General features: G+C 42.1%; 1 protein-coding gene across 6 annotated transcripts; it reads left to right on the forward strand.

Moving 5' to 3' along the window:
• Window positions 1-21,497: 21,497 nt before the first annotated feature.
• CCDC127 (coiled-coil domain containing 127) lies at window positions 21,498-89,703 on the forward strand. 6 transcript variants are annotated; one of them, XM_075212743.1, is made up of 4 exons: window positions 21,498-21,520; window positions 45,171-45,307; window positions 46,033-46,154; window positions 87,564-89,703. In XM_075212743.1, the coding sequence occupies exons 3-4, from the start codon at window positions 46,043-46,045 to the stop codon at window positions 88,232-88,234; spliced, it is 783 nt and encodes a 260-aa protein (XP_075068844.1). In that variant the 5' UTR covers window positions 21,498-21,520; window positions 45,171-45,307; window positions 46,033-46,042; the 3' UTR covers window positions 88,235-89,703. The 6 variants fall into 6 exon arrangements, with proteins under 6 accessions (XP_075068844.1, XP_075068845.1, XP_075068841.1 ...); XM_075212740.1 differs by lacking the exon at window positions 21,498-21,520 and adding an exon at window positions 21,538-21,652; XM_075212741.1 differs by lacking the exon at window positions 21,498-21,520 and adding an exon at window positions 21,784-21,850.
• Window positions 89,704-144,179: the final 54,476 nt, after the last annotated feature.

Genomic DNA, 144,179 nt, shown 5'->3' on the forward strand with positions numbered 1-144,179 from the left:
GCGGCAACATGAGGAATTATCAGCTGCCTTACAAGACTCTGCTCCCTGTACCGCTATTTGTGCCAAGTAGACCCCACACACAACCTGACCTGTCTCCAGAAGAGCCCTGCTCAAAGCTGAGGATGACTCCTTCATATGGAATGTGTCCTGAGAAACAAGACATTACTGGGCTTATTAACAATTTACCTAAGATTATACAACCAGCTAAACTTAGGGTTTCAAGTTTAATATCTCCCCCTCCAAAGTTACATGATACCAATGTGCATTAGAACATTGTTTTGATTTTTGAAAGCTAATTAGCCTATTGTAAGAATTGTTCTTAGGGTCTTCCAGTGCAGAGGCAACATTAATCCTGGATAGTTGAAAATAGCTTTATGCTAATTATCTTTATTTCTTTGTACTGCTCCTGACAAGTGATGTCTGGTTGCTGAAAACATGTTCGGGTAAAATGCTTAGCAAACTTGGGCCACTGATCTGACCAGAATTGTATTCAGGAAATGTTAAGGATATCGCAGTGTATGGATATGTGCTGTAAATAGTAGTCCACCAATATATAATTAATGGGTTTGGATTATCTATCTCTATCTATCAATCTCCACTAAAAGGGATGTTTGACCAAACACCCTTTTCATTTTTCCAAACAAGTATATCACAACTTTTTTATAATGCACTTCCTTTACTGTTTCTGAAGCTTCTTGAAAACAGCACAATTCATTCTGACATCTGCTAACTTCTGACAAGTACATGGCTATGCCATGCCAATGATAACATCTAACATTTACATTACATGTATGCAGAATGCTGGTTTTCCACATTACAGGAAATGTATTGGGCAATGTACATTAGTCACCATTTTTAAAAGTATAAAAAGTGGGGTGCTTGGTTGTGACATCATAGCCAAGTGCTATGGATAGGATAACACTGATATGGAGGAGCAGCATGTAAGAGGCTGCTGGCTGTTTCTCGTTTATGTCAGATGCCAGAACTTTGTTCCCCCTAGGCAACCATCTAGGTTTGCCTAATGGTACCCTGGCCCTGGTAGTATGCAATTACTGCAACACCAAGTTAACATAGCAAAACTAGTTAACCTTACTCAGGAGGACATTAATATTGTTAAAAACATTGACAAAACTTGCAGTTAATAATTGGAGAATCAGCATGTTAGTATGGAGAGTATTAATAAGCTGTGTTTTCGCTTACAGCATAATTGTGGGTGTTGTTGAACTAGTTCCTAAGCAACCAGGTCAACGCAGAGAAATATTTATGTGCTTCGCATACTGAGTTTCTAAATTACACTATCAGAGCCAAATACAACTGCAGTGACAGAAGGATTACTTATTATTTTTTTTTAAAAAAACAACAAAACAACACTGCCTGTTATAGTTTACATTGGTTGTTTGTAGAACAGATAAAACTACTTCTTGTTTTGCACAAAGTTGCTTATCTAACACACAATTTTACTCATACTTGCCAACTCTCCCTGAATGTCAAGGAGACCCCTTCATCTCCCTCACTCCCTGAAGAGTCTGGCATTCTCCCTGATGCTGTGGCATGATTATACAGTTTAGAAATTGTGTCCTATGTCCATGTATTGATGCCTATGGAGGGGGCCATTTTCATGGAGACCAATATTTAATCAAAGACTGACAGGTAAGACAACATGACTTCAGTAATGGAGACAGAAATGTAAAATACACTTCAGTCTCTAAAGATTCATTAGCTGCTTTTCTTTAATGCATAGTTGCCTACTCTCTCGGAATGTCCGGGAGACTCCCGCATTTCGGGGAGACCTCCCGAACTACCGAAAGAGCAGGGCAACCTCCTGGTTCTCGGCCCTGCAATAGATAAGTGGTGGGGGCGGGGCTTAATGACGCAAATATTGTTTCATCTCAGCCCCAAAATGATGCGATTCATCAAGCCCTGCCCCCACACGCCCAACTCCCCCGAGATCTCCCTGAAGTCAACGAGGAAAAGTTGGCAAGTATAATTTTACTGCACATGTGATCATCAGAGTCTCCTCATAAGCAGTCAGGAGATAGCTGGCTAACTATAGAGGACCTTATTTCTAAACTGCAAAATAACTGAGTAGCGCACAACAATTTTTGGAAGTGCCTGGTGCATAGATTTCAATTAAAGCGCATAGATTTCTGTTGCAAGATGGAGACATTTGCACCAGTCAATGGGAGGGCAGAGTAAGAGCATTCCTCACTAAATAAGAAGTAGATTTACTCTGGTGCACCTAGTGTTACAGTGAGCGCAAAAAGGAGATTTCAATTTGTGGATCAAGAGTATTGAAATTCAATAAATGCTACGTGAAGGGGTGCACATGCTCTTTTATACTTGATGGGGCCAGTGTCAGACTGGGGCATGAAGGACCCACTGGGGGACTGCAACGCTAGGGGCCCACCAGAGAGGGTGTGGCCAGCCATTAAAAAGTCAAGACCAGACACTAGAGGGGGAGTGGTCAGCCCACGAAGGACAGCTAGCACCATAGTGTAGTATATAAAGCATGCAGTGTGTATATAAAGAATACACAGTCTTGACCTGCCCCTTAGATTGGGCAGAACAGTCACCAAAATCGGGATTGTCCCTCTAGACTCAGAACATTTAACAGACTGTCCTACCTGTTCTTGTCACTTTGACCACCTGTGGCTGCTGGTTTGTCTGGATCATGGAATGTTGGGGGCCCTATTTGGAAAAACAAATGGGTACATTTAGAAAATTCCAACCAGCCCCTGTGTTAAATCAATAGGACCCACAATTAATACTTAGGCCTTCCTCCAGTCCCAACATTAAAGTAATAGTATTCACATTTAATTAATAAACCTATTTCCCTCCCTCCAGACAGCCCCAGCAATAAATTAATAGCATTTACGTATAATAAATATACTTATTTCCCGCAACCATCACTGCCATTAAATAATTCATATTCACATTTAATAAATAGACCTCATGCTACTCAAACTCAGCCCATTCAATTAATAGCGCCCAAACCACTCCATCTTAAATTAATAGTCCCCACTATAAAATGAAATTGCCCCACCATCACCCCGCAAACAAAATAGCACCCATTAGTTAGCCACCACCTACCACACACACATTACATTGCCACAAGCCCGCTGTGCCATCACACACATATTACTGTGCCCCTTCATCACCATGCCTCCTTATGATCACACTGCATCCTCCATGCTGCTTTTGCTCCCCCCTTCTCCTGGCCCCCCTTTATCACACTGTGCCATGCTGCTTTTGCTCCCACCTTCTCCTGGCCCCCCTTCATCACCCTGTGCCATGCTGCTTTGGCCCCCCTTCACACTCTTCCATGCTGACATGGCCCCCCTTCACACTCTGCCATGCTGCTTTGGCCCCTTTTTACTCTCTGCCATGCTGCCTTTGCCCCTTTTACCCTCATGCCTCTCCCCATTTCCCTATTTCATCCCTCATTTTCCATAATTTCACCCTCATTCTTCTCTGCTCGTTGATCTGTTTGTAAAAAAAAAATTGACAGGCTGGCTTGGGAGCGCACTTACTTACCTGTGCAAAGCTCCAGCCGGCGTCCTTTCTTCATGCTCCTCTGGGCGGACAGGAACTCCTCCTTCTTTGCTCAAAGTGAAAAACACACTACCGCGCAGGTGCAGAGAGCCCAGACGCGGCTCTCTGCACCTGTGCGGTAGTGTGGTTATCCGAAGTGTCGCCGCCGTTGGAAGTGTAGGGAACCAGGTGTTCAGTAAGCTCAATCCCCTCCGTTGTTAGGGCGGAGCCTACCGGTGGTTAGCCCAGCTGCCCGGCAGGTCAGTCCGAGGCTGGATGGGGTACATACCATTTCAACTCTGATTTTTGGACATCATTAAGTTGTCAGAAATCACGTCTCATTTTATGCTTTTGATGAGAAACATTTTGGTTCCTTCAAGTTGCACTTTGTTAGTGTCCAATGCAAAAACTTCAAACACACAGTGCCACAAAGTGACAATCCTAACACCATCTCATTTTCATGAATAATGTAAGCCATAAATGAGGCTAAACTGAGTAGCAGTTTAGGAGAAAATGGAACAATGTACTTAATAAGGGGGATCTAAAGTGGTAGAAGGTTGGACATTTCATGTGCTGTTTATACTTTTGTGCAGCTTTTCCCACACTTACGTGCAGAGAACTTAAAATTACTTTAAAGCTTAAATAGATATGGCACTTTGAAAATTAATTTCACTAAATAACTCACCTTACCAATAATAACACTTTGGTAAGGATCCCGCTCTATTTGCTTTGTTTAGCAGAGTCCTAGCACTTAAATACAGCCAAGGCTTCTTCAGTTCACCTTCAGTATTGCTTGTCACTTTTTGTAGCAAGAGAGATCTAATACAGCAGCTCTAAAGCTTTCAATTAGAACAATTTTTATTATGCTACAGAGCTGAGCACTAGCAAAGGTGACTGGTAGAGGTTCTGCCTATATGTATGTGTTAGGACCCTGCTAAATACAGCCAATGGTTGGGGCTCGTTAAACAGAAGCTGTTTAGTGTAATCAATTTTAAATGAAAACCCCTTTAATATGTGTAGATAGCTTAACGCTTGCAATAGCAACATGTGGACAAGTCTTAAGTTTATAACTATATAATCAGCTTACTGCAAATCAAGACATAATGGAGACAGAAAATCAGCAAGCGAGCACACACACACACACACAACACACACACACACACACACACGCTCACACACCTGAAACCCCCCCTGTCCCTCAGCCACAATGGGTTCATTCATTCCTTGACCAGCTTGAAGTTGTCTCTGTCAACCTGTGCCACCACAAACCAAGTACAGCAGTGGGGATCAAGTGGAAAGAATGCAGCCACAGCTCCATACTATTAAATGCAAGGCTGAGTAGCCCATTTTAAACGAAGACCAGACAAGCCAACTTATACTTTCAGGTACACCAGTCCTTCTGGCAAGGGACAAATTACCAGTGTAGACCAGTGTATGTTATGTCACTTCTATTGGAAATTGATTGAAAACTGCAAAATTTATGGTATATTAACTGCATATATGTGTTTTATTTTGTAACATGTAATGAACTGCTAATATCACAGTCAATGAGTAGATGTGACACAGATATAACATATTGTGGTGCTAGAAAGTTTGTAAACACTTTATAATTTTCTGAAATTCTGATTTTGTAAAATGTGTTCAGATCTTCATCTAATTCATATAAATCAATAAAGAGAACACAATAAATCAAATAACACAAAAAAAGAAATATTTTGTCATTCATTTATTGATCAAAATGATACAACATTAAATTTCTGTGTCACAAACAGTATGTGAACCTCTAGGATTATCAGTTAATTTAAGGGGATAACTAGCATCAAGAGTGTCAATTGAAGTTGGGTGAAAATCAGCTGGCTAACGTCATTGTTCATGAGCCCACTGAACAAGAATAGTGTGCATGGGAGGATAGCAAGGAAGAAACTACTACTCTCCAAGAAGATAAAAAACAATTGCCGGTGAAACATCCGTAGACAGGAAGTGTGTCTGCATCCCACTGTGGAACGCATCGCTTCTGCGGATCCACACATACAGGCGCGACCGTTGCCACTACCTGGCCCGCTCTGGAGTTCATCTAGGAAGGGAATCAACGGACTTTATCGCATCTCCATCCAGCTGTATTTCCACGCTAGTCTACCAACTTTAGTGTGAGTTGGTGGTGACACCCTGTAACTTTTTCATCTATTCTTTCATTTAATTATTGTTTCACCGGCAATTGTTTTTATTATATAGGGCCGCCTTTGTTGTGGCCAACAATACTATTCATAAAACGGTTTTTACTATTTTATGCAAGTCTCAATTTCATTATTTATATTGCCTAGATTTTAGATTGCTTATTTGTGTTTAATATTGTATTGCATACACGTATATACTAACACATACCCTTCTTTTTCCTCCCCCCTTCCCCTCTATCTACTCTTCCCTCCACTTGTCCCTCCTTCTTCCCCCCTTTTTTTCTATTTGAGGTCATCCTGACTCATGTGGATACACCTAGGCTGTCCGGACTAACCCTTCATTGATGTACAGTTCATCGCTATTATTTTTCCATTATTATTTTTTCCATTTACCAGTACTGCAAAGAGACCTGATATTCATGTGACTTCATGCATTAGGGATTCTGCAACCAACTACATGTAGATTGATATCCATATTTTCTGTTGTATTATACACTGATACACCATCTAAAACTATTGTATGGTCAATTGTTGTATTATATGGTTTTGTATTATTTAATATTAGGTTGACTATTCATCTTATTCTGCTCTATTATCACCTTGCGAGCGCAGTCGGCACTTATTTGTTTATACTCCCACAGATATGAATTGTTTGTAACATGCAAACTCATTGTGTGAGGGTAATTTAGGGGTTAATAGGGAATATAAAACCAAGCGCTGCAACTTTGTACTATAGGTCTTGAACATGTGTGTGGGGGATGATGCACATGTGAAATGAAAGCTATGAAACAGCAAAAGTGATAATGATAAGTCTCAAAAATCATAGGTGGAGTGATATAAACTCACAGAAATCTAAACTGGGCAGTATAGTAAAGCAGTCTGATATAGTCAATGTCAATCCAAAAGTTAATAGTTCAGAGACAGTTCAATTCAAAGATGTAGCAGCATTAAATAGTGTAAGGACTAATATTAGAGTGGTGTCTCCAAAAGCTTCAGCAGTATTGTATCTCTGGGAGAAATCAGACAGGGATATATGAGGAAAAAAACTTATTCTGCCATAATAATCTAAATACAGAGGAAAGAAGAGAAAGTGATACTCACGTTGTTCCGCTGACTTTTCAGGTTTGTTTGGTCCTCTCATTGGGCTGCCCAGGTGGTTTCTGGTAGAAGGGCTGATGTCTCCTGATGTAGTGAATTTAGTAAAAAGATGAAAATCTTTACTATAGTAAGTCCCCCAAAAATATAATGTATAATAAATGCCATAAAAAATAAAAGAAAGTCAGATTTATACAGTACCCTAACATCTATCTGCTATTTATTCTCAACTCCTGACATTGGAACAAGATAGGTAATCGCACACAGAATAAAGCTTCATCCTCCCATCCTTTTATTCTGTGTGCTGATTGCCTACTTGAACGACCAACTTGATCCAGAAAAGCATCCAAAGTCCTTCATACCCTGGACACATTTTAGATCTTATTTATACTGCTTACTTATACAAGACATCATCACTACTGATTGGAGCAAGAGATACGGCAGAAAAACAAGTAACTTTCAGACACTCAACGCTTGATTCGGATCTGGCTGTATGAGCTCGAGTTTGGCACACCCCTTCTGAAAACTCTATATTTACTTGTATTCTTTCATTTTTTTATTTACCTTTTCCTTGTCTGTCTTTGTTGTATAGGTTTTGACACCTCTGCTTCTGTTTTTTTGTCTGTATTTCTCTCTCCCCCCTCCTTGATATTATTTGTGTCCCCTCTGTTTCTTTCCTGGTTAATGTATGTATCCTCTCCCTACCTATGCTGGACCATATGCTCCTTGTACTTACTCATCTGTCATTGCTACCATATCTGTAATTCTTTTAACCATGTTACTTGAGCCAATATACCACCAGGTCCATGAATCCACATTGCAGCTCTTGCATGTGATGAGCTAATGACATAACTAATCTAAGAAACCACCTCTCTCCTCTACACTACTTACTAGTTGAAAACAGAAGGCCCAGACCAGTATGTTCCTGACTTCTGTGTTAGTGTATGGTTGTTGTCTGACTGCTATGTTATGCACGTTTTGTAGCTATCCAATAACGATTGTCGAATCTCGATTTGTGTTTCCAACGCACAAATATTTATTCTCAAAAATTAGCAGAATAATTAAAATGAAATAATAATAAGTACAGCCGTTACTTATCGCAGGCGCTCTGGATCCAGTGAACAGTCATTCAGGTCTGAAGTCTGTGGTCAAAGATGACTGATTACTAGATGAAAAGCTCCTGCTTATATGCAGATAGAAATACAGTGAAACAATGCAGATGACGTGGCTTGCTTCTATTGGTCCAGGTTGTTGCAGATCATAGGCTAGTTCAAACCAAAATATCCAAAGGTGGGGGTCATCTCTCCAGGGGATGTGCTCCGATCTACCCGCCAAGACTCCAGTTTCAACTAGTCTATTAGCATTTTATAGTCGGTATCACTCTAAAGATTTATACCCTAACATCAATAACTAGACTATGCAATGTGCGATCTCTTCGCCGGGCAGCTGCTGATGAATAGGGGATCAAAATGATACCAGACATGAAACATTTCCTTTAACCTGAACCTTATGTTTTACTAACATGCATATAACTTATAATATTACACATAAATACTACTATATTTTGATATAACTATGTGTTGCAACTATAATTAATGTGTACTATATACAGATGTGCGTATTTGTGCGAATGTGTGTAACTGTGTAAAAACTGTTATTGCCACGTGTTGCGGCTGCGTACGCCCTTCCACGCCAAAGCGTGCAATACGCATCTTTTCAGACAAAGACAACCAAGTTTGCTCGATATTAATTGAAATTACTTTATCCAATTTGCTGACTTCAACAGCTCCACCCTTTGATAGTGTAATAAACTATCACAAAATCATCGTTTCAAGTTCAGGATTGTAAAATACTTCTTCACAGACCATGATCTCGGGATCTCACACCACCCTTAAAGTCTCGTTTTCAGTGTTTCCCCCAGAAGACTGTTTTCCACATTTCAACACAGTAGGAACACATTTGACACATAAACCAATTGCTAAGATGACACCAAGTATAAGGAGAAGGAGCTTACCTACACTAGCAACCATTTCCTGTACCCACTCCCCCAGACCAGAGAACCATTTCACAGGGATCAACCATGAGAACTAACCTGCCATCTTTCCCCCGACCTCATATAACGAAGAATTATGGTTCCTTCTTAATTCCCATTTCAGTTGCAGAATTTCATCCATCTTACGGTCTATAACCTCCTTAGGGTCATCTGTATTATTGGTGATGTACGTGCAACATTTGACACCAAACTGGGTGGCCAAAGTCACACCGTATCCACCAGTAATAGAGGTGAGATAATTCAGTACCAACCTTTGTTGCACCAACTACTTCTTGAACGCTTGTAGCTCCCTTCCCGTGAACCTGAAAGTGTCATCATACATCTCTGTGATATTATCTATCAATTTAGCTAGATCTTGATTATATATTTAAAGTTTAAAGTTCCCCGAGCGGTCCTGGTGAGATCTAGAGCAACCATAACTTGAAAACCAGCGGTTTCAATAATCAATTTTGTAGCTATGGGTTCCTCACCAGGAATCATATTTCTCTTGCCACGGTGTTCATACTGTGTGTGTATGTATGGTGGTGATGTAGTCTTGTGAATACCAACCATTTCTTCATGAGTAATAGTCATGATTTCAGGAACCAGTTTACCTAACAAACACAAACCCTTGGAACTTGGAGTCACCCAGGAATAAGCTTTTCTCCCACAAAGTACACATCATCAGGGAGAACATAAGGAACAGGATGCCCATTAATTATATCACATAAGGTTTTGACAAAACTACCCATGCCTAGTGTCTCCATTTGTTCAAGACACGTGTCAGCATGGATGACATTCTTACAATTACCTATAGAGACCTTCCCAATGGACACTTTCTTATGTTTGGTCACATGCCCTAATTTGTGGTGTCCATCAACATTCCTGCTTATTGGTGACCTTGCAAGTCTCCCTCCAAAATGAGTGTGGAGAGACATTGTCTGATCTGATAGGTCAGCTTCCAAATTCTCCAGACGCTTTGCATGAGAGATATTTAGGCACAGTAAAGACCTGTCTATTGCGGAGCATGACGGAGGAGGAGACCATGGAGGGTGCTGGATCGCCAGCTGACCGCAAGGTAAGTATTGTCTTCTTTTTTTTTTCAGGTGTTTTTTTTTAGGTTTTTTTTTTTTTTTTGCTGCCTCCGACGGGCTCCCCTGGGCTGCAGGGCCCATATATATATATAATCATTTTTTTTTTTTATATATATATATATATATATATATGTATATATAGGGGCCCCTGTGCACTGCTTTGCCCGGGGGCCCAAAATGTTGTTAAGAGGGCCCTGGGCCTCCCTCCCCTTAATTCAAGTACCTCAGAGATGTTTAGTGGGAACGGCACTAGTCCTATGTTATGCTGTCCCTGAGGCACATGAGAGCACACTCAGCACTCAGTTTGGTTTAGAACCTTACCCACTAAGGAGTGATAATCCTCCAGAGGATGCCAGTCCACGTCCAGATTACCAGTGGACTGGCATCGTTGGATGCACTTCTCTTCAACTAGGGAGTCACAGAACTTACAGATACAATACTCATCAGACAATAGCCCCTCACACTGTCTCCGAGTTCCCGAGCTAGCAGACCTTTTCATAACCTCTGGACCAAGCTTGATAATGGGATGCTCTGGGTATTCTAATAACTTTTCCTCGACATCAATCTCATCGGTATCACTAACAGAACCTTCCTCTGTCCTCCATTCTCCTTCACAAAAATAGGGTATCCTATAAAAAGTAAAAACAAAAAAAATCCTGAAACAAAAGAAAAACAAAAACAAAAACCACCTCTCCATCGCTGGAAAGATAGTTTTGAGGCAAGGTCTCTGGCTCAGGTGTCTTGACTGTAGGCTTTAGAGCTCCCGGAACAGGGTTACGAGTGACAGATCAGTGTCGTCGGTCTCAGCTTTATCTCGCACTTTCTCCGGGTTACTCACTTTTCTGCAGTGGGTGGAATGGACCCAATTGTCTCTCTCTGCAACCTTCAGTGATGTGGTACTGGTCAGCAGCATTTGGTACGGGCCTTCGCAACGGTCTGTTAAACAACCTGAGCATAAGAAATTGCGGATCATAAGATAGTCCCCAGGTTCAACATCATGACAGTTCGTTTCTGGCATACCAGGTGACAGCATTTTTAGTTTTTGCTGCTTTAGCTGTCTGCTCATTTTAATTAGATATTGTACAGTTACTTCATTATTACACTTCAAGTCGTCTTGCGGACTCACGATCAAATGAGGTTGTCGGCCAACAGTGTCTCAAATGGGGACAGATTAAGAGGAGGTCTAGGAGTGGTTCGGATGCTATGGAGGACAAGTGGCAAAGCTTCAGGCCACGCCAACCCAGTTTCAGCCATTATCTTACCAAGCTTGTTCTTAATAGTACCATTTACTCTTTCCACCTTACCACTGGCTTGTGGTCGGTAAGGGGTGTGAAGTCTGCTACTGATTCCCAAGAGCTTACACATGTTTTGGAAGATATCACCAGTAAAGTGGGTACCCCTATCACTATTCTAGGGATGCCAAACCTACACACAAACTCTTGTACAATTTTCTTTGCAGTAAACACAGCAGTATTAGTGGCTGCCAGATATGCTTCTACCCAACCGGGAAACACATCAATACATACCAAAACATACATTAGATTCATACAACGTGGTAATTGGATATAGTCAATTTGTATTACCTGAAAAGGTCCGTCTGTAGGAGGGATGTGGGATGGCTCAGTTGGAATAGTTTTCCCGACATTTTTCCTCAAACAAGTAAGATATGACATTGCTTTCTTACCAGCCTGAGAGGAAAATCCAGGTGCGCACCAGTATGCTCTCACCAGTTTGCACATACCTTCTTTACCCAGGTGAGTCAGACCGTGTGTTGCTTCAGCCAGGCTTGGATAGTATGTTCTGGGAGCTACAGGCTTACCTTGTCCATCTCTCCAGAGTCCTGAGGACTCTTGACCACATCCCTTCGCCTTCCAGACCGCTTTTTCCCGCAGGGAACACAAATCTTGCATTTCAATTAATTTCTGCATGTCTAATGTCTGAAAAACCATCATAGTCTCGGTCGATACAGTCATAGGTTGCCCTGCTGCCCATTTAGCAGCTTCATCCACCCTGTTGTTGCCCAATGACACCGGGTCTTCTTCAGAGGTATGGGCTTTACATATTATGACGGCTACTGTCCTGGGTAACTGTATCGCTGTTAAAAGTCCTTTTATGTGTTGTGAGTGTGCCACTGGCATGCCTGCTGCTGTCGTAAAGTTTCTAAGATGCCAAAGGGCCCCAAAATCGTGCACTACCCCAAAGGCGTACCTAGAGTCAGTATATATTTTAGCTGATTTACCCTCTGCCAACTCACACGCTCTCCTTAATGCTACTAGTTCAGCCACCTGGGCTTAGTGAGGTGGGCCAAGGGATCTAGCTTCTACAACATCCTGATCGTCTACAACAGCAGAACCAGTACATAGTTCTCCCGTCTCTGTCTTTCTATGACAACTCCCGTCTGTATAAAACGTAAAATCTACATTTTCGAAGGGTGTGTCACGTATGTTGGGCCTTGCAGTAAAGGTCTGGTTCAGGCATTCCAAGCAATCATGCGTATCAGTGCTCATGCCAAACTCATCACCACCCAGGGTCTCCTCACCTCCCACCCTTTGTGTCTCTAGAGACACATATGGAAGGTATGTAGCTGGATTTAAGGTGCTTCATCGTTTGATGGTGATGTTTGAGGGTGCCATCAGGGCTAGTTCCCACTTTGTGAATCTAGCTGAAGAAACATGTCTGGTTTGGGCTGAATTTAACAGAGCTGATACAGCATCGGGTGTATAGACAGTTGAATTATGTCCTAATACTACGTCCTCGCTCTTACTTACCAGAAGAGCAGTTGCTGCTACACTTCTGAGACATGTTGGGAGTGAACTTGCCACATTGTCCAATTGTGCACTGTAGTATGCTACCGGTCTGCTAGCGTCACCATGTTTCTGTGTGAGGACACCTGCTGCACAACCATCAGTTTCCGTACAGTATAGCTCAAAAGGCTTTTCATAATCAGGTATTCCCAATGCAGGTGCTCTAGTCAGACTATAGTACGCCCTCAAATCATAAAACACTGGCACTGTAATGTGATTGTTTAAAAAATATAATTTATTAAAACAGATACATAAACTTATACCAGATACACGATATTTAGATGGTATTGACCACCATCTCTTGAGGATTTTGATAACAATATCGGTGCACCTATAATATTCCAGATATGAATTCCTCAAAGAGCAAAAAAATGGTGGAAACTAGATCAGGCTCATATCCTTTATCCAGCCAAAGATATTCATAAAGGAGCTCAAAAAACACACATCATCAGTTCTTGATCCTTGTAAATCTCCATAGGAAAACCACTATGATAAGGTGCGGGTAAAAAAGTCACTCCAATTCCCGAACTCCTTAAACGATATCACTTAAGTATAGATATACAATAAAGATGGTGATCCAGTATACCTTAGTGACTACACCCAATATTGTATTGTGGGGCAGTAATAATACTCAAAGGTATTGACCAAAAAGTCCCGCAAAGTTGGTATAAGCAATCAGTAGGAGGTAGGTAACGGAGGTATATGTTTCATTGGCAGTATAGATATATCCAAAATAACAATGTTCATCGGGTTATTGGAACAGATGTATAAATTCCTTACCAGATACCTTGAATATGCGGTGAATCACCCGGTATATATCCACTCCGTCCTCGTATGCACCACGATGAAGGGTGCTAATGAAAAAACCTTCCTCCCAAACTGATTTGCCTGCTTGGTGGTTCCGGAGCGTAGTTGGTGAGATTGCCTCTTACACACACCTTTCCGATATTGTGGACTTCACAGTGTGTAGTGAGAATCTCCTACAGCGATCGTGTACAAGACACGGAGCCTTAAAAGAATATTGCATTAGATTAAAGCTGGTTAAAAAGCCTGTATTAGCGTGTACATTCAGTATATAGCACTAGATCCCAGAGTCACATATAACGCGTTTCATTGCAACAAGCACAGCAACAAATCGTCCACATATTGAATTAGAACAGACCCATTGTGGGGTTGAAAGGATTGCAGACAGTCATGTAAGGCTTGGGAGAAAATACTGGGGCTGTCAATGAACCCCTGGGGTAGTCTGGTCCATGTGTATTGCACTCCCCGGTAGGAGAATGCAAAAAGGTATTGGCAGTCAGGGTGAAGAGGGACTGAGAAGAAAGCAGAACATAGATCAATGACAGTAAAGTGAGTAGCAGACGGTGGAATCTGCATGAGGATGACAGCTGGATTCGGCACTACGGGGAATTGGCTCTCAACGACTTTATTAATTCCCCTTAAGTCCTGGACTAATCTACAGCCCCTCTCCCCACTCTTCTTCACAGGGAAAATGGGACTATTTGCTGTACTGGCTGTACAAATTAAAATCCCTTGTTGTAACAGCCTCTCAATAACAGGATATACCCCTAGTTCCACCTCTGGTTTTAATGGGTACTGAGGGATTTTTGGAGCTATCCTACCACTTTTTAGATTGACCATGACAGGGGCTACGTTTGCCATCAGTCCAGTGTCCTGTCCATCTCTGGTCCATAATGAACCTGGTATTTCCAGCAACATCCCCTTTACTTGAGATGGACTGTGTTCTATAACAGTAGAGTGTAACATTAACCTTTGAGGGGTGTCGAATATGTCCTGTACCTCATGAGCGACCTTCTCGGGTATATCTAGGAACACACCATCTGAACTACAGTATATGACACATCCCATTTTACATAGCAAATCTCTCCCTAGCAAGTTAGTAGTAGCCGGTGCAGCCAAGAGAAACGAATGCTTAGTATGCAGAGGCCCGATAGTAACTTCAGCGGGTTTAGTTAGAGGATAATGTAACACTTTTCCCGTTACCCCATAGCTGGAATAGTTTTACTGGTCACCTGTAGATTGAAAGGAGAGGTTATCACAGATCGGGCCGCCCCTGTATCTACAAGAAAGGTTTGTTTCCTACCAGCTATTTCAACTATCATTGTTGGTTCTTCACTCTGACTCTCAGGTAACCTCACTGGCTGTAGATTACAGGTATGACCTGACCCCTAGCACTGACTATTGCTTTCCCACGCAGCATTTGCTGCTATAACATGCGCAGGTAACTGTGTGTTCTCTTGCCTATGTGTGTTTCTCCGTGGAGGATACCTATATGATTCCCTATCCATATGTGTATCCTGTCTTGCTTTTTTACAATCTCTTGCGAAATGGCCTTCTTCGTTACACCTGAAACATCTGATCACTTTAAGTTTCTTGTTATATGGGTTGTATGCTGGTGGTCGTGTATGCATCCCCTCTAGAGCCTGTATACTTACCGTCATTAACCTATCACTTTTCTCTTCCTTCTTCCTAAAAAGGTTTTTGTCATGCTCCACAGCAGACTCCCTGAGAGAATCTACTGTGATGCCTCTCCAATTAGGTAATGTGGTTTGTACTCTCGTCTTTAAATTTTCTCTAAGTCCATCCATTAATACTCCTACAGCTACCTCTCTGTGATGTGGGTCCTCACCTATGTTGGATATCCCAGTAAACTGTGTTATCGCTGCTATAGCTCTAGTAAAGTAATCTGAGGCTGTTTCACTATCCTTTTGTTTTATGGTGAAAATCTTACTCCAATTTACTACTACTGGAAAATAGATGGCTAAATGTTTGACAGTTTGTTCTATATTTTCTTGGTTAATCTCATCAGTCAAGGTGTCATCTTTATCCAACACACAATCTTTAATAAATTTTTGTATGTCAGTATGGGGAGGAAGACACGCCCTCAACACTACACGCCAATCCTTATCGGTTGGTTTGTGTGCATTTCCTCAGTCTTTAACAAATTTCTGACACTTTGCCAACTATTTTCTAGGATCTGGGAATTCAGTCATAATGGAACGTAATTCTGATCTAGTCCAGGGACAATGCATTGTAACATTTCTTAAAGGAACTACACCATCCTTATCCGGTTTCCCATTGGGAACTGATATTGTGCGGACTGGGTATGCACCCACTGGTTTCAGAAGTCACTACCGGATCTGCTGTTTCAAGATTTAGAACGCTATCACTCCTAGTGATCATACTACTCTCACCTATCTCAGCCATTGCTCCTTTCCCATACTTACGCTGAACCTCTAGCATATTAACAGCATGAGCAATGGCCGAAATCACAGTGGGTTCATCTTCATCTTCTGATACACTTGTTTTAAACTGGCTTAGAACAGGATATAATTTAGCAATTTTCCTTTTTTCAGTTTTGATAACGGCTGTACTTATCGCTCCCGCCACATAAGGTGGCGGGGGCGCGCTTGCGCTGCGTTCGTCGCGCTTCTCAACGGCTACTTCCGCCGTGCGCGTGCTTTTCGCCACGCCTACTTCCGCTGTGCATTCGCTGCTCTGCCACGTGTTACCTTCCATTTGCCACAATTTTAAATAATCATTATTTCTATTTCTCTTTTTCGTTGACTTAATCAACCATACTTTATCTTTTACAGTATTTAGTACCTCTGCATTAAAACTTCCTATTGTTGGGAAAGGCCTATCACAATCTTTGGTCATCTTGACCCACGTGTCGCAATACACAGTTGCGTATGCACCATATTTCTTACACATGAGAAATCTCGCTGAACCAATAGGACCTTCCTTAGGCAGTACACTGGCCACCTCTAGCGTATGCGTAGCACCCATGTTGAACAACACCAATCTACACGGAACACAGACACACCACAATGCTCTGTTCCTTCTGGCCAACAATACTCTTCTCTGTGGAACACAGATACACCGCAATGCTCTGTTCTTTCCACCCAACAATTTCAACCCTGTTGCTATAATCACTGCTAGAGATCTCCAATGCCCTTGTGAACGTATTTCCAAATAGCCTCGTCCACTCGCTTTCTCTTGTTCCGAACAAGAATCCCTAACACAGAAATAGTTCCTCGATAGCCCGGCTATCTCAAATTCCTGTTGAGTTTATTATCGCTGGGAGCACAAGTTGATAAAATCAACCTGCTTTTCCAGTGTAATTCCTCCTAGCTGCTTCACCAATTCGCACTAACGGTGCGGTTAGATCGCACTGCCTACCAATACTAATTATTAGCAAACCTTGCGATCTATTGATAGCGCTTTGCGAAAACCCGGTTTTCGCATTCGGTATACCTGCCCTGTATACCGTCCTTCAGTTGGGCAATCCGCCTCGTCAGACAGCAACTGAGCACAATGAATAGTAAACAGTGTATCTACGTTACAAAATCACACACTATACACCTTTTCTGCGCAGAAAATCAAAAGTTCCCAACAACAGTAATAATGTCTCAGAGGTTTTCACAAGTAGTTATACTATGCACATATAATAACTATCAAGACGATTGTTTAACCACGTGGCAAATATACCGGAAGTTCGCGTACACACAGCAGGAAATACACATACGCTAAGCAATGCAATACAGTTAAAACGCACAATGACAGTAAAAAGAAAGTTTTCTCTTTTGTCCCTAGGTTCTAGTTAGCGTGCCCTAGACAATGCAAAACGGACATTCGGTTTCACAACACAGAGTAAAATTCAGGTTTTGAACACATTGCGTTCTTACCCGTTTATGACGCGTCTCCACCCTTTGTTGAGGAACCGAAATCCGTTGGTCTAGAGTATCATCGGCAACGAAACCTCCAAAGCTCACGAGCCCCCAAATCGTTATGTGCATATTGTCGCTAACCAATAACGATTGTCGAACCTCGATTTGTGTTTCCAACGCACAAAGATTTATTCGCAAATAGTAGAATATGTTCAAGCGCAGTGATAATAAATACAGCCGTTACTTATCGCAGGCGCTCTGGATCCAGTGTGCAGTCATTCAATCCTGAAGTCTGGGGACAAGATGTCTGAACACTAGATGTGAAGCTGCTGCTTATATGCACACAGAAATACAGTAATACAATGAAGATGGTATAGCTTGCTTCTATTGGTCCAGGTCTCAGGAAGGTCCAAGGGGTTGTCAATCATTGGCTAGTTCATCCTAAGGAATCCAAAGGAGGAGGTCATCTCTCCAGGGGGTATGCTTTGCTCTTCCCGCCAAGATTCCTTAGTCTTAAGTAGTTCATAATTTCCTATCATTCATAACTTGCGTATGCACTCTGCGATTCCTTCGCAGAGTGAACCAAACAGTAAGAAATGTTAAGAGGTTTATTATGATACCACTCATGATATGATTCCTTCAACCTGTTCCGTATATTTCACTAATATGCATATAACTTTAATATAAAACATAAATACTACTATATTTCAACATAAATGACTATGTGTTGCAACTACCATTAGTGTGTACTATTTTATAAGTATGCATGTTTGTGCGAATGTATGGTAAAAGACCAAAATGCTGTTGCTGCCACGTGTAGTAGCTGCATACGCCCTTTCACGCCGTAGCGTGCCCTTTGTTATGTGCGTTTTGTCGCTAACCAATAACGATTGTCGAACCTCGAGTTGTCTTTCAAAAGCACAAAGATTTATTCGCAAATAGTAGAATAAATATGCTCAAGCGAAGTAATAGTAAATACAGCCGTTACTTATCGCAGGCGCTCTGGATCCAGTGCAGTCATTCAATCCTGAAGTCTGGGGACAAGATGTCTGCATGCTGGATCACAAGCTGCTGCTTATATACACAATCAAATACAGTAATACAATGAAGATGGTATAGCTTGCATCTATTGGTCCAGGTCTCAGGAATGTCCAAGGGGTTGTCAATCATTGGCTGGTTCATCCTAAGGAATCCAAAGGAGGGGGTCATCTCTGCAGGGGGTATGCTCTGCTCTTCCCGCCAAGATTCCTTAGTCTTAAGTAGTTCATAATTCCCTATCATTCATAACTTGTGTATGCACTCTGCGATTCCCTCGCAGAGTGAACCAAACAGTAGGATATGTAACAAGGTTCATTATGATACCACTCATGATGTTATTCCTTCAACCCGTTCGGTGTATTTCACTAATATATATGTAACTATGATATAATATATAACTACTACTATATTTCGACATAACTGACTATGTGTTGCAACTACCATTAATGTGTACTATTTTATAAGTATGCATGTTTGTGCGAATGTATGGTAAAAGACCAATTACTGTTGCTGCCACGTGTAGTTGATGCGTACGCCCTTTCACGCCGTAGCGTGCCCTTGTACGTCGATGCGTACCATACGCATCTTTTCAGACAAAGACAACCAAGTTTGCTAGACTGTAATTGAAATGACTTTATCCAATTTGCTGACTTCGACAGCTTGTACGCAGTAGCGTACCGTACGCATCTTTTCAGACAAAGACAACCAAGTTTGCTCGACTTTAATTGAAATGACTTTATCCAATTTGCTGACTTCGACAGGAGGTATATTAGCGGTCAGATCAATGGTATAACAGTTCTCACCACCGCGAACTACACCGATATCCCCCACTCTGTCGGGTCTCACAGTCCTAAAAGTTAAAACCAACGCGTTTCGACTTGCATAAAAAGTCTTTTTACCTCCTATTTTTGGTACGGGGATATTTGTCATTGTTTTTACCCTCATTGTTTTTAATAAAGGGTAATTTGCTAGATATGTTCTTTTGATATCTTTTCGGGGGAGCTGCTCCGTGAGAACGAATGGTGATGATGAGAAACAATCCATCCAAAACTTGAGAGCGTGATTATTATTGTTTCTGAGTAAGCATACACCCGAAAGGGAGGAGGCACGAATCAGGGTGTTGTTTAATATATCAACTCACAGGACATTATCTGGAAGATATTTTTATATGTTGTCTGTAGATATTTATCATACGGATTGCACTATCACTTCCGCTTTCTTGGGTACGCAAATACTGTATGTTTCAGATCGTTGCTGAGGTCATGATATACATCTGTCCACTAACAGTCTCACAGAAGCAGGTGTGAGAGACATATTATCTGTCTGGATTATCCCACCAACTACGTCCTCCTTCCATATATACATATCCGAGTTATTTTTAGTATCAGGATATATGTTTTCCCAAATATGGATTTACATGCAATGCAAAGTTAACAATATATACATTACTCTGTTATATGCTAAAACTTGCATTATCTGAGCTACTTGCATTATCTGAGATGCAGCCACACCAGAAAGGAAGTCATCAGCCCCCTGTTGCGCATACAGGCAAAACAAACGTGCTGGCCACTGAGATGAATATGACGAATTAGCATGAGTTTACCTGTCTCTAGCCAGTTTCAAAAACACATCCCCTCCACTCTATTGCTAACTTGGGAATTCCCAAAGAAAAGTTACAACCCCAAACAAGACATTTCCATACAATAGACATCCCAATGTAACAGGATAATAGGTGCACTTGCAATTATATACATTGGTGCCTGCACCACTAATTGAAATACATTTGTACAAAAAATTATTTCTACATGATCCTGCCACAAATACGTTATTTAGCAGTGATCCAGCCACAGCCTACCTCAGAGAAACCCCCAGGGGGATTAAGGAGAGGGCACACCTCCAACAGTAACTGATCTGCTGATTTCTCCAGATGTCAAGAAATCAATGAACCAGGACACTGTGGCAACAGGGATCACAATCAAATGCAAATCATCGGTTTCCCCTTTTCTGCTATAACAGCCTCCGAATTTCTGGGTAGGCTTTCCACTAAACTTTCGAACATGGCTGCAGGGATTCGCATCCGTTCAGCCATAAGAGCATTAGTAAGATTAAACACTGATGTTGGGCAATAAGAGCTGGCTCCCAGTTGGCATTCCAATTCCTCCCAATGATATTCGATAGGGTTGAGGTCAGGGCTCTATGCAGGCCAGTCAAGCTCTTGCACAAAAACCCGGGAAAGCATTAGCAGGGGTGAAAAATGAAAAAATGCATTATTATTAAAGCTTTTTTTCCTATTTTTTTCTTTTTAAACTTAACATATTTTTTGTAGAATCTGGAACTGGAACCCCTAAGTAAGGGTTTTCAGTTCCAGTTTGCATGCCCGAGCAAGCACAAGCATGTGTACAGGGTTCGAGGACTGGCTTGGCAAGCAGTAAGAGTCTTACCCCTGCCAGCAAGAATCAGAATTTAAATAAATTGCAACTTACAAAATTTTCTATTTATGCAATACTCAGCAATAGAAAATCCATACTTGCCTATTTTTGGCAAGTTGTATCCGGGAGAGGGGCGTGTTTGGGCGGGGTGCGACCAAATGCGTCATTTTGCCCTCCCTCCCTCCTGACAAATATGCCATTTTGTCGCAGGGGTCTGGGCCAAAATGACGCAAATCACCGCAAATCGCGTCATTTTAGCCCTGCAATTGCGGGAGATTTACCAGCTCTCCCAGAAGTCCGTGAGACTGACCCGGATATTCCGAGAGAGTTGACAAGTATGAAAAAATCTAGTCATCAGGGAACTCTTAATAAATAGGCCCCATTGTGTGCTATTTTTCATATAATTAATGGACCTGGTAAATTGACTAAAAGGCAACTAGGCACAGCACGGTTCACGTACCGTGCCAATACACGTCACTGCAGCCCCCTCTGCAGAAAACTTTATTAGAACAAACTGTGAAACGGACATAATTGCATATAACAGTATCACAGTACAGCGACTACAATCCAGGACTACAAACCCGACGTCTGGGCGGTAGCATACGTTCTTCTGAGACACGCACTACTTTGTAAGAATGTTAGGTCATGTGACCTTTACTTCGCCCGCACCCACCAACAAGGGGATGCGCTTTTCCTGTGTGCTGTGTGTTTTATCTGCACACATCGCATCAACGCGCTATTTACTGTGAATGTAGAGTCAGGTAATTATAATGTGATCTGTTAGCATTAAGATATATGCGATATCTGTAGTTCACATGTTGCTGGGGTGAACTTAGGTGTCTCCCCGTCTTGTTGCGTAAATGGTTTTTCCCTCAGTCTTCCATGACAGTAGGGCGGGGCAACGACTACGAAGGGGGCGTGTGCATTACAGACAAATATGTGGTGGGGACTTCTAATCGGTAAGTGGGCACACTCATGTGAGTGAGATAGTCTGGTGTGCGTTTGGTAGTGTACAGGTAGACCGGCTTTTCTCGTACAAGTAATGGGTTTGGAAAGTACGCTGAGCATGGCCTCCTATATTGAGCACTCACCTTCCTCCTATTATATCAGCATAATGATAGTTTAGGGAAGAAACTTTGTGTTTCAGTGAAGAGTGCCTTTTTTAGCTGAATATCAAATTCCCGACATAGGTGCAGTGTCCGGTGCGTCGGGAACCCACTTGAATGTAGTAGTTTGATTGCAAAATGGTGGTGTTTACAGCAATTCAGGTGTGAACAGCTTTGGTAATTTACATGACTTTCATTTGTTTAAAAGTTAAATACAAAATTCACCTTTGCCTGGATTTCAATAAATTAAATATTCATTATATTAATGACTGGCGGTCAGGTGCTGCACCTGATGTTGTGTCCTTCCCCCATTGTCATCTGTAGTCTAGCAGAGCTTTCCTGCTGGAAATGGGTTGTTTGGGTTGGTTTTTGGCTAATCAATACCACAATTTACTCCATTAGAGGAGAGAAATAAAATAGTGGTTGCTGATATATTGTGCACTCATCAATACCAAATTCATATAAAACTTAATGACCTTTATTCAAGAACATTAAAATAATCTTACAAATTCAAACATAGAAGTAAAATTTAAAAAACATGAAATAATTTGTGTGAGAAGATATAATATTGTGAATAAAGAAGTGATTGATGCAGAGGCTAGCTGTACCTAATGTATTTATTGAACTTCAGGGTACTATCATGTGGGAAATATCAGAAACTATGCAAACCTAGTTCTTGGTGTATAACTATAAGACCTTGTGTGTCTGACCTATTCTCATTATTGTCAAGTCAACCAATGACTGTCTTAGGCCTAATCCCAGTACTTCATATCAATGGTTATACCCCTTTGAATGTTCATAAAAATAATCTCTTCAACATGGTGCATGACCTTTGAATACAGGATTCGTGTTTGTATATCAACTCGGGTTGTGTAACCTACACAATAAGAGCAAGTGTCTAGTAGTAGAAAAGAATGTTAACTGTTTGAATAGTGCTAAGCTATATTTGGATGTTAAAATCCCTGCTTATGTTGCTCGGCACATATTCCACATATTAAATCAAATATTAAATAATGGTAAGAAATTTGTTTTTATATATATATTTATATATATATATATATATATATATATATATATATATATACACATATACACATATACACATACACACATACAAGTTAACCCGTGCATGATACTCATGCATTCTAGTCAAATCAAGCTACTTAAGGTTTTAAAAAGGTTCTTGTCATGAATTTGGGCCTAGCCCAGGCCTCCTCAGGGGAAGAGCGTTACTTCCCGACGCAAGCGCCCTTTTTTAACGTGGTTTTGTCCACATGTCACCACCTCATCATTTTTCTCCATCACCTCATCCTTCATCTTCATCGCCACATCCTTCATCAAGCTACTTAAGGTGTTAAAAACTCCCCACTGTCACCCCTGGCAACCACCAACCACTCCCAACTGTCACTTCTCCTTCAAGAAATATATAGGTCAGTGTATAACTCTGCCCAGCAGGTGGCGCTGCAGCTTGGTTTTTTTTTCCCCTCACACGCCACTAGGCATTTATATAGTAGAAATGTACACACACACAAATATTCTTTAAGTTTTCCCTATTGTATGACCAGTGTAGCGCACAGGTTAAATCATCTTGCACTGTTTCACCGATCTGATTATGAAATGTAGCACTCTATTTGTTTAGCTGAAAAATCGCTAATGCCTCTAATTATATATATTTGGATAGCCTAGTTTATATGGTACATGATTTGCGTTTATGATCTTGTAAGGTTATATCAAGTATTTGATATATATTTATAATGCTTCTCCTTTTATACAGTGTTTAAGGTTCATTGGTCAATTGACCCATTATGTTTAGTTAATTGATTGGTTGCTGGTATACTTTTAAACTCTGCTCTCCTGCTCACTCTGTTTGGTTTGTGATCAAGCTGTAACAAAACGGCCTTTTGCACTGTTCTGGACTTAAGGATGGTCAACAAGTTTGTCTGTGTTAGACACTTTTGCATGGAGTCTGTGAATTATGTCCTTTCATTTACATCCATCAGCAAAGGGGATTTTTGTCACATCCGTAGAAATTCAGGATGCCTATTTTCACATCCCTGTTGCTCTTCATCACGGAAAATTCCTCATGTTCTGGATCATAGGCAACACTTTCAGGACACCTGCCTGCACTTTGGTCTGGCAGCATCCCGAGAACTTTTACCAAAATGCTGGTTACAGTGTTTGCAAAACTCAGAAAATGAGGATTCCTGATATGACCCTATTTGGATGACATTCTTGTGGTTGAGGAGTTTCGGAACACAGTGCCCTTTGCTGAACAGTTCAAGTGATAACTTTTCTGCAAGAATATGGCTGAATTGTAAACAAGACAAAAAGTGTTCTCATCTTATTACAACCAATATAATTTCTGGGGGTTCAGATAAATAACATACAGAGCAAGGTATCTCTGTCAGAAGAATGGAGGATGAGGATTCCGTCCCTGGCACATCAACTACAGGATGTACTTCGGTTATTGGGAATGCTTTTCACAATAGGGGTCATCCCCTGGGCAATATGGCACATGCAGAATCTCCAACTGGAAACACTGGCCCAATGGGATCACATTCAAATTTCTCTGAATCATACTATCAGACTGTCAATAACCACCAAAAAGTCATTCTGTTGATGGCAAAGTAAAAGGCACTAGTTGTCTCTTTTAGTAACGGAGTGGATAATACAACGGATGTTATGGCAACCAGTGCGGCATAAACTTATAGAACTTTAGTAAAATAGGTCTTCACCTTCTAGCAGTCACCTTTCATGCAGAGACTGGTTATGCTCACAGGTACTCCGATGCCCCCAGGACTTATGCTCAGTGTAGTACAAGTTTATGCTCACACGGTGGCGCACAGGTACAGGACGTAATAAATGGAGTGGAGACAGGCCAGAGATCTGCGGCCTGGACAGAGCACCGGTGAAGATGTCAGATACCAGCAGGGTCAGGGTCACAAGCAATGGTTCGGAGTCCGGGTACGGGCAGAAAGTCAGGGCAATGGTTCAGAATCCAGGAACAGGCAGAGGTCATAGACGGAGAAAGCAGTCTGAGGTTTAACACCAACACAGCACAGAAGCTGGCAGCAATACTAAGAACAGAACACTATAATCGGCAGTGAGGCTCAGTCCTCACTGCCTTAAATGCAAGAAGTAGCCAATCAGGGCTTAGCCCTGAAATCACCCCCAGGCACTAGATCATTAATTGCTGGCCGAATTAATTAGCCCACAGGCTGTGGGGGATTCCTGCGCACACGTCTGGCTGCCCTGTGTTGCCGGTGCGTGCATACCTGAGTGAACGGTGTCCGGCTGTTGCCATAGCAATGGTCGGCCATGTGGACCGGAAGTGACGTCCCGGTTGTGAAGGAGACGGCCAGGATGCCTGAAAGAGGAAGTATGGAGTCGCGGCGGTGCCCGCGGCCGCCGGGGCTCCTCACAACAGATTCATGTAATGCAGGCTGGGGAGTTCACTTTCGGACACAAATAGCACAAGGAGCATGGATGCAAAGAAAGTAAAAAGTTAACGTAAATGTCTTAGAAATGAGGGCAGTCTGGAAGTTGGCCTAGCATTTTCAATGGCAAGGGAAGTACTTCAGAATATTTTCAAACAACAGGACTGTGGTAGCGTTCATAAATTGCCAGGGAGGTTCCATAAACAGAATCATGATGGTGGAAGTAACAAAGATCATGCTTTGGGCAGAATAACGTTTGTAGTCTTTCTCTGCATTGCATGTAGCAGGCAAGCAGAACATAATATCAGTATCAGATTACCTTAGTCGAAGACAAGTTCACCCAGTGGAGTGGACTCTGCATCAGGAAGTGTTCCAGCTACTAATAGAAAAATGTGGGCTTCCTCAAATGAACATTATGGCAACAAACCAGAATGCCAAAGTACCTAGTGTCACTGAGTTAGGGTCAGAGGACTCACGTGACATTGCCTCCCAAGAGGCGTGGAGTCTAATGGTGAGGGAGGTGTTCGCCAGGGACTCCTGCAAGGCAGTTTGGATTTAGCTGCTCCCAGACTGCAGGTCGCGGCCCTCTTAGGGGGTGATGAGCGAGGCTGTATTGAGAACAAAGATAATAACTGAGGATGCCACAGATGAGGAGTAGCTCAATGACGGGAAGACTAAGAGGCAATTTCCCAGGGCAATGGTAGAGCCCATGTACTGAGGACAAGGACCAGCAGGCAAGTATGCAAGTTATACTGGAGACTGGTAGCGATGATCTGCAGGTAGATGTGCTGGAGACTCAGGGAACAGGTAGCAATAATCTGCAGAGCGTTACCACAGAATAGTGGAGTAGACACAGAGTCTGTGATGATCTGCAGATAGATGTGCTGGGGACTTCATAGAACAAGTAGCAAATCTTTTGACCCAGAAATCCAGGGAGAGGGAGAATAGATGCTTTTACTTTTCCATGGATGTTTTGCCTAAGTTATATCTTTCCTCTGTTTCCACTCAATACTCGTAGTCTAAAAAAACCTCCTAAATAGAGAAGTCACCAGTAATAACAATTCTTCTGTTTCGGTTATGTGGTCCTTGGTTTACAGCAGGGTTGTCCAACCCGCGGCCCAGCCCGTCTGTGAATGTGGCCCAGAAGGAGTTTTGGTTGTGGCAAGGGGGCAGCACTGTTAATGGGAAAAAAAAATCCTGCAAAAAAATGAAAAGAAAATACTTACCTTGCGGTCACGCGGTCACATCAGCTGGCGCTCCGGCTCCCTCCCTGGTCTCCTCCTCCGTGCGGTGCGCGCAGTGAATGTCGGGCGTGATGACATCCATTGCGGAGCGCAGCACAGAGGAGACACCTGCGCGAGAAGAACAATCAGCAGCACAGAATTGGAGAAGAGAAGAGGACAGGAGAACAAGCCGATTAAAAGGTAAGTTAAGGGGGATTTTTTTTATTATTTCAAGGGACGCTGACCAGTGAATAAAAGTCACCTGGTCCTGGAGCATCATGGACCTTATCTCCCTGCTACATACTTCTACTTGTAATACTAATGGGACATTATATATTTTTCTCTTTGGCCCATTATAAGTTGTTATCCCTTAACTAACATAGTGGTGTAATTAGCAAAACAGGTCACAATTTGGGGTCACAGTGATGTATGTCAGGTACCGCAGGCCTGGTCAGGGCACCCTGATATACAATGCCTGGCATAAATGCACTTTATTGATATTGCATCGATACAATACAAAAAGTGATTATAGTATAATAACTAGAGAGGATTTTTTGAACAGGGCGATTGAAAGGTAAGTATAGGGGGATTTGAAAAAAAAGTGAGATATATATATATATATATATATATAATCACTTTTTTTCTCGTATATATATATGTTAACTATGTTTTCTATGGTTTTTTGGATGATCAGCTATCGTTATTGTTAGTGTATCTTATGTGCGGCCCAAACCAACTCGTCATCTTCCAATGTGGCCCAGGGAAGCTAAAAGGTTGGACACCCCTGGCTTACAGTATCCTGAGAGATATTAAAGGAATAACCATGGCCTCTACCTCTTTGGCCAGATCTTCTGCGTCATGCCTGGGGATTTGTCTCTACCTGGACTGGGTTGTGTCTCTGGAGCTGTACTGCTGGCTACTTGAACAAAGCTGGGTAACCTGATAATGTTTCTTTGCATGAGAGGAAACGAACAGGTGCAGGTGGTGGTTGCTGAGAGTTCAGGAGGCTAGTGAATATGAATGGCACTGTAGAGTGGCAAGACATCAGGAATAGCAATATGGGGATCAGATTACGCAGAGGTGACCAGGTTGGAACGGGATGGAACCGGAATTCAGACTGCAGTGTCTGAGCAGGAATAAGTGATAAGACTGCAGACTGCTGGAAGCCAGGTTGGCACCTGAAATATCAACATTGCACTGGCAACAGGTAAGTGCACCAGGAAATCCTTTATACTAACTGTGGTATCTGATTGGAGACTGCAGTCAGCTGGGCTGAAGCAGCACTCTGGCTGAGATAGATCAGGCGACCTAGATTCGAGATGGCTGCAGCCAGGAACTGGATTTGGAGAGAACCCTGGAGTGGAGACTGCTATCCCCTGATTGGAAGCTGCAGTCAGCTGAGCTGAAGCAGTACCCTGATTAGCTGAAGGAGAGCAGGTGATTGAATCCAAGATGGCAGCATGTATGTACTGGTTTTGGAGGGATCTCTAGAGTGTAGACAGACTGAGCAGCATCCTGCAGAGAGATCTGAGTCCAGCAGAACCTGCGGACTGCAGGGACAGCTTAGAAAGACAGCAAAGGGGTAAGTATCAGGACCTGAGGCCCCGATGCGTGAGATTTTGCACCAAGGACCAATTCTTCAGCCAGATATACTTCGGCTAGTTTTAATTGCATGGAGATTAGGCAGGAGTGTCAGAGCAAATAATCAACAAATGTTTATAAGGAAGAAAGAAGAACTTGGTAATCTGCTGCAGAGTTTGGAAGAGGTTTATCACATGGTGTGAGTTTAAATTCAATCCAACTGCAGTAACTATTCCATAGAGTCTTGACTTTTTTTTTAGGACAGATTCAGCAAAGGCCTTGCCTTACTCAAGCTACAAGTATCCGCAGTCAGTATTCATTTAGGTATTGTGACTGGATCACTTATAAGTAACTTATGGTATAAATGTATGTAGAGGATATAGCACAGGGCACTTATTTATATAATTGCACATGCACTTATTTTTGAGATTGTGTATATTTTTGTGTAGGAAATATTTATTTCTGAGACCAGGGGAGAAAATTTGGTTTTTTTTCTGTTTTAACCCTGCTAGAGGAAATGCATTATTTCTGATGTATATGTCTGATACATTTAGCCTTTGTTTCGAAAGTCTTCTGTATATCTTGGTGTAAGGAAATGCCTTGTTTGGGGTTTTCAACTTTTCTTGGGGAATCCTTTTCTTTGGAGGAAATGTGTATATTGCAACTGTTGGAAGAAAGCACCCATGCTAATCTCATGTTAATTAGACCTTTTGATGTGAGTGTCCAATACCCCTTAAGGGAAAGGAAGGGGTAACTAGACTTGCTGTCAGATGTCCACCGTGTCCAAAATAAGAAGCAGGAAATCACAGCAAGGTTTTAGGATATCACAGATAAGTGCAAATATTGCTAGCTTTGCATTGCATGTAAATCCATGTTTGGGTAAACAAATTGCATTCTGATTCTAAAAATAACTTGTGAGGCTGTGTCTAAAACTGTATAAAAAGAGAGCCCTTGTACACTGAAATGTATCATTCTGATGTTCAATCTGACCTAACCATTGATACCTTTAATCAGTGGAACTGTCCTTGTCAGGGCACCTGAGCAAAATAAAACATCACTCTCTGCTTCAAGACCATGCTTGACAACTTCTTCGATATTGCTGTAGTCATGTGGCCTACAGATAAGACCCTAAATCTAATCCGTCCTCCGGCTGTTCTAAAGTTTGGACCCAGCTCCTAGTACCACCACGCTACCCCCTAGCCAACAGCTCTTGTCGGTGTGATAGGCCAGGGGGAATCCATCTACAGCACCCTGATCCATAGTAAACGGTCAGGGGTGCCAACCCAAGTGTACCAGCACAGGAGTACTGTCACTCACCGGACTGTGAGTGCCACTTCCCGTGTATTCAGGAACCGTGGCCGTCCGCCATCCTGAGGGTCTGCGCATGTGCAGCCCTTTCAAACCTTCAGTACCTGTTGCTTTTTATTGATTGGATGATCAGGCAACCCTCCCTATTTAAACCACCTGTGATCATTACCTGGTTGCCTGACCTTGGAGTCTCATTCCCCATGAGCCTCTGAAGGTGTTCCTGTGTTCCTCGTGTATTCAGCTCCTGCTGATTCCTGTTCACTTCAACTCTCCTGGGTTATCGTGTCAGCGCTCCGCTGCCTCCACCTCTACTACTGGATACCAGACAGCCTCAACTCTCCCGTGTTCTTCATGTTTCCAGTTCCACTTACTACTGCTTTCTGAGTATTGCTTCGTTCATTCTGGATTACCTGCCGTGCGCTGCACCAACCTGATTACCGCTTCCACCCTCCAGTGGTCTCTCCTCCTGCCGGCCTTCAGCCGTTCAGGTATCCCTGCACGTCTCTCTGACAGCCTGCTCTCCTGAACCGCGGTATGCATACTTTCCATTGACTTTGCTTGTGTATTGCATATCCATCTGGACTGAGTTGTGTTCTCCTCCGGAGCCTCCTATCCACTGAAGCTATTGTTACCATTGACTTTGTTTCCTATTGCCTGGATAGTTATTGTGACTTTGTATACTTTAGCAGTGCTTGTCAGTTATCGTTGTATTGTGGATATCATCGTGGGATCAAGTTCTGTGTGCCCCGTGGTATTGTAAATATCATCGTGGGATCAAGTTCTGTGTGCCCCGTGTATACTCTGCTTTACATTCATCTCCTCGTGCCCCTCCTCACATATATATAGCAGTGGTACAACTTGCTGACGCAGACCACTGACTCCTGTTCCCTGTGACACCAGTTTCAAGTATCCTCTCACATAAGCAGTGGTACAACTTCCTATACGCAGACCACTGACTTCCCTGTTACCTACCTTCACCTGGACTCCATTCCTTCACCTAGACAGCGGTACAACTTGCTATACGCAGACCGATGACTCTCACTACCTCCTCGCTACTCCTGGACATTCCACCTCACTATAGCAGTGGTACAACTTGCTATACGCAGACCACTGACTTTCCTCACGTTCCCTTGTCCATCTGGTTCCTCGTGTACATTCATCTACTCATTACCAGTTGCTGTTAGTCATAGACTTTCCTCGAGCATTCTCTCACCATCCTCTGTTTCTCCTGTTCCGTTGTCACCCTGCTACCAGAGAACCATATTACCAACTATATTACTCTGGTAAGTCCATCATCTGGTGATATCCTGGGCAAAGACTCCTAGTGCCCGTGACAAGTACACTAGCAGCGACAGTTACCCAGAAGAAACGTGGTTCTGGATGCCATAAAGAAGTCCAGTGGTGGCAGCAGGCTCCTCCAACTTTGACAGGAGGGGCATATTTGGAATAACGAAAGGGAACGGTGGCAAAATAAGCCCAGCCGGTTCCCAGCAACAACAGACAGGATGGCATAGGCGGTCCATTCTGTCGCAGGTGCCAAATTAGCTTAAGAGGTATTGACTATTCAATTCTTCCAAGCAGTGAAGTGGATTCTTCCCTCTATTAGGCATTTATGGCTCTGTGGAACTTCAGTATAGTTCTCAACAGTCTGAGATGGATGACACTAAATGTGATGTTTCTAGTGGCGGTTACCTCTGCTTGCGGAGTTGGAGAATTACAAGCATTATGGTGAAAGGAATCATTTTCTGACCATCTACGCAGATAAAGTAATACTTAGAGCTAATCCAGACTTTCTGCCAAAAGTAGTATCTACATTCCACATTAGTCCGGTTACCATAATTTGTCCACAACATATTGGTGAAAAGGAAAAAAAAGCTGCACACATTAGACTTGGTTAGCGCAATTTCAATATATTTATCCAGGATGGAATGCTTTGCAAGCATGGGGCAACTTTTTGTGGTTCCTTCAGGACCTTAGAAAGGATGTGCCCCTTCTACATTCTATTTCCAGAGCAGATAAATAGCTATACAGGTATTCAAGAGTAATGGGTGTAGAATGCCAGAGATACTGAAAGCCCACTCAATGCAAGCAGTGGCAGGAACGACTTAGGTGCCAGAGCTTTGCATCTATTCATACCTTCGCTAGTCATGATCATCTGGATGTTTTATCATCTATGGACTCTCATTTTGGGAGACGTGTTAGCCATGCAGCCACTGTATAAATTCTTGATTATGCAGCATAAATAGCTGATCTGTTCTTTTGTAGTCCTCCCTACTGTGATGCTTGGGTACATCCCATTGCGATTGCTGCCATGGAGGATTGAAGAGGCGAAATGGCAAATTATAGTTACCATTCCTTTCCCTTGAAATACTGCATGGCAGCACAGTTTCCCACCCATATCTGATATTGTTTATATTTTCAGAAACAGCTTGGGAATTTACTCAAAGATGTAGGGAAAGAGGATTAGCGGCATTATATACTGTCTGGGGGAAACAGTAATTTGCTTTCTTTCTTTCTTTTTTTTTTTTTTTTAATTATTACATGTCAAGAAAAAAAAGGTAACGGAAAGACTGCTGTAACATATAACTGCTACACAGGGCAGTTTACTCACCCAATAAAGTGAGTGTTTTTTACTGAATCAGTGCTAAAAGCATAGTAACTAATTGGACATTTGCTTTCATTGTGTAATCTGCCCTAAACAGATAGAAGCTAAATAGGAATTTGTTACTAAGGTTTCAGTGCAGAAATGGACGTTTGAGCAATTTTAGTAAACAACCCTTTACTGACTCAAGAAGAAACAGTATGATCACTAATACATTATTTTTTGAGTTACAGAATCTATTAATTTAAAGCAAATCAGACTGGGTGTCCTCTTTAAAGTAGGAATTTAGGTAATTTGTTGTACAGGCTTAAGGGTATATTTACTAAACTGCTGGTTTGAAAAAGTGGAGATGTTGGGTATAACAACAAATCAGATTCTAGTTAACATTTATTTAGTACATACTACAAAATGACAGATATAATCTGGTTGCTATAGGCAACATCTCCACTTTTTCAAACCCACATTTTTTAGTCTTTTAGTTAAGTGAATTTTCAACATTCTTTCTATAAAGACAATCATTGTATTTCTCAACGCTGGAGAAAAGGAATTAGGTGTTCCATGCTTTAGAGCCTGTCATGTGATTTGACATGAGCCACAGTTATCAATTACATACTACCTTCTATATTTGGAAAGTTAAGGCTTTGTACTTCTTATTATAATCATTTTGGACTGATTGCCTTTAATTCATGGATGTAAAACAACTTGTTTATGATGCACTTGTAAGTGTTTAAATCTGAAGCAGTCATCTCAATAAGAAAAACAAATATTTACTGCAAATACAAACTTTTTTAAGTCTATTTCCTATGTGTAGAACAATAAACATTTGGCACTCCACAAGTGCTTCATATAAAACTAGCATTATGTACTTCGAGAGGCGTTCCTGTGTCAGTTCAGTACATTAAGGGTGTGCAGGCACAAGTTGATGATGTCCTTTGAGAGGCATGCTCTTTTGACTTAAACGTATCTTTAGATACGTTATGTAGCAGGCATATATGTGAGTGTCCATAAGTTGGGTGCAAGTTTATGAATTGATGTATTGCACATTTGCTCCAGGTGCATTTATGTTCTATTTTTCAGGTTGCACTTATCTTTACATGTGTCTAAGACAGTAGTAGAAGCATAAACAGGCACATTATTGCTCACGCAAATGAAGCATCTTTACATTCACTTTTAAATTGGCTTCTTCATGTATTGATTTAATTATTCCGTTTTAAAAGAAGTGTAGCCAGCTACCATTGAATATTGCCTTCTAAAGCTTTGTTAAAATGTTTTTCTTTTTTTTTTTACATTTAGAGTCTATTAAAAATGTCGCATTTTATTTTCTTACAACCTTGAATCAAAATTGATGTATTCAGGTATTTTTGAAACTGATCAGCACAAAATACTATGTAATATTAAATAAAAAAAAAATCTAAAACTTTTTTTTAATACAAATAGAAACAGTCAATAATTTATTTACCCTCCTTGTGTTAATACTTAATAGAAGCACCTTTAGCTGCAGTAAAATCTGTGTCGTTTTGATAGTGGCTCACTTCCTCTGCGTCTCGGCTGTCATAGCAACAGCAGGGCCATCACTTCTCCCTCTCTAGTCTCTGCAACCTCTTTCTGAACAGCTTCCTCCCCAGTACCATGAATTCCGAGAAGTGTTTTCTAAAAAAGCGACTCACTCTCTGCCTCCACATCCAGATTTCGATTGTGCCATCAAGTTAATTCCATGTTCCAAATTGCCTAAGGAAGGTTGTATTCGCTCTCTGGTCCCAAAACCAAAGCCATGCAGGAATATGTGTAGAAATATTTGGCAAAAGGCTTTATTAGGCCTTCAAAGTCTCCAATGGGAGCTGGATGCTTCTCTTTTTCCAAGAAAGATGGCGGGCTATGTCCTTGTATCCATTTCAGAGGCCTTAACAAAATTACTATAAAGAACACTTCCACTTCCCCTCATCTCAGTCCTGTTCGATCAACTGAAAGGTGCTACTATCTTCACCAAAATTGAATCTTCGCGGTGCATATAATCTCATCCGCATCAGGGAGGGCGATGAGTAGAAAACGGTTTTCAACACCCATTCTGGTCACTGCGAGTATTTGGTCATGCCATTCGGCCTTTGTAATCCGCCTGCTGTCTTTCAAGACCTTATTAATTAAGTTCTTCAGGATTTCCTTCATTAGTTCATTGTGGTCTATTTGGATGACATATTAATATACTCCCACTCCTTGCCACAACACCGACGTCATGTCCAGCAGGATCTCCACAAGTTGTGAGACCATACCATATTATACCATCTTCTGTTGTTCAAACTGGGTTGGCCCAAGACTTGGGTATAACTTTTCGCAGATTTCAAAAATTGACTCCTTCAGAAACACCTGCAAATCGCTTGTTTGTACTAGTCCACCTTAGGAAGGCTGTTCTCGCTGAAGTTCATGAAATTAAGACCGCCGGACATCCCTTTATCTTTAAGACCACAGAGACACTCGCACTCCGTTTGGCAGTCCACCATGTCTTCGGATGGTAAAGACATTTTTCTGTCCTGTGAAACTCGTCCCCAGGAACCGACCATTGGGGCAGCTCATGCCGCTGTCTCCCCCTACCAGACCTTGGACACAATTATCTATGGATTTTATTGTGGATCTTCCCTGTTCGGCAGGGCATAACACTATATGGGTAGTGGTGGACCGACTTAGCAAAATGTAAATTTTTTTTTTGCTTCCAAGTGCACAAAGTCTAGCATCACTTTTGATCCACCACATCTTCCGGCTCCACGACCTTCCTTCAGATATTGTCTCTAATCGCGGCTCTCAGTTTGTTCCCCAATTCTAGAAGTCTTTTTGTGCACTCCTCGGAACCCACATCAGCCTTTCATCAGCCAACCTTCCACAATCCAATGGGCAAATGGAAAGGGTTACTCAATCCCTGGTACAGTTTTTATGCTTGTACACCTCTGAATTACATGACAACTGGTCAACTCTACTACCATTAGCAGAGTTTGCATACAATAACTCATGTCATTCTTCCACTTGTAATTCTCTGTGCTACTGTAACCTAGGTTTTTATCCTAGATACAGCTCTTTAGCCTCTCTCAACTCTTCTGGTCTCCCAGTCATGCGTTCTATGGCTTCTAGTCTTAGAAGCATTTGGAGGAAAATTCACTCTGCGTTGAGGCAGGCCTAGTTTCATTCTAAAATGTTTGCGGATCAACACTGCAGAATTGGCACCTTCAAAGTAGGTCAGAAGGTCTGGCTTTCCACTTGCAACATTAGGCTCAGACAACCCTGTAAAAAACTTGGGCCTAGGTTCATAGGACCTTTTTCCATTAACAAGCAAATTAAACCTGTGGCCTTCAGGCTGAAGCTTCCTCGCTCTTTGAAAGTTCTAAAAATGTTTTATTGTTCTTTTCTCAAACCTTTTGTCTATTCTAGCAGGTTTAAACGTCATCAATCTCAGAGATCTCGCTCAGTGTGGAAGGGCATCGGGAATTTTTGATTGAAAAAATTCTGGACTCCAAGAGGGTCCAAGGACAAATCCACTTCCTGATCCAGTGGAAGGGTCATGGCCCAGAAGAACGGTCTTGGGTTCCACAATGCGTCTACACGCTGATAAACTTGTCAAAAATTTCTTCAAGCAATTTCCTAAGAAACCAGAATGTTGGGGTTCCTTAACCCCTCCTCAAGGGGGGTACTCTAACGAGCTGCGGCGATCCAAGGCTCGCTTCCTCTGTCTGCGACCTGGCTGTCATAGCAACAGCCGGGACATCGCTTCCAGTCTCTCTAGTCCTGGCTGTCACCATGGCAACGGCCTGGGTGGCTTCTATTAGCGCCGCCTCCCAGCAACACACTGCAGCCAGGCGCGTGTGCATTATAATAAAGTGTGCCGGCTAATTAGGTTTAATTGTATTTATTAGGCAGCCTTGGGGGGCTAATCATGTGAGGTCCAATCCTTGCCCATGATTGACTGCATTTATTATTTAAGCCAGGGAAGGCTTAGCCTCTCTGCCGGATATAGCGTTCACAATTGTTTGCTGACCTGATGTTTCCTGACCCTGTTGTGCCCCCTGCCTGTACCTTGGACCTTGCTTGATCGCCTGTTTCCCTGACCTTTGCCTGCACTCTGGATTCTGCTGATTTGCTTGTGGTCCGGAACTCTGCTTGGAAATTGGACTTGCTTTCTTGCGGACGGCCCTGACCCTTTGACTTCACCCTTACTACCCTGTCTGCTACGCACCTCCGACCATGGCCTTTCCCGGATCACCGCTCCGCCTATTGTTCTACCTGTGCTTTGATCACCTTAGATGACCTTTTACTACATTGAGCTTAAGACCTAGGGGCATCCAATTACCTGTGAGCAGATAAATCTCTACGGGAAAGGCATCTGCTATAGGTGAAGACCTCGCTTCTAACCATTCTAAAACCTCATCTTGGTGGTCGTTAGCCTAACTACACAAGTCAAATCACGGGGTGAAGAACCTCTCTCCTCAGGGCCCTAAGAACTTGTTTGGTTTATGTAAGGATACTCAGGACAGAATAAATAGAGATTTTTTTTTTTTACTGACTAGTATGGAGGCAATAAAATCCAGTACTGATTTTCTTTGCAAAGATTCTCTAGATGTGGTGAACCTGTAGCCTCTACTGTTATTGCTGGAAGGGTGCTTTGAATATGGCCTTGGGCGGCGAACACTTCTAAGAATATACTAGTGGCAGTTATGACTCACCGGGCTCTCTGTCAGAGTAACTAGATAGGTAGATAGAGATAGGTAGATTGATAGTTAGGGGTAGGTAGGTAGTTTGGTAGGTATTAGTTAGCCACATTGGGTGTTTAGATAGGCAGATAGAATAGATAGTGTTAGGAACCCCTCTAGTCGATACAGCACAACCCGGAGTCTGCTCCGCCAGTCAGGTGTTCACTGGAGCCCCTAGTGGTGGGGACAGACTTGGCTGCAGACTGACAGAGGGTCGTGAAGTGTGTACCGACTAGGGAGAACCCAGGTAAGCGTAGTGGAGTCCAAGCAAGGGTCAAGGGCCGGCAGCAGATAGCAGATCCAGTAAACGGGCCGAAGGTCGGGGTCACAGGCACGGTAGCAAGATCCAAGTTACAGGCTGAAAGGTCAAGGGTCACTGGCAAACAGGCAGGGTCAAAGTTCAGGCAGGGGTCATACACGGGTAGTCAAATCAAAAGGTTAATCACCAAGAAGGCAGAGGAGCAGGCTAGCTGACAGCAACTGAACGCTATAAGCCCTCCCTGCCTTATATACAAGCTTTGGCCAATCAGGGCTCAGCCCTGCAATACATCACAGATAGCCTGCGGGCTAATTAATGTCAGCCTCCTATCTTAGCGCATGCGCCCAGCTGCCTCACTTGCTGGGGCGCAACGCTTGCTGCACTCGGCGTCAACGGTCGGGCCCGAGTAACCGGAAGTGACGCCCCGGTCGTCATGGAGACGGCCGGGATGTTCACTAAGGCAGGAAGTGAGTCGCGGCAGTGCCCGAGGCCGCCGCGGCTCCTGACAGATAGGTCTTAGATAGGGTCAATAGGGTCTGTTCTCTGTCAGAAGCTGCCCTCAATCATGCTGTCATTTCTTATGTAATGTCTCACCTGGCCAGCCTGTTTCTCTTACTCCACCCACCTGGCTTCTCATTATCACTTGCAGCCTATTGGTTCTGCTCTCCTTAAATAGCTGGCTAATCCTCGGCAGGATTGCCGGTAATACATTTACCAAAGTGATCTGCTCCCTTGTGTTTGCCCTGTTACCTGTTCCTGTTGTTTCCTGCCGACTTAGTGTATCCCCGTGTACCAGACCGTTTTCGTTCCTGTCTACTCTTTATTGGAATTCCCTGTGCATCGACTCGGCTCTGCTTTGACTTCTCCTGTGTTGATATCCCATGTACCAGACCTAATTCTGTTCCTGACTATTCAACTATCTACTGACAAGTTCCAGTCAGCTATCTCCTGGACCCCGGTAAAGTCGTGCTCCCAGGCATGGCTCCGGTGTGATCTGCAGCTCCTCTGCTCATCCTAACCTTATACGGAGACACAGCCCCTAAAGCATCTCTGCGCTTAGATTTCTAAAATCTTCCTCTGGCTCCGGACTCAACCTTGCCACAGGTACTTTTGACTGTTTACATATATCACTGTGTGTTACCCCTGGCAACCACCTAAGAACTGTTACCCCTATATCTCCGGACTCTCACTGGTACTGTGGGTTGTAGTTACCCTTGGCAACTGCCTATGTTCAGTTTCATAATCTTTACCTATCACTGCAAGTTCGGTTCCTTTCCAGACAAGCATCGGTACAGAAGTTGCTGTGTAGCAGGGGACTTCTCTATTATCTGTTCCTATATTTATTCCAGTGGCAACGAGTGATAAATCAGTCTTGACACCATCCACTCGGTGTCTCACCTGATTTCCTCCAGCACTGCCTAGTCTACTGCCTCGGTAACTCTGTCCCCACCACTACAGTAAACACCAGACTTTCGGAGCAGACTGCGGGTTTTGCTGTATTGGCTAGAGGGGTTCCTAACTGCAGTGTGAGGGGATCCTTGCTGTTTGGACACAGGCTGGACTCAATGATCCAAATAATGACTCAGGGGCAAACGCAGGATTCGAGGAGGGGGGGTTTCCACGCTACGATACCAGTGGGCCCATCCATCATGTGTAGGGGCGTGGCTGCAAATACACACCGGGTCAAACACACAGACATGTAAACTGTCATATACACAGATAAGCACAGACACATACACAAACACACAGACATGTAAAATGTCATATACACAGATAAGCACAAACACACACAGGATCAAACACACAGACATGTAAGCTGTCACATACACAGACAAACACAGACTCACACACATACATACATATATACACACACACACACACACACACACACATTCTTACCTTCTTCTGCTACCTCCTGCATAACACCCATGCTGGCCGTGTGGGAGGAAGGGGCGGGGCCAAACTGCCGGCAGATGACATATGAGCAAGATGCCATGGGCAAGATGGCACATGAGAACACTCAAAAGATGGGATCACAGGAAAAAACTTAGGCTGCAATTTTATCTAGACATTAGAAAATTAAGTAGCAAAAGGTGTTAGGGCTTTCTCAAAAAGACATGTTCCCAACGTAGGTAGGTTATGGGTTCTTCACATTATTGACTTTATAATTTTAGAAAATACTATAAGGATAATAATAATAGTAACAATGATAACAACCATACCATCATCCTCCAATGATGGGAGCAAACAGAGCACTCCATTTTCTCCAACCCATATCTAATTACTGCCAGAAAAACAACGTGCGGAGAGACCAGAAAGAGAGGATAAACCTGCTCTATTGTCCTATATTAAGATTGGAGGGTCTTGAAGGAATACTCTAGTTTCAAACCATAACTTCTGAGAAAAGAAATCATGGAGCTGTAATCGCAACTGGATGGGTAGGATATTGATATAGCTTTCCCAAGTTTCAAAAAAACTTGTGAGTTAAATTACTCTTCTGGAGAGATGCCTCCAGCCAATCCATCCTTAGGAGAAAGTACATCTTTTTCTTAAGCAAATCGAGCATTGGGGGGGAATTCTGGACCCACATATCAAGGACCGACTTCCTAGCCCCTGCAGATATTGCCATAAGTAACCTTCTTCCCCCTGCGGAAGTTCATGTATCAGGAGGCAGAATGCCCAAAAATTGCCTAATCAGGAGTAAGTGGCAGGTAATTTACTAATTCTGCAGTCGCAAATCTCCATACCCGGGTCCAGAAGGCCTTAATCACAGGACAAGCCCACAGACAATGATATAAATCCGCTTGGAGCTCACCACATTTGGGGCACCTAGAATCAGCTGAAAGACCAATGATATTTCGACGATGTGGTGAGAGGTAGCCTCTATAAAATATGTTGAGGAACATTTCTGCATACGTGGAGGCTGAAAAGAATTTTATCAAAGTAACCAATTTCCTCAACAACATCTGTTTTGGGAACTTTGAGGGAAGTATCGTAACCACCCACTCAAGCCCTAATTAATTTTAATGTGATGTATTATAGTTCTCAGAAAAGCTTAATTCGATGAAATTGCTCCTCTCTTGGAAGGAGAAGTTAATAATAAAGTATCAAGAGGGTTATCCCCATCAACTGCTGTAAAGAGTGAGATCACCTCTTGGGCATAATGCTGGGCCAGAATAAAAGAAAGACCACATGGACAGAAAAAGGGGAATAATTCCAGCGCCCCAACGTGGCAAAGTGGCTTTCTCCTAGTCTTGTCCAATAATTGTCCAACTGTCTGCAGTCCCTCCCTCTCCCACACAATGAAGGGGCGAACCGCCATGCCATCCTGGAATGCAGGGTTTTTGACAAACGGTAAATGTATGGATTTATAAGGATTAAGATGAAGATTGTCGTAATATATGCCAAATCTTCCTAACAGAAAGAACAAGGGGATTTTTAAGAGTATGGGAAGGTAATTCCTGATCGTGCAAATGAAGAAAGGCCTTTAAATAGGTATCGGAGATAAATTGTTTTTCTACTGCTAGATTTTAGCGTAGATGCTCTGATCCATTAACCAATCCTTCAGATAGCGCAGATGAGCTGCATGACTGTATTGAACTATGTCAGGGAAATTTATACCCCCATTTGTCTTGGGTTGTTGGAGTTTAATAAGACTGATCCTAGATTTTGTGTTGGAAGGGGTGGTAATGTTTGTAACTGGTACAATAATCGAGAAAACAATATCATCTTCAGGAGGTTTGCCCTGCCCAAGTAAGAGACATTGAGTCTTTCCCAACCATCCAGTTCCTTTTGCATATCAGTTATGGCTTTGCTAATATTGAGATTGTAGAGAGTGGCCATGTTCTTCGGGAGTTGGACCCCCAAGTAGTATTGACTTATCCGCCCATTGTAACCTAAGGGGCTGGGCCCATGGAGGTTCTGCTGGACCTCTAATCAAGAAAATATCCGTTGACTTTTCAAGGTTTACTTCAAATCCTGATACTGATCCTATTTCCCCAATTTTCTCCATTAATGAGCTCAAGCACGACTCTGGAATTGAAATATGAAGTAAAATATTTTCAGCAAATGCTGTGATTTTTGTACATTCTGTGCCAATAGAGATGCCCTTCAACTGGGGCCATTGCTGAATTATTCTCAGCATTGGGTCTAACGATAAATTAAACAGTGGGGACAACGGGCATCCCTGTCGAGTACCTCTTTGTCATCACCAGTGAGTCTCCCAGTAATGTATTGATAATTAAGGATGTTGATGGAGTATCATAAAAATAGTCTATCATTGCTATGAAGTCTGGGCCAAATTCCCTCCTGTTCAATACAGTTGTTAAAAATGACCAAGATGCTGTGTCGAATGCATCCAGACTAAAGCATATTAGGGGAGCTGGGATTTTGGGAAGAGGCAATTATTGAGGCTATTGCAGTGTGAATACCACGCACGAGTGGCGTCCATGGACAAAGCCTAACTGATGTGAGGTCAACAAAGAAGGCAGTATAGTTTGGAGGCGTTTAGCCATTATGCGGGAGAGTATTTTATAATCCAGGTTTTAATAATGTAATTGGGCGATATGAGGACATCAACATAGGGTCCTTATTTGGCATTGGAATTAGAATAGTATATGCCTGACTAAAGGATGGGTATTGAGGACGGTGACGGTGAATTGTCCGGTAGAGCTCTAACAGAGTCGGGACTATTTCTACTTTTAGAAATTTATAATATTCACCTGAATATCCGTCAGGGCCAGGGGATTTATGAAGCTTCAAATCTGAGATCTCTTGAGAGGAGATCTCAGTATTTAATAGATCTTGTCGTTTAGGAGACAATTTGGGCAAATTAGCTTCTTGTAGTAGCCCATTTAAAAGTGGGTTATTAGGTGGAGTAGCTGTATAGAGTGTCTGGTAATATTTTAAGAAAGCCCCTGCTATTTCTTTAGATTTAGTAAGAGGTAACATGGAATCTGACGTTTTAATAGCCACTTCTGCGTCTAAAAGGCTTTGAGAGGTTTGCCAAGAGTCTGCCAGCTCTATTGCCCCATCTATAGTATCTATTTTTTGTCTAATCTATTCTGGACTGGGCCTGGGCCAGTAGGAAATTTTCTAATGTTTGCTTCGCCTGTTTGTAGATAGCAAATGTCGTATTTTTGGGATAAGAAAGATAAGCATTATATTGGGTTTGCATTGTTTGTATAAGGGATTGATAAGTTTAATTTGATTCTTTTTTCCTGTTGGCCATGTATGCTATTATATTCCCCCGCAAAACCTCCTTAGATGCCTCCTAGAATAATACAGGATTGTCAAAATATTCAATGTTGTTTTCTTGGTATTCCAGCCAATGATATTTGAGATGCTGTTTAAAGTTTTCTGATGTATATATAAGTAGCATGGGAATCGCCAAGTAAAATTCTGTTGTCCCTCCAAGGGGAGGCAGAGCGATACTAATACAGGGGCATGAACAGATATAAGTATAGAACCAATATCAGTCTTGATAACCTCAGTTATTAAAGAATTTGCCAGTAATATATAATCAAGCCTGGAAAATGAGTTGTGAAGGATTTATCTGAGGGGTTTAACAGTCTCCATGAGTCCGTAAGACCATGTGTCATTTTTAGGGTAGAAATCTGGGTCCACAGTTCAGATCTGAGGTTCTGGGGAACAGGATTTTTGTCCATATTTGGATCATCTACCACGTTACAGTCACCCCCCCCACTATTAAATTTGACGTTTCTCTTGAGGCAATAAATTGGGCTATGAAGTGGAAATTTATTTTTTGGATTCACATTAGGGGCGTAAATGTTTAAGAGCGTAGTCGTGGATCTGGAAATCTAGTAGTATGTATCTGCCATTTGGGTCAACTACACTATCCGAGATGGTGTATGACACATTCCTCCCTAACAACATGGCCACCCCCCTGTATGGGGCTGATATACATTCAGCAATCCAAGAATACTTAAGGCTAGAATCATCTCCCAATTTTCAATGCGTTTCCTGCAAAAAAATTATATCAGGACTATGGCGTTTAAGATGTGTTGTAACCATTTTTCGCTTTATAGGAGTGTTTAAACCACCTACATTCCATGTGATATCAAGGGTGGAGCGGGATGAGAAGTAATGTCAGAATGAGTAGATGGCATGGTCAGCTCGCCCCCCCCCCCCATCCGGGGATTGGTTACTCGCGGACTGCATTCTTTCTTGATGTAATCTTAAGGTGATAGGAAGCAGGTACATCCCCAGCCACTCAAATGGATTCTGGTCTCCACTGCACCTCGCACACAATTTCAAATCAAGAATCTTTGCACATGTTGAAAAAATAATAGCATTATTATCTGAACACTCTTCATCCACCATTTTCTATTTTTCCCTTTTTCCATTAACAAGCTAGGATAAATCCCGGACATGTAGTCGCGATTCATCCTAAGAGATATGAACGTTTCAATAACTTTGTTACTCATAAGCATAACGAGAAGAAATGTAAATAGTATATTGATACAGAATACAACCTTTTAACGTAGAACAGGCACAATACTCATTAGAGTGGCCATATATCTAGAATAATAATGAATATATTATCTCGGCGATAGGGGGGCACTGTCTCCAGCTGGTGCCCCTTGTGACGGTGGCTTGTGTAAGAAGCCTCTGCTGGGTCTTCAAAGAACAGGGTTTTTCCATTTTCCACAACCCTAAGTCTGGCCGGGAATAGTAGAGCAAAACGCTTATTGCTGTCTATTAAGTGTTTACATACCGCTGAAAACTCTTTTCGTTTTTGTGACACTATGACTGAGAAATCTTGAAAGATTAAAATTTGTGTTACTTTAATAATCAGTGACCCCCGTTTTCTATATGCCCCAAGTATTGATTCTTTTGCTCTATAGTCCAGGAATCTGGCTATGACTGGACATGGTCTAGGCCTATCCCCCTCTCTCTCCTGGCCTATTCTGTGCGCCCTTTCAATTTGAGGTTTATCCATTGTTTCTTCAAGCTCCAACGCCAAAGGAATCAATACACCTAGATAATTGGTTAGTTGTAGATTTTTTTTACAGGATGGCTTAAATAAGGGCCTGGCTCTGAAAACTCTAAAAGTTCAAGTTTTAGCATTAAGTTTTTTTCTGGATACGAAAATAACATTGGAGGAACTAATAAAAAAAAATTTCAGGGTAGTCAGGAGGATTTGGCTATATATCAGGCCATTTGTAACACCATGGAATCTTTAATATAATTTTGGATTCATTATAGACAAACCCATATGAGCCTTTGTAAGAGGTTCATCTTAAATGGCTTACCCTTAAAGTTGTTTTTAGTGGCAGATATGTCTGCGAGATAAGTAGGAGAAACACATGCATCATGGTGCAGTCAACCAATTGTAAATGTTTTTCCTGATAGAATGATACTAAGGACAATTAATTATTTGCCTAAAGTAGTATCTGACTTTCATTTAAAAAAAGAGGTTACATTGGAGAAGTAGAAGCATTTTCATGTTAGATGTGCTAAGAGCATTCTCCACTTATCTGCAGAGAACAAAGCGACTGAGGAAAGCTGATCAACTATTTATGTTACCTTTTGGAGCATGACAAGGACATGCTCCATCAAAGTATACTCTTACAAGATGGATATGTGAGATCATAATACAGGCTTGTAAAGGGAAAGGACTGGAGGTGCCTAAAATTATAAAGGCACAGTCAACAAGGGCAATGCCAACTTATTGGGATCAAAGAGCACAAGTATCACAAAAGAAATTTGTAAAGAGTCAGGATGGTCTACAATCCACAACTTTACAAGACATAATATGCTGGATGTGATACCAGTAATTGCAGCTCAGTCTGGAAGGAGTATTCTTCAAATTTGAGATCAATAAATATTTTAATTTTTGCACTTGTTATGGTGTCACGGTTTATTGGCCCACTCTGTTGTTATTGTTTGGGTACATCCCATTGGTTAGGGCTGCTAGGTAGTCTGAAGAAATGGGCAAATTATATTTAACTGTCAATTTTCCTCAAAGGACATGGCAGCTCTAATATTGCCATCCTTGCTATATTTTTCAGCTTGAGAAGTCAGTCAAAGACATTGGGGAAGAGGAGGAGTTCTATTATATAGCCTTGGATGATCTTCACTTATGAATAGGATGTTAACCCATTGGTTAGGGCTGCCTGTGAGTCTTTCGAGGAAACAAAATTAACAGGTAAATATTGTCTATTTGTTCATATTAAATTCTTATAGACCTCTCATTGGGGCAAAATATTTGATTAAAATATATAATTGTGAATTATTGAATTATTTCAATAACTGATTAAATATAATGCAGCAAATGTAATGTGAACATTATTTGCGCACCACTCAATTAAAATTGTTATTCTGACAGTATTACCACACAATTGAAAATTTGTTGTGTGTCACAAGGTTGAAAATAATAAACTATCAGAGTTTGTAGTATCGAATAAGATTATACTATATACATAGCATAGGTCAACAAGAAAACGGGATCATATTGTAAACCTATAGAGGACTATATTCACTTAATTGAGCAATTATTGCATTTTCTTGTTAAGTGTATTGATAATTTCACAGTATTACTACTTTCATTCTGTGTTCTGGATACAATTCTATTTATTACTGTTATGCATGCAATGTCACGTAATTTATTAAAATATTTGGTGTTTCAAACAACAATATAATTGAATTATCATTTCCAGTAAATCTACTGTTAGTTGATCTGTGTTATAGTATAAGTCTATGTACATCTGCCCAACAGAAAAAGTTGGATTCATAGATGCACACTTCAGTAGTGTGTTGCTTTGTCCTAACTTATGTATTGTTTACTATACTAAACTTCACAGCAATGATCTAATTCGTTATCTGCAATTGTTATTTTATATATAATTATGTTTCGCTATTTGTCTATTTAAGGAGCATACCAATGAATAATTTAAATGAACCGCCCCACTGGAACATCCGTCCAAATGGAGATGGTGAAGGGAGTAAATGGAATTATGCTTTACTGGTACCAATGCTGGGATTGGCTGCTTTTCGTAAGTATATCGTATGTTTGTGTTACAATATATACATATATTGCATAAGTAGTGTCACTATGTAGTGGTTGCATGTATAGTGCAGAATTGATTGTTGGGATAGGCATATGCAGTATAAAAAGAAGCTGTTATTGTGTACCTGTGGGCTACACAAAGTGGAGTCAGTGTACCAATTTACTAGTAGGTAGTATTCATTCTTCTGAATATTGGTACAAGCCATACAATGGCTTCCTCCACTAGTGCATACATACACTTTATAAAAGATTTAGCAGAACAAATAAGGTGACAGCTTGGACTCGAGTTACAAAATCTTAAAGAGAAAAGTGAAGCCACTATTTGACATTATATGGCAAAAGCTGTGTATAACTGAACTGAATAATATACTTTAAATAACTGGCGTATTTACAGTTAACTGACTCTACAGCAGAGGACCATGTTAGGAGGAAGGTGCATCTCTAGATAAGCAGACAGTATGAGTGACAGCTTTTAAGAGTTGATGTGCAGAAACACACTGTGTGGATTGGTGCACCTGCTTATGTGATTCAGATGCTTCCTCTCATTCTATTTCCCCCCATGAGGCGCAATTGGGACAGAAAGGAATGTAAACAAAAATTGCATGACCTGTAAAATAGATCTTCAGTATGTGAAAATCCACGTCACATGAAACACTGTGCCTGGTGCCACTTTTAACACAGTTCTGCGGATAAATGTTTAATGAAATATAGTCTGTATGTAGTGTATTTTCTAGGGAGTGCCTTAGTGTAATCTTTCGAAAACCAAATTGTCACAAAACAGTATACCTTAAACTGGCCACATACAAATAGCTTGATATTGCAACATGTGTAGCTCTCAAAATTAGCATGATCTTATGGTTTTCAATAGAAATTGATGTGGTCTTTATCAGGCATGTTTGCAAATGTGTTTGGAGGATAGCCACTGTGAGCCTGTGTGTGCATTAATGTTCTGATCCAGTGATGGGCAGCAGGCTGCTGACCAAGCCTTCTTCTGCAGCTCCTAGCTTCTTACTTGTTTATGGTTTATGCCTCTCCAGTCCTTATCTCTGCTTTATGCCCTGTCCAACCAGCTCCTTTTCTCTGCTTTATGCACTGCCAAATTTCACCCGAGGTTCCAGCTCTTATTGAATAACAGTTTGGACCGCGGGTAAGGCTCAGTGGCTCATGAACCAGACTATAAGACTGAACTTACTCTTATTCTTTGCTCAGAGTAGCCAACTGCATATGGCCACTTCTGCATCACGAGACCTCTTCCGCACAATGCAGAAAGGTCATGCAATGCCAGCAGCACACCTAAGCTCAAAGGAGGAGGGATGTGCAATCTGCACCACATGGTTTCCCTCCTTCCTCCGCAGAAGATAACTGTGTGATTCCTGCTTACATTACTTAATTAAAGCAAGCTAAGGAATTTTTAGTAGCGTGTTGTTAGTCATTAGATTTGTAGTGGGTGGTCACTGGAACTCCCAGTAAGTGGATGTTTTAAAGGAGTTTTTTGTATGCAGTATGAGGAAAATGGGAATTTTGAGAGGGAGGGTCTAAGTGGTGTAAATATGATTCTAAAGGTCATATGGGATGTCTTTGTTGAGTGGGCATTTTGGGTTTCTGAGGGGCATTTCTGTTCTAGTAGAGGGTTTGAATGGCATATGGGGAAATCTAAAGGGTGTTTTGGAGAAGATGTGGCATCTATTCAATGGAAAACCACACCACTATTGCAATGCATCCAAATGCAAGTAAATTGCGAGCAGGTGTGCTAACATTTAATGTAGGCTCACCATCACTACCTTCCATAAACATCAGGCAGACTTAGTAGGGGTTCAGGAAACACACTTGTTGTCACAAGCTCAAAATCTTTTTAAAGACCTTAGATATACTATCTGCTATACGGCAAACACACCTCTTAAAAGCAATGGTGTTGAAATACTTATCAATGCGAGAACATCCTTTGTTCCCAAATCTAAAATAGATGATAAAAATGGCAGTAATCCGCCTACTCAAAAACATATTGTCTTATTGTATGCACCAAATATGTGGAAAATTTCTAAGGGACATCTGTGAGGAAATGCAAAAGGTTAATAAGTGCAATTTAAACATCATTGAGGATTTTAAGTTAGTCCCAGACCCTAAAATTGTTAAGACATGTCCCTCCAAAACTAGACCATTCGCTGAATTTGACCCTCATGACATCTGGAGAGTAAGTGCACCTGGGTAAAGGAATTGCGTGTGTGTGTGTGTGTGTGTGTGTGTGTGTGTGTGTGTGTGTTGTGTGTCTCATACTCGCGTATTAACCTGACTTTTGCAAATAAATTTACCCCACAGCACTTCAAATGTGAACTCAGCAGAGATAGCCAACCTATTTGCTAAATACTATGCTCAATTAAAAAGATGACATTAATAAATAAAACTCAATTCTCACCAACCGCTATCCAAACCTAAATCTAACATTGGGTCACGGAAATTATTAAAGCTCAAGATCCCTCCCCCTACCACCAGACCCCATATTCTCTAGACTCACTAAAGGCAATGCGAAAGGAGGCATTACCTTTTGGTACCAACAGTTCACTCTCATACATCCCTAATCTACTTCCCAATTGAAGAAGATTTGAACATGATGTTCTTAACTAGCCAATGGGAACATATGTATAATACCTCCCACAGCTTCTCCAACAGTTTAAATCATACAGAGATACAGATCAAACTTTTTAATATACTTTACATTACCCCTGACAGACTTCACAAGATGTGGCCTAGCCAATCGAAACTCTGTTGGAGTGAGTGTAATGAGACGGGATCTATAATACACGTTCTCTGAAATTGCCCAGGGATTCGACCATTGTTAGAAGGCTGTTTCCAACATGATAAATATAGTCAATAATATCAATGTTGTCCCCTCACCAGAGGTAGCACTTCTACACTACTATTCTGAGAAAATCCCCAAACACGCTACATTAGTATTCGGCCACATCCTTATCGTGACTTGAGCAGCCATAGCCAAAAAAGGAAAACCCTATCTTCTTCCTTACATACAATAATATCTAAATTTCTGTTTAGCTTCCATATAGACACTTCAGAATTATCCTACTCAATTTTGGCTTCCTCTCCTATCATTAAATGGCATCCGTGGCACAAATATGTTACTGAAGGAGAGGACTCCACATCACCTGACACTGATACTGTTTCTGAACCCTTGCCTTATCTAGCGGGCGGCTGTGGGATGGCGCGGCTGTAACGTGAGCCCTTTCTGCGACCGACGGCGGCCCCGGTGAGTCTTATACCCGCAAATTGCTCGCCCTGACCTACCTATCTACTGCCGAATGGCAACCCTATTAGCTGGGCACAAAAATTTCGAAAGCAGCCTCTCCATATCAACAGGACTGGAAGTGCTAGATGCCATTGCCCCACTTCACTTACGGCATTACCCGGCTCCACACTGTATCTGGTAAGATATTTTGGGCTCTGCTCCCCTCTAAAAAAACCACAATCTAACCTCTGTAACTGCGGCTGCAGTCTCCAACCAACACCTCTGTCTCATATAGGCAGGGTGATTGTACTAGTTGTTAAGACAGACGCCTGAGGATTTGCAGACACACTGCCCTGATCCTCATTGGATATACCAAAACTAGATCTATGTCTTCTCTATCTACTAAGCTCTTTTGGGAGACCCTGGCAATCTGTCTTACCTGTCTCAACACTTCAGATCTTCCATATATATATAAAATCGTGTATTACTTACATCTCTGTGAGTTTTCGTTGCCCCCCAGTGGCCAAGCTGCATTGTTTCACCCTCAATATCTTTAAACACGTTTTGCCAATTAAAGCTGAACCCGAATGGAAATTCTTTTGATGACGCCTGACTTTATCTAATCTATTTGCTTTGGTCTGCCACATAGCTAGTAGCAAAAGCCCATTAAGCACAGGAACTGAACCTCCCACAGGTTGAGCAAAAAACAGTGTGCTGGCCTAATGATGACAGAAGCTTCCTCCTTTACCTCACTCATGTCTACTTAACATCATTCTTGGCTTAATCTCGGCAACCGGACACAGCATTTTGCAGCACCTATACTTCTATTGGTCAAATCTATCCCTCATCTGGTGATTCTAAAGACGGGTCAGAGAAGGTATCCAGTCTATACCTACTGTTAACTATTTCAAGTCGCTGGCGTCAGGCAAAAACAAGAAGGCTCCCCTCTTACCAGAATGTCTAACTTCGGTTGATCACAGGGCCTCTGCCTCGCTGGACTTGCAGTGTCTCTTTCCTCCTTTTTGACACCTCGACCCCCTCATTCCTCTTATTGTCGATACGGTGCAAAAAATGCTTGCTGCACTTAATACTGAACTTACCACAACTATGAGGTCGTCCATTTGCGAACTCGAACTAGAGGAAATCGGAGACTTCACAAACAATCTGGATCAAAAAATGGGAGAGGTTGTAACATCTCATAATGTGCCTAGCCCATTATGCTATACGCCAAGAGTTGTACTCTCTCAAAGACAAAATAGCAGATATGGAAGATCACCCCAGGCGAAACAATGTGAAAATCAGACACATTCCAGACTCTGGGACTAACGCTGGCTTACACTCTTATGTTCTGGCCCTTTTTTGAAAACGACTTCCTTCCAGGCTTAGAACGTGACCTCCTCATTAACAGAGTGCATCGCCTACCTAAGCCAAGAGCGTTTATGGGATCATCACCCAGAAACACCTCCTGATGCATTTCTTCCACATTGAAGACCAACTGCTATGATCGTTTAGAGCCGTGGAAAACACAGATATACTTGCAGGCCTTCAACTGTTTCCAGATTTCTCTGTGGCTACAATTATAAAGAGGAGATCTTTCACACAGTCATCGTGGCACTCCGGGACAATGACATTCCTTACTGCTAGGGGTTTCCGGTAAATTTCATCATGCAAAGGAATAACTCTACACATGTCATTTACTTCCCGGAAGAAGACACATTTAGCTGCTAAAAGGCTGGGACATCATCTGTCCCACCAATTCCAGTCAACCTCAAGCTTGGATCCAACCTGACTGGTCGACTGTGGGACATTCCTGACTCAATATTGAACCAGACGTGACTTTTCTTAATCCTTGTTCGTTTACAGGTAACAGCCCAGACCAGATCCTACTGTAAGAGCCCCAGCTGCAGTCTCTAGGTTTGTCCCGTGTACATGAACGCTTGAATTGACGATTGGACTGCAGTGTAACTGACTAGATGCTCCGGTCTGTTCCTTCGTTATTGGTACTATCTGGTACACTGTTGATAACCTCTTGTTTATAATAGTACAAAAGTCATTATAGGTAATTCTACAATGTTATATATCCTTTTTTTTACACAGGTTGATATGCCGTGGGGATTCCGGCGGAGAGTTGGTCGAGTGGGTATAATATTTGAGGCGGGGATACATTGCTCCACGGTATGGTAGTGCCTCTCTCACACTCATCAAACTCGGCCTTTACGTCTCGGCTGATCCCTCCTCCGGGTATCCCCACACTGATTCAGATTGTAAAAGTTTATATTTTTACCAGTTTGTTTTCCATAGTTCTATATTGATCTGTTACTCAGCTATCCTCTACACAATAGGTGCTGACAAATTTCCCAGTATGGATCTGAACAAGGATATGTTTATTTGTGTTGGGAATCTCAGATCCACCTCCTCTCCTTTCTTCGGTCCAGGTTGCCATTTTAAACCTATCATTATAGATCTAACTTTATACAAGACATTGGTGGGGGACGCCTTTAGAACAGGCTCCACTCCCCCACATATTACATATTTTGCTGCTTCCATCCCAATGCGGCAAGTAAGCTAACCCGATTTCTGGGTTATTTCAGTTTTTTTTCCTTTCTTTCCTCCTATTGTCCCTGCCCGTTATCCCCTTCCGTTCCCATATCAGATATTCTCCTACTAAATGAAACCACCCATATGTCTTCCTTTCAGCCCCATGATAGAGGTTACCAATGTTCCCATATAGGGGTCTCCATACTCAGACACTCTTATAATTAAATTATTTTCTCCAAATGTTTGGGGCCTTAATTCCCCAAACAAAAGACTCTTAGCACTTAAAACATTTTTCCAACATAGGGCAGATGTTGTGGCACTGCAAGAGACTCATTTTTGCTTCAGAGCCCACCCCCTCCTCAGAGATCAACATTACCCAATATGCTACTTGGCCAACAGTCCACTCAAACACAATGGTGTGACTATCTTATTTAGATCTAATATTTAATTTACACTACATCATAAATTGGAAGACAAATGTACAATATTTAGTCTTAACCGGTCATTTAGACCACAAAGCGGTCACATTGGTTTCCCAATATGCACCGAATTCCCGACCAATACCTTTTCTAACGACAGTATTTTGAGAAGTACAGAAAATCCGAATGGGTAACCTCATACTGATTGGAAACTTTAACTTCGTATTGGACCCCCCCACTTGATAAGATCTATCTTCCCGAGGGTACTGTACCCTTTGACCTTGGTGGCCATCCACTCTCATTTCGCAAACTAATTGCAGAATATGATTTATATGACACATGGCTTGTGTTTGCTCTTCGAGAGAAAGACTTTACTTACCATTCCCATGTGCACAATACCTAATCTAGAATCAACTTGATCCTGATTGACAAATGGTCCTTCCAACACTCAAAATCATTGTCTATATTCCCAATTACTTGGCCAGACCACACTCCACTTCTGTGGTCCTGGTTCCACTTTGCTCTGACTTCTCCCTCTAGACCATGGAGGCTACCTACCTACCTCCTCACCTCCCTTAAGTGCAAGTCCACGCTCCAAGTGTCGTTAGATAATTACCTTGCCAATACCTCTGCAGAGGTGTTACAACTACCAGCAATTATCTTAAGCCTACAGATCTAATAGCAGAGGTCTTCACCTATAGCAGCCGCCTTTCCCATAGAGCTTGATATGCTCACAGGTACTTAGATGTCCCCAGGTCTTAAACTCAATGTAGTGCACGCTTTTGATTAATGCTGCAGCATGGAAATAGGAGGTGATGACAGTAGGCAACGATGGTCAGGAATAAGGCAGGTCAGCAGCCAGGAACTAAACGCTATAACCGTCAGGGAGGCTAAGCCCTCCCTGGCTTGAAAAGTCATGCTGCCCAATGAGGATGCAGGAACCCAACCTGCACTAATCAGCCTCAGGAGGTTTTAATTACTTTAACAGAACTGCGGTTTGTTTGAAAGCTCACCCGGCACGGTAGCAGTGGGGAGAGAGCATCCCAGCTGTTGCCCAGGCAACCGGGATGAGGAGGCGGAAGTGACAGCCTGGGGCAGTGAGTCGCGGCGGCCAGGGGAAACACTTCCCCCTTGAGTCACCCTGACATCTTGGTTTCTCGGGAAACTTTCTAAAGAATTCCTTTATGAGTTTATTAGCTTGGAGGCGCCTCCGCGTCATCCATGATCGTTCTTTCGGGCTGTAGCCTTTCTAATGTATTAAGAAATAAGTCTGTCTTTGCACTTTCTTGGAATTTTTTCCACACTGAATTTGTTTCCCCATACACAATGACTGGCCGAGTTCTGTGTGATCTATGCCAATTGGACTTGCTAGGGGCGACAACTTTTTTCAAGAGAGAACAATGGAATGTGTTCAGGGTTTTTTTTTTTTTAATTCTATTTTTATTGAAAATGGTACAGCTTATACATTTTTGAACAGTATTATACATACAATTGAGTATTATCTTTAGCCATCTTTTAATTAAACAGCATATAGATATCAAACAGCACCTGTATTATTCATTAGGAAACATTTAGATATTTAAAACCAGGCTTCGCTGACAGAGCTGTAAGCTTTGCAAATAAACTTATCAAAAGATACGTAGTCGCCTAACCACTTTTTTGAATGGGGGAGAAGGGAAGGGGGAGGATTTTTGTAGGGAGGGTAGTACTTGTACTGTAGTTATTCCTTTGGGCGTGCAATGTCGTTTCCTTGAATTTCATCCATTCGACCAAAGTAGATAGAATACCCTATGTTTATCGCCTGAGGACTAAATCAATTCATCCATGGACATGTAAAAGTCTAAGCGTTCAAACCATTCTTTGATAGAGGGGGCTGTTGGCGATCTCCAGTGGACCAGTATCACAGCCTTTGCTGCGTTGCTGAGGTATTTCACAGTAGACTTTTTATATTGGGAAATGGGCATTTTTGTATTGTTTAGAAGCCAATAAGTTGGACAATTTGGGAAAGTGGTACCAACTATTGCATTGGAAAGGAGTCTAACTATATCAGAAGGGTCTGAGAGATGAGCATGCCCACCAGATATGTAGCGGAGCGCCCGGCGCCAATTGGCATCTCCAGCACAGATCTGGAGTTCCCAGGAACATTTTAGCTAGGAGGCTGGGACACCGGTACCACAGAGATAACACTTTATTTTGTATTTCGACCACTCGCAGACATACAGAACTGGATTGGGTGCGTCGGAATATGTCACTCCAATCTTGTTCAAATATAACAGTTCCCAGCTTATGTTCCTAATTGCTGGAAAATTTCGGTAATGCATGGAAGAAATGTTCAATTAAAATGCTATAAATAGCGGATAAGATATGTTTTGGGTGTTGAGGAGTTGTTCATATGGTTTCAAATTGTGTGAGTGTCCTTCCTGCCATCTCCCGAATCCCTGGGATGAATATTAAGTGTTTCAATTGCAGGTATCTCCAAAGATCTGTATTGGGTAAATCCCATTAGATAGCCACCAAAGTAACGTGGTCCATTTAATTTCACTTTCTAGCTCCACAGTCTGTGCAGCCTGCTTTTTTTATCTTCAAAGTATTTACAAGCCTTGCAATCTAAATTAACTAGAGGTAGTGACGTGGTAGAACTCCAAAAGGCAGTTTGGAAGCCCCTGTACAAACTGGCTCTATTTTACCTGAGTTGTCCCCCCTCCAGTGTGTACTCGGAAAGAGTTTTTAGTGCAGCGGGGAACCTGGTCAGTGAGCGGAGAAGGAGGTTGCTTCCTCACAACGTTGAAAAAATGATGTTTATAAAAATGAATAATCAATTCCTCAATGAAGTACAGCACTGCCCTCCAGATAGTACAGAGGGACATGTGGTTGTGGAGTCCAGCGGGGACGAATTGATAATGTGTGAGGAGGAGGAAGTACACACTGTAGGGGGAGAGGAATCAGAGGTTGAGGATGAGGACGACATCTTTCCTCAGTAGAGCCTGTTTAGTTTGTACAGGGAGAGATGAATTGTTTTTTTGGTGTGGGGCCCAAACAAACCAATCATTTCAGCCACAGTTGTTTGGTAGGCCCTGTCGCTGAAATGATTGGTTTGTTAAAGTGTGCATGTCCTATTTCAACAACATAAGGGTGGGTGGGAGGGCCCAAGGACAATTCCATCTTGCAACTATTTTTTTGGCATTATGTGACCATTCAACAGTCGTTTGCCATGTTCAAAAAGTAAAAGAAAATGCCAACAAATTCAATAAATTAAATCAAAAATTAAATGCCCTGTCATTATTTAAAACGAGGTTTTGACGTGCTAGAATTAGTGTAGTGTTAAGATGTTATAAACACTACACTTGGAACTTGGAGGAGGTATTGTGGCCCCGGTATCAAATTGTGTACCGGGGCCACCCCACTACGCAGTCCAGATACTTGTTTGGTGGAAGTCAGACCAGATGAGGGTGTATTTATTTTATTGTGGCCCCGGTATCAAATTGGGTACCGGGGCCACCCCACTACGCAGTCCAGATACTTGTTTGGTGGAATTCTGACCAGTTTAGGGTTTTATTATTATATTGTGGGGACCACTCTATATCACACTACCACTCTATACCACTCTATTTAATACTTTAATTCTATTTAATACTTTAGTTCTATTAGTAGTTACCATAAAGAGGAACAAATTAAACAAATTTTACCTAAAGTATAATATGACTTACAAACACTACACTTGAAAGATGGAGCCTTTAAATGAAAAAGTCACTCTTCATTGCAAGACTATGTGCAACAGGGACAGTTTTTTGGTTTACAAAGTCAACCAATAACACTTCGACCCTGTCTGTCTTTAACATACTTGATGGGATCTCAATGATGAATGTTCTGTACCATGTTTGGAGGAGGTATTGTGGCCCCGGTACCAAATTGGGTACCGGGGCCACTCCACTACGCAGTCCAGATCCTTTTTTTTTGGAATTCAGACCTGTGGAGGGTTTTTTAATTATATTGTAGGGACCACTCCTCTACGCAGTCCAGATACATTTATTGGTGCGATTCATACAAGTTCAGGGTTTTTAATTTATATTGTGGTGACCCACTCCTCTACGCAGTCCAGGTACATTTTTTGGTGCGATTCATACCAGTTGATGGTTTTCCTATTATATTGTGGTGACCCACTCCTCTACGCAGTCCAGGTACATTATTCGGTGCGATTCATACCAGTTGATGGTTTTCCTATTATATTGTGGTGACCACTCCTCTACGCAGTCCAGATACATTTATTGGTGCGATTCATACAAGTTCAGGGTTTTTAAATTATATTGTGGTGACCACTCCTCTACGCAGTCCAGATACATTTATTGGTGCGAATCATACAAGTTCAGGGCTTTTAAATATATTGTGGTGACCACTCCTCTACGCAGTCCAGATACATTTATTGGTGCGATTCATACAAGTTCATGGTTTTTAATTTATATTGTGGTGACCCACTCCTCTACGCAGTCCAGGTACATTATTCGGTGCGATTCATACCAGTTGATGGTTTTCTTATTATATATATTGTGGTGACCACTCCTCTACGCAGTCCAGATACATTTATTGGTGCGATTCATACAAGTTCAGGGTTTTTAAATTATATTGTGGTCACCCACTCCTCTACGCAGTCCAGGTACATTTTTTGGTGCGATTCATACCAGTTGATGGTTTTCTTATTATATATATTGTGGTGACCACTCCTCTACGCAGTCCAGATACATTTATTGGTGCGAATAATACAAGTTCAGGGTTTTTAATTTATATTGTGGTGACCACTCCTCTACGCAGTCCAGATACATTTATTTGTGCGAATCATACAAGTTCAGGGTTTTTAATTTATATTGTGGTGACCACTCCTCTACGCAGCCCAGATACATTTATTGGTGCGACTCATACAAGTTCAGGGTTTTTAAATTATATTGTGGTGACCACTCCTCTACGCAGTCCAGGTACATTTTTTGGTGCGATTAAGACCAGTTGATGGTTTTCTTATTATATTGTGGGGACCACTCCACTACGCAGTCCAGAAAGATACCTCGTTGTAACGTTTTGGACTAATAACTATATTGTGAGGTGTTCAGAATACACTGTAAATTAGTGGAAATGCTTGTTATTGAATGTTATTTAGGTTAATAATAGCATAGGAGTGAAAATAAGCCCAAAAACTTGATTTTTGAACTTTTTATGCTTTTTTCAAAAAGAATCCGAATCCAAAACCTTAAATCCGAACCAAAACCTTTCGGCAGGTGTTTTGCGAAACAAATCCGAATCCAAAACACGAGACACCAAAAGTCACCGGTGCACATCCCTAGTGGTATCAAGTGCAGGTTATTAGTATCTTGCTTGTAGTTATGATATTTGACCACAAGATAGCGCAAGAATGCACAAAAATTACATACCAGGAGAAAAGGAGATGGCCAAATAGTTGAAAACTGTGAGGACACTGCAGGTGCCGTCCGGCGGTAATGAAGATAACCACAAGTCTCGCTGCAGCTTCTGTGGTTCAATAGTGCCGCTGTGAGCAACTGCGGAGCTCCGAGCCCTACTCTATGGAGCTCCGACGTCCAGCTGGCGGAACAGAAGAAGAGGTGGAGCCACCTCGATGCAGGGCAGAGCTCCTCTCCGATCGCTCCAGGTAAGTGAGGACAGGCTGCTTATGGGGAATGCCGGCTAAAGTGCTGATGGTGCAGGATCCATGCTGCTTGCCGGCAGTTCTTCCTCCTGTAGCTCTGAGGCACCAGCAGATATAACAGATCAGAGCAGGGGGTGTTTAAACAGTGGTATAGGGCGGTGGATCTTTTTATAGTGTATGTCTCCCTCGGTGGGAGATGTTTGCGCCAATAACCCCGGCGTAGTCGACAGTAGGAGATTACAGGTCCCCAGAACCGATCTGTATAGAAATGGCTCCAGGAGATAATTATGTAGAACAGCCACAGTCTACAGCTGGCAATTAGCGGCCACTAAAGTTAGAATCCGCTTAATTAAGCAAGGTATAACGTAGGAGACGAGCAGGACACTCAGGAAACCTGACTGGCCATCTTCGCTATCAGGCCACGCCCCCCAAGTGTTCGGGATTTTTAAAGATGAAGGCAGTTTAAGTCTGAATGCCACTGAATTGATTGTTTTGATAATTGTAAAAGGTCCAATGAATCTGGGTCCCAATTCTTTAGAAGGCTGCTTTAGTTTGATGTTCTTTGTGGAAAGCCAAACTTTATCACTCTCTTTAAAATGCACGCTCTACGATGGCTATCAGCTAGAGATTTGGATCTGAAGTATTCTTGAAGTACTGCAGAGTGCACTTTCTTCCAGATAGATTTGAGCCATGAAGCAGTAGCAGGGATTCTATAAAAAACAGGAGTAACAATAGAAGTGAGTTCGCTCTGGGGTGGAATCCGAGGTTGCAGAAAAGATAATTCTTGCATGCAAGAATTATTATAAACGAACTCAGCCCATGGCAGTAGAGAGGACCAATTATTATACAAGCGCAGGAACTGTTCCAAGGACTGGATGGTCTTTCCGTTTGACCGTTGGACTGCAGGTGGCAGGCTAATCTTTATTCCCAGTAGATTGCAGAAGGATTTCCAAAAGAGAGCGACAAACTGAGACCCTCTGTCAGAGACAATATCCTCAGGGAGACAGTGTAAATGAAAAATATGTTAAATGAATAATGAAGCCAGGGTTCCAGCATCAAGTAGCTTGGGTAGTGGTACAAAATTGGCCATCCTGCTGAAGCGATCCACGACCACCCAAATGGTATTGTGGCCAGAGGACCATTGAAGATCCACAATGAAGTCCATCAAAAGGTATGTCCATGGCTTAACTGGAGTAGGCAAAGGTACTAACTGACCTGAAGGGCGACTTCTGGAAGATTTACTTTTGGCACATTCTTGGCAAGAAAGAACATAATTCCTAAAATCAGAAGACAAAGTGGACCACTAAACCCAATGTGAAAGTGTTTCAATGGTCCTATATATACCTGGGTACCTTGCCAGTTTGGCATGGCATTCCACAAGCACCGCTTTCCTGAGATGAACAGTAACAAATAAATTGCCTGTAGGAGTTTGGGAAGGAGCAATCCTCTTAAATTGGCGCAGTATAACTCCAAGGCCTTGAGTTAAAGCGGCATGGTTAGAGGCAGGCGGAATGATGGGTAGGGGATCAGGAGGCAGAGCATGGCAAGACATGAAGCTTCGAGACAATGCATCTGCTTTGATGTTTTTAGAACCTGGGCAAAAAGTGATGATAAACTTGAAACGAGTAAAAGAGGGCCCATCGGGCTTGTCTGGGATTCAAGGTCTTGGCGGCCTAGATGTATTGAACATTTTTATGATCAGTGTAGCTGGTGATTAGATGAGTTGCTCCTTCCAACCAGTGTCGTCACTCTTCGAAAGCCCATGGGTTGCCTATGTCATAATTGATCTCGGCGGGAAAAAATTCTGGGAAAGATACGCACAAGAATGCAATCTTTGATTCCACGGGTCCTTTTGGGAAAGAATAGCACCAGCACCCACACCTGAAGCATCCACTTCGATTATAAAAGGTAAATCTGTGTTCGGATGCCTAAGGACTGGAGCAGAAGAGAAAGCGTTTTTTAGGGATGCAAAACTTGACAATGGTACTGGAGACTAATTAACAATTAAGTGTCAGCTCCCTTACGAGTGAGAGCAGTAATTGGTGCCACTAAAGTTGAGTATGAGTGAACGAATCTCCTATAATAATTGGCAAAACCAAGAAATCTCTGTATGGCCTTTAAGTTGGTGGGAAGTACCAAGTTTTGGACTGCCTTGACTTTGTCACGATCCATAGAGAGCCCCCTAGGGGAGATTACATAACCCAGGATGGTCACACCGGTAACTTCGAACTCACACTTTTCAAGTTTTGCATATAAGTGATGTTTGCAAAGTTTCTGGAACACCTCCCGGACATGCTGACAGTGCTGAACGTTGTGAAGATTGTGAATAAATCAAAATGATACCCAATTACACCACAACAAATTTGCCTAAGAATTCCTGCAGCATGTGCTTGATGAGATCCTGAAAGACTACAGGGACATTACAGAATCTGAATGGCTTGACAATGTATTCATAATTCCCTGAGTGGATATTAAAGGCTCTCTTCCACTTATTTCCTATTATCCTTACCAAATTATAGGCACCCCGCAGATAATTTTTGAAGAAAACTGTAGCTGATCTGAGTTGATCAAAAAGTACAGGGGAAGCAAATACGTTTTCTTGACTGTAATTCTGTTCAAGCTGCGAAAGTCAATGCACAGTCTCAAACTGCCATTCTACTTGGCTACAAAGAAGCATTCGGCCCCTACTGGAGATTCAAAAGGTCATATGAACCCCTTCAGGAGATTCTCTTCCACATACTGCTCCATAGCTTGAGTCCCAGGCACAGAAAGGGCATAAACACGTCCTTTTGGCAACTTAGATACTTTTCCCCGTCATCGGGAATATGATTGTGCAATTAATCGTATCCCTGGGACTGTTTTTTTTCTTAGAAAATACAGAGCAGGAAGAGCATTCAGAGTGGGCCGTAGAGCTCGGACTGGCAAAGTCAAGCAGAAGGAGGAACACAGAGGACTCTAGCGAATGATCTCCCCTTTCTTCCAGTCAACGAAGGGATTATGACTCTGAAGCCATAGATGCCCCAAGAGCAGAAGGGCACGAGATCAGGTAGAATGAGAGGGTCTCATGATGTAGGATACCTACATTCAGTTGTATATTTGGACTCCTGGCAAAGATCCTACAGCCCCCCCCCTCCCCTTCGTCAAGGGGTTACCATCCAACTCACAAACAGTAAAACTAGACTCCAGCTAATTGATGGAATGCCAAATGTCCAAGCCAGCTCAAGGTCCAGGAAATTACCAGCTGCACCGCTATCAAGAAAAGCTGAGACATGAAAGGACTGAGCACCATAGGTGAGCCGAAACTGGAACCAAAACAGAATTTTTTAAAGATATTATCTGAAGACCTAGTTACAGATTGTTCTAGGCTAAGAACACCTAGGCCTGTCTTTTCCCGGCTTGTTGGGACTAGCTAGAAGCAGATGGTCCTTATTGCCACAATACATGCAAAGGCCCGGGGAGCGCCGTCTGGAACGTTCTTCAGAAGAGAGATGGTAGGCGCCTAACTGCAAGGGCTCCGGGGGGTCTGATGGTGCAGAGTAAGCGGTAGGCGGAGAGCCAGACGAGACGGACATATCTCTCTCTGCTTTTCCTCCTTGATCCTGCGATCAATCTTAATTTACCAACTGCATCAGGTTCTCCAGGGAGGTTGGTATAGGGTACTGCTCGTAAGATTCTTTTATTTGCTCAGAGAGACCTAAGCCGGGTCATTCCACTCACTGTCAGTGGACCATCACCTAAACTCAGTATTCTTCGGCAGTACGCCACCCTAGTTTTAAGGGCGGTGCACTGCTCTATGATGACCCTGTCCGAGTCATCATAGAGAGGGGCTCATAGGAGGAAGACTGAACGCCCAAGACTGAGAGTTACCTTGAAGTAGAGTGATTATGATGTCGACTCTTTGCAGCGCTGAATCTGAAGAACGTGGTTTTAGGCAAAAATAGAGCTTACAACTTTCTTTAAAGTTGCGGAATAAGGCTCTATCACCAGAGAAACAGTCAGATAAATTCAATTTGAACTCCACTACAGGGCTTGAAGAAGCTTGCTGGGCTTGCGAGGTTCTAGAGACTTCTTCTTAGCCTTGAACAATCTGTAACAGAGTTTGGATCGGTCCCGCCAAGACTTAGGCTGGAGAAGGATTCATTATGTTGTCATCCATGGATAATTCCCTCCAACAGCTTCATGGCCAGTTATATTGTTACGTCTACCAGCAATTATCATAAGCCTACAGAACTAATATCAGAGGTCTTCATCTATAGCAGCCGTCTTTCCTATAGAGCTTGATATAATTACAGGTATTCAGATGTCCCCAGGTCTTAAACTCATTGTAGTGCACGCTTTTGAGTAACACTGCAGCACGGAAATAGGAGGTGATGACAGTAGATAACGATGGTCAGGAACAAGCCAGGGTACAAGGACAAGAGAAGACAGCGAGGTCAGGTTCAGGCAGAGATCAGGGCCGGCAGCAAATGAAAGTAGCCGAGTCACAAGCAAAGGTCAGAGTCACAAGCAAATATCCAAAGTCCAGGAAACAAGCCAAAGGTCAAACGGTGAAAGCAATCCTGAGATAAACACAACAGAAAGAGCAGATCAGCAGCCAGGAACTGAACGCTGTAACCGTCAGGAAGGCTAAGCCCCCCACCTGCCTTAAATAGTCATGCTGCCCATTGAGGATGCAGTATCCCAAGCTGCACTAATCAGCCTTAGGAGGCTAATACTAACGCTCTGCTGTTTGACAGCTCACCGGGCGTGGTGGCAGACATGAGAGAGCGTCCCAGTTGTTGCCCTTACTCAGCTCAGACACAGCTTCAACTCCTACTGGATCGCACTGAGGAGGCTCTCTTACAACTTCACCTCAAATTTTATACAACAGAAAATAAAGCTGTCCACATGTTAGCGAGAAAGCTATGAGTTTAACAAGCTAGAAACCGTATTCGACATCTCCGGGGTCCAAGTGGAATTAAGATTTTGAACTCCTGTGACAGTTTATTTGCAGAATATTATAAACTCTCTACAACCTGACAACCTCTATAATCCAGCTACCCCACAACCCCCCCTGACTGACATACAGGACTTCCTCCAGCATATACACCTCCTTACATTAGATGCTGAATCTCTTTAAGCTTCAATTAGACCTTGGACCCCCCAGTGAGTTTCTGGAGTTTATTAAAACTCTCCCGAAATGCAAAGCACCTGGTCCAGACGTCTATGCTATTGATTTTTATTCTGCTATCCAGAAGGACCTCGTACCCATCCTAGTTACCCTATTAAATTGGGCGCAGACTGTGGCGGGTTTCTCCAGGTCACGTTGGAGGCTAGGATAGTGACTATCCCAAAACCAGGGAAAGATGCAGCAGATTGTCCAAAATATAGACCGATCGCCCTCTGCTAAAGTTTTTACTAATGGGTTTTTATCTCAAACATTTCCTATCACTAATGGGACAAGGCAAGGCTGCCCTCTATTGCTCCAAATCTATATTTTAGCAATTGTACATCTTCAAAGATCCGACTTTTGCAGGGGCTTCAATCTCGGAGGAACCTGTCACATTCTATACTTTTCTGCAGAATGACGTTCTATTATTTATCTCTGACCCAGAAACCTCACTGGACTCACTATACTACATTAATACCAACAGGCTTCCTATTACAAGCTATATACCACCAAGACTGAAGCACTCTCCCTTAATATGCCACTAGAAACATTTAAAATCCAGATTTGAATACTTTTGGAAAGAAAAATCGATATCCTGTGTCTAGGGATTCTTGTTCCCACCAATATCTTAGAGATATTTAAAGTTAATTACCTGCCTCTAATAGCCCAACTGCACAAACTATCGAGCTCCAGGATGACATATGAGGGTTCATGGTTGAGCTGGGTGGCGGCTTGCAAAATGATGCTTCTTCCCAAGTTTATGTATCTATTTAAGACTATCGTCTATATTCTTCCAAAGAAGTTTATGGCCACATTTCACTCATCAATGCTCCGCTATATCTGGAGAGGTCGACCATCCAGGCTTTCTTGTACCCTTTTGACACTACCTAAAAGACTTGGGGGTTTAACATTGCCATATCTAATCAGGTATCAAGACGCATGCCTTCTCTTTCAGATTAGAGACTGATCCCTCCCCACTGTACAAAAATCCCTGGGTGGAAATGGAGCAAGCTCTCTATGCTGTGTGCTCTATCTCAGACCAGATATGGCTCTCCAAATCGATGAGGCCCTATTCCTCTAATTTTTTTACCTCTATTAGTGATGTTGAAAGGAAAAGGAAAGGGGGTTGTTCAAAGGACGATGCACTAATCACTCTACAATACCGAGACATTGCATTATGTTGAAAGGTTTAAAGATTCCTATATAAAACTTAACCTTTATTGCATTATTAAAACATCAAATAAGATAGCAGCGAAATATAACCAGATAAATAAAATTGAAGATCAATTGTATATAAAAACGGACTACACCCAATGAGTCTCTGTATTACTTATTTGCTGGGGGTAGAAAAGATTATATTAGTGAGTATAGACAATTTCCATATTGACTATATATATATATATATATATATATATATATATATATATATATCTCACTGCATGTAAACATCCCCCTCAAGAAGTGTATAATTGCAGTCCTAGAATTCCATTTAATGATCCAGATATGTGAAAGATGTAATTGGATAAAGATTTCTCAACTTCCAACAACTAATAGCACATCCGTAACGTGATTCCCTTGTGTGCAATTATAGTTTAAGAGCTTAATTCCGTGGCTCAATCGTATAGAGCTCTGTAACTAGGAATAGATTTCTAGCTTGGCATATCCGTAATGTGTGCATGTTATAATGTATCAGTTGATACCCGTTGCAATTATAGTAACAAATGCAACAAGTTACATGATTAAATTGCACACAGAAAAACAAGAATTTATCGAATTCAAAAAAACTGGCAAATCCTTTATCCTAGGATCTAATCTTGTGTCCTCTTTTATGTCTGATCATTTAATCCTAATTATCTGGATAAGGGGACTGCCAAGATGAATGAAAAAGGAGAGGTATGGTAAATCTAATCATTATTGAGTAAAGAGGATCAGGGACGAATCTCCTGATGATTCATAAAATTCATATAACCTCTTATCATCCTCATACACTATTCTGATAATAGCTCCACGATTATGAATCAGTGATTTACATATGAATAATATGGTGGTAATAGTTTTACAAATCAAACACTGCTGACTTTTGACTTTAGTTATAGTGTAATTCTTATTACTTTTGATGTTAATGCCACGTACATTACTCTAATAATAACTTAACTGTTTCATGCCAATAATTAACCTCTGGGTGCTAGTACATAGAGGCACTGTGCCGATCATGATTCAGCAAGTGCGTGATTGGTCATATTCGGCTTAGCTTATAAGGGACTTATTAGAGCTAATGGATCAATGGATTTAAACAGTATCATCCACACACACTATTCTACTAGTAGCTGTCACAATTATATATCCGTGATTTACATATCGATGATATGCCGGTAATATTTCAACGAATCAAGTACTGCTGATCTTCGGTTTGGTTATAATATAATTCTTAAACACTTGTAATACCAGTGCCCTCATGAACTGTTCTAATAGTAATTTTGCTGTTTAGTGCCAATAATTAACTTCTGAGCGCTAGTGCATAGGGGCACTGTGCCGATAGTAGTTTAGCAGGTATATAGCTGATAGTGTTCAGCTTTGCTTATAATTCAATTCTTAAAGCTAGTAAATCAATTAGTTTAAAGTAAAATCAAGGGCTGCAATTCTTTGAATAACTAGGACATATATTATCTGGTGTAGTCAGTGAAATAGTTTAGCTTTCTCACGGCAAACCCGTTAATCGGGTGAGTGGGATATTTAAACTAGATGGCCAATCGGCAAGAGATGGTTGGATGTCTTTTAATTGGTTGTTCATCCCGATATTGGCTTTATATGTAACCACTCATATTTTAATTTCAAATAACAAATAAACGTGGCTTTGTACATATTTGAAATCATCCTGCTAACCTGTAGTTTTTAATATTGAGATTTCAGCAGACATAAGTAAAAAAGACAGTTACAGCAATGGGAACAACTTGCGCTCCCACCTATGCCAATATTTATTTAGGCTGGTGGGAAAGAAGTGGTATTTATTGAGAAAAATGAGAGATTCACACAATATATAACGATGTGGTTCAGGTTTATTGACGACATCTTCCTAATTTGGGAAGGTGAGAAAGATATATTTATTGAATTTATGAATTATCTGAACATCACAATAAACTTGAAAGTAACTTTTGATATGAATCAGATAAAAAAAAAATTTTGGACCTTACTATCTATGTGACAGAAAATAAGGAACTCTCAACTGATATTTTTAGAAAAACAACGGCCACTAATAGCCTTCTTCATGCTAAAAGTTCTCACCTACCATCAGAGGTGTTCCAAAAGGAGAATACTTACGGACTAGACGCAAATGTAGTCAAGATAATGTTTTGAATTACGTGCAAACGAACTAAAAATGAGACTACAAGGAAGAGATTATAGCCATAAAATCTTGAAAAAAGCATACAATGAAACAAAAGAACTCAATAGAGATCTTCTGATTTTTCCCCAAAGGAAAATGTAATCGCCTAATGAAAAAGTGAGGTTTATCAGTAGATTCAACAGTCAATGGTTGGATATACAGAACATACTACAAAAATACAGTCATATTCTAAAACTTGATCCTGATATATCAGAGGCTGTAGATGACAGAATCTCTACAAGTTGCAAAAGATCAAAGAACCTCAAAGATCTTTTAGTCCAAAGTCATTTTGAGAATAAGACTGAAACTCAATCAACACTTGATAAAATCATGGGATGTCATGCTTGTGGAAGATGCAATGCATGTAAATTTATAAAAAAAAAATAAAAAAAATTTTGTTGATAGATACAGTAATAATCATCATATCAAATGCTTTATTAATTGTGAAACAAAAGGAGTGATCTATTGCTTGACTTGTACGTGTAATATTAATTACATAGGCATGACCAGTCGACCTCTTAAACAGAGATTACTGGAACATGCAGGCAATATTAGGAATGCTAATTAACATCAGTGGCAAGAAATTTTCAGAGAAAACATCAGTAATCCTAACCAACTTTTAGCATTTGGTATGGAACAAGTGAGGTTAGGCATCAGAGGAGGAGACCTAAGACAAGAGGTACTTAAAATGGAAGCAAGAATTATCTTTTTGATGAACACCATGCAACCAGTAGGTTTAAATGAGAATACAAACTATACAGTATTTATCTGAACTAGAACATGAGGTACATACCTGAGATGGGGAGATGTGCTTAGATTTTCCTACTGTTAAAAAATAATAAAATAAGGATTATGCAGTTATAAATATAAAGTATATTATTAGAATAGTTACAGAAAAATAATATTTACCTGGACTTGATTTTGGTGACGGGTGGTGTCTTGTTGTTTGTGTGGTGCCTCCGTCTTGGATTCATGGAACTCAGCACAACAACTATGTCTCTTTAAATATTCTATAAATGGAGAATTTTGTATATCTCTGAAGGTTTAGTATCATTGTAAAAAGGAAGGAAATCTGGATAGTTCGACCAGGTTCTCTAACTCCTTAATTTTCTCTTTATAATTTTTTTACTAAAAATTTATGGCAACACTTTTAACTATTAGAATTTAATTAATTAGGTATAATTTTGGATTGTTTTAGTATTTAATAAACACTATAACTGAATTCTAAAATAATTTCACAATTACAATACTTGTACAAATCATAATATCAAAATACCAGAAATAACAATAATATCAAATAAATAATAACTATAAATAAGATCAAAATTTGTGTGTATGTATAATAAAAATAAAATCATAAAAATAAAAAAAAAATAGAAAATTAAAATATAAATCAATAAACTCTAAAACACTAATTTAAAAAATACATAGCTTCACGATAAGAATGACACAGGTCTCTTATAATAATAATTTAAATCTTATTCACATTTTTTATTTTTCATTTTCATTTTTTATTCATTATTGTTCACTTTAATTTTCAAACACTTAAACTTTTTCATTTACCTGTATGGGGGATTTCCTACTCGTATTTGTCACTTATTTTTATTTATTATTTTTTAAGTTAGACCATATATATATATATATATATATATATATATATATATATATATATATATATATATATATATTATAGGAAAGAATTTATAATGGAGGAATAGCCATAGATATATATAATTGTTATGATACACAATGATAAATATTGTTATGAGATTATATAACACATTCGTAACTATATATCTGCATATGGGGTTACTTAATTTCTCTTTTTAAAAATGTTCCCCCCTTCTCTCTTTTTTACTTATGTCTGCTGAAATCTCAATATTAAAAACTACAGTTTAGCAGGATGATTTCAAAATATGTACAAGCCACATTTATTTGTTATCTGAAATTAAAATATGAGTGGTTACATATAAAGCCAATATCGGGATGAACAACCAATTAAAAGACATCCAACCATCTCTTGCTGATTGGCCATCTACAGTTTAAATTTCCCACTCACCGATTAACGGGTTTGCCGTGAGAAAGCTAACTGTCAGCGAAACGTCCGTCGGTTTCACTGACTACACCAGATAATATATGTCCTAGTTATTCAAAGAATTGCAGCCCTTGATTTTACTTTAAACTAATTGATTTACTAGCTTTAAGAATTGAATTATAAGCAAAGCCGAACACTATCAGCTATGTACCTGCTGAACTACTATCGGCACAGTGTCTGCACTAGCCGATAGTAGCTCTAACGCTAGCGCTCAGAAGTTAATTATTGGCACTAAACAGCAAAATTACTATTAGAACAGTTCATGTGGCACTGGTATTACAAGTGTTTAAGAATTATATTATAACCAAACCGAAGATCAGCAGTACTTGATTTGTTGAAATATTACCGGCATATCATCAATATGTAAATCACGGATTTATAACTGTGACAGCTACTAGTAGAATAGTGTGTGTGGATGATACTGTTTAAATCCATTGATCCATTAGTTCTAACAAGTCCATTATAAGCTAAGCCGAATATGACCAATCACGCACTTGCTGAATCATGATCGGCACAGTGCCTCTATGTACTAGCACCCAGAGGTTAATTATTGGCATGAAACAGTTAAGTTATTATTAGAGTAATGTACGTGGCATTAACATCAAAAGTAATAAGAATTACATTAAAAAGCCGAAAGTCAGCAGTGTTTGATTTGTAAAACTATTACCACCATATTATTTATATGTAAATCACTGATTCATAATCGTGGAGCTATTATCAGAATAGTGTATGAGGATGATAAGAGGTTATATGAATTTTATGAATCATCGTCCCTGATCCTCTTTACTCAATAATGATTAGATTTACCACACCTCTCCTTTTTCATTCATCTTGGCAGTCCCCTTATCCGGATAATTAGGATTAAATGATCAGACATAAAAGAGGACACGAGATTAGATCCTAGGATAGAGGATTTGCCAGTTTTTTGAATTTGATAAATTCTTGTTAGCTGTGTGCAATTTAATCATTGCACACAAGGGAATCACGTTACGGATGTGCTATTAGTTGTTGGAAGTTGAGAAATCTTTATCCAGTTACATCTTTCACATATCTGGATCATTAAATCGAATACTAGGACTGCAATTATACACTTCTTGAGGAGAATGTTTATACGCAGTGAGATATATATATTGTGGCAAGAGCCCGCTACTGCAGAAGCACACGCGTACAACTTCTTCCTTTTTATGGTTCTTTATTGTCAGGATGTTAATAATGTTTTGACACCGTATACTTGCACAGCAATTATGGAGACCCTCAACGCTTGCTATACATAGTCCAGCTCTCTGTCCAGATCAGCCAGCTAGCCCAGCGTTGATCTCCCTGAACAATGAAACAAGCAGAGTTTTATACCTGACACTCCTCCCACAGGCCTAGCTTGATGGACAGGTGACACACCCACCTTCTCTTTAAAAGGAAACGCCCATCCCTGGCTCTGTTTAGACTATCAGACCCACCCTGTCTGTTTGCTGAGAGGAAGCAGCTTTTAAATCATGTAAGTAAACCAATTTTAAACTACACATGTGTTTTTACCTGGTTTAATCTCCACCTAGGTACAAAACTGTGCCAATGTTTTACTTTACTTCCCTGCTTTCTCTGCATATTGCCAGCTAAATGCCTCCTTTTGTTACAATATATATATATATATATATATATATATATATATATATATATATATATATATATATTATTAGTCAATATGAAAATTGGCTATACTCACTAATATAATTTCTGCCCCCAGCAAATAAGTGATAGAGACTCATTGGGTGTAGTCAGTTTTTATATACAAATTATCTTCAATTTTATTTATCTGGTTATATTTCGCTGCTACCTTATTTGAAATTTTATTACAATAAAGGTTAAGTTTTATATAGGAATCTTTTGAACCTTTTAAAATAATGCAATGTTTCGGTATTGTAGAGTGATTAGTGCATCGTCCTTTGAACATCCTCCTTTCCTTTTCCTTTCAAACTCGATATTTATGGGTTTTTGATGCACCCCTCATTGAGGTACAAAATTTAGGATATAATTTACTGGAAATTTTCCTATAAGAGGGTATTTTTCACTTATAGACAATTAGTGCGACTTCTCCCAATCCCTTTCCCATACGTGATACTCTATTAGTGATGCCCTTAAAGTTTGGGACAGAACCATTGGAGCGGACACAGATTTTACCCCCTTTCGACAATATCTCTCTCCTTACAGTGTCAACATTACTCTCAGATTTTTATATTTCCATCTATGATATTTGGCTCTGGGGCTCTTTGCTCCTATGCACAGCTGCAGGATACTTACAACTTATTATCCAAAGATTTCTACAAATACCTACGGTTGCGGCACTGGTTCAGGGACCTCTGCCGCCTAAATTCCCCAATCCTCCCACCCACTCCTATTCTCCACTCCAAATTAACTAGGGGCAACAATAAATGTGGTATCACTTTTTGGTACCAACATCTTTCCTGCATGTAAAATAAATATTAAAGGGGCGCAGTGTCCAGCAGAAAATAAAAAATAAAATAACAAGTTATTCACCTGAATATTAATACATTTATTGATATTGTTGTACCACATTAAAAACAATAAGCATATGTGAGTCACAGATGACTAGACAACCACCTATTATGTAAAATCACCTTAGCCTCTAGCATATAAACATCACAATCAACATTAATCGTACAAACAGTGGTCCGGACCACATAAAAAGCTGGAAAATATCATCTGTGATGTTGTGAATCACGAGGCTTGTGCTTGTGGGTAAATTATAGTATAGACTCCCGGACTAGAATGGTACAGCTCCTTAGGATTGTGAGAGCTCCTCGCTCTTATAAGTACATATACCGGTTTATAGACCTTTTAATTAAGATATTGACAAACACGCTAGTTTGTCTGGATGAAGTCCCGTATCAATAGACACACTCTGGTGTATAGTATAGCGTCCAGTTTCTATTATAATTGGATAAACGGATTTAAACACCTTAATGTTCTGTTGTCTTCATAGGGAACATCCAAGTACATATGAGCGTTGTTAAATAGTAAGCCTCATTCAGATGGATCCTAGTACAGCGGTGTTCAAGTACCTTCAATCTTCCCATAGAACGTTCATAGGGGTATATAGCTCACTAACGGAGCGTAAACAGGAGTTAGGCAAACAGGCAGATGAAATACGTATCGCTTATAAAAGTGTACAGTACTTAGCTTTGCAGGTCGTTCTTGCACCGGAATAAACCGTTGTACGGTAATCCTTGTGGAGATGATCCAAACAGTCCTCAAACATTACCCCGGGGTAGAGTGGGTGGAGTCAGCTGATGTGAGAATAGCCAATCCTGACGCGTTTCTCCGTGACTAACACGGTTTCATCAGAGGGATAATAGTGTTGTATTTGATACATACTATTTAAAGCCACTCAACAGGTCACATGACGACCTTGGGCCAATAGAAGTGTGATCCCGATCATTCCAATGATTAAAAGCAATGTATAGATAAATTCTAATCCGGACAGTCTTGATGGTTAATGAATATTAATATCCATATGGGGAATGAGATTCCTCCAAGTGAAATAAACGGATTAGAAGTATTGCAGCTTAATCAAATCATCTGAACAGTTACATATATAAAACAATAATTACCGTATTTATCGGCGTATAACACGCACAGGCGTATAACACGCATCTTCATTTTAAGAGGGAAATTTCAGGAAAAAAATTTAAATTTCTAAATAAAAACTTTGAAGCAAAATAAGGGTAGCTCAGAACTTTTTTTATTAATATTATTACCACTTATAAGGTAAATAATGTAAAAGGACAGTAAAAGCAACTGTTTTAACAAAAGAAACTTGGATATTTTGTTTTTACAAAAGTTTACTCAGAACTCACTATCTGGGAAACCAAGAAACTCTTCATCTTCACTGCTATCTTCAAAATCGCAATGAACACTGCTGCTTTCACTGCTACTATCTTCATAAATCAGCTCATCTTCTTCACCATCCAAAGCATTACTTATGCCACATTTCTTAAAAGATTTGATAACAATATCTTCTTTAACTGCGTCCCACGAAGTCTTTATCCACTGACAAACTTTTGAAATGCCAGGTCTTTTCATTCGCCCAGAATTCGTCATTTCATGTTGGTTTTCATCACACATGTATTTATTCCATTCTTCACGCATTACGGCTTTGAAGGGCTTGTTAATGCTAACATCCAATGGCTGCAATTGTGATGTAAGTCCTCCTGGAATGACAGCTATTTCTGTTTTGCATATTTGAAATTCTCTCTTTGTTGGTTCTGTAAGATGAGATCTGAATGAGTCCAGTACTAACAAGGATGGCTTCTTTAACAAAGCACCTGGGCGCTTCACCCACACATTTCTAATCCAAAGCTTCATGCCTTCTTCATCCATCCAACCTTTGGGATGAACATGCACCTGTATGCCACTTGGAATTTTCTCTTTAGGCAAAGTTTTCCTTTTAAAAATGACCAATGGTGGCAGCTTGTTTCCATCTGCAGTGACAGCAAGGACCACGGTATAATGATTTTTTTCATGCCCTGAAGTTTTAATTGTTACTGTCTTGGCACCTCTTGCTTCCACAGTTTTGTTTGAAGGAACATCGAAGGTGAGTGGTACTTCATCCATGTTGCCTATTTGACCAATTTCAAAAATTTTTCTTTTCCTTTGTTTGATAATAAACTTATGAAAATTTATTATCTTCTCTTCATAATCATCGCTGGGCAATCCTGGTTCTTGTTCGCATCCGAAGCTCATGCCTCTTCATGAATCTTTGGCACCATGATGCTGTTCCTTTGAAATCATGTATTTGCAACTCTTTGCTGATTTTCACTGCTTGAATAATGATCATTTTTGTTGATAAAGCAATACCAGCTTTTCTATGATTTACTACAAATTCCTTCACCTGTTCTTCTAATTTTGGCCATTTAACAATACCGCTGCGAAAATTGCATTTTGTTTTTGATAATGTCTTGAGTTTTTCTTCCATTTTTCGCCACTCTCGTATTGTGCATTCTGTTGGTGGCTCTCCAAAATGCCTTGCTGCAGCCCTATTTCCGTGTTGTTTGGCATATTCCACAACCTTCAACTTGAAAGCAGCTGTATATGCTCCACGCTTTTGTTTTAAATCCATTAGGGATACCAGTAGTCACACTGCAGTGGTATACTTTTTACCTAAGTTTAAATTTAAAAAAAGAGAATTAGACGTGAGGAAGGCGCGGCTTGCCGTTGCCTACTGATTGCCTCACACTCCACACGCTGCTACTGATCCACGCTGCTGTGCGGTATGTACGGAATATTACCGGTATATCGGCGGTGTATATGGTAAAAACATGGCTTCTTAACATTATATCGGCGTATAACACGCATACATCATTTGCCCCCTATTTTCAGGGGGAAAAAAGTGCGTGTTATACGCCGATAAATACGGTACATTTATAGATACATCTTAAAGAATATACACATGACAAATCTAAAAAAGAAGTTTGAGCTACGTAGTTTCTAATTAGACAACCAATAAGGCTGACAACATGACCCCATTAAAAAAACAAAAATTATAAAAAATTAAAATATAATTGGAGGCTAACAGATTGAATTGAACTAATAAATAAAATCGGTTACCAGTAGGGCATAATGCCCATATGTAATCCCGGTAAGGCTCCCATTCATGAGTCAACTGGACCTGGTACTACTTTTCTTACAAGCTCAGTGGTCAAAATCCAGCTTGAATAAAGTAACAAGTATAAATATGATGATAACATAAACAGTGATTATGATAAAAATACATATTAAACCCCAATGAGCATGTACTTATAAGAGCGAGGAGCTCTCACAATCCTAAGGAGCTGTACCATTCTAGTCCGGGAGTCTATACTATAATTTACCCACAAGCACAAGCCTCGTGATTCACAACATCACAGATTATATTTTCCAGCTTTTTATGTGGTCCGGACCACTGTTTGTACGATTAATGTTGATCGTGATGTTTATATGCTAGAGGCTAAGGTGATTTTACATAATAGGTGGTTGTCTAGTCATCTGTGACTCACATATGCTTATTGTTTTTAATGTGGTACAACAATATCAATAAATGTATTAATATTCAGGTGAATAACTTGTAATTTTATTTTTTATTTTCTGCTGGACACTGCGCCCCTTTAATATTTATTTTACCTGTTTGGTTTTGGTGGATTCAGATACCCATCTTAGGGAGCTGCGGTCCAACAGTTCATACAATTTACTAGTGATCCATAGCGCCTAATTTTTTGTTTGGGGATGTCAGGCATGCAGGAAAGATCATCAAACACATCTCTCAATCTAAGTGGGAGACAGATCTCAGTGTCTCCATTTCCCCGGCTGAATGGGAGACCATGTATAGTAATATATCTACAATATCTAAGTGTACCAATCACGTAGAAATTTTATTTAAACTATTATATCGTACCTACCTTACTCCAGCCCGGCTCCAGAAGATATGGCCTAATCACTCTAAATTTTGTTTGCGTAACTGTGGAGAGGTGGTAGATCGTATGCATGTGTTTTGGCTGTACCTGGTTATTCAACCATTATGAAAGGAGGTCTTTGATCTAGCCAGGACAGTAATTTCAGTATCCCTACTCCACTTACAGCCCTCCTACATCTCTACTCTAAACAGTTGCCCAAACACCATCGTAGGTATAGGGTCATATTTTGGTAGCCGCTAGAGCGGCAATAGCAGAATTATGGAAACAACCATCTTCCCTACCCTTCATAAGGTCATAGCAAAATCCACTTTAGTTTCCGAATGGAGACTTTGGATGCTCCATACTCTATAGCACCATCTTTCCTCATTGTTAAGTGGATGTTGTGACGGAGATGGAGCTAGACTTATACACCGCCTGGACCTGATCAACCCTCCTCCCTCTCCTGCCCCAACCGCGATGCCCCTGGTTTCTAGTTGAGTGTTCATGGCAAGGCAATTGTCTGTTCCCCCCACTAACTTTTGATACTATGTACCTGTCACGACCTGCATCCTGCAGCTCCTGTCTGCGGGTACTTTATTGGACCTTTTGTATATATTGTATCCTGCCTGTAGTACCACTGTCCACCAAAGGAGCTACTGTGGTACTTTGACTGCTCTTACCTGCTTCGTTATTGCTGAAGCTTAAACACCTGCTTTTGGCCCAAGCATCCTTTGCCAGATCATCAGGTCACTCAACTTGATGGGAAGCAATCCTTTGACATTCCTATTCCTGGTTATTTTTACTTGTGTGCCTGACCTTGTGGTTTTGCTGTTCATTCCACTGCTGCAGACACAGCTCATCATCTATCTGGTTCCTGAGGTATACACCTGTTTGGATCTCTGTGCTTCTCCGTGTAACCTGTACAGCTTACTTCCATCGTTACCTGCTGTCTGCTCTCAAGTGTTTCAGCATTACCTAGCTTCTGAGTCTCACCACCTCTTCCAGAGGTATCCAACCCTGCAACCTGCAGGCTACTCATCTCACCACCTTTCCAGAGGTATCCAATCCTGCAATACACAGGCTACTCATCTCTCCACCTCCTCCAGAGGAATCCACCCTGCAACCCTCTGACTACTGCATCTCTCCATCGTGTTACAGCATTGCCTATTCCACTGTTAACAACTGTAGTTATATTACTGCCTTACCAGTTTTGCATCTTGAACGGTATTACCTGTGTTTCTAATAAACCACTTCATTCACTTACCGTAGTCTTACCTTGGAAACCCTGACAGTACCTAGATGTATGTTGTGTGGCAAGATATTTACTGTTATATCTGCTCCCCACTATGTAACCCCCTGTTCACTTCCCTCTTTTTTTTCTGGATCCCTCCCCCTTTTAAACATAAAACTTCAATTAAAAACTATTGATGGTTAAAAAAAAAATGCTCATGAGCTCTGCTTTGTTTCCCCCTTGGACCTTCCGTTTCTTGTTACCCTTTCCCTCCGCATCTTTTTTTCTGTAAACCTAAATGTTTGAAAAATAATTTAAAATTAGATTTGCTGTTTTATGATTATTATAAACAATTGTAAGCCTCTTACACTCCTTTCCAGCTTGAAGACTACTTGAACACAATTCATTTGCCCCATCTGTCACTGGATTCTCTTGCATTGTTGTATTTTGCTATCACAGTGGAGGAGATAGATGCTGCTATTTTCTCATTCCCAAACAAAAAAGCCTCGGGCATAGACTGCATTCCCATAGAAGTGTATAAAAAAAATATAGACAATTATTTGTGCCTGAGCTCTTGGAGACCTATTTCCATTTACTTGAGCATGGATCACTCCCTCCCTCTATGTCAGAAGCTCGTGTCATCCTCATCCTTAAGCCTGGTAAAAAAGTTCTTTGTCCAGACTATTGCCCAATTTCCTTAATCACCACTGATACTAAGATTTTCGCTAATATCTTCGTTTCTGTTAGACTTAACAAGGTTATACTTAACAAGGTTAACACGGCTGTATACACATCTTCAGGTGACCCGGACAGCGGGGGAGAGGGCGGTGGTTGTGTCTTTAGATGTGGCCAGGATCTTTGACTGTTGAATTGGATTACCTGTGACATGTCATGACCAGCTTTGGCATAGGAAATGGGGCTTTCTTCACTTGGTGCAGTTGGTATTTTCTGCGCCAGCTGCAAGGATCTGTCTGTGTCAATGGCTGTACAAATGTCAGGGGAGAGGAACTCGACAGGGCTGTGCCTTGCCCTTTTTGCGTTGGCCATAGAGCCCCTGGCTTGCCTTATACGCGCACACCCTGATATTGGGACTCAGGCTGGAAAAATCTGTGGACAGTATAGCACTATATGCAGATAACATTCTGTTTTCTTAGAAGACCTCGTCTGTTGTATGCCTCCTTGAGACAGTTGACCGGGTTGGCAAATTCTCAGGTCTTAAAATAAACGATAAATATCCACAGTATTCCCCTAATCTTAGTCACTACCTCAGGACGTCACTATTTGCCACTCCCTCCTTTTGTCTACTAAGTTCAAATATTTGGGTGACTGAGAATCCTTCTGATTATGTTAAACTTGATATTGAGCCCATCGTGGAATTCCTTAAACATAAGTCACTCCTGGCAGAAACTTCCTCTCATGGTGATGGGGAGGATTAATTTGATAAAATTGATAGAGAAACTTGGGCTGAACTATGTGCTACAACATTCCCCGATGCATCTCATATCTAGAGTGTTTAATAACATTAATAGATATCTTATGTCTTTGATCTGGGGCTCCAAACAAACAAGGGTTTAGTTCAATACGCTGCGTAGATCAAAAAATCTGGGGGACTGGCCCTGCCCAATTTTATATTCTACTACCTGGCTTCTCAGCTCACTCGGAAAAGAGAAGAAAAGTTGTGGATACAAGAAGGCACTCGTATCCTTGTAAAGAAATTATAAAATATATGGTTTTACACCTTTATTATTTGTATTCTTAAAACAATTTAGGATTATTCCCTTAGCATATAATTAAACCTTGGTTCATAGCGGTGAAATATTAAAACATAGAGAGAAGTAAGGGATTAGAAAGAAAATTTAGTATATTAAAACTAGTCAACCCCTAGGTGGGGCCAGTAAGTGAAATCCTTTAACAGCAAGCACTAATGTTATGACAAAATTTGTTACATTTATTAGTATATCTTTATTAGTCTGTTTATATACTAATAAATGTAACACATTTTGTCATTACATTAATAATCCTAAATTGTTTTTAAGAATATAAATAATAAAGGTACCATGTATTTTATAATTTCTTTAGTAGGATAGGAGTGCCTTCTTGTGTCCACAATTTTTCTTCCTTTTTCCATATTTGCTAGTGGGAAGAGCACCTCCTCAACTATACTAAAAAATACAATGATAATATAGTGTTAAGTGCGTATTGTCGCTAACCAATAACGATTGTCGAACCTCGATTTGTGTTTCCAACGCACAAAGATTTATTCGCAAAAAGCAGTATAATATGTTCAAGCAAAGTGATAATAAATACAGCCGTTACTCATCGCAGGCGCTCTGGATCCAGTGTGCAGTCATTCAATCCTGAAGTCTGGGGACAAGATGTCTGCACACTAGATGAGAAGCTGCTGCTTATATGCACACAGAAATACAGTAATACAATGGAGATGGTATAGCTTGCTTCTATTGGTCCAGGTTTCAGGAAGGTCCAAGAGGTTGTCATCATTGGCTAGTTCATACTAAAGAATCCAAAGGAGGGGGTCATCTCTCCAGGGGGTATGCTTTGCTCTTCCCGCCAAGATTCCTTAGTCTTAAGTAGTTCATAATTCCCTATCATTCATAACTTGTGTATGCACTCTACGATTCCTTCGTTAACCAAACAGTAGCAAATGTTAAGAGGTTTATTATGATACCACACATGATATGGTTCCTTCAACCTGTTCCATATATTTCACTAATGTGCATATAACTTATAATATATAACATAAATACTACTATATTTCGACATAAATAACTATGTGTTGCAACTACCATTAATGTGTACTATTTTACAAGTATGCATGTTTGTGCGAATGTATGGTAAAAGACCAAATACTGTAACTGCCACGTGTTGCAGCTGCGTACGCCCTTCCACGCTGTAGCGTGCCCTTACACATCGTAGCGTACCGTACGCATCTTTTCAAACAAAGACAACCAAGTTTGCTCGATTTTATTTGAAATGACTATCCAATTTGCTGACTTCGACAATAGGGATAGGGATGAGGATAATCCTAACCCTGTGTGGATTTTTTCTTTGTTTCTTTTATGTTCCCAGTTCACTCGCCTAGTCACCTGGCTAGGTAACTCCCCGGGGGTTTCTCTGACATTTCCTTGGCGAGCAGACGGATCCCTCCCTGGGGCCTAAACAGGTGCTGCTTATGACCCTGCGGTTGCAAAAAGTGGCTTCCATTATACTCCAGGCTTCCATGATATGGTCAGTGACACATGGCCTCCTGGAAAGAGAAGGTTTGGATCCAGATACACCTATATGGTTTAATGGCGCTCTCCAAAAATTGACTAAGCTTGAAGGAGCTGTGTTATGGTGGAGGGCAGGGGTTCATACACTTGGTCACCTTTATGTGGATGGCCATTTAAAATCCTTTGAGCAATTGAGAATTCATTTTGAACTCCCACAAACCCATTTTTTGGGGTATTTGTAACTTAGGCATGCCCTAACATTAAATATAAATAGGGGATACAAGAGAAAAGAAAAAAAGAAGTATTGTCCTATTGCACCAATAAAGAGCGTCAACCCTCAATTGGTAATTAGGGCAGGTGACAACCTGTGACAATTTAACCATAAGGGATGCAACCTATCGTAAAGATATATATATCAAAATGAAAAAGGAGCGAAAAGAATTAGGTGCACTGAGGCTCACTATAACATCGTTTGTGATGCAGTGGAATCCTAATAAAATATAACTTTTCTTAATACATTAAAACAGTGAGATATATGACATATCAAAAATAAAATGTATTAAAACTAGCTGGATGCTTGCTTGCCTTAATTTTATATAATGTGGGAGTAGCACAAGATCAGGGAAATAGCTCAAAGAAATAGACCTTGTAGGGAGACAGCCTTCCCTATGAATAGATCCAAGATTAAATATCATGGAGGTGTCAATTAATGTATAATGAAAAGGGGAAAAATCCCCTGCAATTTATCAGCAGTATGTAAATGAGAATCTAATTTGCGAAAAATAACCACAGCTCCTGGGTTAGAACACCATCACAAAATCCAGATAATTACTGCAAAGTAGAGTAGCCCACAGCTAAAATCACATATGGTAGGTGTATTGCTGTCTACCTATCCAATGCTCCACTAACTCTGGGCATAATTGAGCAAACCCTATCAGTCCATGCAAAGTATCTCCTTCTAAATTATGCAAGGAAACAAAAGCATCCAGCGAGAAGCCGACGCGCGTTTCGCTAAGTATGCTTAGTCTTGGCATAATGAGATGATTACTCACAGCTCTTAAGTACTGTCTATGGGGGCGGTTATTATGATGTGACAATGGTTAATTGGCCAATGATAAGAGAGCGTGGAGATGGTCGTAAATACAGGCCAATGCGAGGAGACATAATCATATCCGCTGTCTCCAATAACAAAGGAGTATAATCATAGCAACAAATGACGAGGCTCGGATTGAGCCACTACAAAAAAGTTTCAATGTCTGTGACTCCTCCTCCGGACTGTCTATTGGGTAGTTGCAGTGTGAGTGTTACTATAGTAACCTAGAACGGGATATAGTGACCATCTGAAATCGTAAGTTTGCTGTCCGCAAATAATCATCTGACAATATGTCAGATTTAACAAGGATTTGTATACTAATAATGCAATATATGGGAATCTGAATTCATGCTAAGTCGCTGGTGTAATAATCTTATTTTAACATAATAGGTTCATGTTTGTCCACCACGGCAACTCGGAAATATCCGAATGTAAAGATATGCAGACATATTAAATTTCTCCTCACGCTGGGAAGGTGTTAATATAGTAACAGATAACAAATTTACTTAAAGTAACTAGCGATCATTATAAAGATTTGTAAGAAAATATGTACAGTTTCTCTTTAGGGCAATATATCTAATAACCTCATTGTGAGAGTGTTGTTGTAATAACCAAAATACGTGTCTGATCAATATTAATCAATAGTGACTAGGTAAGTATAATTAGATTTATATTCAACTAGTGAAAAAGTGTAAAACAAAAAAAGGGGTGATAAAAATACCAAATTATTGGTAAAATGTGAGAAAAGTTAAAGTAAGGGAGTAACATTGGGATGTGAAAAAGCACATACAGGAATATTATTCCATAATAGGTGTCAGAATAATAAACTAATCTATGGTGTGCTCAAATAAATAAAGTGAATTGGTATAATATATAACATTTCAATTCCATAAGGCGCATGTAGAGAATTCGAGAACTGTTACTTGGATAAATTAGAAAAAAACAGTGTAATTATTTTTGTCATTTAAACCTGCGGGGTGTGTTGTTCCCATCAGGAAAATCATTTTAGCTTCTTGTTGAAGTTGAATCTGTTTAATGTCACCTCCTCTTATCCCAAGTTTAATTTTCTCCATTGCAAATGCAGATAAATATTTGGGATTGCTGGCATGAACCTTGAGGAAGTGTTTAGCTACCAATGTCAATGTTTTCATTTTGTTTGTTGTCTTGTGCTGCATTTCGGATATTGCCAATGTGTTCGAGGAGCCGATGTTTAAATGGTCTGCTCGTCATCCCAATATATTTTAGATTACAAGAACAGGAGAGGCAGTAAATGACACCTTGGGTGTCGCAATTGATGACATTTTTAATATTATGAGTCATATTGAATTTATCTGTAAATTGCTGGTTTTTTTTAGTATATCTGCAAGCTTTGCAATTGCCGCATGGGTAGAAGCCCAGTAGTGTCGTTTTAAAAGTTTTTTGTTTCGAGCTATCTTGAAAATGGCTATGTACAACAAGATTGCGTAGATTCTTAGATCTACGCCAACAAGTGGAGATTCTTTCTCCTAAGCTTTCTTGACGATCAGGATCTGATTGCAGGATATGTCTATGTTTCTGCAAAATTAATTCAATGATGAGCCATTGGTTAGTAAAAGTACTAATTAATCTGACGCAAGCATTATCGGATTTTGGTTGACATGTGGAAAGACAAGAGAATCTCATGAGATATTTCTTGTCTCCCTGTAGGCTTTTTTCACCAAATTATGACTATACCCTGTTTTAATTAACCTCTTACGTAATTCTTCTGCTCTTTTATCAAAAATATTTAGGTCTCCACAATTGCGTCTAGTTTGCAGAAATTCCCCTTTCGGGATACTGAGGATAGTTGCTGAGAGATGTGAGCTAGAGGCATGAAGGATACTATTTGTCGCTGTAGTTTTCCTAAACATATCACTAGATAGTTCTTTTTGTTCGGTGATAAAGATTGTTAAATCTAGAAATGTCACTTTCTCAGAATTGATGTCAAAAGTGAGTCTGAGATTCAACTGATTATTATTCAGATGGCTGATGAATTCAACGAGAACATCCCTGTCTCCTTCCCAGACCAGGAATATGTCGTCGATAAACCTTAGCCATAAAACAACATGTTGCGTATATACTTCATTTGCCAATGTAAACACTATCTCACTCTCCCACCAACCCATATAGAGGTTGGCGTAAGTCTGGGCACAAATCATCCCCATAGCTGTAGCCCTCAATTGGAGGAAAAATTTGTCATCAAAAACGAAAAAATTATTCGTTAGAACAAATTCTAGCAATTATTATAGCATAATTTAGAAGGAGATACTTTGCATGGACTGATAGGGTTTGCTCAATTATGTCCAGAGTTAGTGGAGCATTGGATAGGTAGACAGCAATACACCTCCCATATGCGATTTTAGCCGTGGGCTACTCTGCTCTGCAGTGATTATCTGGATTTTGTGGTGGTGTTCTAACCCAGGAGCTGTGGTTATTTTTCGCAAATTAGATTCTCATTTACATAGTCCTGATAAATTGCAGGGGGATTCTTCCCCTTTTCATTATACATTAATTGACACCTCCATGATATTTAATCTTGGATCTATTCATAAGGAAGGCTGTCTCCCTACAAGGTCTATTTCTTTGAGCTATTTCCCTAATCTTGTGCTGCTCCCAAATTATATATAATTAATTAAGGCAAGCAAGCATCCAGCTAGTTTTAATACATTTTATTTTTGATATGTCATATATCTCGCTGTTTTAATGTATTAATAAAATATATATTTTATTTAGATTCCACTGCATCACAAACGATGTTATAGTGAGCCTCAGTGCACCTAATTCTTTTCGTTCCTTTTTCATTTTGATATGCATGCTCTAACATCTCAGTTTGGTGGGAACATGCTTCAAATAGCGGACTCCCCCTTAAAAAACCTTATTCGCATGGCGGGCTCGTGCAGCACAATATCTGTGTTTTATGCTAACCTGTTACCATAGTTGTCACCGGAGGGTCTAAATCCTCTTAGAGCCAATTGGGAGATTGACCTGGCAGCTTTTTCTGAAGAGGATTGGAGTATCGTGATTAGTAGCACTAGAGAAGCCCCCTTGTACTTAAGATCCAACGGGTGCAGTTTTACATTTTCTATAGAGTATATTTTACCCCCACTATATTATATAAGTTGGGATATTGTAAAAATTCCCATTGTCCAAAGTGCAATGCTCCCTCGGGTACCTTTTAGCATATGATTTGGGTGTGTCCTGTGGTGCAAACCTTCTGGAACGCAGTTTGGCGATAGATTTCATCAACACTAGAAGTTACCCCTGCTTTGTGTCCATGAGTTTCTCTTTGGTCTCACATTAGAGAAATAATTTAAGATAGTGTTTAAATATATATTCAATTTAACCTCACTTGCTAAGGTGATCATAGTATGGAGATGGATAGCGCCTGAAGCTCCTCGTGTTCCAAACTGGGTTGCTCTAATGAATGACGTTTTGAAAAGATTCATGTACGAAAGTATATCGTTGAAATATCGTAAGATTTGGCATCCCTGGTATAAATTTGTTAACCATCCTCATCAAGATGATTAGGAGGTGTGGGAGGGTGAGATGGGAGCCAGTTATGATGATTGATTCCTCACGCTATTCTTGTTGGGTTAGCCAGCCCTACGCGGCACTAGAATGCAGCCTTTCTGTGACATCACTGTGTTGATTACTATTAAGTTACAAATATGTTGAGTTTATGGGCCTGAGTCAGTAAGGAGAGCAAAGCATAAAAAGGAGTAACATTTGCACCTGGGAAAAACCATGTTGCATTGGAGGGGGAGGTAAATTTAAAATGTTGGGACAGATTTATACTTGGGGTAGAACATGTCCTAGATCAACTTTAAATTTCAGTGTACTAATAAAGCTAGCAGGTATTTGTGTGCTAGATGAAAAAACAGCAAGTATTTAACTTATGTGCAAAATAATAAACTAATTTGCACCCCTTAAACTGTAAAATGGTTTGTCCCAGAGAACATTTACTCCTTTTTTGCCTTAATGACTCAGGCCCAATATATATATATATATATATATATTTGTGTGTGTATATATAAGTATGGAATTTTATCTTTTCAAACCAGGTAACTTTTGCTTTTTTATAGCTTTTATGTCCTGTTGCTTAAGAAAGTTCTCACCTGATTATGTCTTAGTCAGTTAATATATGTTTAGTTGCTTAATTTTTCTCGAATGAAAAAAAAAAGGAAAATAATTCTTAATAAAATTCATTGATGGGGTGAAACTAATGTGTGTGTGAGTTTTATGGTATATTACTTGTGACTATTACAGTTACAATTTTAAGCATTACTTCTTTGTGTTACGTTTCATTGGGCATGAATTCTGCTGGTGGCTTGTTATGGGACACTACTTCTGTTGCAAAGATATTATTAGGTCTTACTAATACTGGTGGCTTATTGATGCCAATTTCTGCGACTCCTGGCTGATAATTGGATATTACTAGTACTGTAAACATGTTACTGGGCATTACTTGTGGCACATTATTGTCCATTGCTGCTTGCATATTATTGGACATTACCAGTATTTGAGGCATATATCTGGCCATTGTGACTGTTGGCATATTACTGAGCATTTAGTACTGGTAGCTTGTTAACGTGTGTTAGTGTAGCCATTTTATTAGCCATTACTGCAATTGGTTGCATATTATTTTGCATTAGTTCTCATCGCCGTTATAACCCAGGTATCTAGCTGTCTCACTGCTGTAGCTACCTGGATGTCACAGCGCTTCCTGAAACTCAACATCTCCAAATCTGAGCTCATCATCTTTCCTCCTGGCATATTGCTATCCCTCCCAATATCTCCCTCTTGGTTGACAACATTACTGTCACATCTTTCACTAGGAATATCACTGACTGGTATTGGCGCTACTAAACTGTTAGGCGTGGAGTCTAACGCACCACCGGTGTTCACCAGGGACACCCGCAAGGAGGTATGGGCTTTGCTGCGTGTGATGCGCAGGTCGCGGTTCTCCCAGATAGTTACTAGAGCAATGAATGGAGAGTAGTCAGACAGGCCGAGTCGAAACCAGAGAAGCGCAGTACCATGGAGAGAAGACAAAGCGTAATCAGGAAGGGTCCAAGGGTCAATTACCAGTACGAGCAATGAAGTACAAAGGGGGATCCGGTAGAGTAGTCAAGCAAGCCAAGAATCAGGTAACACAGGAGACAAAACAGGAACTGTAACAACGCTGGAGCTGTGAGGTTTAAATAGAGAATAGGAGGAAATGAGGAGGATTATTTTGGGAAGCGTCCCGTTGCTAGGACACAAAAGCGGCAAATCGTGCATGCGCTCGAGCCGTGACCACGTGGCCGGAAGACGTCCCGGTGCTAAGCAACGGGATGAGTACTGCGGGTAGAAGGTGTCTGTCTCCGGCACCCATGGAGGGTGCGGAGACGGCGCCTGACAATTACTCTTTTTCCTGTCACCCAAGCCCACTGCCATGGAGTCACCCTTGACTCAGCCCTCAGCTTTACCCCTCAAATCCAGTCTCTCATCAAATCCTGCCGCTTCTACCACTGTAACATTAAGAAAATCCATCCCTTCCTCTCTCAGGAAGCAGCCAAAATCCTGGTCCATTCAATTCCTGGTCCATTCATTTTTCGTCTCGACTATTGCAACCTCCTTCTCACTGGCCTTCCTCACTCTCGCACTTCTGATGTTCGAACCATACAGAATGCTGCGGCAAAGCTCATCTTCCTCTCCCACTGCACCTCTTCCGCTTATCCTCTGTGTAAATACCTTCATTGGTTTCCTATCTGTTTCAGAATTCAGTTCAAGCTTCTTACCCTCACTTACAAAGCCCTTACTAACAATGTTCCCCCTTACATCTCTGACCTTATCTCGAGGTACATACCTACCCGGCCACTCCGCTCCACCTCTGACCTCTGCATCAGTTCACCTCTCATTACCTCCTCCCATGCGCGCCCTCAAGACTTCTGCCGTTCTGCCCCTAATCTTTGGAACTCCCTACCCCATCTCGCTCAACTTTCCCCCCAACCTTCAGTCCTTAAAACGCTAACTCAAAACTCACATTTTCATGCTTGTCTACCCTATCACCTCCTAGCCTTTCTATCCATCACCTCTTATAATCTCTACCTTGTCTGCCATTTAAATTTTTTCTCACAGTTGGTCCTACTGTCTCTTACCACCCCTCCCTTTAGAATGTAAGCCCTCGCGGGCAGGGTCCTCTCTACCTATTGTCCCACATCTGTCTACTGTCCCTCGTATGTCCTGTCACGTCTTTTGCTACACTCTGTGTTAGTCCCCATAGCATTATTCATACTCATCTGTGCTACTGACATGTATTACCTCATCTATTTGTTACTTGCTTGTGTATCCAGCGCTACGGAATCTGTGGTGCCTTATAAATAAATTCATCATAATAATGGTTTATTAATGGTTTTTGCTGTTACTGTGGGCATATTAGTAAGCACCACTACTGCTGCTTTACATATTACTGGACAGTGCTTCGACTACTGACATTCTCACTGTTGCTGGTGCTGTCTTGTGGCTTATATGTTTCCTGGTGAAGATCATATGTTTTGATGGCTTAAATTTTTTTATATTTCTCCTGTATAAGTCAATTCTAGTTAAAATATACTTCTAAAAAAATACTTGTAATCCAGACAATCAATTAAATTTCTGGATATAAAAGTGAATTTTTGTTGTTTAATCACAATGATATATATATATTTGTGCATGAATAACCATGCCTACAAATTAACATAATGAGTGACTAAGCCGGTCAGTGTCTATGTGTACAAATCATTAAAAAAATGAAAGTTCGTGAGTATTGAGGTTTTTAGATGTGCTAGCCTTTTATTTTTATGGAAATTAAGAAAACAAATGGTCCATACATATGCTCACAATTTTATGTTACTTCCAGATAACACCTGACATTTTTATTTTGGCCTACAGGATGGATCTGGTCAAAAGAATCGGAGAAGGAAATTGAAAAAACAAAATTGGAGTATCATCAGAAAGTGACCAATGCTCAGAAAGATCTTGAAACAAAATACCGAGACATTATTGTTGAAAACCGGCGAACAGTGGCTCACTTGGAGATTGAGCTTGAGAAGGAGCAAAACAGAACTCTTAGCTATCGCCGAGCTCTTATCTCTCAAAGTCAGAAGCTGGTTGAAGAAAGAAAGCTCTTAGAACATGATAGAGAGCTGTTAAGACAGGAAACAAAAGCAGTCCAGAAGAGTGGAGCAGCAGGTGTCTTGTATGCAAGTTACCTTGAAAAAGAAGAAGAATGGCAGACAAAAGCCAAAACTGTGTTAAAAGAATTTGAAGAAGCTCTTAAAGAGAGACAGGACATTTATTGTAGCTTGGTAGTGCCTAGGAAAAAAAGGTTAGAAATTGAAAAAAATTTGCTTGTCAAAGCTGCCATCAATCCAGTAGCAGTAGAGTTAGATATGTCAGATGGCCTTGTTGACATCTTTAAACATGACACCCACTGTGCTGTATTAATGAACACCAACAAGCGTGAAAATGGCAGGCTAATGTGGATGTATCTAAAATACTGGGAACTCACTGTAGACCTAAAGAAATTCAAAAAAGTGGAAGAAGCTATGATAGCAAAGTAGGAAAAGTTTTGTACACTATGTACACAGACTTTAATTTATGATTGAAAAAAATCTTAACCTATATTGTTTTGTTGTTTTATAAAAAAATGGTAATAATTAAAGTAACATGATTGGAAAGTGATCCCTTTGGAAAGTCGTACTGATAATTATGAATTTCCCTCTTATTTTGAATGTTTCTTGATAGAATGAGTTGTGTCATTGGTAACCTAGGGTGTAATGGAGCCAGGGAGACAAACTGGAAGCTAAATATGATGTTCCATAAGTGTTCCATACATACAACTCGTATTCCTGAAATGTGTATGTTAAAAGATTATTTACCCTCTTCTGTAAAATAATAATGGTATTAGATGACTTGTCAGAGTTCTGTGACCTATGTAAAAATGTTTGAGCACATACTTTTATATATTAATGCAAGTCCTCATTGTTGTCCTTTTATTTTACAGCAGAGGGTGCATTGTTCTCATTATAATCAATGTGTTCTGACATCAGAACTCACCATGTATGAAGTTAATTGCCATATAAAGACACTTCTATTATGGCATTGTTTAATATCTATTTTATGTTCATTGAAGTAATTTGCTTTTAATTAGAATTACATGCAGGGGCACAGATTTTGTGTTTTGGGCTTTTTGAAGGCTTTGGGTTTTATTTTCCGTATTCCTCTTTTTAACATTTTTCTATTCAAAATATTTTTAAAAGGTTTCATTGGGTTAAGCTGGGTACACACTTCAGGAAATTACTGCAGATACGATTTCTATAACAATTTTACCAACGACTGAAAGTTCTGATGAGCATGCAGAGATTTTGTGTTTTGGGCTTTTTGAAGGCTTTGGGTTTTATTTGTACACACCTATACAATTTTCTTTCAGATCTGTGCTCTTCATCTGACATAACCATAGAGATGTGCCTGTACTGCTGGTCGTGAGTGCATACACCCTTACACATTTGCCCGACATTGTTCCATGGTTGATAGTGATTATTAGTCAGTTTATAAAATCAAATTATACGAGGTGCTTTGGTACGTTAAAACATGATCGTGGGAAGCATATACACTAATGTGAAATCAGACCTAACAGTTGTTTATTGTGTGATTGACACAATACTTGGTTGTAAAACCTGTAGTGTGTACACAGCTTTACACCTTGTAAAAGAAAATAAAAACAAAAATTACTTCTCTACAGTAATGCTCCACTTTCTCTTATATCTAATATAATCTTCAAGCAAGAATCACTTAAAAATACTACTGTACATAATGTGTTAATCTGGTGGCTTTTTCAATAAGAAAAAATCTACAATCTGGTCTATAACATTTTAAAAATTATTTAATTTGGTAGTCAAAGCACCCTGTAGACCATATTATGGCCAGAGATACAAAAGCTGTTTATTGTGCGTTTATTATCCACAATGTTTAAATTTTTTTTCTAGTTTGTGATGTATTTTTAAGGTGATTAAAAGCAACTGCAATTAAACTTGATGTAATTTTTTTATTGAGTTTTGGATAAATGAAGCATCCATGAAGAGCAAAATATTGATTATGGGAACCAAAGAGAACATAAGGGACCCGATTCATTAATGCAAGCAAAACATATTGTGCATTTTTTTTAATTCAGGGGTCCACATGTCAATATTCAACTACATGTGGATTTTAAGAAATTACTCTTGTTGAATACGGGTCTAGGTACACTCTAGTCTGACAGACACAATACACTGCAGTTCCAGCAGAATGCACAGAAAAAAATAGGTGCAGCTTAAGAAAACAGGGCTAGAGACACAAGCTAAGAGGCACAGATTGTGGTGGAATATTAGAAGGAGGACACAAGAAAAGAGGGCAGTGCTCATGAGAGCTTACATCCTAAAGGAAAGGGGGATACACAAATAGGGTGGTACCGACTGGGGGTGAAAGCTGAGACAAAGGAGTTAGGAGGAAGGCTGATAGACTTGAATAAAGAAATGAGTCATAAGGGCACGCTTGAAGCCTTTGAGAGTAGAGGTTAACCTGATTGAGCAAGAGCGTTCCACAGCTGGGGAGCAGCCGGTTAAAGTCCTGGAGGCGGGAAATAGTGAGATGACAGTCATTGGCAGAGCGGAGGAGTGAGGGTAAAGACAAGGTTAAAGATGTAGGGAAGCGATTGATTGAGAGCTTTGAAGGTGAGGATGAGGAGTTTAAATTTAATTCTGTAGGCCATGGTGAGCCAATGTAGAGACTATTGGAGGGAGACAGCAGAAATAGAGCGGCGGAAGAGAAAAATGAGGCGGACAGCAGCATTGAGGATAACCTTAAGAGGGCAAGTTGAGAGCCAAGAAGGTCAGAGAGAAGAAGGTTAGAGTAAAGGCAAGAGTTTACAAGAGAGTGAATAACAGTTTTGGTGGCTTCCGTGGTGAGACAAGGCAGAATCTTGGATATATTCTGCAGGTGGAAGAAGCTGGATTTTGAGAAGGACAGAATGTGAGGTTTGAAGGAGTGGAAGGAGTTGCGACAATGGACTTGAGGGACAGAAAGGAGGGTAGTGTTATTAACAGAAATTAAAAGAGAGGGGGGTAGGTGGGTGAGCCCTGGAAGGAGGGGAGATGATTAATTCAGTTTTGGAAATATTGAGTTTAAGAAAGCGCTGGGACATCCAAGATGAGATGGCCAAGAGACAGCAGGAGACACGAAGGATAAGAAGGGAGAAGTTGGATTTAGCGAAGAGAAGGAGGGCAGTTTCGGTGGAGTGGAGGAGTTGAAAACCAGATTGGAATACCATATATTCAACAGCGCATCCTATCTGCCACGACTGATAATATATATTTTCATAAAATGACATTTAAATACATAATCTATTTGTAGTATGAGTTTTTTCCCTTCGGGACCTGACAACAACAAAAGATCCACCTGATTATTATCCTTAACACTATAAAAAGTGGATCAGCATGGAATTGAACTACAGTATATCCTGATATTTATGAATCCATTGTTTTAGTAGGTTAAGGTTATTCAATAAATGTCTGAATCCCATCTAGATGCATTTAATACCATTAAATATCACTACTATTGTGATAAAACACAAATATGTCTATGATTTTTTTAATTCAGTAATGTTAAAATCAGTTCACTAATTTGATGCTTCTAATACCGTTCTTATATCCTCTTTTTAATACTGTCACTGATTTTTAATTATTCACCATTTAAACTGAACATTAAAGTGTTCCGATCTTTGTTCTCTCTAATTCATATGGATAGGGTTAATCACTTCCAGGTTACCCTGGTAAGCATAATATTCACTTTTTTGGCACCACCTGCACATCACAGTAGTACACTATTGCAGTCTAGCTTTCTTTGCTTTACATCTACATATGTAATGAAATACAGTAGTAGGGTTGTGTAAGAAAGCATACTAAAGTAAAGAATCCCATGTACAAATACATTTTGAGATAGAGTGATAAAGAATACGTCAACTATTCATTAACTATAATTCAGTTGATACTCTGTGGAGGTCTAAAGTAGAGGATATGTTTCAATGTTTTAGCACCACTGTCTTTGTCTTTCTGGATTTTTATTTTTAAAACAGAAAATATAGCTTAGTATATGTAGGGCTAGAATATGAGGCTCATTCTACAGCTTAACTGTATTTGCATGAAAATACACTTACTGTGCTCAACCTGTGTTTTCACACCCTTCCTTTCTTTGCTCTGCTTTTCCAGTGGTCAGGAGATACAAGTGCCATGAATACTCAAGTATGCATTAGCCTTTCTCATTGTGGACATGGGACGTGCAGATTTGTCCAATTTACGCTAAGCAAACCAGCAAAGTTCAACTCCAGATCGGGCCAAAAATGTCCCCACACACTTAACAGTTTAGTCATAACATTTGATCGTTCATGATTGAATCATATGGAAATCTTTTTGTGGGAAAAACAGTCAATTTAATTTACAACTATATTAGCAGGTTCTATTCAGATTGAATATATATTAAAATAAGTATTTCTTAAAAAGCCCTTGAAACCTAACCCATAGTGAGTGAGAACCATAAGCCCTCCATCCCTTTCAATAAATATATAATAAAGCTAGTTTAAGAAACGGTTGTTAGCTTTTATCCAGTAAGAATTTTGACCTTTTTATGTAATAAAAGTATTCCTTTACTACTAATATACTAAAGACTAATAGACATCACTCATTTGCCATAGTTATGGGAAGAGGAGTGTTTGACCTGGTTCTCAAAAATCAATTGACATGAGTTGGCGTAAAAATATCTGTCTGCCCAGCATGGGTGCAAGATAATGCTTAATCCTTTGGTCTTTAAAAGCAAATCCAAAACAAGCATCACATATTTTCTTCAAAGTGGGTACATTTTCTGCTCTCTAGTTGAAACCCATGTGAAGACCAGCTTGAAATAGAACATTTCATTTTTAGAATAACATAGTCTTTGGCTTAATTGAGTGTTGAGATACCTACAAATTCTTACAAATCAGGGATGGCTGGTTTAAACCACCTTTGTTTAAGCTGCGGTTTGAATTATGGTTTAAACCAATTTTTTTTTTTTAAATAAAGACTACAGGCACAGCGCCATGACTTCTTAAAAAAAAGCCTATTATAAGTGCATCCCCCCGGTATTATTACACAATCTTCTTGTGGTCTTGATTTGAGGGAGCTGAACAAATTCAGTAAATTCACAACACAATGCAGTAAATTGCCAAACATCAGCTAAGGCTCCACAAACTCCTTCCCGCACAATCCTATAGGGCAGGAGAAAATCACAACTAACATTCTCAGTCTTAAAGGTTAAACAACTCCTACACATTAAAGAGAAAATACACAGAGAAACACCTCATGGTTTAATCTCCTTTATGTTTATTTCAATTCAAAACCTTCAGTATTTTTGCGCTGAGTTGAAAGAATAAAGGCTAAGGGGTAAATTTATCAAGATGTGAGTTTCCGACGGGTTTAAAAAGTGGAGATGTAGCCTATAGCAACCAATCAGATTGTAGTTATTTGTTTAGTACATTCTACAAAATGGTAGCTATAATTTGATTGATTGCTTTAGGCAACATCTCCACTTTTCAAACCCACGGGAAACTCACAGCTTGATAAATTTACCCCCTAATCTGGCTTTTTCTTGATGAGATAAAAAATGAAAGCAGAAATGATGTAGAGCCAAGTGCAAGAAATGTGGGTATGAGTTGAATGGCCAAGTCCACAGAATGAAGAATCATTTAAAAAAAATCAAAGAAGCCAATGGTGATGATGAAGGTATGATATTCATTTTTAATATTTTTATGTTATTTTATCTTTAATAGTTCCTTATTTTTCTCACAAAAACTGATTTTTCAAGATAAATTTTACAGTTTATATAATTCACCTACGCTAAAAAGAACTATAGATAATTTTTCTTGTTTTTTTTTTTCCAGACGTGGTCTCACTTAGAAGCAGCAAATCAGCAACACTGTAATATTACCAGAGCACGCTCTAAGTAAGAAAAGGAAAGTTACTGGAACGAAACTTACCTGTCCTTGTTCCAGCACCGGCTTCTCTGTGCCATGTATAGCACTTCCGGGAGGCGGGTCACTTGACTCGTTTCTAGAGGTTTTTTAAACTTGCCTCTCTACTTAAGGCTCACACTGACACTTGTACAGTGTCATTGCAACTTGTTTGCCGTGCTACTGACTCGTGAGCTGCACTCTGTGTGTTCTTCTGTGTACCGAACCCTGTCTGACCGAGCGCTGCCTGTCTGACCAAGAGCTGCCTGACCTTCTGTGTACCAAACTTGCCTGTCTGACGATCCTCCGCCTGATCTCCGTGTACCAGTTACTGACTAGTTCCTGCTACGCTGCACCTCCAAGGTACTTCTCTCTTATATTTTTCCCTGTTGTTACATTCCAAGGCAGTCCATGGGGGCCGTGACCTGCAAATTCACAGCAGCAAAGCCCATCCTGCCCTGCGGCCGTTCTTGGTGAAAACTGGAGAACTCGTTAGACTCCGCGGCCCTGGCCTGCTAGTGCCAATTGGGATTGACACAGGTTTTTTTAAGATTGTAACAGTTTGAACTGACCAGTATGGACCCAGCAGGCGATCCTTGCCCAAAGGATCTATTACAACATCTGCTGGGAAGAGTAGAGATGCAGGAGGCTACTCAGGAGCACCTCATGCAGTTTCTTCAAGGTTTATCTGGCCGGCTGGATTCTCTGCAAAACACCCCACCTCATCCAGCAGTCACCCCTACTGAGTCTGTTACTGTTCCTGTCTCCACCTCTATCTCGCAGTTGTGAATTCCCAATCCTCCTATGTTTGATGGGAACCCCAACTATGTAGAGCATTTTTAAACCAGTGTGCGATACAGTTCAAACTGCTGCCTGGTAATTTCACCTTTGAGAAAGCTAAGGTCGCCTATATTATATCTCTTCATTTGGATCAGGCCTGTTATGCACGTTTTGTCGCTATCCAATAACGATTGTCGAATCTCGATTTGTGTTCCCAACGCATAAATATTTATTCTCAAAAATTAGCAGAATAATTCAAGCGAAATAATAATAAGTACAGCCGTTACTTATCGCAGGCGCTCTGGATCCAGTGAACAGTCATTCAGGTCTGAAGTCTGTGGTCAAAGATGACATCACTAGATGAAAAGCTCCTGCTTATATGCAGACAGAAATACAGTGAAACAATGCAGATGACATGGCTTGCTTCTATTGGTCCAGGTTTCAGGAGGGTCTAGGGTGTTGCAGATCATAGGCTAGTTCAAACCAAAATATCCAAAGGTGGGGGTCATCTCTCCAGGGGATGTGCTCCGACTTTCCCGCCAAGAATCCAGTCTCAACTAGTCTATTAGCATTTTATAGTCAGTATCACTTTAAAGTTTTAATAACTAGAGTATGCAATGTGCAATCTCTTCGCCGAATGAACCGGACAGCTGCTGATGAATAGGGGATTAAAATGATACCAGACATGACACATTTCCTTTATCCTGAACCATATGTTTTACTAACGTAAATATAACTCATAATATTAAACATGAATACTACTATATTTCGACATAAATAACTGTGTTGTAACTACAATTAATTTGTACTATTTACAAAGGTGTGCATTTGTGCGAATGTGTGTAAAAGTGTAAAAACCGTTGTTGCCACGTGTTGCGGCTGGGTACGCCCTTCCACGCCGTAGCGTGCTCTACGCATCTTTTCAAACAAAGATAACCAAGTTTGCTCGATATTAATTAAAATGACTATCCAATTTGCTGACTTCGACAGCTCCACCCTTTGATAGTGTAATAAAATATCACAAAATCAGCGATCCAAGGTCCGGATTGTATAACACTTCTTCACAGACCATGATCTCGATATCTCTCACCACCTTTCAGTCTCGTTTTCAGTGTTTCCCCCAGAAGACTGTTTTCCACACTTCAACACAGTAGGAACACATTTGACACATAAACCAATTGCTAAAATGACACCGAGTATAAGGAGAAGGAACTTACCTACACTAGCAACCATTTCCTGTACCCACTCCCCCAGACCAGAGAACCATTTCACAGGGTTCAACCATGAGAACCAACCTGCCACCTTTTCCGCGACCTCATATAACGAAGAATTATGGCTACTTCGAAATTCCCATTTAAGTTGCAAAATTTCATCCATCTTCCGGTCTATAATTTCCTTAGGGTCATCTGTATTATTGGTGATGTACGTGCAACATTTGACACCAAACTGGGTGGCCAAAGTCACACAGTATCCACCAGTAATAGAGGTGAGATAATTCAGTACCAACCTATGTTGCACCAACTACTTCTTGTACGCTTGTAGCTCCCTTCCCGTATACCTGAAAGTGTCATCATACATCTCGGTGATATTGTCTATCAATTTAGCTAGGTCTTGGATATATTTAAAATTTAAAGTTCCCCGAGCGGTCCTGGTGAAATCTAGAGCAATCATTACTTGAAAACCAGCGGTTTCACTAATTAACTTTGTAGCTATGGGTTCCTCACCAGCAATCATATTTCTCTTGCCACGGTGTTCATACTGTGTGTGTATGTATGGTGGGGATGTAGTCTTGTGAATACCAACCATTTCCTCATGAGTAATAGTCATGATTTCAGGAACCAGTTTACCTAAGAAACACAAGCCCTTGGAACTCGGAGTCACCCAGGAATAAGCTTTTCTCCCACAAACAAAGTACACGTCATCTTGGAGAACATAAGGAACAGTATGCCCATTAATTATATCACATAAGGTTTTGACAAAACTACCGATGCCTTGTGTCTCCATTTGTTCAAGACACGTGTCAGCATGGATGACATTCTTACAATTACCTATAGAGACCTTCCCAATAGATACTTTCTTATGTTTGGTTACACGCCCTAATTTATGGTGTCCATCAACATTCCTGTCTATTGGTGACCTTGTAAGTCTACCTCCAAAATGAGTGTGGCGAGCCATTGTCTGATCTGATAGGTCAGCTTCCCAATTCTCCAGACGCTTTGCATGAGAGATATTTAGGCACAGTTTAGATCTGTCTAAGGAGTATTGTCAAAGCTTCAGACTAGGGGACCTAGTGTTATTGTACCTCCCCACTATGGGCCTTCCTCCTCTTAATTTGAGTACCTCAGGGATGTTTAGTGGGAACGGCACTAGTCCTATGTTATGCTGTCCCTGAGTGACATGAGAGCACACCCAGCACTCAGTTTGGTTTAGAACCTTACCCACTAAGGATTGATAATCCTCCAGAGGATGCCAGCCCACGTCCAGATTACCAGTGGACTGGCATCGCTGAATGCATTTCTCTTCAACTAGGGAGTCACAGAACTTACAGATACAATATTCATCAGACAAAAGCCCCTCACACTGTCTCCGAGTTCCAGAGCTAGCAGACCTTTTCATAACCCCTGGACCAAGCTTGATAATGGGCTGCTCTGAGTATTCTAATAACTTTTCCTCTGCCTCCATCTCATCCGTATCACTACCAGAACTCTCCTCCGTCTTCCATCCTCCTTCACAAAAATAGAATGTCCTATAAAGAGTAAAAACAAGGAAAATCCTGGAACAAAAGAAAAACAAAAACCGCCACTCCATCGCTGGAGAGATAGTTCTGGGGCAACGTCTTTGGTTCAGGTGTCTCGACTGCAGGCTTTAGGTCTCCCGGAACAGACTCACAAGTGACAGATCTATGTCGTCGGTCTCAGTTTTATCTTGCACTTTCTCCGGATTATGGACTCTCCTGCAGTGGGTGGAATGGACCCAAGTGTCTCTCTCTGCTTGATAATGGGCTGCTCTGGGTATTCTAATAACTTTTCCTCGACATCCATCTCATCGGTATTACTACCAGATCCTGCCTCTTTCTTCCATCCTCTTTCACAAAAATAGAGTGTCCTATAAAAAGTAAAAAGAAAAATCCTGGAACAAAAGAAAAACAAAAACCGCCACTCCATCGCTGGAAAGATTTTTGGGGCAACATCTCTGGCTCAGATGTCTTGACTGCAGACTTTAGGTCTCCCGGGACAGGTTTACGAGTGACAGATCGGTGTCATCAGTCTCAGTATCTCGCACTTTCTCCGGGTTACTGACTTTCCTGCAGTGGGTGGAATGGACCCAAGTCTCTCTCTCTGCAACATTCAGTGATGTGGTACTGGTCAGCAGCACTTGGTACGGGCCTTCCCAACGGTCTGTTAAACAACCCGAGCGTAAGAAATTGCGGATCATAACATAGTCGCCAGGTTCAACATCATGACAGTTCGTTTCTGGCATACCAGGTGACAGCATTTTTAGTTTTTGTTGTTGCTTTAGCTGTCTGCTCATTTTTATAAGATACTGCACAGTCACTTCATTATTACACATCAAGTCGTCTTGCGGACTCACGATCAAATGAGGTTGTCGGCCGAACAGTATCTCAAAGGGGGACAGATTAAGAGGGGGTCTAGGAGTGGTTCGGATGCTATGGAGGACTAGTGGCAAAGCTTCGGGCTACGCTAACCCAGTTTCAGCCATTATCTTAACAAGCTTGTTCTTAATAGTACCATTTACTCTTTCCACCCTACCACTGGCTTGTGGTCGGTAAGGGGTGTGAAGTCTGCTACTGATTCCTATGAGCTTACACATGTTTTGGAAGATATCACCAGTAAAGTGGGTACCCCTATCACTTTCGATCATTCTAGGGATAACGAATCTACACACAAACTCTTGTACAATTTTCTTTGCAGTGAACACAGCAGTATTAGTGGCTGCCGGATATGCTTCTACCCAACCAGAAAACACATCAATACATACTAACACATACTTTAGATTCCTGCAAGGTGGTAATTGGAAATAGTCAATTTTTATTACCTGAAAAGGCCCGTCTGTAGGAGGGATATGGGATGGCTCAGTTGGAATGGTTTTCCCAACATTTTTCTTCAAACAAGTAAGACATGACATTGCCTTCTTACCAGCCTGAGAGGAATATCCAGGTGCACACCAGTATGCTCTCACCAGTTTGCACATACCTTCTTTACCCAGGTGAGTCAGACCATGTGCTGCTTCAGCCAGGCTTGGATAGTATGTATTGGGAGCTACAGGCTTTCCTTGTCCATCTCTCCAGAGTCCTGAGGACTCTTGATCACATCCCTTCGCCTTCCAGACCGCCTTTTCCTGCAGGGAACACAAATCTTGCATTTCAATTAATTTCTGCATGTCTAATGTCTGAAAAACCATTATAGTCTCGGTCGATAAAGTCATAGGTTGCCCTGATGCCCATTTAGCAGCTTTGTCCGCCCTTTTGTTGCCCAATGATACCGGGTCTTCTTCAGAGGTATGGGCTTTACATTTTATGACAGCTACTGTCCTGGGTAACTGAATTGCTGTCAAAAGTCCTTTTATGTGTTGTGAGTGTGTCACTCGCGTGCCTGCTGCTGTCGCAAAGTTTCTAAGACGCCAAAGGACCCCGAAATCGTGCACTACCCCGAAGGCGTACCTAGAATCAGTATATATATTAGCTGATTTACCCTTTGCCAACTGACACGCTCTCCTTAATGCTACTAGTTCAGCCAACTGGGCTGAGTGAGGTGGGCCAAAGAGTCTAGCTTCTACAACATCCTGATCATTTACAAGAGCATAACCAGTACATAGTTCTCCCGTCTCTGTCTGTCTATGACAACTACTGTCTGTATAAAACGTAAAATCTACATTTTCTAAGGTGGTGTCACGTATGTTGGGCCTTGCAGTAAAGGTCTGGTTCAGGTACTCCATACAATCAGGCATATCAGTACTCTTGCCAAACTCATCACCACCCAGAGTCTCCTCACCTCCCACCCTTTGTGTCTCTCGAGACACCTATGCAAGGTATGTAGCTTGATTTAGGGTGCTACATCGATTGATGGTGATGTTTGAGGGTGCCATCAGAGCTAGTTCCCATTTTGTGAATCTGGCTGAAGAGACATGTCTGGTTTGAGCTGAATTTAACAGAGCTGATATAGCATGGGGTGTATAGACAGTTGAATTATGTCCTAATACTACATCCTCGCTCTTACTTACCAGAAGAGCAGTTGCTACTACACTTCTGAGACATGTTGGGAGTGATCTTGCCACAGTTTTCAATTATGCACTGTAGTATGCTACCGGTCTGTTAGCGTCACCATGTTTCTGTGTGAGGACACCTGCTGCACAACCATCAGCTTCCGTACAGTATAGCTCAAAAGGCTTTTCATAATCAGGTATTACCAATGCAGGTGCTCTAGTCAGAATATCTTTAAGATTAAAGAACGCTTGCTCTGACTCCTCTGTGTGAACGACACGTTCTGGTTTTGAGGAAGACACTAGCTCCTGCAATGGTAATGCCAGAATAGAAAAACCTGGGATCCAGGATCTACAGTATCCACACATCCCCAAGAAGGTACGAATTTGCTTCTGGCTCTGCGGCAGCGTCATGTGTTGTATAGCCTCAATTCTGTCCATTGTCAAGTGTCTTAGCCCCTGGGTGAGACAGTGTCCAAAGTATTTGACCTTAGTCTGACATGGCTGTAACTTGTCCTTTGCCACCTTGTGGTCTGTTTGCGAGAGATGGAGCAACAACAATTTAGTATCATGTAAACATGACATAAAAGAATCAGAGCACAACAACAAATCGTCCACATATTGAATCAGAACAGACCCATTGCTAGATTGGAAGGATTGTAAACAGTCATGTAAGGCTTGGGAGAAAATACTGGGGCTGTCAATGAACCCCTGGGGCAGTCTGGTCCATGTGTATTGCACCCCCCTGTAGGAGAATGCAAAGAGGTATTGGCAGTCATGGTGAAGATGGACTGAGAAGAAGGCAGAACACAGGTCAATGACAGTGAAGTGACTAGCAGATGGTGGAATCTGCATGAGGATGACAGCTGGATTTATCACTATGGGGAATTGGCTCTCAACAACTTTATTAATTCCCCTTAAGTCCTGGACTAATCTATAGCCCCTGCAACCACTCTTCTTCACAGGGAAAATGGGACTATTTGCTGTGCTGGATGTATGAATTAAAATCCCTTGTTGCAACAGCCTCTCAATAACAGGATATACCCCTAGTTCCACCTCCGGTTTTAATGGATACTGTGGGATTTTTGGAGCTATCTTACCACTTTTTAGACTTGCCATCACAGGAGCTACGTTTGCCATTAATCCAGTGTCCTGTCCATCTCTGGTCCATAGGGAACCCGGTATTTCCAGCAACATCCCCTTTACTTGAGATGGACTTTGTTCTATAATGGTAGAGTGCAACATTAACCTTTGAGGACTGTCCAATATATCCTGTACCTCATGCGCGACCTTCTCTGGTATATCTAGGAATACACCATCTGGGGTACAGTATATGACACGTCCCATTTACATAACAAGTCTCTTCCTAGCAAGTTAGTGGAAGCTGCTGCAGCCAAGAGAAATGAATGCTTGGTATGCAGAGGCCCGATAGTAACTTCTGTGGGTTTAGTTAAAGGATAATGCAACACTCTTCCCGTTACCCCCATAGCTGGAATAGTTTTACTGGTCACCTGTAGAATGAAAGGAGAGGTTATCACAGATCTGGCCGCCCCTGTATCTACAAGAAAAGTTTGTTTCCTACCAGCTATGTCAACTATCATTGTTGGTTCTTCTCTCAAACTCTCAGTTAACCTCACTGGCTGTAGACTACAGGTATGACCTGACCCCTAGCACTGACTATCGCTTTCCCGCGCAGCATTTGCTGCTATAACATGCTCGGGCAGGTGTGAGTCTTCTAGTCTATGTGAATTCCTCTTTGAAGGATATCTACGTGACCCACCCCTATGTGTATTGAGTCTTTCTTTCTTACAATTTATCCTGATATGTCCTTCTTCATTACAGTTGTAACACCTGACTGTTCTATGTTTCTTGTTATGTGGGTTGTATGCTGGTGGTCGTGTATGCATTCCCTCTAGAGCTTGTATACTCACCGTCATTAACATATCACTCTTCTCTTCCTTGTTCCTAAAGAGGTTTTTGTCATGCTCCACAGCAGACTCCCTGAGGGAATCTACTGTGATGCCTCTCCAATTAGGTAATGAGGTTTTTACCCTTGTCTTTAAATTTTCCCTAACACCATCTATTAATACCCCTAGAGCCACCTCCCTGTGATGTGGATCCTCACCTATGTTTGATATCCCAGTGAACTGTGCTATCGCTGCTAGACCTCTAGTGAAGTAATCCAATGCAGTTTCACTATCTTTCTGTTTAATGGTGAAAATTTTACTCCAATTTACTACTACTGGAAAATAGATGGCTAAATGTGAGACAATTTGCTCAATATTCTCTTGATTAACCTCATTTGTCAAGGTGTTGTCTTTCTCCAACAAACAATCTTCAATACATTTTTGTATGTTAGTATTGGGAGGAAGACATGCCCTCAACACTACCCGCCAATCCTTATTGTTGGTTTGTGTGTGTTTCCTAAGTCTTTAAAAAACTTCTGACACTTAGCCAACTCTTTTCCAGGATCTGGGAATTCAGTCATAATGGAACGTAGTTCAGATCCAGTTCAGGGACAATGCATTGTAACATTTCTTACAGGAACTATACCATCCTTATCCGCCTTCCCATTGGGAACTGCTATTGTGCAGACAGGATAAGTACCCACTGGTTCACTATCTTCAGGATTAACTACAGGAGTAACTACTTCAGTACCTTGGATGTTATCCCTCCTAGTGGTCACTCCACTACTCTCACCTATCTCAGCCACTGCCCCCTTTCCATACTTACGCTGAACCTCTAGCATATTAACAGCATGGGCAATAGCTGAAACTACAGTGGGTTTATCCTCTTTCTCAGAAACACTTGCTTTAAACTGACTTAAAACAGGATATAACTTAGCAAATTCCTTTTTTTCATTTTTAATAACGGCTGTACTTACTCCTACCGCCACATAGGGTGGCGGGGGCACGCTTGCGCTAACTTCTCCAAGCTTCTCAGCGGCTACTTCCGTTGTGCGCACGCTTTTCGCCACGCCTACTTCCGCTGTGCACTCGATGCTCTGCCACGTGTTGCCTTCCATTTGCCACAATTTCAAACGATCATTATGTTGATTTCTCACTTTCTTTGACTTAATCAACCACACTTTATCTTTTACATTATTTAGTACCTCTGAATTAAAACTCCTTATTGTTGGGAAAGGCCTAACAGAATCCTTGGTCATCTTGACCCACATGTCGCAATATGCCGTTGCGTATGCACCATATTTCTTATACATAAGAAACATCGCTGAACCAATAGGCCCTTCCTTAGGCAGTACCTTGGCCATCTCTAGCGTATGCTTAGCACCCATGTTGAACAATACCAATATCTATGCGACCACAGATAATACCGCAGTACTCTGTCTTTTCCGTAAACACTTTCAACCCTTTGCTACAAACAATCTACCGCTAGAGATCTCTAATGGCCGTGGACGTATTTGCTCTAGCCGCGTCCACTCGCTTCCTCTCGCACCAAACAAGGACCCCTAACACAGAAATATCCGCGTGAACCACAGGAATAACGCAGTACCCTGTCTCTTTCACAAATCTGCTGAGTTTATTATCACTGGTAGCACAAAGTCGATACAATCAACCAGCCTTTCCGATATAATTACTCCAAGCTGCTCTCCTAAGTCACAATCACGGTTTTTCTTACCGTGCGGTCAGATCGCACCGCTTCCTAATACTAATTATCAGTAAACCCTGCGATTACTATTGGGCGCGCTAGCCGAAAACCTCCCTTGTTTTCGTCTTCGGTATATCTGCCTAATATACCGTTCACCAGTTGGGCACCTGCCTCGTCAGACAGCAACTGACACTCTATTCAACAATAGATCAAACCTTAGTGTATTTAAATCGCCAAATCACACAACATACACCTTTTCTGCGAAGAAAATCAAAGTTCCCAACAATAGTAATAATGTTTCAGAGGTTTTAACAAGTGATTATACTATGCATGTATAACAACTATCAGAACGATTGTTTAAACACGTGGCAAATCTACCGTAAGTTCACATACGCTAAGCAGGAAGTACACATACGCTAAGCAATGCAATACATCAAAACGCAATATGACAATAGAAAGAAACAGTTTTCTCTTGTGTCCCTAGATTCAAGTTAGCGCTCCTTCAGATTATGCAAAAACGGTCGTTCGGCTTCACAACACAGAGTAATAAACAGGTTTTGAACACATTGCGTTCTTACCTGTATATGACGCGTCTCCACCCTTTTTTGGGGAACCGAAATCCGTCGGTCTTGCGTATCGTTCGGTAACGTAACCTCCGCTTCGAGCCCCGAAATTGTTGTGCACCTTTTGTCGCTATCCAATAATGATTGTCGAATCTCGATTTGTGTTTCCAACGCACAAATATTTATCCTCAAAAAGTAGCAGAATAATTCAAGCGAAATAATAACAAGTACAGCCGTTACTTATCGCAGGCACTCTGGATTCAGTGAACAGTCATTCAGGTCTGAAGTCTGTGGTCAAAGATGACTGATCACTAGATGAAAAGCTCCTGCCTATATGCAGACAGAAATACAGTGAAACAATGCAGATGACATGGCTTGCTTCTATTGGTCCAGGTTTCAGGAGGGTCCAGGGTGTTGCAGATCATAGGCTAGTTCAAACCAAAATATCCAAAGGTGGGGGTCATCTCTCCAGGGGATGTGCTCCCACTTTCCTGCCAAGAATTTAGTCTCAACTAGTCTATTAGCATTTTATAGTCAGTATCACTTTAAAGGTTTATTCCATAACATCAATAACTAGGGTATGCAATGTGCGATCTCTTCGCCGAATGAACCGGACAGCTGCTGATGAATAGGGGATTAAAATGATACCAGATATGACACATTTCCTTTAACCTGAACCATATGTTTTACTAACATGCATATAACTTATAATATTAAACATGAATACTACTATATTTCGACATAAATAACTATGTGTTGTAACTACAATTATTGTGTACTATTTACAAAAGTGTGCGTTCGTGCAAATGTGTGTAAAAGTGTAAAAACCGTTGTTGCCACGTGTTGCGGCTGGGTACGCCCTTCCACACCGTAGCGTGCTCTACGCATCTTTTCAAACAAAGACAACCAAGTTTGCTCGATAATAATTGAAATGACTTTATCCAATTTGCTGACTTCGACAGGCCCTCGTCTGGGCTTTACCTCTGTAGGAAAGGAATAATACTCTTTTACAGGATTGTCCCGCATTTTTGAAGGCTTTCAAAAAATATTTGATGAACCAGAACGAGTATCGTGTGCAGCCACAGGAATTATTCGCCTACGTCAAGGCTCTCTGTCAGTGGGACAATTCGCTGACCAATTTAGGACAATGACATCCGAATTACGCTGGAGCAATGAGGCGCTAGTGGCTACCTTTTAAATAAAAGATGAATTGGCCTCCGGTGTTCTCCCTATCTCATATCTCTGAGCGTAAAAGTGGACCTACGATTTAAAAAAAGATCACAGGAGAAAGAACAGACTCTGCACCCCACCATTCGCCTAGCCCCTCAGTTTTCAAGCTCCTTCCTCCTCCCTCCCCCTAGCCCGCCCTTTCCCTCTTCCCTCCTCCCTATCCTGTCCCTTCCCTCTCCATCCTCCCTCTCGCTAGCCCACCCCTTCTCTCTCCTCCCTCCTCCCTAGCCCACCCCTTCCCTCCTCCCTCTACCTAGCCTGCCCCTTCCCTCCTCCCTTACCCTAGCCTGCCCCTTACTTCCTCCCTACTCCCTCCTCCATTGCCTGTCCTTTCTCTCTCCCTCATTCCAAGCCTGCCACTTCCCTCTGCCTCTCTCTCCTTCCTCTCTCTCCTCCCTAACCCGCCACTTCCCTCTCCCATTCCAGACATGTCTAGGTCTGTATGCACTTTTACTGCACATGTGCTGTACAAAAAAGTGTATTTTGCACTTTGGAGGTGGACTACGTTTAACACTACATAGCCCATGTATGTATATTTTTACTTTGTTTGGGGTGCTTATATGAGCTTAAGTTATCTAAGTTGGCTCATGACAGAGGACAAAAGCTTGCAGTGAGGTTGAGGTAGGTAGAATAGCTACATATAAATCTAAATATCTTATAAGCATTACTAACTGGTCACTGCTATTGCTATGTAGAAAATGTTACTGATGTAGTGTACTGTTCTAACATGTATTCTTCTGTAGTTGCACTCAAGAGGGCACGAAGATGAATGCAGAATGCCTGAGAGAGCCTCCCAAAGAATATTTTGAACACTTCAAATATATCACAACTTGAGCAGTCAACGGTCTGAAACTCCTCTACCTCCCTCCGTCTGTGTGTAGCCTGGTGTACACTACATTTTCACCACATTACCAAATAGCTCTGAATTGTATATTTGTATACATATTATTGCACCTTGTTACAAAGACTTTGTTGATACCTATTGAGGACTGCGGTACAAACCTCCAATTGTTCAGAGGTTGGGTAATTTTTAAAATGTATTTTTACAAATAATTGCTTAAATTGATTGCCAATGAGGAAATGTATATTGTTCGTATATTTAATGTTATGTTTTTTGTAGAATGTTTGTCCAGGGTGTATATTTCCTTCCATGCCTTTTTTGTGGCACTCTCCTAGAAACCAAGTTGATTTTATAGTACTTCCTCATATTTGAACACACTGGTATATGTGCACTCTCATCCAATGCTATCCAGGATTTTATAAACATATTGTGAATTGAGTGTCTCAAGCTTTATCCTCAAATATTTGTATCTTGTAACTGGGGAACATTCTAGTGCATAAGAAATAGGTAACTAATAACAAACAATCCAACATTTATTTTGATGAACTGAACTAATCAGAATGTGGTTGCTATGCGTGACAGCACATTTTCCCACCTTTTCCCTCTGTACCAGTTTCCATAATATGTGTACTAGTGGATTGGGTTGGTTTTCCCAACGCTAATTACACCGACCATGACAAGACTTACAAAAAAAGCCTGATAATTGTAAAAATTACAGGACTATACTACAAACTTTCCTGTAAAACGACAAAGCAGATTTGCAAACAGGACAGCATGCTGACAGCTAGAAATTACGATGAGAGAGCTGCCCTGCACTTCATGTTCACGTCAGTTTAAAGAGCGACATTCAAGAATGTGAATTTAAAGTGCATTGTCAGGACCCCACTACTACACACTTTAATGTAACACACAGTAAAGTATGTTACACTTTAAGTGTGCCTGCTGAGTTGAGTGAGTTTTAAGTGTACAACCTTATATTGAACTCAAGATCATTGGTCTATGTGAAGGGATATTCTGCCTTTAATGAAAGATAGTACTTGGTTTGTCCATGGTGCTTTGTGGGTTTTCTCTGTTTGCATATGAAATATAGAATATTTAGGATGTAGGTGGTCCAATTTCCATGGCAACAAAAACAAACAATGCAATATTCCCAGGAAATGTTCTTCTGTAGTTGTGGCTGATTTATATCATTGCAATGTACTGATTTTACTATATCATGTGGCACTTTGTATAGTAAATGCATTCATTTCTGTGGTTTTCATTTCTGATGCAATAAGCATTTGTTGAAAAAGTCTGTTGTGTAGCTTCGAGAGGAAGTCCTTATTAAGGCTAATTAAGTCTATTCATGTAAGTGACAAACGTTGTCAGGCGCCGCCTCTGCAGGTCCCGGCAGCATAGTGCACGCATGCGTTATAGCTCGTGTCCCGTTGCTAGGCAGCAGGACGCTGTCATTCTCAGCCAGTCAGTTGTGGAGTAGTGGAGGAGCACAACAGTAAAGGAACACTGGAACAATAGCTGATCTCTATGCGCAGGGATGAGTTGCACTGAACAGCGGTGTAGAAACACTGAAATAGACAGTTGAACTCTATGAGCAGATATCCAGAGATGTGTTGCACTGGACAGCGGTGTAGAAACACTGGAACAAATAGTTAAACTCTATGAGCTGATATCCAAACATGAGTTGCACTGAACAGCGATGTAGGAACACTGAAGCAAATAGTTAGAGCAGAGGGAGCCACGTCTTGACATAGTCAGGATAGACAAAGAACAAGCAACTTGAGTGTCAGCATAGGTGCCTTAAATAGTTGGCTAATTGAAGGGCTGGACGAATGGGAGCAGAGAGGAGGTGTAAAAGCACAGACCCCAAACCAAGATGGTCGCCACCACCATACTGACGCGGCACTCGCCACCGACGGGGACCCCCTGCCTGGACTGGGTAAGTATATTGGACCCCTAGTGCAGGGCCGATGTGTCATAGTACCCCCTCTTTTAAAGGTGGCCGCTGGGCACCTAATAGAGTCTTTCCGATGAATTTTATTAGAATGGAATTTCTGCAGGAGAGCTGAGGCATGGAAATCCGAAGGGTTGACCGATGAACGTTCCTCGGGACCAAAGCCTTTCCAATCCACCAGGTACTTGATTATGTTCTGGGATTATTTAGCATCAAGTATTTGAGTAATCTTGAATTCCTCTTCTTGTAGAAGCTTGGGTGAAGGAGACAATGGTGAAGCAAATGGGAATCTATTGATGATTAGTGGTTTAAGAAGGGAGACATGAAATGCATGGGAGATAGATGAAGTTGTAGTCTGAAACAACTGGAACCTCCCAGCATCTCTTGTCAGCAAAGTGTTTGCAACAATTTTAAGTTTTCCTGAGGGAGATTACAACTCGGTACCAGATGGAAGAGAAGTCACGCCGGAGAGTCTCTAGAGCACGAACCTGTGTGGGAGGGAGGTCCAGGAATTTGGGAAGAGGGGGTGTAACCCATAGACTATGAAGAACGGAGTTGCAGATGTGGACTCATGAAACAGATTCTTGTGGGCGAACTCCGCCCAGGGTAGTAAGACGGACCAATTGTCTTGATTGGCGGAGGAAAATATTCTGAGAAAAGTCTTGAGATCCTGGTTCACTCTCTCTGTCTGACCATTTGATTGTGAATGATATGCTGAAGAAAGATTTAATTGAATCTTGAGAGCCTTGCAGAATGCTCGCCAGAACTTGGAGACAAATTGGACTCCGCGGTCCGATGTAATTTCTAGGGGAAAGGTATGAAGCCGGAAAATCTCTTTTTTAAAATGTTGTGCTAAGACTGGAGATGAAGGCAGTCCAACCAAAGGAACAAAGTGGACCATTTTTGACAGGTGGTCCACTGTATCCCAGATACTATTGAACCATTCACTGAGTGGAAAATCTGTCACAAAATCCATGCTAATGTGTGTCCAAGGTCTAGTTGGTACTGGCAGAGGCATGAGAGGCCCAAGAGGGAGTTGATGGGAGGATTTATGTTGGGCGAAGATAGTACAGACAGCCACTAATTCTTTCACATTGGAGTGGTGAATAGGCCACCAATAGTCTTGTGAGATCATTTCTAGTGATTTGAGAAAGCCTGTGTGACCAGAGAAACGCGACGCATGGAACCAGTGTAGAAGCCTTTTCCGGAGGTGGAGAGGAACAGTTGTCTTGCCTGGCGGTGGAACAGGACGAGAGGAAAGAGATAAGGAAAGCAGAGACCTGGGATCCAAGATGGAATGTTCAAGAGCTTGGTCGGAATCTTGGCTGGAAAATGTCCTGGACAGGGCATCCACCTTCTTATTCATACTGCCAGTTTTGTAAGTCACACGGAGGTCAAAACGGGAAAAGAATAATGACCAGTGAGTTTGGCGTGAATTAAGGCATTGAGCCGTTTGCAGGTATAAGAGGTTCTTGTGGTCCATAAAGATAGTGACTGGAAACCAAGCTCCCTCAAGAAGATAGCGCCACTCCGAGAGTGCCATCTTCATGGCCTGTAGTTCTTTATCCCCAATAGTATAGTTGCGTTCTACGGAAGAAACTTGCAATAGTAGAAAGTGCAAGGCAGAAGTTTATTGGTGTGGGATTTTTAGAAAAGTACCGCTCCAACACCTACAGCGGAGGAGTTTACTTCCAGAAAAAAAGGTAGAGAGGCATCCGGTTGTCTGACAATGGGAGCTGAAGAGTAAGCTTCTTTGAGATAGGAAAAGGCCTCCAGAGCCTGTTGGGACCAAATCTTGGTATTGGCTCTCTTACGAGTAAGGGCTGTAATCAGAGCGATGATGGTGGAATAACTTTTGAATAAATTGCCTATAATAATTGCCAAAACCCAAAAAACGCTGAATAGGCTTGAGGCCAGATGGAAGTGGCTAATCCAGAATGGCACAAATGGTACAAATCTTCTCGTGGTCCATTTGTAACCTGGTACCGGAAACAATGTAACCAAAGAATGGCATAGACGGAGCTTCAAAAGAACATTTCTCCAATTTGCAGAAGAGGTTATTTTTGGATAGAACTTCGGAGACATGTAAACGGTGGGAGTCAAGATCTTTAAAAAATATCAAAATGTCGGGGGCGTGGCTTGGAGGCCATACTGAATGGTCGCGTTTCTCCGGAGCTCCGTCTTCCAAACCCCTAAACTTCTAGAAAAAGATCCCCTACCATCTGCGCCCTCTGATAAAAATCACCTCATTAACTAGAGGAGAGGCTGGGGGTCCCGGAGAGTCATCCTCGCGTAGCTACACGCACGCCTACTCGTGGCTGGGGCAGCGCTGATTTATCCTGCCGCCTCCCCCCTTACCTGGCTGGCTGTCTCCGTGCAGCACACTCCCTGGGTCACCACTCAACCTCGAGGGCCTCTTCACCGGGACCAACTCTCACCAGCGACAGCGGGGCCTAATTCCGGCGGCATCCCCGGACTAAAGTGCCAGTTACCTCCTAACTTCCGGTGGTGGGCGGAGCTTAGCGGCAGCGCGATCTCGCTGCCAGGACATCTGCAGCCTAAGCCGGCGGCTCCCTGCTCCACAACGCAGTAAATAGTCCCACCTACTATACCATCTCTACCCAGCTGCGCTGTAAGGTGATAGTTGCCCACTGCCCTCTCACTACCCCTGTAGCGTCTGTGGCCACCCTCATCTGGAGTCGCCCACCAAATGACCACTGGCCTCACCTGCCTGGTCACTGGCTTCACCTGCCTGGTCACTGGCCTCATCTGCCGGGTCACTGGCCTCACCTGCCGGGTCACTGGCCTCACCTGCCTGGTCATCTAATATACAGCACTACATAATCTGTTCTACTTTGTTTCTCAGTGGAGCCATATTGCCCCCTAGTGGCCACTGAAATTCATTACAACTACTATACACAGCTGTAGCAACTATTTTCACCTATTGTCTTCCTGACATATCATTGTCTCCTCAAGTATCCAGTTCTGGCACAATTGTTCTGGGTAACTTTGCTATAGCGGAGACCGGAGTTATGTCCACCTAGACCACGTGGATCTGTCCCCCACCCGTCTGCTTCATACTCAACGTCAGTGTTCAGCTCCTCAGCGAGTTTGCATCCAACATGAATAAACCCGCAGGAAGAGGACGCAAGGGTACTACAGGAGAGATCACTCAACATTTCTCCCGCCAAGACAAAGCTCCTTCTTCATCTCCTCCTCATTCACCTTCGGGGAACCCCGGCGGTCAGGACCCTCCACCCACAGCCATCCCCTCAACCAAGGCAGATTTTGCTGAACTACGGACCCTAATTGTTGAGCGTACCAACGCTTTCTCCGTGGATCTCCAGAAAGCTATAGGGGATCTTAAAGCAGAAATGGTTGTAATTTCCAAGAGAACATCGGTTTTGGAAAACAAAATGGAGTCATCACTCACCTTTCAAAATGAGGCCTCAAAGGACCTGGATTTTCTACTCAAAGAAAACGACTTCATGAGAGATAAATTGGAGGATGTCGAGAACAGGGAACGCCGCAATAACCTCAGACTTCGCAATATCCCTGAATCAGTCGAACCTAAAGATTTGGAGGAATACGTGATCAGATTCTTCTCCTCTCTGAACTCCACATTATCCAATCACCCGTTGGAGATCGAACGAATACACAGGGCTCTGAGACCTAGGCCGAAGGATGCTGATCCCCCCCGGGACGTAATTTTGCGTTTACTATCTTTCAAGACCAAAGAGCTCATATCTAATGCAGTCAGGAATTCCCCCTACACTCTCTTCGAAGGAACTCGTATCCAAATATTCCAAGACCTTGCTCCCTCAACGATAGCCAAGAGACGGGATCTCAGGGAGGTAACACGCATCCTCAGAGAGAATGGCTATAAATATCGCTGGGGGTTCCCTTTTCGCCTGATAATCGAAGTGGAGGGACGCTCGGAATCGATTCGTACCCCTAACGAAGGAAAGGACTTACTTCACAGCCTCCATCTCTTTCGTCTAGACAGGACCGTTGGAGGAAATTCCCAGAGCTCTTCGCAACAACCTCCGTGATTTGTAAAGTTGATTTTTTGATTGTGAATACTTGAAGTAACACTGTTTTTATTTTTCCTTTCTTTTCGTCCTCTCTTGACCTTCAAATGTTTATATTTTGTCTTAATTTCTCAGCAAATGTTTACATACTCATGTTGGTTCTTTGGACGCTTTACCTTAGTTGTAACCGATTGCATGTTTAGCTGATGTTTCATTCTAATGTTTCATTCACAGACGGGCGGGGGACACTCTCTGTCCTCTTGGCCGCGCACCCGTATATACTGGGATTTACTTAAACGTTCATTTTGTAGTTTAAATACTTTACGCATTCCCAAACCCTGTGCCTTAGTTTAGATATTAGAATAGGCATAATCTGCCTAGTTTTTTGGCTTACATAGATCTATTAGGCACTATCCTAGTAGGTTTCTCCTTGGCCTCTGAGGCTTGAACCTACTCCCTTACCTTTCTTCTCTATTTCCTCACACATTTTTTTCTTTCCTTCACTCTATTTTTCCCTCCCCAGTCATCCCCCCCTCCTCCCTAACCCCCTCGTATTGCAGCTTTGGAGACTATTTCTCTACTTCCTGGTATTCCCCCCCTAGAATACTGACCATGACTTTTACGTCACTTTCCCTTAATGTTAAAGGGCTCAACACACCTCAAAAGCGTTCCATGCTATTCCACACTCTACACAAACTTAATAGTGATATAATTTTTTTGCAGGAGACTCATTTCAGGGCCGGCGGCCATCCCTCCTTGACCTCAAGAAGATTCTCCAGTGTCTATTATTCCTCTCACCCTTCAAAGAAAAATGGAGTTGCCATTCTCCTTCGCAATTCAGTGCCGTTTGTCATGTCTGCAGTCAAGGATGGGCCGGTTCCTCTTCTTATCTGGAAAGATTGGCCATCTCGACATAACCTTTGCTAACATCTATGCTCCAAATACAGGTCAGACAACCTTCTTCACACACTTTTTCTCTGAATTACATCAATTTCGTAAGGGTCTGCTTCTACTTGGAGGGGACTTCAATACGGTCATGTCCCCCCTTTTAGACAGATCTGCCCCCAGACATTCCTCCCCCCCATCCTCACATACAAAACACTTGCTAAAACAGGTTACTGAGGCTGGCCTATTTGATGTCTGGAGAGCGTTATACCCTACATCTAGGGATTATACGTTTTACTCTTTTCCCCATCAAACTTACTCACGGATTGATATGTTCATGGGTTGTACAAATATTTTCCAAAATATAAAAAAGGCCGATATAGTTTCTAATACGTGGTCAGATCACTCTATCTTATCTTTAACGGTTGACTTGTTTCAGAGTCCTCGGGGCAGAACCTCTTGGAAATTAAACGAGACCCTTCTTAAACTCCCGGGGTTTAAAGACCTAATATCTGACTCCATCACAAAATATTTTGAAACCAACTCAAATCCAGAAGTCCAGATCCCCACTATTTGGGAAGCTCACAAAGCGGTCATACGGGGGGATGTCATTCAGTTTGCCTCTCGCAGAAAAAAAGAACGCAATGAGACTCTCAATAAACTTACACTCCAGCTTAAACGTCTGGAAGCATTGCACAAGGAGTCTAGTACCCACTTAGTTATGCAAGAAATACAAAAAACAGAGGTGAAATTCAGTCTATTCTCGCAGAGAGAACAGAACGCCAATTAAGATGGCTTAATCAAACTTTTTTCGAGAAAGGGAACAAGGCTGATTCGCTCCTGGCCAGGAGATTAAGAGCCAAGCGGGGCTCTCAAATGATCAACTCAATCAGAAATAAAAAGGGGGATCTATCCTACGACCCTAGGATCATAAATAAAACTTTTCATAACTACTATGAAAACCTGTACAACCTCCACAAGGACCAGACCTCCCCTAGAGCATCTCTTCAAACTATCAACACCTACTTGGACAAATGTTCATTACCCTCGCTAACCTCCCTTCAGGCCTCTGCCCTTAACGAAGCTATTTCCAGTGAAGAAATAGTATTGGCATTAAAATCTCAAAAGAACTCTAAGGCCCCTGGTCCTGATGGCTTCATGATGTTATATTACAAAACTTTCTCCAAAGAACTGGTGCCCCACCTGACCCAGCTGTTTAACTACATTCTCACGGGGGGTAAATTTCATGCTGAATCCACTCGCTCCAATATAGTGGTAATCCCTAAGCCTAATAAAGATCCCACATGCTGCCCTAGTTACCGCCCAATATCATTAATCAACGCAGACATCAAGCTTTTTGCCAAAATACTGGCGAATCGTTTAAATGTCTATATGCCAACTTTGGTCTTCCCAGACCAAGTGGGCTTTGTTCCCACTAGGCAGGCTCTAGATAACACTAGGCGCACAATAGACATTATTGCCCATGTTAATCAGAACAAGATTCCATCCGTTGTCCTAGCATTAGATGCCAAAAAGGCCTTTGACAGACTCTCTTGGCCTTTCATGTTTAGCACGCTAAGTCACTTCGGCTTAAACGGGGCCTTCCTAACGGCCATCCAGGCACTATACCATCGCCCCTCCTCTTCGGTTTTGACTAATGGACTTCAGTCCCAGGCCTTCTCTTTAGGCAACGGTACCAGACAAGGGTGCCCCTTATCTCCCTTGTTGTACACCCTAAGCATAGAACCTTTGGCAGCGGCTATCAGACGAAACCCAGACATTTCAGGGATACAAATTGGTCCCCGTCATTTTAAAATCTCGTTATTCGCAGATGACGTTTTATTGACACTCTCAAATCCCCTTATTTCACTCCCAAATCTTCTCGAGGAACTTAAGGAATACGGTCTCCTATCAGACTATAAAATTAATAGCACTAAATCGGAAGCCCTTTCGCTTCAAGTGTCCAATGTTACTAAAGTTATACTCGAATCCTCGTTCGATTTTCAATGGCGCCCCAAGGCGGTGCGTTACTTGGGGATCCAGATCACAAAAGAATATAAACAACTGTTCCATGCTAATTATACTCCCCTTTTTGACTCAATAAAAAGGGACCTGTCAAAATGGGATTCGCTTTTTGTATCCTGGTTCGGTAGAATTAATGCAATAAAGATGAACGTTCTGCCAAGAGTCCTCTACCTCTTTCAGACATTACCCATACCAGTCCCAGGCACTTATCTAGCGAATTTACAAACTATCTGCGGCAATTTTATTTGGCAAGGGAAAAAATCAAGACTTAAAAGATCCTGCTTAGCTAAATCCTCTCAGTCAGGAGGATACGGATTGCCGCTATTTGAACGGTATTATCATGCTGTAAATCTTAGCCATATCATTTCCTGGCAGTCTGCTCCGGGGATTAAAAGATGGGTCGATCTGGAGAATGCCCATACTCCAACCCACAACTTGAACTCATTACCCTGGCTCCCCAGGAATCAAAGGCCGGCCTCAGTGTACTCGCACCCCTCCATACAGTTTACACTTAACCTGTGGGATAAGCTCCACAAAAAGTGGGAACTCACCTCATTCCCTTCTCCACTCACCCCTCTGTGGCACCACCCAGATTTCCCGATGGGAAACAGTCAGTCATTTTCACGTCCTTGGCAAGAGGCGGGCATCACTCAGTTTACCCACATTTTGGGAGAATATGCTCCCCAGACCTTTCCAGATATCAGAGAGAAAAAGGGTCTCCCCTCATCCTTACACTTTGCTTACATACAAATCAGAGGCTTCATTCAATCACTCTGCAGGTCCTCCAAACTACGTAAACCCACACCTTTCGAGAGGAGGTGTATGCGCAGCTCAGTTTCTCAAGGATTGATATCACTGGTGTATCACATTTTCTTGAGTCCAAAATCTGATTCAATTGAATCCTTCGAGGAGGCTTGGCTTCAGGACACTGGCAGGATTCTGGATCAGGAGGGATGGTCTCGGCTCAGAGTGAGAATCTCTAAAATCTCCATCAATACCTCAATACGAGAGAACACATTTAAAGTATACACTAGATGGTATCTGGTGCCTGCAAGACTACATACAATTTATCCTGGTACCTCAGATCTATGTTGGAGAGGTTGTGGAGAGGTGGGCTCATTTTTCCACATTTGGTGGACATGTCCTAGTATCTGTAATCTTTGGTCGTTGGTTGCTGATCTAATAACAAGAATTTTAGACATCGAGGTGGTGCCCGACCCAATGGTCATGCTGCTATGTTCCCGAGTTAAAGCTCTAAATAAACAGGGAGACAGACTTGTCCAACACATCTGTGCTGCTACTCGCCTGCAGATAGCGAAAGAGTGGAAATCCCCCCACCCACCTAGCCTTCAAAGTGTAGTTTCCCGTGTGTGGTACTTGGCCACTATGGAATATATTACCAGTCTTCTCCATGACAAAATTCTAAATTTTCACAAGGTCTGGGACTTCTGGTACTCCTACCATCAAGCAACAACGCCCGCAACCTGAAATTGTTCTTCTCCGATATATACTTAAGATATACCCCTTCTCCCCTTTACCCCCGTCCTTCCCTTCATTACACACTTTTTCTATCTTCTTCCCCCCCCCCTTTTTTCTTCTTCTTTTTTTTTTCCCTTATTTTATAGGAAAAAAAGTGATAAAAATTCTGTAATAACTTTATGGAGTTCCACGGTAGTTGAGTTCTTTATAATTCATTGGTAGACTGGATCAACCTTCTAGTCTAATTTGCATTTCCTCAACTCTCTTATTTATATAGATTAATTCTTTGTTTAAATACTAAAACAAATTTTCTGTAATAATCTGCTTCATGTTTTGTAATAACTTTATATACTTTCTTCGTTATGTCTTGATTCATCTACCTCAACTTATTTTTTCTTTTTATGTAACCTACTGTGTGGAGCTCATGTTTTTGCAAAAATAAAGAGATTTAAAAAAAAATAAAATATCAAAATGTCATCGAGGTATGCTACTACACAGGAGTAGAGCAGGTCCCTGAAGATTTTGTTGACATAACTCTATAAGACTGCGGGGGCATTACAGAGTCCGAAAGGCATGACAAGGTACTCATAATGACCGTCCCGGGTATTGAAGGCGGTATTTCACTCGTCGCAAGCTCGAATCCTGATGAGGTTGTAGGTCCCCCGCAGGTCCATCTTTTTTTTTTGGCACCTTTAATCCTATCAAAAAGCTTTGTGATCAACGGGATTGATTCTTAATAGTAGTCAAACCACGGTAGTCTATACAGGGCCGCAGGGTACCGTCTTTTTTTTTTACAAAAAAGAATCCGCAGGGGAGGCTGAAGGTCGAATAAAGTCACGTTGTAGGTTCTCCTGAATGTCATCAGCCGTTGGCTTGCGTCTCTGGCAAAGAGAGGGGGAGTTGCCTGGAAGAAGATCAATTGGACAATTCCAAGGACGATAAGCTCTGAGCACCCTTTGTTGAAAACGTCAAAAAAACAAGAAATATTGACGAGGTAGACCTGAGGATAGAGGGCGTGTAGACATCGTAGACACATGAAGGGGTTAGACCTGAGACAGGCAACGAGAGTGGCAAGTGGGACCCCAAGCCAGAATTTGTGAAGAGTTCCAATCCAGATGTGGAGAGTGCAGTTGGACCCAAGGTAGTCCCGGGATCATGGGTGTGGTGGTTTGAGACAATACAGGGAACGAGATTACTTCAGAGTGCAGTGCTCCAATTTGAAGTGTGACATGTTCCGTTTGGGTATGAATGGTCCCATTGGGGAGCTGAGAACCGTCAATGGCGGTAATGACAATAGGAGCTTTTAAAGGAACAGTAGGCAAAGACCACAGGAAGACAGAGGAATAGGAAATAAAATTTCTAGCTGCACCTTAGTCTAATAGAGCTGAGGAGTTGAACTTGGTAGAGGCGAACTGTACAAAAACAGAAATAGAAGAGGAACCTGAAGTAAAGGAGGATTTAGACGTCCCCAACCTGACCTCCCGAGAACAGACTTGGGCTTGGCATTTCCCAGCTTCTTTGGGCATGAGTTGAGATAATGTCCGGATTCAGCACAATAGGTACACAGATTATTCCTCCGTTCTTCTCTCCCGTTCCTCTGGCGCCAAACGAGTTCGTCCTAGTTACATTGGTTCGTCTGGATTGGTAGGAGGTTGAAAACGGGGCACCAACCTAAAGATAGGGCGACGAGGATGATCCTTATCGGCTGACCTCTCCCGAAACCGTAGGTCTACCCGGTTGCATAGAGAGATGAGGGCATCCAGAGTGGAAGGTAATTCTTGAGGAGCCAAAACGTGTTTTACCCGATCGGAATGACCCTGCCAATAGGTGGCCACCAGGGCCTCATTGTTCCACTGGAGCTCAGAGGAGAGTGTACAGAATTCAATAACATATTGAGCCACGGAATGGGTCCCTTGTCAAAGTCTCAGAATGCTAGTGGTTGCAGAGGCGACATGTGCAGGCTCATCGGAAATCTTCCGAAATGTGGATAGGAAGGCAGAACAGTCTGGTATGATAGAATGGTAGATCGTTACTTTCCCACAGAGGTGAGGCCCACTCCAAAGCTTGTCTCGTCAACTATGAAATGATATAAGCAACTTTAGTTTTCTTTTCCCCACTGCCAGTGGGGAAATTATGAGGGTGAAGTTCAAACTGGATCAGGCACTGATTCAGACAACCACGACAGGTTTTGGGATCGCCATCAAACTTGAACGGTGTTGGAAGCCTAAGCATAGAAGAAGACGCAGAAGAGGCCTGCTGAGGGCTTGACTCAACTGGAGCTGGAGGACAGGTAGCCTGAAGAGTATCTAGGCGAGCGGAAAGGGTTTCAATGCACTGCAGTACCTGGAGTTACGTATTTTCATATTGCTCCACTATCCTGTCCAAATGTTGGCGCATATGTTTCGCAGAAGGTTCTCCAGCGGAATCCGTCATATTTTTTCGGCCTGCTTTTACTATCACAATTCACAGCAAGGAATAGGATCCCTGGGTCTGTCTGACTTGACGCTACTCTGACCCTAAGGATTGGAATTGAACAAGGCAGTTTGTCTTCACCAGGAGCCTCCGCAAGAAGGTATGGGCTTTGCAGCCCCTGCCCCGCAGGTCGCGGCTCTTCGGGAGAGTGTCAGGCAAGACCTATGTATCAGAGGTGAGCTCAGCAGGGATTTCAGCAGTGAGGTGCTGTAAAGCAGCAGACAGAAATTGTGGAGTAGTGGAGGAGCACAGCGGTAAAGGAGCCCTGGAACAATAGTTAACCTCTATTAGAAGATATCAAGAGATGAGTTTCACTGAAAATTCTTGACCACTGTAGATGGCAACGGAGTCCCCAATGGTTCCATTTCTTTTGTAACCCATCCCGTTCAAATGGAGGTAACAGTCCTTCACTCCAAACATATAAGTTTGTTGGGTCTTCCACAGTCTGTAAACAAAATCATTTTGGGTTTAAGGGCTCATTCTCCACAATTTGACTGGCAACGAGCACAGGTTATTTGCTGAGGGTTCCTCCTGTACCAAGAAATGCCTGAGACCGGTATTACATTCCAAGTCTTCTATTTCTTGTCTCAACATATCCTCCCATGTGGTCCTTAATAAGGTCTACTCCAACTACTCCGATGTCTTCAGCAAGTCTGCCTCAGAGGTCCTACCTCCTCATCGACCCTGGGATTGCCCTATTGATCTCATTCCGGGCAAGGAACATTCCCAGAGGCAAAGTGTTTCAATTGTCATTACCTGAGACACAAGCAATGTCTGAATACATTACAGAGAACCTCAAAAGCGGGTTTATCTATAAGTCTTTCTCGCCTGCCAGAGCAGGATTCTTTTTCGTTACGAAGTAGGACAGCTCCCGTAGACCCTGCATAGACCATCAGAAATTAAATGCCATTACGTTGAAAAACTGTTACCCTCTATCTCATCCCGGATCCGTTCGACCGTATTCGCGGGGCACACATTTTCACGAAATTAGACCTCAGAGGTGCCTATAACCTCATCAGAATACGAAAAGGGGACGAATGGAAAACTGCATTTAACAACAGAGACAGGCATTACAAATACATAGTCATGCCTCTTGGGCTCTGTAACACCCTGGCGGTCTTTCAAGACTTCGGTAATTCAATTTTTAGAGATCTGCTTTAACGTCGGTGGTTATCTATTTGGATGACATCTTGATCTTTTCTAAAGACCACTTGTCACATTGGAGGCATGCTAAGGAGGTTCTCTTCCAGTTACGAAGGAATCACTTATACTGTAAACTGGAGAAGTGTCTCTTTGACTGCTCTCAGGTACCCTTTTTGGAACACTTAGTCTCAGGTACAGGCTTACAAATGGACCCAAGTAAAGTAGAGGCCATCCTCAACTGGCCCCAACCCATCGGTCTGAAGGCTACTCAACGTTTCATTGGCTGTACCAACTATTACCGACAATTGATTAAGGATTTTCTACTCTTATCTCTCCCATTACCTTACTCACCCGTAAGGGTGGACAAGACTAATCTTGACCTCAGGAACTGTACGGACATCCAGATCCTTAACAAGGCTTTTGTATCTGCACCTAAATTGAGACGACCAGACCAGAACAGACCCTTTTTTCTGGAGGTGGATGCCTCCTCTGTGGGGTTAGAGACTGTTCTTTCCCAAAAAAACTCAGCTGGCATATCCAAACCTTGTGGCTATCTTTCCAAAAGATTCTCCGCCAGTGAAGCCAACTACGGTATTGGTGACAAAGAAGTATAGCGCTACTTGCTGGAGGGTGCCCTCTTTCGCGTTACTGTGTTCATGGATCTTAAAAACCTCATCTATTTGCAGTCTGCTCAGTGTTTGAATCCTTGCCAGGCCTGCTGGTCATTACTTTTTAGCAGATTCCAACTGATACTGACATTCAATCCTGGTACTAAAAATATTAGAGCTGTCGTTCTATCTAGATCCTTTGATTCCTCCGATTCCAGTTCCTCCTTCTCGGCTAAACCCATAATCAACCACTCCAGGATTCTGGCTCTGACTAAGTCCACCATCAAAAGCCCTCCCCCTGGCCATTCTTTTGTGGACAACCACTTGCGCACAAAGGTTTTGAGATGGGCTCATAATTCCAGATTCTCCGGACATGCCGATATCGAAAAGACAGTCGTGCTACTCTCCCCTTTGTATTGGTGGCCATCCTAAGTCTCCGACATTCAAAAATACATTCAAGCATGCGAGGTTTGCTTCCGGCATAAGACCCCAAGGAGATCTCTGGCAGGTCTTCTCATTCCTCTCCCTGTACCAGATTCCCCATGGGTCAATATTAGCATGGACTTTATCACTGACCTTCCCTCTAGCCATTTATACAATTCTATTTGGGTGGTGGTTGACCACTTCTCGAAAATGGCTCACTTCGTTAGTGTGCCACGGTTGACATCGAAGTCGACGTGTAGTATGTAGTATCGCTGGAGCCATTTGATCAAGGGCCGTTGCTAAGGTTAGGTGAAAATGAGGTACTGCCATCTCAGGGGATGAGAATGTAGAGATAGGGGAGAGAAGGTGTTGGAGAGAGGTGAAAAATTGTTGAAGATTAATAGAATTTAGATTTCTGCGGGTATGAGGAGGCTTGGTAGAGTTGGACAGTAGAGAGGTTAGAGCAGTGGGGTGACTGAGTAGCTGATAAGGTGATGATCCAAGAGGGGGAAGGGTGTGTTAAGAAAATTAGAAACTGAGCATAGTTTAGAGAAAACAAGATCAAGGCAGTGGCCATCCTTATGAGTAGATGATTCAATCCACTTGGAGAGGTCAAGTGAGGAGGTTAGAGAGAGTAGTTTGGAAGCAGCTTTGGAAGGTGGGTTATCAATGGGGATGTTGAAATCACCCATGATGATGGTGGGGATGTTTGAAGATAAGAAGTGAGGGAGCCATGCAGAGAAATCCTCAATAAATTGTTGGTGTGCTCCAGGGGGACGATAGATTACCGCAACACGTAGAGAGAATGGATTAAAAATGCGAATAGCATGTACTTCAAAAGATGTGAACGTGAGTGATGGGACATTTGGTAGAACTGTAAACGTGCACTGTGGGGAGAGAAGTAGTCCAACCCCACCTCCTTGTCTGCCTTCAGGTCTGGAGGTGTGGGTGAGATGGAGGCCACCATGTGAAAGTGCTGCAGGTGAGGCAGTGTCTGATTGCATGAGCCATGTTTCTGTTATTGCCAGAAGGTTGAGGTTTTTTGAGAGGAAGAGATCATGAATGGAAGTAAGTTTGTTACAAACAGAGCGTGCATTCCAAAGGGCACATTTAAAGGACTTTGGAAGAGAGGGGAGACAGGTGATGTGTTTGAGGTTTGCTATAGAACGGTAGTGCTCTGATGTATGTGTGTGTGAGGAGTGTGGGGGACCTGGATTAGGTGATATATCACCAGCTAATAGAAGCAGAGTGAGAGAAAGATAGGCAAGGGGATTGTAAGATGTGTGACTTTTTATTTTCTGGCGACAAGTGGAGGTTGTACTTGTTAGAGATAATAAATAGGACAGCAGTTCATGGGTGTTAACTAGAGGTGAGTGGAGTAATGCAGGTGCAATATGAACAAATGTTTGTGTTGGTGGAGGGGTGAAAGATGACACAGTTCTAAAGATCATGCAATGAAAAGAGACCAAGAAAAGCAATTTGTGAAACATTGTGATAAAAGGAGTTAAAGGAAAAAGTTAGGGGATTTTAAAGAATTACCTCTTTGCAGTGTTCCGTTATCTACATTGTACGGTGCTACCGTTGGTTCCGGACTGTCCAACTATTCTCTCATCACTGCTCCGGTAACTATCTGGGAGAACCGCATCTTGTGCACCTCACTCAACCAAGTCCATACCTCCTTGCGGGGGTCCTTGGTGAACACCGGGGATGCGTTAGACTATGCGCCTCCCTATTTAGTTACGCTAATACCAGTCAGTGATAATTCTAGCGATAACTACGTGACACAGGTCCTTTTTAGTCTGCACCACAGGAAGTCGTTACTGGTGTTCCTGTGTGGCCTGGCCAGTGCGATAGGCCAGGGGGATAGGCCAGGGGGGATTCATCCACAACAACCCTGATCTATAGGAAGAGGTAAGGGATGCCAGCCCAGGTGTACCAGCAAGGGGGTACACTAACAGCGACAGTTACCCAGAAGAAAAGTGGTTCTGGATGCCACTAAGGAGTATAGTGGTGGCAGCATTGTAAGCCCCTCCTACCACGGCAAGGGTACAATTGGAATAAAGAAAGGGAATGGTGGCAAAGTAAGCCCAGCCAGTTCCCAGCAACAACAGACAGGGTGGCCTAGGTGGTGCATCCTGTCACAGTAGTCCTCTGTCCCGCACAACGAGAATCCACAAGAGGATTAATCAAAGCAACTGATCTGACAAGTACCCAAACTACATTTTTAGGCCACCTCATTTGGCTTCTAAGCCAATAATCTACTTACTAATGACTTCTGCGACCAAACATGGAATTATTTCTAAATAGTTGTCATTTTACTGACAATAATTAGCTATGAAAGACCATTTTGTGTGGAGGACCAGGCCTCTTGTTTTATGGATGGTATTGATTGTATTCTTGATGGAAATATGTCAGCAACTGAAGCAGCATTGGATAAAGAAGTAGCACATCAAGTAAGGCATACATAACCTAAACAATAATAAAGTACAAAACCATATTAAACTGGCAAATCAAAATCTCTTAATGTCAGGTAAGTATATTAAAAAAATGAATTAAGCTAAAAGGATGTAAGCCAATCACAGATAACTCCATGTAGTACTGATGGGCAGAATTAGTGCATACATGTTTCAGTGTTCCAATGCTAAATATGCTGTAGCTTGTTCTGAGAATTGTGTCCTTTTAACTCTAGACTCTAAAAACAGAAGCAGAATAGTTAGAGTAATGTACACGCCTGACCTCCGGTGGGTAATACATTAGGCATGGCTGCATTCTACAGATGCTCCAGTGAAGTTGGAAGAATCCATCTTCATCTATCCTCCAGTGTAGTTGGAAGAATCCCACACCAGGCAGTGAAGCTATTTTCCAAGTTTCAGAGCCATTCCTTTCTGGAATACTCTCACCAACACAGAGACCGCAACACATGGCAGACATGTATTAGGTCTAATTGCAGTTGCAGGGGGGGTGGAACTATCCCAACACTGACTCGGTCGTAAACTGTTCCTTGCTTTATTGAATAAAATTGATGAAATGAAGAAATACATTTCCTTAGTACATCAGGCAAAGCTTCATTACTAATAGAAAAAGGAGAAAGAGAAGATACTTCAAAAATGGGGCACTCAGGATCTGTAGATGATTAAATTATTATTTATATATAAAATATAACCTTTATTGATGTACTTTAAAATAATCTATTGTGTACTTCTCCTGAGCCAGGAAAGCTAGCGAAGTATTAAAAACAAAACATACAAAGTGAATTAAAATTGCAGTTCAACTGCAATGGCTATGTGGTCCTGTTCAGAATATTATATATTTATTAAAGGACAATAAGTCTTCATATATAGAATAGGTTATAATAGATTGTCCACTAATTGATATATTGTGTCTAATTAGGGGGGCAAATATCTTCAGTATATAGGTTAATATAGATGTCCAACTTTGGAACATATCCAATACATACTAGTATTGTTATAGTCTTGGAGGTCTATAAAGAATTAAATGCGCCTTTTTATTATGGTGAGATTCAATGTATTCAGTACATATTTATTAATCCAGTGTCCAATTATGCTTTCTTAAATAACTACAGCCAATATAATCTTTCGATCTAGGTATTTCCAATCTAAATGTAGGCCGAAACTTATTCTTCGGTTTATAGCCTACTAGCTCAATATGATGAGCTGTCTGAATTGCAGAAGTAATCAGCCAATTATCTGTTCATTACTGCCAGAAACACACACTGCCCTCTCTCCCATGGAGTGCTTCTAAATTAACTCCTAAAGAAACATAGAATTTGACGGCCTATCTAGTCTACAAATGGACCCAAGTAAAGTAGAGGCCATCCTCAACTGGCCCCAACCCATCGGTCTGAAGGCTTCTCAACGCTTCATTGACTGTACCAACTACTACTGACAATTCATTCAGGGATTTTCTACTCTTATCTCTCCCATTACCTTACTCACCCGTAAGGGTGGAAAAGATAAATCTTGGCCTCAGGAGTCTGTGCGGGCATCCAGATCCTTAAAGAGACTTTTGTATCTGCACCTATTTTGAGATAACCAGACCAGAACAGACCCTTTTTTTCTAATCCTACTGCTGTTGATTCTTCATTGCTGACTTCTGGCTTGTTTTAGACCCTGCTTGTTATCTGATCACCCTGACCCCTGGCCTAGTTATCAGGATATTCTTGCTCACTACCAGCCCTGACCCTTTGGCCTGTCCATGACCACTCTGCCTGCTACGGACTGCTGATCCCGACCTGCTCCTGACCATATGCTTCTTCCTGGATACCGCCTCCTATCACCCTGCCTGCGGTATTGCATATAAGCTTACACTACGCTAGAGTTAAAACTCGGGGGCATTCACGTACCTATGAGCGCGACAAGCTCTACGGGAGAGGCGGCTATGAAGACCTCTGTCACTAGTTCTGTAAGATTATGTCAATAGCCGCTAGCAGTAACAGGTAGCCCTCCTTATTTTGTTCAAACAGTTCTGACATTAATGGTAACAGGTACCTGTTTTTAAGTGATTTTGTTAAGGCCCAAGTACCCAATACAGTGTACAATTGACTGTCTTTTTTATCAACAAAGAAAAGCATACACCCACTGGAGATGTAGAGGGTCTGATAAACCTATTTCAAGGTGTTCTTTAACGTAATCATCCATAGATTGGCATTCAGGAATGGACAGGGCGTATAACTTACCCGTTTATTAGCTCAAGGGTGTATATATTGGTGATTAAAGGGACTGTGCTAGTTTTTGACTAGTTTTGGTAATTAGAAATATATAATTAGTTCCTGGCTCTGGGCAGTTGGTAATTACAGGCACTGTTGCAAGTTTATTTAACAATAATATTCAAATGCTGAGTTCAGCAAAGTGATAATTCATTGATGTGTTGTATAAAACAGTGGTTCCCAAACTTTTGCAGTTCGCGGCACCCTTATGTCACGCTGTCCCCCCTCCTCTGCTCTGTCACGCTGTCCCCCCTCCTCTGCCCTCTCTCACAATGTCCCCCTCCTCTGCCCTCTCACACGCTGTCCCCTCCTCTGCCCTCTCACACGATGTCCCCTCCTCTGCCTTCTCACACGCTGTCCCCTCCTCTGCCCTCTCACACACTGTCCCCTCCTCTGCCCTCTCACACGCTGTCCCCTCCTCTGCCCTCTCTCACGCTGTCCCCCTCCACTGCCCCTCTCACCCTGTGTCCCCCTCCACTGCCCCTCTCACCCTGTGTCCCCCTCCACTGCCCCTCTCTCCCTGTGTCCCCCTCCTCTTCCCCTCTCACATTGTGTCCCCCTCCACTGCCCCTCTGCCCCTCTGTCTCTCTCCTCTGCCCCTCTGTCCCCCTCCTCTTCTCTCTGTCCCCCTCCTCTGCTCTCTGTCCCCATCCTCTGCTCTCTGTCCCCATCCTCTGCCCAGCTGTCACCCTTCTCTGCTCTCTGTCCCCATCCTCTGCTCTCTGTCCCCCTTCTCTGCCCCGCTGTCCCCATCCTCTGCTCTCTGTCCCCATTCACTGCTCTCTGTCCCCATCCTCTGCCCCGCTGTCACCATCCTCTGCTCTCTGTCCCCCTCCTCTGCCCCGATGTCCCCATTCTCTGCTCTCTGTCCCCATCCTCTGCCCTGCTGTCCCCATCCTCTGCTCTCTGTCCCCCTCCTCTGCTCTCTGTCCCTATCCTCTGCTCTCTGTCCCCCTCCTCTGCCCTGCTGTTCCCCTCCTCTGCTCTCTGTCCCCCTCCTCTGCTCTCTGTCCCCATCCTCTGCTCTCTGTCACCCTCCTCTGCTCTCTGTCCCCCTCCTCTGCCCCGCTGTCACCATCCTCTGCTCTCTGTCCCCCTCCTCAGCTCTCTGAACCCTCCTCTGCCCTGCTGTCCCCCTTCTCTGCTCTCTGTCCCCCTCCTGTGCCCCGCTGTCGCGATCCCTCTCACTCTGCCCCGCGCCAGATGCCAGCCATAAAAAAAAAGAACACAGAAACTTACCAATCCGTCAGGCGGCGGGACCCAGCAGTCTCTTCTCTCCCGCAGCTGTCACTGATGTCTTTATTCAGTGACAACTGCGGGAGAGAGGAGGCTGCTGGGTCCCGGCGCCCGACGGATTGGTAAGTTTCTGTGCTTTTTTTTTTTTATGGCTGCCCCGCGGCACCCCAGTGACACCCCCTGGGAGCCGCGGCACACAGTTTGGGAACCGCCGGTATAATATATTTACATTGAATTGCATTTTCTAGGCCACCTGAATGTATTTTTAAGGTAAATGCCAACATTTTTAACTCCTTCACATATAATTATTACCATTATCGCTGAGGACCTAGAAATCCTTTCACAAGAGCAACAGTCTATGGGGTGCTGCTGCACCGAGGTTCTGGTGAACAGGATGGCCCTGGAGTAGGATCAGAGGAGAGGCGCAGCAATCTGCAGAGTGGTGGCAGCATCTTGGCTAAGGAGGAGATACAGGAGAGTAATAGGCTGCAGGATGGTGAAGCACTGAGATCCTGATGAGCTGGAAGCCCTTAAGCAGGATCAGAGGTGATATCACGCCTGAGGATGTGTCTGTACCCAGACTGGGTTGTGTCTCTGGAGTTGGGCTGGTGACTACGTGGACAAAGCTGGGTGGCCTGATGTTACTCTGCCTGTAGTGAATGCTGAATGTACTGGTGCAGATGGTAATTACACTAGCAGGGGAGAGCAAACATGAAATGGATTCCTGGACCGGACTGGAACCGGAATGCTGTAACCGGAATGCTGAAAAAGGATTGCTGTAACCGGAATGCTGGAAGAGGATTGCTGTAACCGGAATGGCACTGGAATCCTGTGACTGGAATACTGGAAGAGGATTGCTGGAACGAGAATGGAACTGGAATGCTGCAACCGGAATGGAACCAGATTGCTGGAATCGGACTGGAGTGAGAATGCAGACGGCACTGTCAGAGCTGGATAAATAGCAAGACTGTATCGAGATAGCAAGACTGCAAATTGCTGGGAACCAGGTTGGCATCTGAAATACAAAGTTACCCTGGCAACAGGTAAGGGCTCCAGGAAGTCCTTTTATAGTTGTTGTTGATTTCTAATTGGATACTGCACTCAGCTGGGCAGAAGCAGCACTCTGAGTTGCTGAGATGGATCAGGTGACTATATCCAAGATGGCAGCTCCCATGGTCTGGTTTTGGAGGGAATCTGATTGGAGGCTGTTATCACCTGATTGACTAAGAGGAATCATGTGACCGAATCCAAGATGGCCACACCCATACTCTGATTCTGGAGGGATCTCTGGAGTGGAGACAGACTTGACACATTTACAGAGAGGTCTGAAACCAGTAGAGCCTGAGGACCACAGGGACAACCTGGAAAGGCAGCAAAGAGGTAAGTGACAGAACCTGAGAGCCTGGTGTGTGACAGTACCCCTCACCCTTTTGAGGATGGACCCTGGACAACTCTTGGGCTTCAAAGGGAATTTCGATTGGAAGATACGGACCAAGCATGGAGCCTAAACATCATTAATCCAGGCTTCTTGTTCTGGGCAGTAACCCCTCCAATCAGTAAGGTACTTAAGATGACCGTGACGAATCTGTGAATCGAGTATCCTTTCAACTTCATACTCAACTCTTCGTTGAGTTTGGATTTTAGGAGTCTTAGGGAGTGCAGAATGAAACCTATTCAGGACCAAAGATTTCAACAAGGATATGTGGAAGGAATTTGGGATTCGTAGATATGGAGGAAGTTTGAGTTTGTAAGCTGCTGGGTTGATGACTCGCTCTATGGGAAATGGACCAATGTAATGAGGGGCAAATTTCATGGAATGTACCTTAAGCCTCAGGTTGTGAGTGGAGAGCCAGACTCTATACCCTGGTTTAAGACTGGGTATTGTTCGACGTTTGCGTTCAGCAACTTTTTTGTAATGGGAGGAAGCCTTTAACAGGGAAGAACTGACGTAAGGTCTTATCAGCATCAGGTACAATGGCAGAAAGAAGAGGCTGTAACTCAGGTATTCTGGGATGAATACCATAAACTGTAAAAAAGGGTGTAGACCCAGAGGAGGAGTGGTACTGACTATTGTGGGAGAATTCTGCCCAGGGTAAGAGTTTTTTCCAGTTGTCTTCTGAAGAGGAGATAAATATGCCAAGAAAAGTTTCTAAATCCTGATTCACCCTTTCAGTTTGGCCATTTTTTGGGGGGTAATAGGCAGACAAAAACTTGAGCTTCACTTGAAGAGCTGAACACAAAGACCACCAGAACTTGGCCACGAACTGGCCCCCACGATCAGAGATTATTTCTGAAGGCAAGCCATGAAGCCTGAAAATCTTCGGAATAAACAATTGAGCCAGCTTTGGAGCGAAGGGTAGTCCAGTGAGAGGGACAAAATGGGCCATCTTGGAGAACCTGTCAACTGCAACCCAGATGGTGTTAAACCCATTAGAAACTGGTAGATACATAATGAAGTCCATAGACAGATGAGCCCAGGGTTGGTGAGGAATTGACAATGGTTGAAGTTGGCCGGCAGGTGTCTGGCGAGATATTTTATGTTGGCCACACCTGGAACAGGAGGCAATGAATTCTTGGATATCCTGCTTAACAGTAGGCTACCAATAGGATCTTTGGAGAAACTTGAAAGTCTTCTGAACTCCAGAAAATCAGGAATCATGAGCCCATTGAAGCATCACCCTTACAATTCTGGGATCCTGGCCACTAGGTTACTTTGAAGTCAAACCTGGAAAAGATCAAGGCCCATCTAGCTTGTCTTGGATTGAGACACTGAGCTAACTTTAGGTACAGAAGGTTTTTATGAACTGTGATGACAGAGATGGGATATTTGGCAACTTCCAACAAATCTCTCCATCCTTCCAAAGCCAACTTAATGGCTAATAATTCTTGATCTCCTATACAGTAGTTTCTTTCTGTTGGCAGATATTTGCGAGAAAAATAGCCACAGGGATGAAGATATCCATCTTAAAAATGTTGAGATAAAACAGCACCTACACCTACTGCAGAGGCATCCACTTCCAGGATGAAAGGTCGGGATAAATCAGGCTGGCGAAGAACTGTAGCAGAAAGGAAGAGTTTTTTAACACAATGGAATGTTGCTTTAGCTTCTTCAGACCAATTGGAGGGATCAGATCCCTTTTTGGTAAGGGCTGTAATAGGAGCCACATGAGTGGAGAAATATTTAATGAATTTCCTGAAATAGTTTGCGAAACCCAGAAAGCTTGGAAAAGCAGCAAAAAGGTAAGTGACAGAACCTAAGCGCCTGGTGTGTGACAGGTGATGCACAACGATTTGCAGAGTGGCAGCATCATCATGACTGTGGAGGTGATACAGAAGTACACAGGAGAGCAACAGGCTGCAGGATGGTGAAATGCTGAGGTCCTGATGAGCTGGAAACCCTGGAGCAGGAGAGGTGATGCGCATCGATCTGCAGCGTGGTTGATTAATTCAAAGAACAACTAGGTGGAAGCAATAAACAGGAGCCAGAGGTGAAGACGTCCTGACAGGTAAGGAGACCTGAAGATCTGGCACCTTAGTAGAGAGGCAGGTACTTTAAATAGACAGGGCTGACAGGCAATTAGCTAATCAAGTGGATGCAGTAAGTAAAAACCAAGGGAAACAGGTATGAACAGAGACCAAAAAGAATGGTTAACTGGTGTGATGTGTGATAGTACCCCCTTTTTAAAGGTGGGCACTCCACACCTAAGGCTTGTTGGGACACTTGGAATGGGATTTTCTTCCCAAGGAAGGAGAATGAGCATCAGTGGAATCCACCCAGGAGCGATCTTCAGGTCCAAAACTCTTCCAATCCACCAAGTATTTAATTTTAACCCGTAGGGTGTCAGCGGTTGCTGCGGTCGCGGGCACCGCCGCGGCTCTCTGCTGCCTGTTGGTGGGGTCCCGGCCGTCTCCATGACGACCAGGGCATCACTTCCGGCTCCCTCATCCCGTTTGTAACAACTGGGACGCTTCAGGCTCCATGCCGCTGCGCTGGGCTAGCTGTCAAACAGCTGGGCGTGCTCGCGCAGTGCTGTTAGGGATCAGTCAATTAGGGCTGATTAGTATACGCTGCTTTCACCTTTCCCTTCCATTTCCTGCGGTAACAGCTAATTAATTATGCTAGTGCCTCACTGCTGGTTATAGCATTCTATCCCAGTTTGGTACTTGCTCCTTGTCACGGCAATACGGTTCCTGGGATCCGTCTCGGGACCCCAGGGACTAGCTGTGGCAGGAGTGTAGTGGAAACTGGGAGACTGGATAAATGTCTTGCTCATACAGCTTGCTTGCAGGTGCAAAGAAGAGGAGGAGGAGAGAGAGATGAAGAATTGATAATGGCCACCACCTGCATAGGATTCAGAATTATCTTGTTGTCAGAGAAGGCAAGTGAATCCGTATTATCAAAGGATCTGGATAGAGCATCGGCCTTAGAATTCTTGGAACCAGGACGGAAAGTAAGGATAAGTTGGAACCTAGAAAAAAAAAGAGACCAGCGAGCCTGGCGGGGATTAAGACACTGTGCATCTTGAAGGTAGGTAAGGTTCTTGTGGTCAGTCATCACAGTCACAGGGTGTGACGCACTCTCGAGCAGGTGGCGCCATTCCTCAAGTGCCATTTTAATGGCCAAAAGCTCCTTGTCACCGATTCCATAAGTTAATTCGCCACTGGAATTTTTTTTGAAAAGGAATCCACAGGTCTCCAGGATGCCGGAAGGAGATTTCTGGGACAGGACAGCCCCAATTCCTACCGATGAAGCGTCAACTTCAAGAAAAAGCGGTCTCCCCTGGTCTGGCTGTTTGAGGATGGGAGCCGAAAGGAATGCCTTCTTAAGAGTCTTAAAGGCCAAGATAGCTTCCGTAGGCCATGGTTTGCAACAGACACCTTTTCGGGTTAATGCTGTGATGGGACAGATGATGGAAGAAAATCCTTTGATGAACTGACGGTAATAGTTGGCAAATCCAATGAAACGCTGCGTAGCTTTGAGACCAATGGGAAGTGGCCAGTTGATAATGGCTTCTACTTTCTTGGGATCCATTTGGAGACCCGTGCCTGAAACTAAGTAACCAAGAAAAGGTACTTGAGAACATTCAAAAAGACATTTCTCCAGTTTACAATATAACGAATGTTTCCTGAGACGAGAAAGAACTGTCCTCACATGCAGAAGATGGGAGTAGATATCGGATGAGAATATTAAAATGTCGTCTAGGTAGACAATCACGAATTGATAGAGGAGATCCCTGAAGATCTCGTTGACGAAGTCTTGAAAGACAGCCGGAGCATTGCATAAACCAAACGGCATCACTAAATACTCGTAGTGCCCATCCCGGGTGTTGAATGCCGTTTTCCACTCGTCACCTTTCCGAATGCGTATTAAATTGTAGGCCCCTCTGAGATCCAATTTGGAGAAGATCTTAGCACCCCGAATACGGTCGAACAGCTCTGAGATAAGGGGCAGAGGGTAGCGGTTCTTGATGGTAATAGCATTTAGGCGGCGGTAGTCTATGCAGGGTCTTAATGAACCATCTTTTTTCTTTACGAAAAAGAATCCGGCTCCTGCGGGAGAGGTAGACTTCTTGATGAATCCTCTTTGAAGGTTATCAGAGATGTACAGAGACATAGCCTTCGTCTCTGGTAGAGACAGTGGATGGACTTTACCCTTGGGAATAGTTTTGCCGGGCACCAGCTCAATGGGACAATCCCATGCCCGATGTGGAGGAAGACTCTCCGTGGCAGTTTTGCTGAAGACGTCAAGGAAGTCTAAGTACGGCTCCAGAAGCTGGACTTGGGAGTCAAGAGAGAGACAAGGTAGACGGGTAGGTGGGAGTACCTTTGAGAGACACCGATTGAAACACGAAGCACCCCAGGAGGACACCTGAGCATGAAGCCAATCAAATTGCGGTGAATGCGTCCTGAGCCAGGGTAACCCTAAGATGATAGAGTTGATGGACTGCAGAATGACCAGGAAGCTAATCCACTCATGGTGAAGAACCCCTAACTGCAACCGAACTGGAGAGGTGATGCGGGTGATGGAACCGTTGCTGACACGGTTACCGTCAACTGCAGTAAGAACCAACGGTTGCGGCAATGGAGAACAGGGTATGCGAAGCTTGGATACCAAAGTAGCGGAGGTGAAGTTCCCTGCGGATCCAGAATCCACGAAGGCGGAACATTCCAGGGAGGCATCCGAAGACCTGAGGGTGACTGGCATCAGAAAGTTGGTATCCTTAGGAGGACAGGGAGAATGGAGACTGGATCCTAGGACATCCTCCCTTTTATTGCCTAGGAGGTAGAGTTACCGGGCCTCTTAGGAAAGGAAGACAAAAGATGGCCGGATTCTCTGCAATACAGACACAAACGATTCCTAATTCGACGTTCCCTCTCATCTCGGGATAAGCGAGAGCGCCCAATTTGCATAGGCTCTTCGGCTGGAGGAACTGGAGACTGAAAGCGGGGAGCCAGACGAACAGGACGGCGATTTTCAGCAGAACACTCTTGATGACGGATATCCACCTTAATGCTAAGGGAAACCAACTCGTCAAGTTTGGTAGGAAGATCCCGGGAGGCGAGAGTGTCCTTAATAGGATCAGACAGGCCTTGCCATGCCAATAGGTAGCCGTTAGGGCCTCATCATTCCACCCCAATTCGGAAGCAAAGGTGCGGAACTGAACAGCGTACTGCCACGCCGTGAGGGAACCTTGACGAAGAGCAAGAAGACTTGAAGCAGCGGAGGAAACACGGCCAGGCTCGTCAAAAACCTTTCGAAAGTTCTCAATAAAGGTGGCATCATCCCGCTCCCAAAGCGGGGAGGCCCACGCCAAAGCCTGTCCAGTGAGAAGGGAAATAACATAGGCTACTTTAGCGCTCTCGGAAGAGAAATTTTCCAGTGCAAGTTCAAATTGGATGGAGCATTGGTTAAGAAATCCGCGGCATCCCTTGGGGTTACCGTCATACTTTTCAGGTGAGGGAATCCTTAAGGACCTAGAAATAGCGATATTTCCACTAGGCGGAGCAGCAGGAGCGGGGGCAGCCGCCTGAGGGACGTTCAGGGAATCCAGACGGGAGATCACTCCTTGTATACACTGTAATAGTTGCGCCTGGTTGGATTCTTGATGTTCCACCCGCTGTCCAAAATGAAGGAGGAGGTCTCGTGCCGAGGGTTCTCCGGTACCGTCAGTCATGGCCAGAGTAAACTGTCAGGCCAGAGGCCTTCTGGAGAGTACAATGGAGCAGAACTCTAACCGGAATTAGCACTACTGAACTGGTAGGTGCGGAGTCTAACGTACCCCTGGTATTCGCCAGGGACCCCCACAAGGAGGTTTGGACTTCGCTGCACAGGGTACGCAGGTCGCAGTCCTACTAGCCAGTTGCCGGTGTAATGTAGAAGAGTCAGGCGGTCCGGGTCACACCAAAAGGAATAATACGGTGCCAAGGGAAATCCAAAGAGTAGTCGCCAAGCCGAGGTCACAGTACAATATGGGTCACGTAGATAGCAGAATAGTCGCCAAGCCGAGGTCACAGTACAATATGGGTCATGTAGATAACAGAATAGTCGCCAAGCCAGGTCACAACGAATAGCAGTAACGGATGAAGCACAGAGGAGCACTAAGGCACAAACCAGGAACACAGGCTGATAACCTGTTAAACTGGCACCCTAATGGCGCCAGAGCCAGGTTTAAATAATGGGGGAAAAACGCTGATAGGAGAGTTGAGGAGGCAGCGCTGATTGGCAGCAGAAGCACCCCGTTGCCTAGCAACGGGACGAAGGCAGAGCGCATGCGCCTGACATCAGTCCAAGGAGCCAGAAGCCGATGCCGCCACTGAGGGTCAGACGTCCGTTCCCCGACTGACAGGGAATCAGCGGGGATGGCGTCTGACATGGGCATAACAAGACTCTATGGTAAATGCGGCTGCTATAGGTGAAGACCTCTTTTCCTAGTTCTACAAGATTATGCTGCACTTGTGGCCATAACATTATAACCGGCCTAAAGAAGATTGGAGGTAATTCTGTCATGGATGACAGTGAGCCGAACCCTTCCACAAGTCTCCGCTGGCATCTTTACAGAGCCGAAATTGAACCTGCCCGATCGGTTTTTGGGAAGCAGAGCTGCCTTCCGCAACTTTAAGGAGAGTTGCAAATTATATTTTCGTCTAAGACCACGCTCCTCTGGCTCTGAGCAACAGAGAGTCGGTATTGAAATCTCCTTACTCCAGGGCGATCCCCAGTCCTGGGCCTTCACCCTTCCACCAGCGAGCCCCTCCTTACAACCTGTGGATGCTTTCTTCCAGGCCTTGGGTCTGCTATATGACGAACCAGACAGAGTGGCCTCACTTGAGTCCCATCTTCGGGCATTAAGGCAAGGACGTCGTTCTGCTGAGGAGAATTGTGCAGAATTCCGGCGGTGGTCATCTGACAGTGAGTGGAACGATCCGGCGCTGCGGAGTCAATTCCGTTTAGGCCTTACGGAACAAATCAAGGACTCCTTAGTTCAGTATCCTATGCCAACCTCACTTGAAAGTTTGATGCAACTCGTAATCAAAATTGATCGCCGATTCAAGAAGAGGAAAGCTGAGAGGGATATATCTTCATCTCCTTCCGAAAGTCTGGTTCTACTTCTCTGGACACCCCTGAACCCATGCAGTTGGGCGCTTACCGTCTGCCTCCTGAAGAACGTTCCAGACAACGCTCCCTGGGTCTCTGCATGTATTGTGGCCAATCGGGCCACCTAGGGGTAAATGTATCAAGGTCCGATTTTGCAAATCCAGCGATTTTCTCATGAGAGTTGAAACTCGCAGATGTATGAAGCTGAGATTTCATGCAAAATCGCCAGAGTGGTGCTTCTGTCAAAATCGCTATTTGCATAATCGCCAGAGATCAAACTCCAGACTGTTTTCCACTGCAGCTATACAACTCTCAAATGTATGAAGCTGCGAGTAAGCAAACTCAGGAGAGTTTACTTTCTAACACGCCAGATACAACACGCTGCTTGCTAGCAGCATGTTGTATAAACACATCACTGTTACACTGCCTGTCAGTGTAAAAATGTTAAAGAATAGGTGAATGTTAAAAAAAAAAAAAGCGTGGGGCCCCCCCTCTATTCCTGCTTAACCCTAGTGCTGCCTGACTACTGCTGGTACCGTGAAAATCGGGTAAAAATTTTGCGCGGGGTCCCCCCTGATTTTCACTTAACCAGCACTAGGCAAACCAGCTGGGGTTGGCGGCACTATAGCAGTGGGTCACGCAGCAGGGGTCCCCCTGCCATAATGACCAACCAACCTCAGGCTGTTCAGCGCTGGGCTGGATTCCCTACGGATTGGGGTCTGCCGAAAAAAAACGAGCACCCCCCCCCCTAGAGACACCCAGCCCACTGTGGGTAGTAGGGTAATATCAGCGAAAAATAGTTAAAAAAACACACAAACAACAACAAACAAATACTTTTGGTCTAAAGTTCACTACCAATTACCATTCATCTACTATTAATTTTTTAGATATAACATTAAAATTGTTAGACAATAGGATAGTATCTGAAAATTATTCCAAGGAAGTCGATACGTTAAATTTTTTGCACTATAACAGTAGTCACCACAAACCCTGGCGGGATAACATTCCCAGAGGCCAGTTCTTACGGATTAAAAGAAATTGCTCGGAACCGGAGGATTACGATCTCCACTCACAGAAGTTGTGAGATTGATAGGTCCCATTTATTTACTCAGACCTCAAGACACACCAATTAAGATAAGTCCTTATCCTTTGTCACCCAGTTTAATTCAGCAGCAGGTGCTATTAAGCAAGCTATAAATAAAAATCTCTCTTTATTAGAATTAGACGAATTTATAGGTCATGACATTAGGACCATTAACAATGTGGTGTTTAGGAGAGCAAAAAATCTTAAAGAGAAGCTTGCTCCAAGTTTCTTTAGAAATCCTACTGTGCCAGACTCCACATCCAAATCTGTTCAACTTGCAGATAGATGGTTAAGTAGACTAAATGGCTTTTACAAATGCGGCAAACTTAAATGTATTAATTGTGGCTTTGCAGATCATCAGATCAATGAATTTCTCTCCTTTACATTGGGGGAGAGATTCCCCATTAAGAAAGTTCTTGATTGCCAATCGGATTTTGTGATTTATGTAGTAAATTGTGCCTGCGGCGTCCAATACTATTAGATCACTAAATGTGCGTTTTTTGGAACATAGACGCAACATTTTGAACAAAGTCAAGACCCACAGTTTGTCGGTGCATATTAACACCTGCCAGGGTGGAAATTTTTCTGGCCTTAAAGTCAGAGCGATTGAACAAGTATTTAAGACCAAAAGAGGGGGAGATAGATATAATTTACTGTGTAAACGTGAGACGTTTTGGATTCATAAGCTCAAAACTCTGTCCCCTTTTGGTCTGAATGAGAGTATTGAACTCAATAATTTATAACCCTGCATCAGTTAGATATGATTGATTTGTGGTCATATATATATTTGTCTTAATACACTTTTTATATTCATATAGCTAGAGTGTTAAGCTATCAACGCTTTAGCTGGGGAATATTTGTTATCTATTCATAGCTCTAGTCTTTCTCTTTATAGAATGGTAACCTTGGTGTAAATTGTGTTTTTATGTTTATTATAACATTGTGTTGTATCAATTTGTTTTAGTGGGTTTATCCTCTAGGGGAGTAAGGTGTTATTTCCATTAGGCATGCATGTAGAATGCAGTTTGTATATTAGTGGAACACCAGTTATGAGAATGTAGTCATTCACACTTATGCAAATGGCAATGGTACTAATAACAATTGTCTCACATTGTATAAGACCTCTATTTTTGGTCTATCCTAGATGAGAAGCTTTGTGCATTCTGTAATTCTAATACATATATTATCAATTAGACACCATTTATTGATATTGGTGTTCTAAGAAGGATTGAGCCTTACAATGGTTTTTGATGATGTAATTAAGAATCTATCTCACAGGCTTTCTGCTCCCTATGTAGTGCCTTGCTGACAGTGAATGACAATGTGACAAGCTTTGTTGCATTTTCAAATGCCCTTTATCTGGCTGATATTTATCATACAAATGGGCGCTCATGTGAGTCATTATCCTTCAGCTTGACTTTTATTCTAAACCAATATAAGATCTTATACGATCATTATTAAGTTGATTGGTTATTCTACATCATGTGATCGGGGCAATACTGGATCGCATTATAATAATACACCAAGCTTTAATATTATAAGCTGGGAAAGCGCAATACAGCCTATCTGCCTCTGTCTCAATGTTAAGACAGGATTCGGTGAGATCTTCATCAACAATGCTGTATAACCATGTACAATTGTGTATGTTTCTAATCTCACACACAAATGGGCTCTTACGTTTTTAATTGTTTCTAAGCCAATCACATGATTGGGTGTGTCTGTGATTAAATATCTTTATGAATGACTTTAGTCTTTGATTGGATTAACACTTCCTATGACGATTACAATGTGGATTGGTTATCTTACATCACATGATCGGAACAACACAGTACTTAATAAACCCCTTGAGGATTGACTATTATTACCTCTGATGAAACGGCGGTGAACGCGGAGAAACGCGTCAGTACACTTGAGCTGCTTTCTTTGGAAAATAGTATTTTATGGACCAGTTTATTAACCCGGGGTTTGATTTTTTCACTTTTCCTCCCTTTCATCATATGGAACCAATTGCCCGTGGGCGAATTCCAGCAGGATTACATCGGAGTTATTTACAGGTTGGAACATTTTTCTTAAACCTAACATTGAGCAAGTGCTCTTCTACATATACCTGTTATACAAATCTATATGGACATGCACTTCTAATTGTGCGGACTATCATAATTGTGAGATAGCTATGAACTAGCCTTTTACCATTAAGGCATCAGTGTTTATCCTTTCTCTCATACCTTGCACTTACAACTACAATTGGTTATGCACATCCCATTGAGCGGACGGTTACCATAGCCAGCTTGATTAACTGGCATTCTACCATTATACCATACTGTGCTGGATCACATTTTCATTGGATTCGATATTTTCCACTATATATTGGCACTTAAATTGAGGATTGTGTCAATATTATTGTTATTTCTGGTCCTTTAAAAAATTATATTGCAGTCTCAATTTTTATTTATGTATTAACAAGCTATATATTAGCTATTAAATTGTTTTATATAAGATCTCAAGCTTTGCGCTATTTCTGTATCCCTTTTTTTCACAGTTAAAAAAACAAATAGGCGCCATTTTGTTTTGTGGAACTACAAATTCCAGCCAGCCAAGTTTGCTTTGAAAAAGTCTGGTGAACCAGACGAAATGCGTCAGCAAGTCCTCTGTTTGTGATATCCAGAATCTCTCTGTCACTATCTCGCTCAAGCGCTAGGAACTATTCTCCCAGGAACATCTGTGCGTCTCATTGTTCCCGGGCAGATCCATTTCGGGTGTGCACCCAAAAGACATGTGATCGCATTTCATCGTGACTATTGTCTGCAACTCCTATACAAGATTGGTGAATACCTTATTATCATTTTTGCAGAGGGTGTCCAGCGGAATACCTGGCGAGGCTTGAGACTGATCTATTTATTGGTACAGGTACCACCTATATTATTTACCACTCTGGATCCTGGATAGAACTATATTCCCTAGCAATAAATTGGCACTTTGAGGTGATATACAGGGCTGGATTTCCTAAATATATCAATATATGCATTGGATTACATGAGACATCTCATTGTTTTTATTATGATATTATTCTGTCTTGTTTATCACCGCCATTGCCATAGGTGGTTTTCAATTTTATATACCAAGTCATACTGATGATTTGTCTACATGATTGTTATTGGATGATATACTAATATCTTTTATATATTTGAATTAAATATTTTATGTTTACTTATGCCGGTCATTTGATTTTTCATCCCTATAGCTGTTATCTAGTGGGTATATGCGCTGGTTTAATAGTCTTTAATCCAGCCAGCCAGGTTGCCCAAAATAGTGTGGCCATGCTGCTGCTTGTATAACTACAAGCACCAGCATACCCATGGCAGCCAGGGCATGTTGCACTTGGAGAACCACAAGTGCCAACATGCCCTGACATCCATGGCTGGCTGGGACCTGTAGTTCCCCAAAAGAAAATGTTTAAAAAACCACAACACCCTCGTACAAACCACTAACATTTAATAAAAATAAAAAACCCACAATAAACACAGTAAGCACCCTCATTTACACCATATATTTTTATTAAAAATAATAAATCCCCTGATACTCACCAATGAAGTCTTCTTTCTGTCACAAATGTCCCAAAACAATTTGTAGTTCCAAATGTCCAGGCTTGCCCCAGTTCCCAAGTGTTTATACCTTCCAAATGTCCAGGCTTGAGAAAGTCACAAAACAATTTGTAGTTCCAAATGTCCAGGCTTTTATTTTTATTAAATGTTAGTGGTTTGTACGAGGGTGTTGTGGTTTTTTTAAACATTTTCTTTTGTGGAACTACAGGTCCCAGCCAGCCATGGATGTCAGGGCATGTTGGCACTTGTGGTTCTCCAAGTGCCAACATGCCCTGGCTGCCCTGGTTATGCTGGTGCTTGTAGTTATACAAGCAGCAGCATGGCCACACTATTTTGGGCAACCTGGCTGGCTAAGACTTTTATTTCCACAAAACAAAATGGCGTCTGTTTGTTTTTTTAACTATTTTTTGCCGATATTACCCTACTACCCACAGCCCACGGGGTTAGGAAGAGCCCTAGTGCTATCAGCACTGGGCTGGGTGTCTCTAGGGGGGAAGCCCGCTTGTTTTTTTCGTCAGACCCCACTCCCAGTGCTGAACAGCCTGGGGTTGGTTAGTCATCATGGCAGGGGGACCCCTGTTGTGTGTCCCACTGCTATAGTGCCGCCAACCCCGGCTGGTTTGCCTGGTGCTGGTTAAGTGAAAATCGGGGGGACCCTACGCAAAATTTTTCCCCGATTTTCACGGAACCAGCAGTAGTCATGCAGCACTAGGGTTAAGCAGGAATAGAGAGGGTACCCCACCCTTTTTTTTTTTTTTTTTTTTTTTTTAACTTTCATCTATTCTTCACCGTTTTTACAGGCAGTGGTAACAGTGATGTGTTTACAACTCTCTGCTACAACACAGGAGAGTTAGCTAAACACGGGTGTGTTTACATCGCAGCAAATCGTCAGAGATGACCAGCGATTTTGAGGATCAAGGTCAAAATCGCAGCTTGATACATTTCAGGTTTTTTTTACTAAAATCGCGGGTTATCACCCGCGATTTGCCGCGATTTTAACACGCTGTCAAAATCGGACCTTGATACATTTACCCCCTAGTTCATTCCTGTCCTATCAAGTAGGGAAACGCCTAAACCTAAGCGCAAATTTGTTAGTGCCTCCACGTCTAGGGCCTTATTCATTAAGGATCTTAACTTAAGAAACTTCTTATTTCAGTCTTCTGGACAAAACCATGTTACAATGCAAAGGGTGCAAATTAGTATTTTGTTTTGCACATAACTTAAATACTGACTGTTTTTTCATGTAGCACAGAAATACTTGATAGCTTATTTGTACACTGAAATTTAAAGTTGAAATATAAAGTACTAATCTTAAAGCAATTCAAAGGTTCCTTGGCTTCGCCAACTACTATTGGAGGTTTATACGCTCATTCTCTTCCTTGGTGGATCCTATCACTGCTCTCACCCGGAAGGGCCCTAACACGGCTAATTGGTCTCCAAAGGCATTGGAGAGCTTTTCTTCCCTTAAAGCCGCCTTCACGTCTGCACCCGTTTTTAGGCACCCAGACCCAGAACTCCTGTTTATTGTGGAAGTGGATGCCTCAGATGTAGGAGGAGGAGCCATTCTTTCTCAAAAAGATCCACAAAGTAAGAAATGGCATCCTTGTGCATATTTGTCCAGGAAGTTCTCATCTGCTGAAATCAATTATGATGTTAGTAATCGCGAATTACTGGCCATCAAGTGGGCTCTTGAAGAGTGGCGGCATTGGTTAGAAGGAGCAATCCATATCATTACTATCTTCACTGACCACAAGAATCCACAGTATATTCAGACAGCCAAAACTCAAAATCCCCGGCAGGCCCACTGCGCTTTGTTTTTCATCTGGTTTAACTTCTGTCCAGGTTCAAAGAACACCAAGGCTGACTCTTTGTCTTGGAGCTTTATGGCATGCCATCTTCAGCCTTCTGACCCACAACCTATTATCCCCTCGACCTCCATTCATATCGGTCTATCCCAAGATCTTGGGGCCACACTCCGCCGGTTCCAGAAGATTGCTCCAGCTCAGACACCCACAAATAAATTGTTTGTTTCCAGTTCATCTGAGAAAGTCTGTCCTCATTGAATGCCACGATAACCGTTCAGCAGGTCATCCTGGAATCCATAGGGCCATCGAAATACTCTCCCGCTGGCTTTGATGGCCCTCCTTATCTTCCGATGTGGAGAAATAGGTCAGCGCCTCCCCAGAATGTGCCAGAAACAAATCCTCTAGGAACCGTCCTCCTGGCCAACTGTTACCCTTGCTACTCCGAACAGGCTTTGGACCCATCTTTCAATGGATTTTATTGTCGACCTCCCATGGTCCTCGGGTCATAACACCATCTGGGTGGTCGTTGACCGTTTCAGCAAAATGGCACACTTTGTTCCCTTACCCAAGCTGCCGAATGCCAGAGGCTTGGACACTTTGTTCATTGCTCATATTTTCCATTTCCACGGCCTTTCGGAGGACATCGTCTCGGACCGAGGATCCCAGTTTATTGCACAGTTCTGGAGGTCCTTTTGCAGCTTACCCAGGATTAAAATTAGTTTGTCCTCAGTTTACCACCCTCAGTCGAATGGTCAGACGGGAAGAACCAACCAATACCTGGAACAGTTCCTGCGCATCTATGTTTCCAAGATCCATGACAACTGGTCCTCTCTCTTACCTTGGGCAGAGTTCGCATATAACAATTCTTGCCATTCTGCAACATGTACTTCCCCGTTCTTCTGTAACCTTGGGTTCCACCCGAAAGCTAACTCTTTCTCTTCTACTGTTTCCATTGGTGATTCCGGGACACCTGCATTTACATCTTGGTTAAGGTCCGTCTGGAAAAAGGTGCACTCTGTCAAGCTTCTCACAAATCTAAATCCTTCGCCGATCGTCATCGTGTTCCGTGTTTCTTGAAAGTGGGAGATTGAGTCTGGTTGTCCACATGAAACATCAAATTGAGGCAACCCTGCAGGAAACTAAGGCCCCGATACATATTTAAAACAATTGAATTACCGTATTTCCCCATGTATAAGACGCACCTTTTTCCCCCAAATTTTGGGTCTAAAACCTGGGTGCGTCTTATACAAGGGTAGCAGGGATGCAGGGAGGGAGCAGCATTACAGTGGCAGTGGGGGGGATCGAGGGGGAGCAGGGCAGCATTACATTGACAGTGGGGCGGATCGAGGGGGAGCGGGCAGCGTTACAGTGGCAGCGGGGGAGATCCAGGAGGAGGGGGACAGGCACAGTGGCAGCGGGGATCACAGAGGAGGGGGACAGAGGCACAGTGGCAGGGGGGATCATGGAGGAGGGGGACAGGCACAGTGGCAGTGGGGATCACGGAGGAGGGGGACAGAGGCACAGTGGCAGTGGGGATCACGGAGGATTGGGGCAGGCACAGTGGCAGCGGGGATCACGGAGGAGAGGGACAGAGGCACAGTGGCAGCGGGGATCACGGAGGAGGGGGACAGGCACAGTGGCAGCAGGGATCCAGGAGGAGGTGGACAGAGGTACAGTGGCAGTGGGGTGTGGGGCGATTGCAGGGAGAGTGTGCTGCCCGGCTGCTCTGATCACAATCAGAGCAGCCGGCCATTACACTCTCCCTGCCTTTTTTGACAGCTACCGTAATATATTTTTTTTTCAAATTTCGGGGCCAAAATTAAGGTGTGTCTTATACATGGGAGTGCCTTATACCTGGGGAAATACGGTAAATGGCGAGTAATTCCAGCCAAAATATGTCCAATATTTGATCTATCCAGCCAATGACTAACTATGAACTAACAATGTTCATATCAGGTGAGTGGAACTTCACTGGGATGGATGCAATGTACAGGTCTTCTATATATAAGGAGAATGGATATGTCGCAGATATACATGGCTTTAAAGATATATAAGTCCTCCTCCCATATTGTCTCCGATAAAAATAGAATGCAGTCAGTAATAAGATGATGTTGTACCTGCGGTATTCCGTAGCCGGCCGGGTAGCCAGCAGAGGTTTGGAGCGTGATGATTGAACAGCGCGG

Source organism: Mixophyes fleayi, chromosome 5 (assembly GCF_038048845.1).
Source record: "Mixophyes fleayi isolate aMixFle1 chromosome 5, aMixFle1.hap1, whole genome shotgun sequence".
Taxonomy (NCBI): domain Eukaryota; kingdom Metazoa; phylum Chordata; class Amphibia; order Anura; family Limnodynastidae; genus Mixophyes; species Mixophyes fleayi.

What these genes read in the sequence shown, in the direction of transcription:
- CCDC127 (XM_075212743.1), top strand. Translation starts at nt 46,043, where the DNA reads ATGAATAATTTAAATGAACCGCCCCACTGGAACATCCGTCCAAATGGA. An exon ending in GCTGGGATTGGCTGCTTTTC is followed by an intron (nt 46,155 to 87,563) that starts GTAAGTATATCG and finishes TTTGGCCTACAG; the next exon opens with GATGGATCTGGTCAAAAGAA.